Source organism: Macrobrachium nipponense, chromosome 23, assembly GCF_015104395.2.
Source record: "Macrobrachium nipponense isolate FS-2020 chromosome 23, ASM1510439v2, whole genome shotgun sequence".
Classification (NCBI taxonomy): domain Eukaryota; kingdom Metazoa; phylum Arthropoda; class Malacostraca; order Decapoda; family Palaemonidae; genus Macrobrachium; species Macrobrachium nipponense.
The window spans coordinates 79,633,477-79,754,622 of NC_061090.1; the positions used below are offsets into that span (position 1 = coordinate 79,633,477).

Here is a 121,146-nt window from a genome sequence, read left to right on the forward strand (position 1 = left end):
TGTCCTTCTATTCTAAAAAGACTTTTTAAGTTTTCTGCAGTGATGTAAAATTTTTTGTCTTCTAATTCTAACTATAAGTTTCTGTGGTGATGTAATTTTGTCTTCTAACTAGTTTAGTTTTCTACAGTTGATGTAAGTTTGTCTTCTAACTAGTTTTCTTGGGGTGATGTAACTTTTGTTTTTGTCTTCCTATACTAGTTTCCGTTTCTGCAGGTGAATGTAAATTTTGTCTTCCAACTCGTTTCTGCAGTGATGTAATGGTTTTGGTCCCTTCTAACTAGTTTTCCTCTGGCAGTGATGGTCAATTTTGGTCCTCCGTACTAGTGTCCTACAGTGAATGGTAATTTTGTCTTCTATTCTACTAGTTTCTGCAGTTGAATGTAAATTTTTTGGTTCCTTCTCTACTAGTTTTCTTCTTCTTCTTCTGCAAGGAGTGATTAAAATTTTTGTCTTCCCTCCACTTAGTTTCATAACAAGTGATGAAATTTTTGTCTTCTAATTAAATTCTAACTTTATTTTCCCTGCAGTGATGTAAATTTGTTGTCCTTTCTAATTCTACTAATTTCTGCAGTGATGTAATTTTGGTCTTCTAATCTAAAGTCTAGTGTTTTCTGTGGTGATGTAATTTTTGTCTTCCCTCTACTAAAGTTTCTAGTTTCTGGGGTGGAATGTAATTTTTTTTGTTTTCCTCTGCTCAGTTTTTTTCCCCGTTTCGTTCCTTACGGTGATGTAATTTTTTTTTTTTGTCTTCTACTATACTTCTACTAGGGATTGTATCTGGGGTAATTTTGTCTTTTGTCCTTACATACTAGTTTCTGCAGTGATGTAATTTTGGGTCTTCTCTCTTTCTTAAACTAACGAACTTTTAGTTTCTAGCGGGTGATGCAATTGTCTTCTAGTAGTTTCTGCAGTGATGTAAATTTTGTCTTGCTTACTAGTTTCTTTGTGCAAGTGATAAATTTTATTTTGTCTTCTGCTTTTTAGTTTCTGTGGTGATGTAATTTTGTCTTTCTAGCTAGTTTTATTCTTCTGCGGTGGATGTAATTTTGTCCTCTACTAGTTTTCTGGCAGTGGATTTGTAAATTTTGTCTTTCTCTAGTTTTCTGCAGGGGTGATATTATTTTGTCCTTCTACTAGTTTCTTCTGTGTTTGACGTAATTTTGTTGTTCTTCTACTAGTTTTCTTCGGGTGATGTGTTTTGTCCTCTACTAGTTTCTGGCAGTGATGTATTTTTGTCTTCTACATAGTTTCTGCAGTGATATATTTTGTCCTTCTACTAGTTTTTTTGTGGTGATGTAATTTTGTCTTCTACTAGTTTCTTCTGCGGTGATTGTAATTTTGGTCCTCTACTAGTTTTTGTCTGCATTCAGTTAATTTTGTCTTCCATTAGTTTCTTCTGCAGTGATGTACTTTTGTCTTCCACTAGTTTTCTGGGTGGTGATGTAATTTTGGGTCTTCTACTAGTTTTCCTGCAGTAGATGTAATTGACTTTTGTCCTCTACTAGTTTTCTGCAGTGATGTAAGTTTTGGTCCTTTCTAACTAGTTTCTTCTGGGTGATATAATTTTGGTCTTCTACTAGTTTTGTCTTGTCTGCATTGATGGATTTTGTCTTCTAACTTTTAGTTTCTGGGGTGATGTAATTTTGTCTTCTACTAGTTTCTCATTGGGGATGTAATTTTGTCCTTACTTTTGATATTCTTGCCGTGATGTAATTTTTGTCTTCCATAGTTTCTGGGTGATGTTTAATTTTGTCCTTTTGCTAGTTTCTTCTGCGTGATTTAATTTTGTCCCTCTACTGGTTTCTGCAGTGATGTAATTTTGGTCTTCCTCTATTTTCTGGCAGTGGATATAATTTTGTCCTTGTACTAAGTTTTCTGGGTTGAGTCTTTTGTCCTTCTAACTAGTTTTTCTCTGGCCAGTGCTGTAAATTTTGTCCTTCTACTACGGTTTTCTGCAAGTGATGTAATTTTGTCTTCTACTAGTTTCTGCATGATATAATTTTGTCTTCTACTAGTTTTCTGGGGTTTATGTCATGTCTTCCTACCTAGTTTCTCTGGCAGTGATGTAATTTTGTTTTCTTCTACTAGTTTTCTTGCCAATGGAATTTTAATTTTGTTCTCTTACTAGTTTCTTTTGCAGTGATAATGTCTTCTAACTAGTTTTGTCTTGGGGGGTGATTAATTTTAATTTGGGGGAACTAGTTTCTGGGGCGTGCAGTGAATAATTTTGTCTTCTACTAGTTTCTGGGTGATGGTAATTTTGTTTTTCACTAGTTTCTGCAGTGATAACCTTTTGTCTTCTACTAGTTTCTGGGGTGTGTAATTTTGTTTTCTTTCTAGTCTGCGTGATAATTTTTAATTTTGTCCTTCTACTAGTTTCTGCGGTTGATTAATTTGTCCTTCTCTTTAGTTTCTGCAGTGATGTCATTTTGTCTTCTACTAGTTTCTTGCAGGTGATGTAATTTTTGTCCTTCTACTGGTGTTCTGCAGTGATGTTTATGTCTTCTACTTTTAGTCTGGGTGATTCATGTCCTTCTACTAGTTTCTGCAGTGATGTATTTTGTCCTTCTACTAGTTGTTTCTGGTTTGGGGGATGTCATTTTGTCCCTTCTACTATTTTCTGCAGTGGATGTAATTTTGTCTTCTGCTATTTTTTGCAGTGATGTACTTTTGTCCTCTACTATTTTTTGCAGTGATGTACTTTTGTCCTCTACTGGTTTCTGCAGTGAAGTAATGTTGTTTTCTACTAGTTTCTGCAGTGATGTAATTTTGTCTTCTACTAGTTTTTTCTGCAGTGATGTAATTTGTCTTTCTTCTGGTTTTTCTGCAGTGATGTAATGTTGTCTTCTACTAGTTTCTGCAGTGATGTACTTTTGTCTTCTACTAGTTTCTGCAGTGATATAATTTTTGTCTTCTACTAGTTTCTGGGTGATGCAATTTTCTTTTGTACTAGTTTCTGCAGTGATCTAATTTTGTCTTCTACTAGTTTCTGCAGTGATGTAATTTTGTCTTCTACTAGTTTCTGCAATGATGTAATTTTGTCCTCTACTGGTTTCTGCAGTGATGTAATGTTGTTTTCTACTAGTTTCTGGCAGTGATGTAATGTTGTCTTCTACTAGTTTCTGCAGTGATATAATTTTGTCTTCTACTAGTTTCTGGGGTGATGGTAAATTTTACTTTTCTTTTGTACTAGTTTCTGCAGTGATCTAATTTTGTCTTCTACTAGTTTCTGCAGTGATGTAATTTTGTCTTCTACTAGTTTCTGCAATGATGTAATTTTGTCCTCTACTGGTTTCTGCAGTGATATAGTTGTCTTCTACTAGTTTCTGGGGTTATGTCATTTTGTCTTCTACTAGTTTCTGCAGTGATGTAATTTTGTCTTCTAGTTTCTGCAGTGATATAATTTTGTCTTCTACTAGTTTCTGCAGTGATGTAATTTTGTCTTCTACTAGTTTCTGCAGTGATGTAATTTTGTCTTCTACTAGTTTCTGCAGTGATGTAATTTTGTCTTCTACTAGTTTCTGCAGTGATGTAATTTTGTCTTCTACTAGTTTCTGTTTTTGGTGATGTAATTTTGTCTTCTACTAGTTTCTATGGTGATTTTGTAATTGTGTCTTCTACTAGTTTCTGCTGGGTGATGTAATTTTGTCTTCTACTGGTTTCTGGGGAATGTGTATTTTTCTTCTACTAGTTTCTGGGGTTGATGTAATTTTGTCTTCTACTAGGTTTCTGTGTTATGTAATTTTGTCTTCTACTGTTTCTGCAGTGGATGTAATTTTGTCTTATGCTAGAAACTTACGGTTTCTGTGATGTAATTTGTCTTCTACCTAGGTTTCTGTGGGACGTAATTTTGTCTTTCTAACTAGTTTCTGCAGTGATGTTAATTTTGTCTTCTAACTAGTTTTCTGCAGTGGATGGTCAATTTTGTCTTCTACTAGTTTTCTGCAGTGATCGTCAATTTTGTTTCCTCCACTAGTTTCTGCAGTGGATGTAATGTGGTCTTCTACTCGTTTGTCGTGCAGTGATGGTAAATTTTGTCCTCTACTAGTGGTCCTACAGTGATGGTAATTTTGTCTTCTACTAGTTTCTGCAGTGATTGTAATTTTGTTTATTTTCTACTAGGTTTCTGCAGTTGATGTAATTTGTTTCCTGCAACTAGTTTGTCTACAGTGATGGTAATTTTGTTCTTTCTACTAGTTTCTGGGGTGGTGTAATTTTGTCGTTCTACCAGTTTCTGCAGTTGATGTAATTTTGTTCTTGTACTAGGTTTGTGGTCGGTTGATTTGTAATTTTGTCTTCTACGTAGTTTTCGGGGTGGGGGGATGTAATTTTTTGTTCCTCTACTAGTTTGTCTGCGGTGATGTAATTTTTGTCTTCTAACCTAGTTTTCTGGGTTGATGTAATTTGCTTCTTTACTAGTTTCTGCAGTGATTGTTAATTTTGTCGTTCTACTAGTTTCAGTGGTGATTTGCAATTGTCTTCTACGTAGTTTTCTGCAGTGGATGTAATTTTGTCTTCTAGTACTCGTTCTGCAGTTATATAATTTTGTGTTCTACTAGTTTCTGTGGTGATGTAATTTTGTCTTCTACTAGTTTCTGCGGTGATGTAATTTTGTCCTCTACTAGTTTCTGCAGTGATATAATTTTGTCTTCTACTAGTTTCTGCAGTGATATAATTTTGTCTTCTACTAGTTTCTGGAGTGATGTAATTTTGTCTTCTACTAGTTTCTGCAGTGATGTAATTTTGTCTTCTACTAGTTTCTGGGGTGATGTAATTTTGTCTTCTACTAGTTTCTGCAGTGATGTAATTTTGTCCTCTACTGGTTTCTGCAGTGATGTAATTTTGTCTTCCACTAGTTTCTGGGGTGATGTAATTTTGTCTTCTACTAGTTTCTGCAGTGATGTAATTTTGTCCTCTACTGGTTTCTGCAGTGATGTAATTTGTGTTCTTCTACTAGTTTTCTGCAGTGATATAATTTTGTCTTCTACTAGTTTCTGGGGTGATGTCATTTTTGTCTTCTACTAGTTTCTGCAGTGATGTAATTTTGTCTTCTACTAGTTTTTCTGCAGTGATATAATTTTTGTCTTCTACTAGTTTCTTGGGGTGATGTAATTCTGTTTTCTACTAGTTTCTACAGTGATGTAATTTTTGTCTTCTACTGGTTTCTGCAGTGATATAATTTTGTCTTCTACTAGTTGTCTGGGGTGCATGTAATTTTGTTTTCTACTAGTTTCTGCAGTGATATAATTTTGTCTTCTACTAGTTTCTGCGGTGATGTAATTTTGTCTTCTACTAGTTTCTGCAGTGATGTAATTTTGTCTTCTACTAGTTTCTGCAGTGATGTAATTTTGTCCTCTACTGGTTTCTGCAGTGATGTAATCTTGTCTTCTACTAGTTTCTGGGGTGATGTCATTTTGTCTTCTACTAGTTTCTGCAGTAATGTAATTTTGTCTTCTACTATTTTTTGCAGTGATGTACTTTTGTCCCTCTACGGGTTTCTTTCTGCAGTGATGTAATGTTGTTTTCTACTAGTTTCTGCAGTTATGTAATTTTGTCTTACTACTAGTTTCTGCAGTGATGTAATTTTGTCTCTACTGGTTTCTGCAGTGATGTAATGTTGTCTTCTACTAGTTTCTGCAGTGATGTACTTTTGTCTTCTACTAGTTTCTGCAGTGATATAATTTTGTCTTCTACTAGTTTTCTGGGGTGATGTAATTTTCTTTTGTACTAGTTTCTGCAGTGATCTAATTTTGTCTTCTACTAGTTTCTGCAGTGATGTAATTTTGTCTTCTACTAGTTTCTGCACTGATGTAATTTTTTTTTTTTTTTTTTTTTTTTTTTTGTCCTCTACATGTTTCTGCAGTGATATATGTTGTCTTCTACTAGTTTTCTGGGGTTATGTCATTTTGTCTACTAGTTTCTTGCAGTGATGTATTTTATCTTCTAGTTTCTGCAGTGATATAATTTTTGTCTTCTACTAGTTTCTGCAGTTGATGTAATTTTGTTCCTTCTACTAGTTTCTGCAGTGATGTAATTTTATCTCTACTATTTCTGCAGTGATGTAATTTTGTCTTCTACTAGTTTCTGCAGTGATGTAATTTTGGTTTTCTACTAGTTTCTGAGGTGATGTAATTTTTGTCTTCTACTAGTTTGCTATGGATTATGTAATTTTGTCTTCTACTATTTTTTCTGCAGTGGAATGTAATTTTGCTCTTCTAACTAATTTCTGGGGTGATGTAATTTTGTCTTCTACTAGTTTTCTCGGGTGATGTAAATTTTGTCCTTCTAACTTGGTTTCCTTCTGCAGTGGTGTTAATTTGTCTTCTACTTTAGTTTCTGCAGTGATGTAATTTTGTCTTCTACTAGTTTCTGTGGTTGACTGTTAATTTTTGTCTTCTACCTAGTTTCTTGGCTAGTGATGTAATTTTGTGCTTCTACTAGTTTCTGGGTGATGTAATTTTGGTCGTTCTACTAGTTTCCTTCTGCACGTGGATGTAATTTTGTTCTTCCTCTAGTTTTTTCTGGCAGTGATGTTAATGTTTGTCTTCTACTAGTTTCTGGCAGTGATGTTAACAATTTTGTCCTCTCTACTATGTCCTAACAGTGATGTAATTTTGTCTTCTACTAGTTTCCTGCAGTGATGTAATTTTTGTCCTTCTACTGGTTTCTGAAACAAGTGATGGTAACTTTTGTCTTCCACTAAGTTTCTACAGTGATGGTAATTTTGTCTGTCTACTGGTTTCTGGGGTGATGTAATTTTGTCTTCTACTAGTTTTCCTGCCAGGTGATGGTAATTTTTGTCTTCTAACTAGTTTCTGTGGTGAATTGTTTTTTTCGAATTTTTTTCTAACTAGGTTTCTGGGGTGAATGTAATTTTTTCCCTCCTACTAGTTTTCTGCGGTGATGTAATTTTTTGTCTTCCTAGTTTATTTTCTGGGGTGATGTAATTTGTCTTCCTACTAGGTTTGTTTCTGCAGTGGATGTAATTTTGTCTTCTACTAAGTTTCAGCGGTGATGCAATTGTCTTCTAGTAATTTTCTGCAGTGGATGTCATTTTGTCTCTACTAGTTTCCTTAAATGATATAATTTTGTCTTCTACTAGTTTTTCTGTGGTGATGTATTTTTGTCTATACTAGTTTCTGCGGTGATGTAATTTTGTCCTCTTACTAGTTTCTGGCAGTGATATAATTTGTCTTCTACTAGTTTCTGCAGTGATTAATTTTGTTTGTCTCTACTAGTTTCTGTGTTGATGTAATTTTGTCTTTACTAGTTTCTGCGGTGATTGTAATTTTGTCCTCTACTAGTTTCTGCAGTGATGTAATTTTGTCTTCTACTAGTTTTCTGCAGTGATGTAATTTTGTCTTCTACTAGTTTCTGTGGTGATGTAATTTTTTCTTCTCTACTAGTTTCTGCGGTGATGTAATTTTGTCCTCTACTAGTTTTCTGCAGTCAGTTAATTTTGTCTTCCATTAGTTCTGCAGTGATGTATTTTGTCTTCCATTAGTTTCTGCAGTGATGTAATTTTGTCTTCCATTAGTTTCTGCAGTGTGTAATTTTGTCTTCCATTAGTTTCCGCAGTGGATGTAATTTTGTCTTCCATCAGTTTCCGCTGATGTAATTTTGTCTTCCATTATTTGTTTCTGCAGTGATGTAATTTTGTCTTCCATTAGTTTCTCCGCAGTGATGTAATTTTGTCTTCCATTAGTTTCCGCAGTGATGTAATTTTGTCTTCCATTAGTTTCTGCAGTGATGTAATTTTGTCTCTATTAGTTTCCGCAGTGATTGTAATTTTGTCTTCCCATTAGTTTCTGCAAGAATGTAATTTTCTCCTCCATTAGTTTCTGCCAGTGATTTTTGATTTTCTCTTCCATAGTTTTCTGCAGGTGATGTAATTTTGTCTTCCATAGTTTCTGCAGTGATGTAATTTTGCTTCACTAGTTTCGGGGTGATGTAAATTTTGTCTTTTATAGTTTCTGAGGTGATGTAATTTTGTCCTCTACTAGTTTCTGGCGGGTTGATGTAATTTTGTGTTCTACTAGTTTCTGCAGTGATATAATTTTGTCCTCTACGGGGAGTGCTTTACTAGTTTTTTCCTGCAGTGATGTTAATTTTGTCTATAGTTTATAATTTTGTCTTATTAGTTTCTGCATGATATAATTTTGTCTTCTACTAGTTTCTGTGGTTTGGTTATTTTGTGATTTTTCTATTTTCGTCTTACTAGTTTCTGCAGTGATGTAATTTTGTCTTCTACTAGTTCGTGGGGACATGCAGTGATATAAGTTTTGTCTACTACTAGTTTCTGGGGTGATTAAATTTTTTTTCTACTAGTTTCTGCAGTGATATAATTTTGTCTTCTACAAGTTTCTGCGGTGATGTAATTTTGTCTTCTACTAGTTTCTGCAGTGATGTAATTTTATCTTCTACTAGTTTCTGCAGTGATGTAATTTTGTCCTCTACTGTTTCTCGCAGTGATGTAATTTTGTCTTTACTAGTTTCTGGGGTGATGTCATTTTGTCTTCTACTAGTTTCTGCAGTTATGTAATTTTGTCTTCTACTATTTTTTGCAGTGATGTACTTTTGTCCTCTACTGGTTTCTGCAGTGATGTAATGTTGTTTTCTACTAGTTTCTGCAGTGATGTAATTTTGTCTTCTACTAGTTTCTGCAGTGATGTAATTTTGTCTTCTACTGGTTTCTGCAGTGATGTAATGTTGTCTTCTACTAGTTTCTGCAGTGATGTACTTTTGTCTTCTACTAGTTTCTGCAGTGATATAATTTTGTCTTCTACTAGTTTCTGGGGTGATGTAGTTTTCTTTTGTACTAGTTTCTGCAGTGATCTAATTTTGTCTTCTACTAGTTTCTGCAGTGATGTAATTTTGTCTTTTACTAGTTTCTGCACTGATGTAATTTTGTCCTCTACTGGTTTCTGCAGTGATGTTAATGTTGTCTTCTCCTAGTTTCTGGGGTTATGTCATTTTGTCTTCTACTAGTTTCTGCAGTGATGTAATTTTGTCTTCTAGTTTCTGCAGTGATATAATTTTGTCTTCTACTAGTTTCTGCAGTGATGTAATTTTGTCTTCTACTAGTTTCTGCAGTGATGTAATTTTATCTTCTACTAGTTTCTGCAGTGATGTAATTTTGTCTTCTACTAGTTTCTGCAGTGATGTAATTTTGTCTTCTACTAGTTTCTGGGGTGATGTAATTTTGTCTTCTACTAGTTTCTGTGGTGATGTAATTTTGTCTTCTACTATTTTCTGCAGTGATGTAATTTTGTCTTCTACTAATTTCTGGGGTGATGTAATTTTGTCTTCTACTAGTTTCTGGGGTGATGTAATTTTGTCTTCTACTGGTTTCTGCAGTGGTGTAATTTTGTCTTCTACTAGTTTCTGCAGTGATGTAATTTTGTCTTCTACTAGTTTCTGTGGTGATGTAATTTTGTCTTCTACTAGTTTCTGCAGTGATGTAATTTTGTCTTCTACTAGTTTCTGGGGTGATGTAATTTTGTCTTCTACTAGTTTCTGCAGTGATGTAATTTTGTCTTCCACTAGTTTCTGCAGTGATGTAATGTTGTCTTCTACTAGTTTCTGCAGTGATGTAATTTTGTCCTCTACTAGTGTCTACAGTGATGTAATTTTGTCTTCTACTAGTTTCTGCAGTGATGTAATTTTGTCTTCTACTAGTTTCTGCAGTGATGTAATTTTGTCTTCCACTAGTTTCTACAGTGATGTAATTTTGTCTTCTACTAGTTTCTGGGGTGATGTAATTTTGTCTTCTACTAGTTTCTGCAGTGATGTAATTTTGTCTTCTACTAGTTTCTGTGGTGATGTAATTTTGTCTTCTACTAGTTTCTGGGGTGATGTAATTTTTTCCTCTACTAGTTTCTGCGGTGATGTAATTTTTGTCTTCTACTAGTTTCTGGGGTGATGTAATTTTGTCTTCTACTAGTTTCTGCAGTGATGTAATTTTGTCTTCTACTAGTTTCAGCGGTGATGCAATTGTCTTCTAGTAGTTTCTGCAGTGATGTAATTTTGTCTTCTACTAGTTTCTGCAGTGATATAATTTTGTCTTCTACTAGTTTCTGTGGTGATGTAATTTTGTCCTCTACTAGTTTCTGCGGTGATGTAATTTTGTCCTCTACTAGTTTCTGCAGTGATATAATTTTGTCTTCTACTAGTTTCTGCAGTGATATAATTTTGTCTTCTACTAGTTTCTGTGGTGATGTAATTTTGTCTTCTACTAGTTTCTGCAGTGATGTAATTTTGTCCTCTACTAGTTTCTGCAGTGATGTAATTTTGTCTTCTACTAGTTTCTGCAGTGATATAATTTTGTCTTCTACTAGTTTCTGTGGTGATGTAATTTTGTCTTCTACTAGTTTCTGCGGTGATGTAATTTTGTCCTCTACTAGTTTCTGCAGTCAGGTAATTTTCTTCTACTAGTTTCTGCAGTGATGTAAATCGACAAAATTTACTTTCTAGTTCCTACCTATTACTGATACTAACTCTATCAAGGATCATGATTTAGTTGTAGCTTGAACAGGACTGACAATAGGCATCTTATTTGAGATTGTAGTAACTGAGATTCTAATGCCCAAAGAACTATACTCAGTTTTTTTCCATCTGTCCACCCGCCGGTGGTGCTTGCACATGGTAACACTCCGTCCCGGGCTTTAAATAGGATATCTGGGTGTACATTTGCAACTGAAAAGTGTTTAAATAATTTACTGTATGCGAATTACACCGTTATTATTCGAAGTGGGATATTGTTGTTGTTGTTGACTAAGCTGAATGTAGCTATCTAAAGCCCGGGACGCATTGTTACCATATGCAAACACCATAGGCTGGTGGACAGATGGAAAAACCCGAGTATAGTATGCCTTTATCAGGAAACAGGATTGCTAACGACAGTAAATCTTTTTTTACAACCCAGTCATTCTTTTTGTAACACGTTGATCAGATTGTTGTCCCGAAACCATATCGAGGGACAAAGACACTTGTCATTATGGCTCTGAAGCATACTTATGAAATTGTTTCATTATGAATTCTGTATTACATTAGTATTTCTTTTGGTATGATTAAACTGAAAATGTAAGACTGTATGGTAGAAATTGTAGTCTGATAAAAAATTAGGAAAAAGCAAATCCAGTTCTCAAGGCAGTGACCTTCCAGTACATGCTCACGAGTATGTCATTCCCCAGATACTCTGAAGCTCATCCTTTGTAAAATGAGTGCATAAACTTTAATTCCTGTACTACTTGTGAACGCTTTCACCCAGTATGGCATACGCCGAACTGCATAGTTTGATGGCCACATATTTCACCATTATTTTATTTCAGGAAGGCTATGAGAGTGACTTACAATTTCTTTTGACATTACCAGCCAGTCAGAATGCCGAGCAAGTGTTGGAGCAATACCATTAGACTTGGAAGGAAGCTTTGATAAAGTACTTTGTTGAAAATGCAAAACTGGGATGAGAATTTACCTTAGACATTCTTTGCCACCAGAAATCTCAGAGAGAATTAGGGGTAAATCTACAGAGAATCACTCCTCTAGTGCAGCGTTTCTCAACCTGTGCGCCCCCGTGAGGTGCTTAGGTGCCCCGAGGAATAGGAAAATGATATTCTAATTTTGAATAGTTATTTTGAGAAAGGAATTTATCCTAGAAGTCGTGTGTTGGAATTTGTACTGATGGAGCTTCATCAATGGTGGGTTCCATTAAAGGCCTTGCATTATTTGTAAAGCAAAAGAATCCCATATTAATAACAACTCACTGTTTCTTGCTTAGAGGGGTCCTAATGGCAAAAACACTGGGTATTAAATTGAAATAAGTTTTTGATCAAGTTGTCGAAATGGTAAATTTCATCAAGACTAGACCAGTAAAGGCTCGTATATTTGAACAACGTTATGAAAACATGGATTCACAACACACTCGCTTGCTATTGCACACAAAAGTGAGATGGTTGTCAAGAGGAAAGGCACTCTGTCGTGTGCTTGAACTTCGCGAAGAATTATTGGCATTTTTTTAAAAAGAAAATAAAAGTAAATTTTGTGGACTTTAGGAATGTGAGTTTTGGACATCAAAATTAGAATATCTGACTGATATGTTTCAACACTTGAATAATCTGGACATGTCTATGCAAAGTGGAAATGAACATTTTCTCTCATCTACCGACATAATCAAAGCATTCCAGAAAAAAATAGTGATTTTGGAAAATGGAAGAAAGTTCAGGCTGTTTGGAAATGTTTCCTTTGCTGAGAAAAGGCTATTCAGACGATTTAATTCCTTTAATAGTGGATCATTTAGCGACTCTGGAAGGTCATCTGAATTATCACTTTCCCTCAATAAACACCGAACAGTACGACTGGATTCGCAACCCTTTCATTGGCTTTTCGTTAACAGAAGAGGATAAGCTGGCCGCTAATTCTACCGATCGGGGATTAAAGATCAAGCATGAAGAGGTGCCCATCGATCAGTTTTGGATTTCAGTTAAAGAAGAATATCCTTCAATAGCTAACAAGGCATTAACGGTTTTATTGCAGTTTTCCACATCTTATCTTTGTGAACAAGGATTTTCTGTACTAACCAACATTAGATGTAAAAGTAGATAAAATGTCAAGTCTATTGATGAAGAGTTGAGAGTTTGTTTATCACACATAAGGCCTAACATTCACAAAATTGCTAATTCTCATCAAGCACAGGTTTCTCATTAGGATACTTAAATTCAAAATGCAATATCTAAAAAATAAATGGTTATTTAAGAATACATATCTATTATTTTCCTATTAATGCTACTACTACTACAAATTATAATAATAATCATAATTATTATTATTTTTTATTATTTTTTTTCTATCACAGTCCTCCAATTCAACTGGGTGGTATTTATAGTGTGGGGTTCCGGGTTGCATCCTGCCTCCTTAGGAGTCCACTTTTCTTACTATGTGCGCTGTTTCTAGGATCACACTCTTCTGCATGAGTCCTGGAGCTACTTCAGCCTCTAGTTTTTCCAGATTCCTTTTCAAGGATCTTGGGATCGTGCCTAGTGTTCCTATGATCATGGGTACAATTTCCACTGGCATATGCCATATCCTTCTTATTTCTATTTTCAGGTCTTGATACTTATCCATTTTTTCCCTCTCTCTCTCTTCAACTGGTGTCCCATGGTATTGCGACATCAATGAGTGATACCGTCTTGATTTTGTCAATCAACGTCACGTCCGGTCTATTTGCTCGTATCACCCTATCTGGTCGTTTTCTATTACTCCCTCAGGTTGGTGCTCGTACCACTTATTACTGCAAGGTAGCTGATGTTTCTTGCACAGGTTCCAGTGGAGGGCTTTTGCTACTGAATCATGCCTCTTTTTGTACTGGTTCTGTGCAAGTGCCGGACATTCGCTTGCTATGTGGTTTATGGTTTCATTTTTAGTATTGCACTTCCTAAATATGGGTGAGATGTTATTTCCATCTATCGTTCTTTGAACATATCTGGTTCTTAGGGCCTGATCTTGTGCCGCTGTTATCATTCCTTCTTGAGCTCTCCCCTCTGTAGCCATTGCCATGTGTCATCGCTGGCTAGTTCTTAGGTCTGTCTCATGTATTGTCCGTGCATTGGTTTGTTGTGCCACTCCTCTGTTCTGTTTGTCATTCTTCTGTCTCTGTATATTTCTGGGTCTTTGTCTACTTTTATAAGTCCTTCTTCCCATGCACTCTTGAGCCACTCGTCTTCAATGGTTTTCATATATTGCCCCAGTGCTCTGTTCTCGATGTTAACACAGTCCTCTATACTTAGTAGTCCTGTTCCTCCTTCCTTTCGTGTTATGTATAGTCTGTCCGTATTTGCTCCTGGGTTTAGTGCTTTTTGTATTGTCATATGTTTCCTAGTTTTCTGGTCTATTCTGCGGAGTTCTGCCTTCGTCCATTCCCCTATTCCTGCGCTGTATCTGATTACTGGCACTGCCCATGTGTTTATGGCTTTTATCATATTTCCAGGTTGAGTTTTGACTTGAGTATCGCCTTGAGTCTCTGCATATATTCTTTCTTGATCGTGTCCTTCATCTCTTGGTGTTTTATATCCCCTCCTTCCATTATTCCCAGGTATTTGTATCCCGTCTCATCTATGTGTTTGATGTTGCTCCCATCTGGTACCTTTATTATTATTATTATTATTATTATTATTATTATTATTATTATTATTATTATTATTATTATTATTATTATTATTATTATTATTATTATTATTATTATTACTATTATTATTATTATTATTATACAGACTATGAACCCCAACTGCTATAGACCCGAGGGCACTAGCAGGAAAAGCAGTCCCAAAGGAAATAAGTGAGGAAAAAGACAATTAAAGAAAATAAAGATATGCAGCATATGAAAAACACATATTTTGAAATATTATTGAACGTTATGCAAAAAAAAAGTAAAACATCGTCTCAGGAAGAATGTATTACCGTACCAGCAATCAAAAGTTTTTGAAACTTCACAATAAATTCAAATTTCATAAGTATTTTGTCCATATTAAAATCAAAGGTGCGCACATAGTTTCTGTTAATTCATAAATGCGCCCTGAGGTAAAAAGGTTGAGAAACACTGCTCTAGTGAGTATACCTACTTCAGAATCTTAAAAGGTAAGTGAAATTGTCTTAAGCTTTTCCTCACGGAAAGCCTTAAAAGATTATAAATACTTAAAAACTAAAAAGAAAAAAACCTATTCACCTTGTAATTGTATGAGACTAGTATAAAGGATAATGAACAATAAAAAAAGATGGAACAATTACTGTAAGAAGGAGCGATACAAGGTTATGCAATGCTAATTCTGTAGAATTATTTCAGTTGCACAGCTAATGAAGTGAGCATTGCATGGAATTTAAAGTCCTTGACGTTTGTCAAACTATAATAGTCTCATTAATTAAGCAAGTGAGTGGGAAATGTGTAAAGGCAAACACTGAACTGTAAAGACTTTTCGAAGTAAAAGACATCAGATGCTGTTGAAAATTTTTGTGATCTTTTTTGGTTGCGACTACGTAGTCTAGTTTGGTTCATTTTGACCTTTAATTATAAATCAAGTGTATCTTCTAGAATTCCTCCAAATACATAACATGCAGAAGGAAATCTATTGTCTGCCTTCTGCACTGTTTAATAGAGATTAGTGCCAGATCATGATACATGGGCATGTCCTTAGAGGGGTAAACCAGATGGACTGCAAAAGTTATGTACCGAGTTAAGAATCATACCCACTACCTAAGAGATGATATTAATATAGAAAGTTGATAGGACAGTTTAAAAAAAATGCTGAAAGGGTACCTACAATTTAGATACTACTGTCCATCTGGTAAAATAATTGCTTTTATATCACATAGGACCTTTGTTCTACCTTCTGGTATGATGCCCCATCATATTTCATGCTTAAATATGTTCGTGTTAGCCTAGATGATTTGGTTGATTGTATACAGAGACATGGGAAAGCAGAGGAGACCTTAGTTGAATCATTCAGGTGTCTCCAAGGAAATCTCAACTCGCCATCAATTTCATGAAAACAGGTTTTGGACATGTGTACCCCCAGTATGTACTGTTAACAGTACGACGCAAACCATCCAACTTCTGCCTACCTTTGTCCAACAATTTCTGGGGTTGGATGGTTTCCTTGTACCTTCCTGGAAGCCTCCTTCTTATGAGTCTTACCATCCTATCTAGCTGGTTTTGAACAAACAGTAACATCCAGTAGCCAAGGAAAGTTTTTTTTTTCTTATGCTGTTGAACAGTTTCCTATGTTTTCTAGTTGCCTAGTTCTTTGAAATTCAAAAAGAACAGCACTTGAGTGTGGCAACTAAAATTCCTTGACTAGGTGTGATTGTACTTGAAAACAATTTGTCACGGTGTGCTCAGATTAATAGGTTACCTTTGGATTATTGTAAGCTGATTATGAACTTTTGATATTTTTGTTAATTATACTACATAACATTGTGTACTAAGAGTAAGTATGAAATTCACATCTTTATTTGAATATTGTACATGTTATTGGGTTGAATACAGAGCTTTTGAAATTATTTTACTATGTGATACTGCTTAATAAGCTAAATGTTTTTGAAACATTGTAGCTCTCTTCACCATTAGCTTTTTATCTTAATGCACATGTTCTTATTTACTGTTAACAATATGTTCTGTTACATTTCAGTTTTTCATGTTTTACCTAGTTCTCGAATATTCAAGTTTGTTACCCAGTCCTTGAGAAAATAACTGTCGTCCTCAAACAACTATTTATGTAATTGATGGTATTTGAAGCAAGTAACTTATTACCAATAATCCACATTGTAACATAAAACAGGCTTTGATGTAGAAAAAGCCTACTTTAATAACTGCTGTGAGTCCTCATGGTCCCCTGAGGGCTCTTCCATAAGACAGACCAACCAATTTCGGTCAGAATAGGGCTTCCTGATACAGTGATAAATACAAAGAACTCAACACACAGGAGAGCTCTATTATTCCCCAGGTTTTGTGCAATATTAATGATTAATGTTCCATTGGGGGGAAGTGGGTGGGTTTGAGGCTACACAGCAGCTACCAAAAATAGGTTTTTCCTACGATAAAACCTGTTTTCTGAAATACAATAAAACCTGTTTTCTGAAATACAATAAAACCTGTTTTCTGAAAGTGTAGCCGCTGTTCGTCCTCAAAGGAGGTTACAAAAGAAATTGACAGGTGACAAAATGGCTTACTCATAGCTCTTAATAACTAAATCCAAACAATCCACATTAATTTTTATCCGACGTATAGTCACAGGTTATTAACCATTTTCTTTATTCCGGATACCCATAGGATTTGGCAATAATAGAACAGGAAACAAAACGTTCCAATATACTATGTACATATTATTCTTGTGGTTTGAAGGTGGCTTACCTATTATGGTTGGTCTGATTGCAGGATCAATGCACCTTCCCCAGCAATACAATATCTCAGCATGGCCACCACTATCATGGCAGCAGTTTTTCAGGAATTTTTTATTCACGGTGAAGTCGCAGGTTATCGACAGTTTGTGTGTTTGTTTGTTTGTATGGTGTTTTTACGTTGCATGGAACCAGTGGTTATTCAGCAACGGGACCAACTGGTTTACGTGACTTCCGAACCACGTCGAGAGTGAACTTCTATCACCAGAAATACACATCTCTAACTCCTCAAGGAATGCCCGAGAATCGAACTCGCAGCCACCGAGGTGGCAGGTCAAGACTATACCGATCACGCCACTGAGGCGCTCATCAACAGTTTCTTTATTCCAGAATAATTCAGGTCTGGCAATAAAGACCAGGAGACAGACAACCTATGAATGTTTTATCCATTGTGATTCTACTGAGACTTGCCTAATTATGTCACGTCTGGTTACAGGATTATTGCACCTTAACAACTTAATAACCACTCTGTACACTCAGACTTTTTCAAGAGAGACATTTCCGAAGAAAGTTGATAATGTACTCACCTTTGGGATGTCTTGCGACTTAGAAGTGAGGGTCTGCCTTTTTAATGAGGGCTACTAAAATAATTGTCCATATAGAGAAAGTGGCTTTTGTGCTAAGGTGTAGGAAAAATATGATCATTTGTGATGTTTTCCATGACATATAGGTAAACCTTAAGTGCTTGAGCTGGGCATAATATATTTTATGTATGTGAAATACTGAGTTCCTTTATCAGAAAAGGATATTTTCCCTTTAAATAGGTCCTCATTCTTGGCTAGGAATGATAGGACAGGAGACAACAGCAAGTGATAGCCACATGTATTATAAGTGGTGAAAATGTTGTCCTTGTCTAAGAGAACCCAGTATGCTAGTCAGAGCTCCTGTTGCCAAAGCAGTCAAGAAGACTGCCTTTTGCAGCATATGAGTTGTAGCTGTATTGGGCCCAGATATGAGTCCAATAACTTTATTCAGAGACAATGTAATTGAAACCTTGTAAGAGCTGACCTTTGCAGTGTAAAAGACTGGAGAATGGAATTAAGATTGTCTGTATTAGAATCTGTTCCAAAACCATAAGGCAAGGGTTTCACCAATGCCGCCTTGTATGCAATGATTGTTGTAATAGCACGGCACTGACCTCAAAAGATAATCAAATGTAGAGCTGTTTTAGCAGATTTCAAATGGGCTTTCATTGTAAGGGTAATCTAACCACAATTCCCATACTGACTGGTATGTTGGATAGATGAAGTCTATAGTTTTTGCATTACTCAGCAATGTTAGGCAAATAATCTTCACAGAAGATTTAAAATTCCATGCGAAGATCAAGACTTTGACGACTTACACCCCCTTCCTGTCTTGGATAGAACAACGGATGGAAATGGAATCTGTTCTTTTGCCTGTTGTGGAAGAAATAAGGAACCAATTACCATTTGGCTAATTCAGGGCTACTTGGCAAGTAGATCTATTGTAAACCAGTAGATTGTTCAAAGCTTTTGAAATCTTGGACAATGAAGGAAAAAGGTATACATTATCCATAAGCTCCATTCTTGTAGGAATGCATCTCTTGCTGTTGCCTGAATGTCCAGGTTTAGAGACACTAATACTGAAAGTTAATGATTCTCGCATGTGGCAAACCGGTCCACTTCTGGATTGTGGAAGCGTGTTAGCAATTACTGTATTGCCTTGAGAGGAGCTCGGCATGAGCCTAACCTCTTAATTGAAGACATTGCAGTCATATTGTCTAAGACACATTGTCTAAGACACACAAAATACAAGTCCCTTTTGGAGGTGTCAATTTTGAGATGGAAAGACAGCCTATAGCCCCAGGAAGCTGATATGACACTCCCTCCAAGCAGGTGACCATCCTTCCCCTCACTGACAATCCTCCCAATGGCCTCACCAACTTATTAAGGAAGCACCAGTATGTATTATCACTCGTTCACACTGTGGAGTTAGGTAGGCCTGTTTGCCAGAGGCCCCTCCCAGGTCCATGGACAGAGTATCTTTTCAATCTCAGATGAACGCAATTGCAGTCTTTTCCTGGCATGTGAAAGCCAGACTCTATTTATATCATACAGTCACAATCTCAGGATTAGATCAACCATGGACCCAAACTGCAACAGGCCCAGACTTCATTCCAGTTGTCATCTGGAAAAGCTGAACTGTGCACGGAAATCTACTAAGTCCTTCCTTATTTTGGTTGGAGTACTTTGGGAAGAGACAGTTGGTCTGCAAAGAGTAGCCCAACAAAGTCCCAGCCTCAGAAAAAGTCAGCTGGATGTATGGTGGAATTTGTTCCTATTAAAAAAACCTTTTGACAGAAGTCTGACAACTACCACCACAGGTTTTATTAGCACTCTTCTCTGGTGGCTTCCCAGATTAGCCAGTCACCTAGCTAGGCCACCAGTTTAAAATACTTCATAGGTATGTACTGTATTATATAAAAATTTCAGCAAACTATGTTTGTTCAAATTTGTTCGGTCAAGGATCATCCTTTGTTTGGAGGGAGTTTGATTTTGGGAAAAAATCTAATTTAGAAGAGAGGAAGGGAGAGACCATTTCTCTCCTAGCCCATTGTTTTCCACTGCATGTTATGCTGTAGAAGACAAACCTAACCATGCAAGTCCTATGGGGCTCCACCTCTTCCCTTCCTTGTAATATACACACTTAGCTTGACTCATGTCAAGTGAGCAAAAGAATGCATAGTTGAAAGCAATTTCCAGAGTACATCCTGGGGACTAGTGAACTCTTCGACAGACCAGAGTGTAATAGAGATGGTGCCAACTTATGTTGTTGTCACATCTATGTAAGATGTAGAACCATCATTGTAGGGCAGGAGATGGAGCCATCTTGTCCCGAGTCCTTTATATGCTTCTATCACTGTGACAGCAAGCACTTTTCTGGGTGAGACCAACTATAAAAGAATTCTCTGCACTAATTGGTTGGTCTCTCTTGGGGAGCTCTGGGGAGACCATGCGAGGGAGACTCCTTTGAGGATGAACAGTGGCTACCCTATCAAAAAAATGAAATTTTGTGACTGATTAGCTGAGCCTTTTCGTATTTACATGCCTTTTGTCTTCCCCTTTAGTTGACAAGAGAGAAGTGATATGTTATGATTGTCATCTCTATTCAGAATGATTATTAAATATTGAGAGAGGAAGAGACTATCTTTCTCATCTGAAAAACAGGACTACCAGAGGTGATTACATATAGGAACCCATTGTAAGTTCCAAGATCTCTCCTTAGCATGAAAATTCATAAGGATGGTGTGTATTTCCAAGTCTATGGGATAGCTGATTTATTGCTTAATTTGGGCTATGATTTTTTGGGGGCGGGGGCAGCCTATTCATACCATCATACCAAATTAATCATTTTTGGTGAAACATGGAAAGCCCCCAAAAAAAGTATACAAAATGGAGTGATAAATCAGCTACCCAGTATACAGTCCTTGTGGTTTCTGGGCTCAGCTCGTGTCGCTGCGCGAAATATCCTTTAATCTATTATTTCTAGGGTAAATGTACTAACACATACCAGAGAATAAATAAAATAAAGAAAAAGGTCAGTATAACTGACTCGCTCACTCCAGGAGGGTGTCGGTATGAACACTAGGCGAGTGAGACCACAACCACGAGCCAAATGCCAATAGAAATCTCCCACTACCAAATCCCTCCAAGAGGGGAGCCGACCCACAGGGTGAGCAGCTCGTACTACTACTACTCCATCCCATGCTGTCGACTGCTGCGCCCCTGGTGGCCATCCTTTTTCGTTAGCTCGCACGAGTCACAAGTGCTATTTTTCTCTCTGTGTTTTTTGTGCCCTTTCTTCGGATTTTCGATAATGGAGCGTTCAGCTATTGCAGCAGCTAAGTTAAGTACTCAGTATTTACGGTTAGTGCGTTTTTTCCGTCCCTGAGACAGTATTTGCCGTTTTTTAGGTATAAATACGTTCTCGGGGTCGGAAGCATGGCGGCATGGTCCTGCCTCGTGATGGGTTCGTTCTTGGTCTTCCATACCTGGAACATCCCCCCTTTCATTTACGCTCTATTTTGATTATCCGCGTTATTAAGGTCTACTCAGGTTGTCATGCATGCATGTTTATCACCTTATGTAGGCTTTTTCTATCCAGACCCTAGTCTGGGTTCTTTGTATCGGCCCCTGACTAGCTTTGAGTGGTAGACTTGCCTTCGGTTAGTCGTACACTCCTGGATTTTTTCTCCTGCTTTTTTGACCTTCTTTCTTTCATTTTTATTTTATTTATTTGTGTATTTTGTCATTATTAGGTTAGTTTGGCGTCTGGCTTAGCCTAGGTCCCGGCTCGCAGAGCCTATTCTACCGCTGATCAGTTCGGTTGCTTCCACATAGCTTCTCTCTGATCAGTTGGTTTTTGCCCTATGGGCATTTAGGCTACCGCTTTTCAGTTCAGGTTGCTTCCCGATAGCTTCTCTCTGATCAGTTGGTTGGCCTAGGTTGGGTTACCGTATCCCAGTTATCGCCTCGTGGTCACTGTGTGATACGGGTCGGCCAGACGCCTGTCCAGTCCCCTTTCCCCCTCCCCCTACCCCGCTCTTCCATAGAGTTCCGGGCGTGGGGGTGGGTCGGTCTGTCCTTGCTCGCCTCACATACCCGAGCCTGCCTCCCCCTCTCCCCTCCACCGGAGGGGCTAGGGAGTCGGACAGACCCAGACTGGATCCGACCTCTCCGCTTCTCGGTCCGGCCGGGTGGTACGTTGTGGGGGGCCCTGGCCTTCCCCCCCCTCCGTTACTGCCTTGTCGCTCCGAGTTAGCTCGAGCACGTATGTCCTCTCGCCCTTCCCTCCTTACTAGAGCTCCTCCCTATCGGAGTTCTGGTATCCAGCGGAAGGAGATAGTCCAACCATAGTTGGACAGGTGCATACAGCAGGTCTCTACTAACCTTACCGTTAGCTGAGTTACTACACTCCGCTTCAACTGGACCTAGTCCGGTTCGCTTGTGCTTAGGTTTAAGTTATTTTTAAGTTATCTTAATTATCTTAAACCAATCCCCCCCCCTCCCTATATTGTACCGGATCTTTCCGGGATTATAGCCTATTCAGGCAATGCAGGGAGGGGTTATGCCAAATTTTTTCCGAGCTCCGGCATGTAACGGAGTTCTTTTGCCTTTTAGTCTGTAAGTGTTATCCCTCTAAGATACTCATGTGTCTTCCCACTTACAGGCCACCAACTGTGAGCATCCGGGATGTTCCGCTACACTTCAGGACCCCTGACACGAAGTTTGCCGGTCCCATGCTCCATGCGCGACTCCGCACGGTGACATCCAGGTCTGGTACCATGAAACGTGTACCATATGTTACGATCTGGTGAGCCAGCTTTTGGAAGGCGTAAGTATTCCACCTCCAGTAGCTGCTTCGCTTCTTTTAGTACTTAAGTTTCCATCATTTATTAACTTAAGACATCTAGTTTAAGTTATACTCTAAGTTTTAGTTCTAAGTGATTCTTAAGTCTAAAATACGTCCTCTCTTACAGGCTCCGGCAGTAAGAGATACAGCACTGGCTACCCTGCGGGCCTGGGTCAGAGGTTTTGGCAAGAACGCCGCCAAGGGTCAGCCCTACATTCTTGAGAAGCGTCTGGCATTGCTCATCTTTCCCGGAGGCAGGGCGACGGGGTACGTCGACCCGGTAGATGCGGACCCGTCTATTGCCTTCATCCAACAACAGCTGGCGGCCTCTTTAACCGAACAAGACCAGGATATCTCCACGGATGTCGCTACCCTGGATATTAATGTTGAACCTATGGTAGGTATAGACGACCTGTTGGTCGAGGTAAGTAATGCAGGTACCCAATGGGTCTCCCTTGAGTCTGACTGTCTCTCTACTCCTGCAACTTCTCCATCCTTCCAAGGCTTTCATGCTGATGAACTGTATACTCCTCCTGAGGCTTCGGTTAGGCCTAAGATCAAGTCTAAAATAATGACCTTGACTAAGACGTCATCGTCTTCGAAGAAGACGTCCTCGTCTTCTTCCTCGCGTAAGTCTCCGGCTCGTAATCCCGGCCCAGACAGGTCTAAAGGCTCTAGCTCCGGCTCTAAGTCCTCGAAAAGTAAACCCAAGGAGAGATCTCGTACCCCGGCAGTATCACCAGTTCCGCTACCTTTGGTTCCTATTCAGAGCCTACCCTCCACCTCCGCAGCAGCTCCGGCTTTGGACTCCAATGCTGGCCTGTTGCAACAGGTGGGCGATCTAGTGGGTACCCTTAAGAGTAGTATGGAACAAATGATATCTCGCCTATCGACAGGATCACTTCTCAGGATTCTATTATAGCCGGTCTAAGAGAAGCCCCTCTAGCCTCTCCCTCAACCTCCAACACTAGTGGATCTCAGCTTCCCCCGTATGACTCGCTGCCCGCTTTCTCCATGAACAATCCTTGGAGAGTAGCGTCATATGCCCCTTCCAGGATGGTCTTATCTCCATACCGGAGTTCGGAACTCGAAGAATAGAGGACTTCGAGTTCTACCCGGAAGGCCTACAGCCTCCTTTTATAGGCTACGCAAGGCTCACGCCTTCGGCTATGGTTCGGGACGATAGGGTACCAAAGGAGACAGTCCTCTATTCTAGAGACCAGGCTCAGCGAGAATGGCTCAGATGTTTAGAGGACATGGATTGTTCAAACACCAAAGTACAACCATTTAAAGTCCCTTTACCATTTTCACAATGGATGAAAGTACCCCGCTCCCGTTCCTAACCAAGATAGCAAGGTCGACCATCTCAGCAGCTCAGAAGGGGGAACCCATGCCTCAGTTGAAAGAAGCAGATCCCACATCTCCATTGCTCCCTTCAATCGGAGAATTGTGGGAAGACTTGCCAAATACATTCTCAGCTGGCAAACTCAAACCTGACTGTGCTATGGAGCAGTTTGGCGAAAAGCTACCCAGGCTCCCAGATAGTCTTATTCAGGCTGAATTTGACTCAAAATCACGACTAGCCAGATCAATCAACTCGATGGCTATGTCTGAGGTAGCAACCATGGCTTATGGTTCAGAACCAATTTTTAAGCTTATGACCAAAGCCCTGACTCAAACGGTGCAGTCAGATATGTTCGAGTTTGCCACTGCTAGAACGAATTGTAGGAAGCATGTCCTGCTAGAGGCAACCATTCGTCACGAACCGAATAGGTTACTCTCTTCCAACATCTGGGCGCAGATCTCTTCCCAGAGGCCATGGTTAAGGAAGTACAGGCAGAGGCTACGAGGTTGAACCAGAGCCTTAAAGACCGTTGGGGTCTTACGGCTAGGAGGAGGCAAGACCTGACACCTAAAGGTAAGGGACAAAGGAAACCCAGACGTTTCCAACCTTACCAAAAGAAACAACCGCGCTTCCCCCAGCAAGTTCCAGCTGTGCCGTTAGTGCAGACAGCCCAACCCTCCACGTCTAAAGGTCAATCACAACCTATTTATGTGATATCCCCTCAGCCTCAACCCTCCACCTCATATGCCATCTCTCCAGCTTACAATCAAGCCTTCGAGAGTCAAGCTTCTCAGAAGTATGACCGCTCGGGCAAGGGAGGCAGAGGTAAGCGGTCCTTTCGTGGAAGAGGATCGGGAGACCCCTTCAATAGGGGAAAGCACTTCAGAGGAGGCCGAGGTGGTTACAAGAACCAATGAAGAACTTCAGGTAGGAGGGAGGCTGTTTCACTTTCGCCACCGGTGGAACTTCAGCCAGTGGGCTCAGAGCATAGTGTCAAAAGGGCTGGGTTGGAGCTGGTTGACGAACCCACCTCCAGCCAGACCTTTCCGTCAACTTCCTTCCAAAGAATTGACGAGAATACGCAGAGGACCTCCTTCAGAAAGGAGCTATAGCCAAAGTCAAGAGGTTAAAATTTCAAGGTCGCTTGTTCAGCGTGCCAAAGAAAGGCTCAAACAAAAGAAGAGTAATCTTAGACTTGTCCCGCTTAAACTTAGCCATCCGCTGCGACAAGTTCAAGATGCTCACGATCTCACAGGTGCGGACCTTACTTCCCCGTGGGGCCGTCACCACCTCTATCGATCTTACAGACGCCTACTATCATATCCCTATTGCTAAGCAACGACTTCCGTCCATATCTGGGATTCAAGATAGGAGACCAGACATTCTCCTTCAAGGTAGTTCCATTCGGGCTCAACGTGGCACCCAGGGTGTTCACGAAGCTAGCGGAAGTAGTAGTACAACAGCTCAGAGCGCAAGGGATTATGGTAGTGGCGTATCTCGACGATTGGTTGATCTGGGCCCCATCAGTCGAAGAATGCAACAAGGCCACACTGAAAGTGATCCAGTTCCTAGAATATCTAGGATTCAAGATAAACAAATCCAAGTCGAGACTCACTCCAGAGTCAAACTTTCAGTGGCTAGGCATTCAATGGAATCTATCCTCACACACTCTGTCGATTCCATCTACCAAAAGGAAAGAAATAGCGAAGTCAGTCAAGCAATTTCTGAATCACAAACTGGCATCCAGGAGAGCTCAGGAAAGGATCCTCGGCTCTCTCCAGTTGCATCAGTAACGAACATCTTGATGAAAGCCAAATTAAAAGACCTAACCAGGATCTGGCGCTCACGAGCAAATGTCAGGTCCAGGGACAAGCTATCCTCAGTGCCTCTGATTCTAAAGAATCGGCTTCGACCGTGGGCAAAAGTCAAGAATCTATCAGTGTCAGTACCCCTTCAGTTCCCTCCACCAGGGATCACCATCCACACAGACGCGTCCTTAAGCGGCTGGGGAGGGTACTCCCAAGTCAAAAAGGTTCAAGGGATTTGGTCACCTCAGTTCCGTCAGTTTCACATAAACGTACTGGAGGCAATGGCAGTATTCTTGACTCTGAAAAGATTACTCCCACCAAAGTACTCCCACATAAAGCTAGTCCTGGACAGCGCAGTGGTAGTACATTGCATAAACAGAGGAGGCTCCAAGTCACGTCATCTAAATCACGTCATGATAGCCATCTTCTCCCTGGCAGACAAATTCAGTTGGCATCTTTCCTCCACCCACATAGCTGGAGTCAGAAACGTCATAGCAGACGCCCTATCCCGATCAGTACCCCTAGAGTCGGAATGGTCACTAGACGACAGTTCGTTCCAATGGATCCTTCAAAGAGTCCCAGGGCTTCAGGTGGACCTATTCGCATCCCAAGCGAACCACAAACTACCGTGTTATGTAGCCCCCAACCTGGACCCTCTGGCTTACGCCACGGACGCCCTAGCTCTAGACTGGAACAACTGGGGAAGATTTACGTCTTCCCTCCAGTGAATCTCCTTATGAAAGTATTGGACAAACTCAGGACATTCAAGGGTCAAGTGGCTCTAGTAGCCCCAGACTGGCCGAAGAGCAATTGGTACCCCCTGATTCTGGAACTGGGCCTTCGTCCCCTTCGGATCCCCAGTCCCAAGCTCTCCCAGTCAGTACAAACGAAGACTGTGTTCGCTTCCTCAGGGATTCTCAAAACCCTAACTTTATGGATTTCATGAAGTTTGCGGCTAAAAGAGATGCGAATATTGACCCTCAGAATATTCTCTTCTTGGAATCCGATAAAAGGGATTCAACTTTGAGGCAGTATGATGCTGCTGTCAAAAAGTTAGCAACCTTCCTGAGAGAGTCAGATATCAGAATCATGACAGTTAATTCAGCTATATCCTTCTTCAGATCCTTATTTGAAAAAGGTTTAGCAGCTAGCACGATTACGACAAACAAGTCAGCCTTGAAAAAGATATTTCAATTTGGATTTAACATAGACTTGACGGATACCTACTTCTCGTCTATTCCTAAGGCATGTGCTAGACTTAGGCCTTCTGTGAGGCCTACGTCAGTTTCATGGTTCTTAAACGATGTTCTAAAACTGGCTTCCGAAACCGATAATGACACATGCTCGTTTATGATGCTCCTAAGGAAAACCCTATTTTTATTAAGCTTGGCTTCAGGAGCAAGAATTTCAGAACTGTCGGCTTTGTCCAGAGATCCGGATCATATTCAATTCCTTCCCACAGGGGAAGTACTACTTTCTCCGGAACGTAGCTTTTTGGCAAAAAATGAAGATCCTTTGATGAGGTGGGAACCTTGGAAAGTTTTACCTCTTCCACAAGATGTATCCCTTTGTCCAGTTTCAGCCTTACGAGCCTTTCTATCCAGGACCTCCTCCATCCTCATCGGGGCCCCTCTTAAGAGGGAAAAAGGTGGAACTTTATCCATTAAAGGCATCAGGCAACAAATCCTGTACTTTATCAAACAAGCCAATCCTGACTCTTTCCCAAAAGCACATGATGTCAGGGCAGTAGCCACCTCAATTAATTATTTCCAACACATGAACTTTGATGAGTTGAAGAAATATACCGGATGGAAATCGCCGACAGTGTTCAAACGCCATTACCTTAAGTCCTTGGAAGCTCTGAAATTTTCAGCAGTAGCAGCGGGAAACATAGTTTCCCCTGACTCTAGTTAATTTGTAGTAGAAGATTCAGTCCTCCTTTCTACCTGCCTCACCCAACGGTTCGTCTATTCCTACAGTGTTCTTTTACATTCACCTTGTGCCTTAGCTGCTTTTTAATAAGGTAGTGAGTGCCCCTTATTTTTGTGCTAGGGACACTCACAGATGATTATGCATATTGATCTCATGGATGTTACCCCCTTATTTTTATGCTAGGGGATACATCTCATTTATAATGGTTACGGGTTTTGTATATTAAGTCATATACATTCCTTATATATATATTATCATTGTTGATTAATTTGATTGTTTGAATTGCTATTATATTTTGATACATGCCTTTACACAGATACCATTCTGTTACATGTAAGCCATTTACCTCTGTACATATGTAAATTACCTTATGTTAAGAAACATGTTTAGAATTAAGGGTAATTTAAGCATATTATTACTTTGTATCACTGTGTATTTGTATCTTTTTAGCAATTATATTCTTTTTTAATTTTTCTTTATTTTATTTGGGACCTATGATTATTTTAATTTATTACTTTTGTTTACAATCTTGTGCTATTTCTCTGGTACGATTTCGCGCAGCGACACGAGCTGAGCCCAGAAAAGGGATTTTGTTTTGGACGTAAGGAAAAATCTATTTCTGGGCGATTGGCTCGTGTCGCCAGCGAAATCCCACCCTACCCATCCCTTCGCCAAGATTGTCTGCTAACTTCAGGATGGCCACCAGGGGCGCAGCAGTCGACAGCATGGGATGGAGTAGTAGTAGTACGAGCTGCTCACCCTGTGGGTCGGCTCCCCTCTTGGAGGGATTTGATAGTGGGAGATTTCTATTGGCATTTGGCTCGTGGTTGTGGTCTCACTCGCCTAGTGTTCATACCGACACCCTCCTGGAGGGTGAGCGAGTCAGTTATACTGACCTTTTTCTTTATTTTATTTATTCTCTGGTATGTGTTAGTACATTTACCCTAGAAATAATAGATTAAAGGATATTTCGCTGGCGACACGAGCCAATCGCCCAGAAATAGATTTTTCCTTACGTCAAAATCCCTTTTTTCATGCTACAGAGAGAGCTTGGAACTAAATCTGGCTTCACATACTTGATCACCTCAAGTAGTTACTTTTATACACGAGAAAGCCGGTCTTATCCTAACCTGAAATGTTTGAAAAATGACAAATTTTCTACGACACTTTGTATTTTTCATAGCTACAAACCTTTGGTCTTAACAATAGGATAATTTTCTAGCACCTAGCTGGATCCAGTTAAATTTATCACCCATAAGGGGCAAGGAATCTTGTGCGATCTGACATGCGTGCGTATATCTGGTGAAGAGTGGTCAAGGACCACGCACCCACGTTACAGCGTTCAGTCTTTTTCTTAACCGCCAGGGCAAGAGTCACGGATGCCCTCTCTCGGCCTTTTACCCTGTTCATTGCCCATTTTCGCTTGAGATTCTGTGTGTGTGTGCTTGTATTACAGCTGCTTCTGCTCCTTCTCGGACTTGACAATGTGTGTGCCTGGGTACTCTAGGTTTCCCGAGTTCTCGATTTTTGGCTTCTTCAGCAACAGATCCAGAGTTTCTACCCTTCCTTTGTGGGAGGGATTTTCATCTCCTTTTCCCGATGCTTCGACTCCTGCCGCAGTCACACCCCATGCTAGTGTAGTGCCTTTGTCTCCTTCCTTTTCTTCCATCGATTCGTCGTTGGAAGTATCGGGAGGCCCTCAGGCTGATTTATGATGTAATGTCGCCCCCTCTTCCTCGGGAGTTAATTTACTTCCTGAGAGGGAGGAGGCTTTTTCATCAGTTTTTTTCATTTCAGAGTCAGAGGCATCCAAAATGGAGGTGGTCTGGGGGTCGCTTGGGCTATGGGGTTCACCTTCCTTGGATGGTTTGCCGACGTACCTCTTGGATGCTAGCCTCCCCCCTCCTCAGGCTACCCAAGCTCTCCCCCCACCTCGTGGCCTCGTCTTCGTTGGTAGCCTTGGTCAGCCATATTGTATTGCTCCGCCAGTGACGATTGCTGCTTCTTCAAGTCAAAGGGAAGCCGTGGTGTCGGCGCCACTGGTGACGTCACAGGGTCAGCCATTTTGTATCCCTCCGCCAGTGGCATCTGCTTCCTCCTCAGATCGAAGGGAAGCCGTGACGTCAGCACCACTAGTGATATCACTTACATCGATGACGTCACTCCGAGCTTCCTCCACTGCGCTGCCTCACTCATCTGTGTCATCATCGTTTGCTCCCGTGACGTCATCGCTACCATCCAGTTCGCTACATCTCCCTTCCATGTTGTGACCCGCTACTCTTGCCGATCCGTCTGAGTCTTTGTCAGGCGGTTCTTAAGAGAATGGACTCTGTTTTGGAAGATAGGTTTGCTGCCATGTCGGCTGGAAGGACTGGAAGTATGTGTGTTGCGTCGCCCCCACCTCCTGCAAGAGATTGTGTAAGGAGTCAGTACTGTCTTCCTCTCCCTCTCCTTCTCCCCCATCTCCACTGCGTCAGCGTTGGAAGATTAGGGACTTTGCCTTTTCTTCGTCTGCGAGTGTTTGTGTTCCTGAGAGTGTTAGCCGAAATACATTTTAAGTTATCTGAACTTTAAATACTCGGTAATTCTAAAACTGCTGCTCTGTAATACTTTCCATCAGTGTCAAGGGACTGAGTCTTATAGGAAGATTTATATGATAAAGAAGTTACCTGTATTATCAGGCTATGGATGGTGTAGATATTACTATTATCTAGTGTATGCAACACATATTTGTCATTGTAAAACGCATTCCACCTCCCATGTGTATAATATTGTATATTGATAAGTGGAAACTGTATCCTTGCTTCCATGTATACTAATAAGTGGCATCTGAACACATTGCAAATCCAATGCCAAGCAGTATGCTATTTCCCCTCTCCGAGCTCAGTTGTTCATATACATTGTCCTTGTTATATACGTAGTAGTAACCTTACATAATAAAGAACCTACATTTTTTATGAGCTTGTTTCACGTCTCATCCCAACCAACAGATGGCAGTTGCAGTTTTATATACAATTAGTTTTGTGCTATGAAAGAAAACCTGGATAATGATAATTTAACTGAAGTTACAAGTTCCTGCAGGAACACTAAGGATATTCAAACAAATTCTCTAGTCAAAGTACAATATACTAATAATTTTTAAAATATCACAGAACTACACACAAACATTACACACACTAATTTCCAATCCATCAACAAAATGCGAATGTACAAAAATGGAACCAATCCTAAATGATATCTCAATACTAATAGCGCCTAAGTGGCGTGGTTGGTATGGTGTTGGCGTTCCACCTCGGTGGTCGCGGGTTCGATTCTCGGCCATTCCATTGAGGAGTGAGAGATGTGTATTTCTGGTGATAGAATTTACTCTTGACGTGGTTCGGGAGTCACATAAAGCCATTGGTCCCGTTGCTGAATAACCACTGGTTCCATGCAACGTAAAAACACCATACAAACAAACAAACAAACAATCTCAATACTAGTTGACCACTGAACTAAAATCAAACAAAGTCTGCTTTCCCAGCTTCCTACCTAATGTATAAAACAAATACTGTACAAAATATATACACCTATATAATAGAAAACTAGGCTCCATAACTACTTTTCTAGTTATTTTCCTCTCTCACATTAGCTATAAAATGGAAGAACGTGAATGCAAGGTAAATACTTGATGTTAAAGACTACTAATTTACTTTCAAGATTACAGGCACGTAAACACCGAACATAAGTGAAGGGGTGGCTACTTTGAAAACAGTATCAATTATGTATTACTTCTTAAAATGCAGTATTCATGGCAAGAGTTTTAGACTTTAGTGCCCCAAAGTTCTAAAACTGAAAATAGATAAATTACTTCTGCAACAAAAAACAAAAAATTATGGCTCCCAGCCATTAGAATTCAACCCGACACAGAATTATATAGAAATAATATATCTGACAGTTAAATTGTTTTCAACATTGTCCTGCTGCTATTTTATAACAAGTAGGTCAAATAAAATAACTATATATAGCAAATTCTCATTGCACTCTGAACATACAGATGATCATTATGGGCAAAGTATTCAACAATTAACAGTGCCCGTTAGGTAGAAAATTTGAGATTCTTAAAGATAAGTAATAGGTTAATCCAAAGCATGTACTAGTACAAACTTTCTGACTCAAAAGAGTATTTACAAGCATCAAAAATAAATATTCAAAATACTATTTAAAACACAAAATATAAAGATATACTGTGCACAGAATTAAACTGTAAATAATCAAAATATAATCCAAAATGATAACTATAAACTAAGAAAAAAAAATACAGGGTTTTTCAAGATAACAAGCTATACTATATACTATATAAAAATTAAACAAATTTATGTTTTACACAATAACTACAATAAGGAATATGTACTGCAGTAGTACTAGAGTCAAGATGTTAAACATCTCTCTAAAAATAAAACTGCATTGCAAAATGATATACAGAACCTCTTCAGAAAAACTCCACTAATATCTGATAATCAAAAGCTACAAAGCATTCAAAATTCCATAGCTGTACTTTACATATCTTAGATTTTATTTACTTAGCATTTCACACACTAAATATATATTACATATAATATAATGTAGTTTTACTTGATAAACAATGCTACATTGTTTTATTTGCACAAACATACTGAAATTTAGATTCAGAAATAAAAATCCAATAATTCTGACAAATTAAATATGCAAGTCAATTCACAACAAAAGTTATAAATGACTCATTGCTGAAATTTTAGGGCAAAATCCATATTATCTGGTAATCCTATTTGTAACAAACAAAAGACTGAGACATTTTGGTCAACTTTTCTCTAAGGGCATAAAAAAATCAATACAAAAGTACTGTAACAGGAAATATACAAATGGGCATAAATACCATAACAAATATAAAGGTCTTTTAATTTGTAGAAAGTCACTATAATTATTCATGAATATCTGAATTCATTTCACTGAAATATATTTTGTCAAGTCACTACTATCAGCCCTCTCTGTAAGCTATCCATGCTGACCTTTTAAATAAAATTATGTTTTTGTTTCAATGTTCTGTGTTTGTAGGCTTAAGTTGTTATATAATTATGGGATAACCCACATGTCAATATAAACAAAAGTCTAAACAAAAGGCACAAGGAAGGAGAAAAGGGGCAATTTTAATCCTGCAGCATTGGACAATTCATTGCTTTTGCCAATAGTATCTATGTGAAAATTCAAACTGCTCAACTTCTTATGTAAGTAAAACTGAATAATTTTATTATACATTTCACCTTTCTATTAAAGAATGTCTTTTAAGTTCTTTATTATGTTGTAGAAATCTATGACAAATGGTCCTAGTTTCCATGGTAATGTGAATTTAAAGGATGACATAACTGCTCAAACAGCTGGCCTCAAGGTGTAGCATGTTATGTATTTGCATCAGCTGTCAAAAAGACAAGCAAGAATGTTTTATCAGCTAAATATTGTAACATTTACTAAATAAGCAAAGAAAGAAAACATACCATGTAAAAAGAGAACACTGCAGATCCCTTAAGAGTATACTACTCTAATATGACTAAGGTGCAGTTCAAGATTAAAGGCACAAGATTAATGTAATCCCTAGCATACCATACTGATGACTCAGGAGTTTTAGGAGTTTTCGTATAACAACATTGGAGACGTGGAGAAATCTTATCAAATGACTGGAAAAAATTATATTGCCTAACTTTCTTTAACAATGCCGTTACCTATAGCTCACACAAATTTATGTTAATTTTTATTGGTAAAGGATTCTGCACTACTTCATGATTAATGGCTAGTACAGCAATGATAAAATCCAGCATCATTGCACTTAACTTTCCAATTCAAAAAATGTTTGTACATAGCTCTATGGTTAAATATATGCTAACAAGGATATTCAAGGTAAATTAAGGTAAAATGTGCTGAATTTATGAGTCAAATACCTAATAAGGGAGTTCTTGTGACCTTGGCCTCTAACGTTAAGTGTCCTGTAGCCTACGTTCTGTTTTAAGAACATGTAGAAGTTGCAGGTAAGTATGGTTATGCTCTACGTTGTGGCATATAGTATACAAGTAAGTACCCAAAGCCTTGGAAAAACTAAAGTTTCCAAGCTAACTTATTTTCAATATATGAAAATTGTTATTAAGCTAAAGAAATAATGATATGAACTTCCAAATAAAAGTTTGCCAAAAGAAGGGGAAAAATCGTGAGGGGTAGATACTATATACCTGTAAAGTGGTCCCCCCTGTATTCGCAGGGGATGCATACCAGACCCCCCGTGAATAGTTAGAGCCCACAAATAGTTGGAAACTCTATGAAAATGTTTAAAAACCTCCTATTTCATTAGTTAAAACACAAGAAAAACCCACTAAAAACTTTTGTACTTGGTTTTTTTCAATAGTTTTATTACAAAAAGTGCATTTTATGATGAAATTGATAAAAAAATTATTTTTAAAAAATACACTTTCCTGATTTCCTTCAGATGTTTTATGAGAGAGGTGGTTTGAACCAAACCCATATTTATGTGATATATTGTGTGTTCTGCATGATATTAATCTTGAAAAATAAAAAAAAACTTGCCTCAGTACCTTGTGCAATGCAAATACAGTAATATTTGTATGATTACTAAATTCATTTGTGCATTCATTGGTTTGTGCCAGTGCCATTATTATTTATAAATCTGGATGCTCCAGTTGCTCTCTCTAGTAACCCTTGTACCCCAGATTTACATTAATTCTCTTTTAAATAAAAAGAAAGATCCAGTTAAGTCAAATTTTTAGGACAAGTTTTTTCGCATCTCAGTTGTTTAAACCTTTATATGTAGTAAATGTGTGAAGTTAGTTTGGTGTGTGGAACAATAGTAATATACTGACAACCAAGTGTAAAAATATATATTAGCTTTTAAAGCACAATGAAATCTGCAAAGACGACATATATTTTCTTGAATTAAATAATGGATTTTAAAGCAAAATCAAGAAGTGCATGCTTGCCAAAATAATATGATGCAGCACATTGAAGAACAAAATTAGTTATCAAAGACCTATTGCTGAATCAATTTGAAAAGGAACACTGAATTGGAAGCAAAACAGGTTAATAATGTTGACTAATAAATGTGCACAACTTGAGTATAAAACTTTAACAAATCTGTAAGTAGTAATACTTTAAGAATTTTTAACATTTACACAAATTTCTTTTTTGTAAATATAGTAACACATAAACATTAGAGGTGTTAGTATGTATAATTCAAGTATAGGATATACAAATTCATGCCATTTCTCTGGAACTAATAAACAGTGCTAATGAGAATGAAAAAGGTAACATTTTTTGTTGCCTAAAAACATTTTTTTCAGAGTGACCAGGTTCAATTATATTGGTTAACTTCAAGTACACAGCTCGTGGTTTCCTTCTAAAGACATGAGCAATTCAGTAGAGAGCCAGTTGTCACTTGTCACCAGTGAAGTATAAGTAGTCTCCAGTGGCATACCTCAGTGAAGATGAAAAACTATTTATCATTACAATTTAAGTAGTAAAGATTATTTCTTACTAAAACTTGTAAAAACAATTTTAAATTTCCTAAAAATCATTTGATAGTTTTTTTACAGCTTTAATTTCTTACTTATTTCATACAACAATTACACCAAATGCAATCCATCAGACCTAGTAGCAAAGTTCATTATTTTATTCATCAACATTATTTATTCACTATATAAATTTAGTATCCCAAACAAAAAAAATTTTTTAAAGTTTTTAATGTAAAATACACCTTTGCATGGTTTACTACTACTCAAAGTTTATCACTATACTGTAACTTTCATCCTCAATCACGGATTAAAATTTCATAATCCTAACTGACAGAATATTTTCTCAGCAAATTAATTCATGAAAACATAACAAAAGATTACATTAGTTTTTTACTTTACTATTAAAACTTGTACTAGTAACCAAAATGTACAGTATACAACTTGATACAATAAGTCAACAAATATTGACTACTTTTGTAAAACAGTACATAACGCTTTTACTCTATTCAATGGAAGTATTTTTGTTTTAACATACATAATCACATGATATAGTAACTACCAAAATGGATAGCTTACAAAGATCTTTGTGCTATAAATAGAGACATTAAGAACTTGCTCATTCATAGTGAAAAACAAAAAGGTTTTATAAAACCTGTTTTCCATACAAATCCATCAATTATATAATAGCCATATCCCAATATAAGATGACCCCAGACTATGATAAGACATAATATGATTGAAAGTCAATTTTAAAGAAACACTACATTAAACTGAGGAAACAGGGAGAGGACCTATTTCATATACAGCTTTGATACTGCAATTTTTGGGTGCATCATAAAATGGAAATGTTAGTTACCTGAGATTGTAATTCTAGAAGTTAAAGAAGCTAGAAAAGTTGTACACTATTTACAGTCAAATGCTTCATTAAAACTTCCAGATTACTTACAAACCAAATCACCATTACTATTCTTACCTATAAATAAAATAAAGGATTTACAACTTAAAAGTAGGTTTTCATACGCTCATCAAATACCTGCAGACCACAATATGAACACCGGGTATGAAGAAGGTCAACTTTAAAAAATACATTAATCACAAGAAATAAGGAGACTACATATCTCACAGATACTATCGATACTTCATTATTTCTCAGTTACCTGAAAGTGGTAATCTACAAGATGTGGATGCTGGAAAAGTACACTACATCCAAATACCTCGATGAAATGAAACTTTCAGATTGGTCAAACAGCCCTAGTCTCCTGCACTACTCACAATACACTTTACTCTTCAATGCACATTTGTCTATCTGAGAATCAGACACCAATTACCAGCACAAGTAAACTCTACAAAAACTGAATTACTTTTAAATTATTATTTACGTACATTCTAGCACCTAAGAGATGCAAAAGTACATATCTAATTACATGAGAAACCTCTTGCACACACTTTTTAAAGTTGGAGAACCATCCCAACTCCAGAGACATGTATCATATCCCCTTATTAACAGTCTAATTAAGGCGTACGAACAGGAATTTTGTTTTAATAACCTCCAAACTATTTCAAGGAGACTGCAAATTATCCTGCTTCCTTAATTCTTTTCTGTATTATTAAGTGATAGTGAATCATTGTTAATAATAATTTTAAGACATCACAATGATCCAAGCTGAAGCAACTTTTCATTAACACTGCAACCAGTCAGGTCGTTATCCAGAATTTCCATCTCTAGCTTTACAACATATACAAGCCAGTTCATCATCTAAATCTGCCCTGATGCTGTTTATCAATGCTCATATCAACAAAACGTGGGTTATTTGACTCTTCCCCATTTCCATAACGAATCTGTTTTCTTCATTTGTCATGGAATCGATGACTAGAGCAAAGAGTAAAAATATATAATTTCCTATTTACAGAATGCTTCACTTGACATTAGATGGGTTACTAAAGCCTGGGCTTATAAACATTAAAATAACAACTATCAGTTTATATAATCTGAAGTTTCATATAATGCATGATTAAAAATAACAAGCCTGTATAAACACCTAAAAAAAATACAGATTTTCATATTTTTAATGTTTCATAATTACAATCTTCTTACTTGAAGTTATACCTTAATGCCAAGAAAGTTGGGCAAACTGACTGCTCTTGATTACATATCAGATGAGACCTCCCTGACTAGGGAAGACCAATTTCTCAATTGTTCTCACTTCTTAACTGCCTGTGCACCAAAATGAACAAATGGGATTAACGGTATGAGAAGAATAAAATTATAAGAAGATATTTGTGCATCTAGGAATAATTATCTTCTAGTTTTTTCTTCATAAACCAAATACAGTAGCTACTTAAAGTGGAAGCAGTCAATTGCCGATAAGCTCAAATGATATTCACATCGGAACTCTACTGCATTTTACATCTAACGTAATCTCTATGAAGTTGGTACTATATGGTAAATGTGATATTCTGCTGCAAAATTCTCGTACAATGTCCTGAACCTACTCTACTAATATTTTAGCATTTGGTCACTCCTACATAATACAGTAGATATATAATAAAGCAAATATTTCAATGTCTGGTTGGCAGCTCTTCAGCACTTGATTTGTCCACTATACCATGAAAGTAAGGATGTTTGTAATTTTTCATAAACCATTGGCATTTCTCATCAATATTACATGTTACAAAAAAATTATGATGGAGTGATAATTATCACTGAACTGCTTAAAAGTGGTGCAGTAATTAGACTAACAAAGAAAGTCAGGAACCATATTTCCATGACATGAACCTCACATAACCAGCTAACTCATTTTTTTCTCAATAATTATTCAGCACTCATTTTGTCTGCCACAACTAAGGATTTAGGCATAAGTAAAAGTAATGTCATTTATAACCTGAATATAAACAGCAGTTTTGTGAACTTCTGGATACTATAACAGTTTCTGTCATCATCTAAATCATAATTTAATTCAATTATGAGCCCAGGTATAATTAAAATAGAAATATGCAATGTATTTTAAAAAGAGGCCAAGATTATCAAACCAATACAGTCAAATGTAGAAAAAAAAAGTTTGTAACAGAATAAAACCTGTAAATTAAGTTCCAAATCTATAAATACATTAGAGACTTCTTCAATAGACTTGCAAAAGATGGAATGAGATATGTAATAAACCCAAACTGCTGCAGGGATTCATTGTGATACAGAATATAAATGTTTATATAAACAATAATATCAATGCAAAACATGTCAAATTACCATGGAATTACAGTCACTCATAAAGCAGGCAAAACAAATATTAACATCAGCCAGCCCTACTTTATTCAGCAACAAAATAATCATAGGTAATCTACATTTTATTTTTTGTAAGAAATCCAACTGAATCAAACCAACCATTCAAAGTACTACAGGCAGTTCACAGTTTACGACGCTTTCGGCTTATGACATTCCAAGGTTACGACGCTTTTCATTTATATTCGCCAGAAATTATTTCCAGGTTTACGGTGCATGTTCCATGGTTACAACGTTTCCAAAAAGGCAAAGTAATCAATACTTGAAGGTTATTTTTTAATTGAAAAATGCAATAAGAATGCAGTTTACATAGTTTTTAAGACACCCAAAGCATTAAAAGTAAGGTTTTCTTAGAATTTTTTATGATTTTCGACGATGTTTTGACTAATGACAATTTTCGGCTTACGACATGTCTCAGGAACGGAACCCCCATCTGTCGTAAACTAGGGACTGCCTTATATTGTAGCTGGGTACAACTGTTACTAGTTAGCAAAAAGCCAAGTTCACATTAACATCTTAATGTAAGCTTAATTATTACAGAATTGACCTTGAAAATACATTGGTGACCCTGTATTGGCGGGGGATGCGTACAGATCCCCCCACCAATAGTTAGAACCCACAAACAGTTGGAACTCCTATAAAAACACTTAAACAGCCCATTTTGTTAGTTCAAACTCAAGAAAGACTCACTAAAAATTTTATGCCTGTTTTTTTAATAGTTTTACCACAAAAAGTGCATTTTATGATGAAAATTATTTAAAAAAACAGAAATTTGTGGATATTTCTCATAGAAAAATACTGCGAATAGGCGAAATTCCTGCGAATAATAGGGGAAATGTTCCAGAAAGAAATCTGCGAATGTGTGAGTCCGCAAATCTGGAGAACGCAAATACAGGGTCCACTGTATGATATAAAAATATCAATTCTAATACATAAGTACGTATTGTTTCTGGCTCAATATCACAATACGTATAGTGATAGAATATCAGACAGTAAAAGGATATATTCCAGTATGCTGAACAAAAAGTTTATGAGTTGAATAAATCATATCAATAAAACTTACCTTGGCTTATTGTAGACATTACCAGACAAGATGAATCTACATATAACCTTTACCATAAGATTAACTTATTTGTAGTTCTTGCTTGAAAAATTTAATTTCAATATATATCATTTATTAAATTTCCTCACCAAAATTTAAAACAGATAAGTGGGGTATGTCTAAATACACAATAAATAATAGTGGTAAATTACTAAACCATAACAGCCCCAGCCTGGCATAATTGAGGCATCTTATTAGGCTCACTGAATCCCTATGAAAATACATTATGACTGATTAGTACTATGGGCCCACGCTGATCCATTTACACAGCACTTCAGTACTTAGAATATCCCTAACCTGTTAAGAAACTGTTATAGTATCTCAAGTTAACACTCATGGAATGACAAAATTTTTTTGTCAGATACATATTCTGGATTCAGTCGCCATATTCAGTAGAGCATATCAAAACAATCTTTTATAGGAAAATAGGCAAATCTACCTTTGTACATACTCTTGTACATTACATGTGGCACTTAAACTAAGTATAATACTGCTTCACTTCATCTAATAATCTTTCAATATTATCCTCACTTACATCCACAAATTTCTTTTGTTGCCTACTAAAGTAATAAATGTCTCCTGTGTAAATATCAAACCACAAAGCATGAATGTACACTCGACCTCGTACTAATCCATCTCGCATGAAGTTATAGCTAGCAATATTCTGAAGCTGTTGGAGAGTATTAACTTGAGATAACTTATCTTCTTCACCAAATTTATTTTCTGGATCTATATAAGCAACAAAACGTCTCATCGGAGTTTCAGCCTGAAAGAAGATGGTTCTTTTTAGTGCAATATAAGTATTTTATATGACATTTTTAACTAAGGTCTGTTAAGATACAGAGCTGAAAATTGGAAAAAACAGGTCTTGACATAAGAAAAACAAATTTTTGGCAGCTGCTCTCAGTTCTCAAAGGAGTTACCCTTATGGTCTTGCCAGGAGCACCATAAGACAGACCAACCAGTCATAGAATTCTCTCATAGTTGGTCTTGGCCATACTATTGACTATTGACAGATAGAATACATATAAATGGACTCAAGCAGGAGGCCTCTTTTCTCTGCCTACGGCACTGACCATGTTCTTTCCACTCACATTTCTCATACAGTGCATGAGTTAGCCATGTTCATCACTACTTGCCAAGTCTATGAAAGAGAAAACCCACCACAAATTCCCATACCTTTTTGTCAGGGAAAGCAAGTGGGTATGAGGACTCATAGCAGACACCAAAAATTGGTTTTTCCCCACATCAAAACATGGTTTTGATACCCAAGCCACTGTTCATATTCATACGCAAAGGAACATATAAAAGAAATTGACAGGCAGCAAAATGGTCTAGCTCTCTGATTATGGAATACCAACGACCCATACAAAAAACTGGTCCATAGTAGACACGCAAGTGATTACAACCCTTCTTTTGTTCAGGATTGCAATTCACAATTAATAATAAAGAGAGATGGAGAAGGAACCTATATACAGTGGTCACACCGTATTCGCGGGGGATGCGTACCAGACCCCCCCGTGAATAGTTAGAACCCGTGAATTGTTGGAACCCCTATAAAAATGCTTAAAACCTACTATTTTGCTAGTTAAAACTCAAGAAAAACCCACTAAAAAATTTTATACCTGGTTTTTTTAATAGTTTTATCACAAAAGGTGCATTTTATGATGAAATTGATCAAAAAAAACTAGGAATTTGTGGATATTTCTGCAAGTGTGTGAGTCCAAGAATCCGGAGAACGCGAATACGGGGGGTCCACTGTATGTGCTACATATATGGCTCTAAGGTAGCATATGTGAATATGTCTGGGTGGGATGCAGGATAATCTTTCTGACTTGACAATTAGTTAGTGCAAAAATGGACAATCTAGGAAAGTAGCTGACATCTAGATACCTGAATTCATGTGATAGAATAGGTGAGTTTCTCGTTAACAGGTCCTCATTTTTGGCCAGGTGGCTTAAGTTATGGGAAAACAGCTAAAGATGGCATTGGCAGTGTGGGTGATAAAGCCTTATTTATCTAAGAGAGCTGATTTTGTTGATTCTGGCTCCTAGTGTGGCCTTTGCAGTGCAAAGGACCAGAGGGTGGTACTAAAAATTTCTGTATTGGAGTCTATGCCAAACTCACAGAGCAAGGGCTCTGACAGCACAATCTTGTACATTATATCATTGTGGTAGTGGTATGTGCATGGCTCAAACAGGTGGGTCAGAAAATTTTTAAACTCATTAGATCACACTTCCCCCTGGCTGTGTGTGTACAGGTAATCCAACACACTAGCCATAAAGACTGGCATTGCCTGAGATATTAAACCTGTACTTTCTGCACCAAGTGAAGAGCAATGCCAGATGCATAATTTTCACAGCAGACTAGCATAAGAAAATCCACATTGCTCAGTAAGAGATATGTGTTGATACTTTCCCTCTTACTTTGGAATGGAGCAATGAAATTAATATCCTCATCTGTTGTTTTAGCAGAACAAACCAATAACTAATGGGCCAAGGGGGCCATTAGGTAAGCCATTCAATTAAAGGTTAACACTGTTCATCTTCAAAAAACTGGGACAATTGATGGAATAAATAGATTACCCTCCATGTGTTTCAGTCCTATAAAATTGGTTTTTATAACAAAATTAGCTTTTGCGTATACTTACCAAGTAATTACTTAGCTAAAAGTTTTAAAGTACCAGCATCTAAAAATTCTGAGATTTGCAGTAGCAGTGTTTTTGTTTTAAAAGTGTAGGTAAATGGCCCCACCCACTTTTAGGAAAGAGAGGAACAACTGAGCGGAGAGAACCAATTTGTTTATGTAACTGTCCATGTGTAGGGAGGCGGGTGGGCTCCCATTCTGTAATTATGTACTTCATAAGTATATACAGTGGTCCCCCCGTATTTGCAGGGATGCGTAACAGACCCCCCTTGAGTAGTTAGAACCCACAAATAGTTGGAACCCCTATAAAAGTGCTTAAAACCTCCTATTTTGTTAGTTTTTTTAATAGTTTTATCACAGAAAGTGCCTTTTATGAAATTGATAAAATTTTGTTAGTTTTTTTAATAGTTTTATCACGGAAAGTGCCTTTTATGAAATTGATAAAATTTTGTTAGTTTTTTTAATAGTTTTATCACGGAAAGTGCCTTTTATGAAATTGATAAAAAAAAAAACAAGAATTTGTAGATATTTCTCATAGAAAAATACCGTGAATAGGCAAATTTTCCGCAAATAATGCAGGGAAATGTTCCGGAGAGAAATCCACAAATGTGTGAGTCCGCAAATCCGGAGAACGGGAATACAGGGGCTCCACTGTACAAAATCTAATTCTATTATAAAAATACCATTTTTGTATAAGTAACTAACCAAGTAATTACATAGCTGATACCCACATTGACAGGAGAAATGAGAAAGAAATTTCAGCTAATACTCTCAGAATGTTTGTTGTTTCCTTACCTGTTGAAAGAGCAGCATGATACTGCATCTGTTTATCATGCTCCTCTTAACCAGCAGAGATGGGGCAGTATAACCATGGGTCTTCTACTACATAAGTGGGAGCCTCATAGCAGAGGATACTTCCAAATGCTAATGAGGCCCGACAAACAGATGCCCCTCACCAGGGCACAGCACCAACAATACAATAACCAGAGAAAAACAACACTTTCACCTACACTTATATATTAAAATTACCACAACCCTAAGCATAAAAACTGGTGGGTTCCCAGGTACACTGTATCCCCAGACGTCCCAAGAACACAACATTAAAATCTAGGTGAAATGTGATAAGGAAGATACACTTCCTACACACACTCCCTCTCCCAACACTATGCCCATCAACGATAAAGGTCCCAAGGTAAGCAATCTTTATATGTCGTTTCCATGTCCTGTAGATAAAAAGAAGCAAACAGTACAGTTTCCAAAATGGACGTAAGAGAAAGAATGTATTTGAAGGCCAATGAAGTTGTTACTGATCTGACTTCATGTGCCTTTAGTTTCACTAATCTGCAATCCTCCTCTGCTACTTGAGCATGTGCTTCTTTAATTATATCCCTCAGAAAGAAGGATAACGCATTTTTTGTAAGTGGTAATGATGGCTCCTTGACTGAGGTCCAGAGGTTACTAGATGGTCCTCTAATACTTTCTGTTCTGTTAAGATAATATTTAAGTGCTCTTACAAGGTAGAGCACTCTTTCTTCATCTTCCCTCCTAGAATTCCTGACAGACTCTTAATTCTACAGGACCAAGGCCATGGTTTAGCAGCATTCTTGCTTTTAGCAAGAAAACCAATGTGAGAGAACATATTGGGTCGACTGCCACAAAACCGACTCTTTTTGTCCATGGCTTGTATTTCACTAACTCTTCTTGCTGTTGCAAGAGCCACTAAGAAGAGAGGTTTCTTTGTCAAATTACAAAAAAGAGGCTGAATCTAAGGGTTCGAACTGAGAACTAGACAGCAACTTTAGCACTATGTCTAAATTCCATGAGACAAGTTCCATGTTTCTCTTCTTCATATCAAAGGATCTAATTAAGTCCGAAATATCTTGATTTGTGGATAAATCGATACGTGTACCTCCGTGCCTGAACACAGAGGAAAGCATTGCTCTGTATCTTTTTATGGTAGAATATAATCCTTATTTTTCCTTCAAAAATAAAAGGAAGTCTGCCATCTCTGTTAAAGATGTTTTAGTAGAAGAGATTCTACCGCTTTAACACCAGTTTCAGAATATTTTCCACTTTCTTTGGTATACATCAGATGACAACTTATGTCTGCATTTGGAAATAGCTTTCGAAGCCTCTCTCAAAAACCCTTTTGCTCTGAGGAGTCTTTTGATAGTTTGTACCCTGTCAGAGCCAGAGAAGACAACTTTTGATGAAGGTATAGTTGAAATGGGGCTGTCTGAGAAGCTATCTCTTTTGAGGTAGAAGTCTTGGAAAGTCTACCACTAGACTCATTAGTTCTGGAAACCATTCCCTCAGTGGCCAAAATGGTGCTATCAAGATCATTGTTACATTTTGATGACAATGGAACTTGTTCAATACTTCCCTGATCACTGCAAACGAGGGAAAAGCGTAGAGAAACTTGTCGGACCAATCGAGTAGCATGGTATCTGTTGCCCATGCTCAAGGATCCAGAATTGGGGAGCAAAAACGCTGAAGTCAAAAGGTTTTTGACATTGCAAATAGGTCCAGCATTGGTGGCCCCCAAAGTTTCCAAAGGTCTAGACATACCAGTGGATCTAAGGTCCATTCTATCTGAATGACTTGGTTCCTGCGGCTTAGTTGGCCCACCAAGACATTCATTTTTCCCTGAACCAATCTGGTGATCAACGAAGTCTGATTTTGTTTTACCCATACGAGGAGGTCTCTTGCTACCTTGCAGAGGGAGAAAGAGCGTGTTCCTCCTGTTTGCTTATGTAAGCTAGAGCAGTTGTGTTGTCTGAGTGGACTGCGGCTGTCCTTCCAGACACTAACAAGGAAAAAGCCAACAGGCCCAATTGCACTGCTTTTAAGTCCTTGGTTTTCTAAGAGAGCTCCTAAGCCCAGATCCGATGCGTTGGAACAGAAGTTTAGGTCTGGGTTCTTAGAAAAAGAGACTTCCCTTCTAGTAACCTGTCTCTTGATTTCCACCAATGCAGGTGTTTCTTGATTTCCTGGGTGATTGGAAACTTGAAGGAGTTGGGATGTCTTTTTCTGTCCCATTTGTCTTTTAGGTAGAATTGAAGAACTCTTAGATGAAGTCTCCCTACGGGGACAAACCGCTTTACTAAGGACAACATCCCCAGGAGACTCATCCAGCCGAAAACAAAGAGAGTTGAGAGTCATTCCCAAATGAGCTATCTCCTGACAAGGAGTCATCTGTGGTTTTTGGTGTTTATTACTAATCCTAGTTCCTGCGCCAGTAGAAATGTTTTCCGAAGGTCCTCTGTACATTGTTCCTTCGATTTTGCTCAATGAAACCAGTCATCCAAGTAGAATGCTGTGTTGATCCCCATTAGATGAAGCCAATCTGCTAGGGGAGCAAGGATGCATGTGAATACTTGTGGCGTGGTTGAAAGCCTGAAGCAGTGCCGGAAACTGAAACACTTGGTCCCCAAACCCAAATCTTAGAAAGTTTTGAGAGTTCGGATGGATTGGTACAGGGAAGTAAATGTCTTGAAGGTCTACTAATACCATTCAATCCTCCTGATGGATGGATGCTAAAATCGAACGTGTTGTTTCCATTCTGAATTTCGTCTTTTGGACGAAAACAACATTCAGGGCGCTTATGTTCAAAACTGGCCTTCATCCCCCTGATGATTTTAGCACTACAAAGAGGCGATTGGATTTTAGAACCCCTCCGACTCTTGATCTGGGACTGCTTCTATCGCTTCTTTATTGAGAAGTAAGGACCAGTGGCAGATTGTCAGTAGGCACTGTAGAACTGCAGCAACCCCTATTGATTTTATATGTATGCACAAAATTATGAATATTTACATGAATGAGAAATTAAGTACAGATTATCAATAATCCTTAAAAATATTACCATTCTCTTGTTTTTGTAAAAAAGAAAAAAAGAAAGGAATTGAAACAATATGTGGGACTGCTGGTGCTCGCAGTTCTAATTTTGCTAGCAGAGTGATAATGTGGTAGCCAACCCGCTCGTAAAGGTGGGGGGAAGTGTGATTTGAAATTCGTCCAAGTTTAATCAATATGTACTATTAGTGATAGTGATAAAATTAGTGATGATACTGATGATATGTAGTGTAATGCAGAATAATCAACTCAGTGGCAATGTGCATTAAATGGGAAAAAACCACATTAATGTCAATGAGTAAAATTCAAAATAGTAGCTTTCGGCATCGATTCTGCTGCCTTCCTCAGCGGTAGAGAGAGAGAGAGAGGAGAGACAAAGCGGGAAGAGAGAAAGTGTGTGTATGTAGGTGTATGCATGTGTCTGTGTTTTGGCTGGGTGTTGTTTAGTCCTTTTGTTTTATATAGGCCTATGTTATTTCATAATCAGTTTTGAATCTTAATATTTTTGTTTTTGAGTTTTTATTCCTTTTAATGGTTTAATTATTTTTATTATGATATGCTTAGTGTACATAAACTTAGTATTTTATGTAACCTCATATTCTCATAATTTTCTGTCAGTCCATCCGTCAGTCTCTCCGCTGTCGAAAGCTACTGTTTTGAGTTTTAGTATTTTAATATATTTTGTTACTTTTTCATTTTTGTTTACAGTTTCAAATTGGATTAGGGCAATCCTCCATAAATAATCAGTCATGGCCCAGGAAAAACAGACAATTAGTAAACTTAAAGAAGTGAAGTTTTCAGCATTGTTTCTTCATGAAAAAGTTGAATATGCATATAATGGATGTGTGTTTGTGCGTGTTTATGTAGTTATTAAAAAGGAATTAAAAAAAATGTAACAGCATCCCTATGAATGATAGCCAAGAGCCGCCACTGGTAAGGACACTTCCTCCTCGAGAGCCGAAAATCTCTGTGAATTTTCGGAGCAAGCGATTAAGGCAATCAGCCTCTTGGCTAAGGGAGGAGCTTCCAGAAATGGAATATCGTAGCCATGTCTTAATACTTCCACCATCCATCACTCTGCTCCTCTCTGATTCCATTTCTCCCAATACTGGAGTCTGGCACCTACTTTTATAAGGACATTATGTTCACTTTTTGGAAGGGGATTTTGTCGTAGATTTCTTAATGGTCATAGACGAGAACAATACGTTCACTCAGGTTCTGGCAGAAGGTCTTTGACCCCTTCCTCGAAAGGAATAGGGCTGCAAAGGAGATGAAGATTCAAAGGAGGAAATGTGTTTCCTTAGGCCGTCTGAATGATTTCGTTAGTAAATCCTGTGTTGACTTCGTCTGTAGTTCACAGGAAATCCCATCCCTCGATAGAGGTGAAAACAGAAGGGCTGATCTCTGAAGTGATGTCACTCCTTTTGTAGTAAAAAACACCATACCTCCCTCTTCATCAAACCTCCCATGGCATAGAGAGTGGCCAGTTCCCTAGAGCCATCTCTAACCCTTTATCCACACATAAATGTACATTAAGGAGATCAAACAAAAATTCTGCTGGTAAATCAAGATATTCCTGGATTTTGCAAGCCAAAGAGCCTATCATCCGGTCAAGGATACTCACAATTTCCTAGACTTTAAAAAGATTCTTAAGAAAATGGTCCAGTTCAGGCAATGAAAAACATGGTCTTGGCCACAGGAAAGGATGACGTCCAGGACGAATCTATGAGACTGGAGAAGTCCCCTTGGGAGGGGGCAGCCACACCTAAGATGAGATGGTGGATAACTAAAGTTGAATTTACCCATTTCTCTCTTCTCTGACATTCATTTCTCCACTTTTTTTAGAGTCTTGCTTGCTGAAATAGAAAGCACCATCTGGGTTACATGAGCAGACCTTACAGGCCGACATCTCAATTAGAGAATCGATGCCGAAGATGAAGGTGTTGCAGGAGAGAAGTAAGTTGGGTAGCTCTGTAGTAAATAGCGCAACAAGGATGCGTAAGCTGTGGGGGAGTGTCTTCTTCCATTTCTTCTTCCTCGACCAAAGATACCGGAGACGTTGTCAAGTCCCTCGTAACTGTGGACGGCTTCTTTAAACAACTTAAAATGTTGTCCAATTGCTGCTTAATCATGGTGAGAGAGGGATCCAACAACTTTGAAAGTTGTTGTAAAGGGGGTGGAGCCACGGACTCCAGTCTAACTGACCCTGAGCCATCATCTAAATGTGAGGACTGATGCTGTCCTGCTGTACAAGAAGGCTCAAATCCAGGTTTATGATGAGGGAGCAAGCAGGCGCTTGGGTGCAAGTGGGCACTTGGGTGTAAGCAGCTGCTCGGGCGTAAGCAGCCGCTCAGGTGCAAGTTAGCACTCATGAGCATAGGACTGCTCGGGTGCAAATGAGTTCTCATTCAATAAGTCTTGTTGTGGTGCCAGCTGGTGCTTAGACACTAAAAGTCGATCAGAAGAAACCTCATCACCTGAAACTACAGGTGTTACTGCACATTTGCGTTTCAACATCACTTGACATTTGTCTGAATGTTCATTGGATCTCTGGGTTATTCCAAAAACTACAGGAGGGAAGAACTTCACTCACTCTTTTACAAGGCACCTGAGGGGTGCGAAGCACTTCTGCTGACCTTTTCAATGGTCTTGACTTACCATTGTTGTGCCATTGGTGCCTCTGTTCTGGACTCGAATTATCAGAACTAGCCAAAAGATGATGCGTTTCACGAAATACGCCTCTCCACTGACTATTTGTTGACACCTGGCCGTGCAACTGAGGGGCCGACTCCTTGGGGGCAGACCCCACCAACCTTCCTTGGGATTCCGGAATAGCTTCTCCATGGTGTGTGGGAGTATGCTAGGGGCCTTTGCCTTGGAGAATCAGCATGTCGAGAAGCCAGCTCCTCTACTGTCACTTCACGATCACTCACAACACTTTTATTTTCCATGAAAGCTTTTAAAGAAGCCCCAATCTGAGTTCACTAACATGTAAAATTTTTTCTCAAGAATGGTAATGGTGCTGGGTTCAGGTGTGGGAGCTGGTTCAAGGGTTAGGTGGAAGAGAGGCTGGACTATTAATGGGGGATAAAGCAGAGAAACAATAGGTAATTCAGCAGGAGATTTAGCTGTTTCCTGACTAGCTAAATTCTTGTCCCTAGCAGTCGTTTTTCTCTTTCCATCTTTCTCTTGTTTATCCAAATGAGAGTTTAAGATTTTCCAATCCTTACACTCATCACAAGTCATACCAGCTGAAAACAATTGTCCCCTGCAAGATGTACATTTAGTGTGTGAATCATACATTCTTTGCTGAAGTAAGTCTAGTATTGCAGCCTGTGCTGCAATAACCAATACTCGTCGAACCTGTGTCAGACATCTTTAAACTAGCAAGTTGAAAAGCATGTCCTTATCTAGAATAGTCACTCTTTCCAGAGAAAACTCTGTATATCTAATCGCCTATAGGCTACCAAAAACAAAATATTTCACCAACTTGCATTAAAATCCCACAAAATCAATGACGAGAATTTCAAAACCATCGCTGCTGCTCATGACCATAACCGAGAGCCGGCATAAACAAATTGGATCTCTCTGCTCAGTTGTTCCTCTCTTTCCCAAAAGTGGGCAGGGCCATTTACCTACACTTTTAAAACAAAAAAATTGCTACTGTGAATTTCAGAATTTTTAGCTGCCACTACTTTTAAACTTTTAACTACATGTATTTAATTACTTGGTAAGTTACACATACAAAAATGTCTCACTTGCTATTGCCAGAAAATCCAGTTTGCAAGACAGTTCTCTTGAAACAGGTCAACTTCTGGATGTGGAAGCAGGCTGGCGGAAACAGATCCACCTCTGTATGTGGAAGCAGGCTGGCAATCACTTGGAAGGAGGGCTTGTTCAACATTTACTTGGTCAAAGAGACTTCAACAGTTGTCTATTGTCACACTGAGTGATCCTGTCAGGTGGCTTAATGGTAAATGACACTTTCTTGTCAAGGCCATCTGTAAGATAGACATTATGTCTGTATTGAAAGGAGCTGCACTTCCTGATACATATCTGTGTCAAGCTGTCTAGGATCAACCAAATGTGGGTCCTCTTCATTGGCTTCGGTTTTCTGAAAAATAGATAGAAAGCCATCGACTCAAAGAAATTGATGTAACACCTTAAACTGACATCTAATGTCTAGCTGCCTGACAATCCTAATGGCCTACACCAAGGAGGCATCCATGCGTTTTATTACATGCAGCAGGGGTGTCATATTGATCTGTCTGGCAAGAGCATCCCTCCAGTTCACAGCAGGGTGGAGACTATTACAAAGCCTTGTTCAGGCACTTGAAAGCCAGATTCTGATCCTACTCTGAGTTGCAGTTTGATGATTAGGTTCACCACAAACTCAAATTGTAACAGGTCTAGGGCCTGTTCCCCCTGTAGGGGAGTAGTGCAATCAGTGCACCTCATGCAGTACAATGTAGGCATTACTTAAGGTCCTTTGCAGCATCCTTTCGGGCCCTAGCTGCGAATGCTTTCATTCTTTTTACTGTACCTACATTCATATTCTCTTTCTTCCATCTTACTCTCCACCCTCACCTAACAATTGATTCATAGTGCAACTGCAAGGTTTTCCTCCTATTACCCCTTCCAAACCTTTTCACTGTCAATTTCCATTTCAGTGCTGAATGGCCTTAGTTGCCCCAGTGCTTGGCATGTGCCTAAAATCAATAAATTAATCAATAAATCAACCAGGGTCTGTCCCACCTGTCAGGGGGCACCATGGACTGGATCTTTCCATATCCTGGCCTGACTCAAGCTGGGAAGTAACAAACAGCTAAATTGCACATTCCAAAGAGGTCCCAGCCACACAAAACACCAGTTGGGTGTGAGAAGGGACACATTCTAATTAATCAGGAAACCTTTTGACAAGACTATTGTTTATGAGTCACAGGTTTTGTAAGCACTTCTCTCTGATGGTTTCCTAAGTAGCCTAAAAGATGAACTCCCTCTTGCTCAGCTCTGACAAGATGAGGATCATTCTTCATTCACAGGAGTCCTTCTTGAGGATACTGAAGAGATATGCTTAATAACAAGTGAACTCATCTATCTCTATAGATCTCTTTAGGCAAGCCTTCTGTGTATACTTCTCCAAGGGTGGGAGAGGGAGAGTGGGACCAATGTCACCCCAGACCATTGGAGATAATGCTGTCCCCAAGGGGAGGAATTCTACTACAAGTGGTTCTGTACAAGGCAACTCCAAACCTAGCACATCCTATTGAACTTCATCTCGTCCTTTGCCCTTACTGGGCATTCCAGGAGTTGCTTCTGCTTTCCCACAATATGCATATCGGAGTCTTTCTCTACAGGGATGTTGCTGCTATAGTTGCTGCTATCTTCTGATGCTGGACATTACCCTAGGGATGACCAGAGGTCTATCAAGGTTCCAGGTTGTACCAGGGCTTCTTGGGTTTGAGGGGCATGAGGAATAGATCTGCGAATACAGCACCCCAAGTTTCATCTTACCAATAAAAGTGGTCATCATACCATTCTGTTGATGATTGTCCAATGAGATCCATTACAAAAGTCGTCAAAGTGATCATGGCAGAAGGGGGAAGGATGTAACAGCAGGGGGACCCAAGGGAGCAACATGATGGGGCCTACTATAAAACTGAAGAGCACCCCAATAAGGTCATATAAAGGTCTTTGCAACCACAGCCTGAGCAGTCCTAAAGACTTAGGGAGCTCTCTTATGGACACTTCCAGAAAAACAGACAAGGTTAGGACAGAAAGGAGATGGGGCTTGAATGGAACTAAAAAGTGGCTGTCCCATCTGAGATTTTGACCCCATGGGAATCAAACTCACTGAGTGGTAGTTTTTTTCATTCAAAACGAAGGACAAGTATTGTCCATAATTTTGTGGAGTTGTTAGATACTGAGACAGAAGAAATTTGTGGCTTTACTTTTGCTATTTTCTCATGAATCCCAGTAACTGCAAAGTTCAAAAACTTTGCCTTCATATGATTAATTATTATAGTACAGAAGTATTAGGACAGAAAGCTGGTGTCACCCAACAAGGGTAGTGGTTCTCCAGGATTGTTTTACATGCCATAATTTTTGTTAAACTAGAAAAAGACTACCTCAATGGCTTTAGTTGCCATGCTAGCAGGAAGGATGACTGTCTCCTTTGGTGGTGTCTAAATTCCTACTGACAAAACGGATGAAATGCCATTTCATTGGTAATAAGCAGATCTCTCCCAGGAATTCCACCTCAGTCACTGTTTTCCTTTTATTGACAAGGTATTTGCTATCTAGTGAAAGGACACACATTGTGGTGTCATGCCATGGCTTATCACTAAGGGTATGGGCAGGTATTGGTGTCATTGATCATCCTGGCTTCAAGGGGATTACAGTCCAAAATATTGTGGTATTAGAACCAGTAGAGACTGGAAACAGGAAGTTCATACCTCAGTAAGTTTTCTGACTCTCACTGGATCCAGATGACTGACTCAGTTTCTTTTTGGCCTCAAGGTTACCTTTCTCCCAGGACCTAAATTCTCTGCAAGAGAACCAATCTCAGCACTAGTGGCTTTTCAAAGTTTTCTAGTCTCTCTTTGAAGGACTTGAAAATGTCCAAAGCTGTCTTGAATTCCCTTTGGGAATCTTCAACAGCATCCCTGACATAGTGGTACTCAGTTTTGAGGGCTTCCTTGATACTATGAATTATCACCTTCAGAAACTTTAACCTAGCCTCAGACAGAATCTCCTTACAGGCAGTCCCAAGTTATCAGCAAAGATTCTGTTTGGATGGCTTGATGATAAGTGAAATTTGACGATAACAAAAAATTGGCAATTATCGGCACTTATCGGCGCCACTAACCAGATTTTGGGGCCGATAACCAGATAATGGGGCCCCTTTTAGATATCCATCTGCGCCAATACTCTATTATCAGTGGCGATAACTGGAAATTGGTGCGTTTCTGCAGTGATTTTCACAGATTTTTGACGCTACACAAAAGTGTCATAAAACCGGATCGCCATTACCTGAGGCCGCCAATAACCAGGGACTGTCTGTAATATGAATTACTGTCTGAGCAGATTAGGGATAGGGCAGCCGCATTGTCACTGCCAGCCAAAGTCTTTTGGAGTCCCTGATAAAGAACCATAATCCCTGTAAGAAACAGGTACTTCAGGGGAAAGAGGGTGATGCCCCACTGGGGTCTCCTCAACATCAGGTTATTACATAGGAGAGCCAAGGTTCTCTTTCAAGGGATCCCCCTCTAGGTCTTCTGGGTTCAGGAGGGAAACCTCAGTGGCAAGGTCCACTTCAATAGGGGCATCTATCCCAATGACTGATTCTTGATCTACATCAGAGGAATCATAGTGATCTTTGATTCCAGTGTTCTGGCATACTGGCCAGGATGTGGAATCTGCTTGGGAAGGGAGGGAAATGCTCTCTACCAGAACTCCCAGGAAGATGTACTCTCCTCCCCAATGCTCCCACTGAAACCTTGGACCCAAATGACTAGTAGAAATCAATTGTTTTCCATCAAGTTTCACTGGCAAGGGAATGTTCCTTAATTTGCACATGTCCGACAACTATGTCTGTGGTGGGTGGCACGTGCTGTTCTCCACAGCTAAACATCAGATTACATAGTTTGCAGTGGAGCAAGCAAGCTGCACATAACATCAGGTAAGTAGAATAAGCTTGAGTATGAAACAGACCAACACTCTAATGAGTAGTGCATGCCTTTGACCACTAACTAAGAGACAAACTCAGTGAGTGACATGTGTTTAGGGATAATGTAATCATTGGTGTCATCCCTTTAAATTGTAATGAAATGAGAGGTACCATGAATATTATAAGAAATTGGTGATACAAATGTGAGACCTAAGATTTGAGTAGGCAACAAACACAATACTAACGGCTGATATACATGACCCTGGTTGTTTGCAATAATAATACTATAGCCTTTTCCTTATCTGGTAATCTACTTAAAATACCACAGATATAAACTTACATTAAGTGGTACTGTATTTTAAATAATTACCAACTACAGTGTTGTGGCAAATTATTTTTATTTTTTATTTATTTTTTCTTTTAATTTACAGAAACATGTCCATACCTGTATGCTAGGGTATTTTATGCTGAAAGCTAACCTAGCATATCTAAATCAAGCACCTGTACCACAGATATACACATTATGTATTGGGTGCTATCATATCTTAAATCGTGATAGACTATAAGTATGGTACAATTTTAAGTTTAAAGAGTATTACTGATATGTGAAGACTGGTATATATTTTATAATGAATGCTAACCTAAAAAAACTAAATCAAATACCATATACTATATCACACAATCAGTGCAAGATTATAAGTATGGGCTTTTTACTGTCTGGAACCTATGGAAAAGTTAACAGTAGTATCACTGATGCTAGCGTTTGTAAGTTTACAAAAGGCCCTAATACTAAACTACGGTGCTATTTGGTTTTCATGAATTTTGCTGCTCTTTATCTGTAAATTTATTAACCTGTTTACCAATTTATCTTTATTTAATTGGATATTACAGTAAATTGATTGAATAAAATGGTAAAGTAAAATGGAAGCACTATAACAAATACATTACCTGAAAAATAAGAGGTGCTTGAAAATCAGCAACTTCTAGCTGGGCATATTTTGCGATGGATGAATGTCCATGACGAACAAGCCACGCCTTCAGTGGAGACTGTTTTATTATTTCTTGTGAAGTTCGGTCCGAATTTCGCATCATATGTAACATGTTCATAGCCTGAATGGATAAAATATCTAAGAAATACATCTTGAATAGGTTCATTCATTCTGCATACTATATCATAATTCACTGTATATTAATTATCATAAAAATAATTCTTTGAGTAAATAAATAGGTACTTTAAGATAAGAAAATTTCAGACCTCTTTCAATAACAATGAACAATATTCAAGACACAGCAACTGCATACTGCCATTATTATTCAAAAATGTAAATAAAGTAAAATCACTGCAATTAAAATAAAAATACACCATGATGATAAGGAAAAAAAAGATTCAAGTTATTTCTCCATACAAAACCATGATTATTGTACAGACAGTCCCCGGGTTACGACGGTCTCAGCTTACGACGTTCCAAGGTTACGACGCTTTTCACTTATATTCATCAGACATTATTTCCAGGGTTACGACGAATGTTCCAGGGTTACGACGTTTACAATGCTCATATGGCAGATGAAATATGACACCAAAAATCCAAAATAATCAATATTTGAAGGTTTTTTTTATGAAAAATACCATAAGAATGCAGTTTACATAGTTTTCAATACACCCAAAGCATTAAAAGTAAGGTTTTCTTAGGATTTTTGACGATGTTCCAGCTTACGACGATTTTCGGCTTACGACGCGTCTCAAGAATGGAACCCCCATCGTAACCCGGGGACTGCCTGTATTTGACATTCTTATCAAAAGTAATAAATTACTGCAATATACTATAATATATTCTGTACTAAAGGATACTGTACTGAAAAAATTATGGGATTTGCAAGCATGGTACTTAATGACTGTATGACTATTCTTAATGCTATATTTAACTACTGAATAACAGTCATACTATTGTTTAACAAAAGACTTCCCTAAATTTTGGTGCCATTCATGTCTGCTACATGGTTGTAGCAATAAAATTATATCCAACTACTCCAATCATGAAGCTCTACTCATGCAGCAACACTCTAAGTATGTAACAGTGGTAAATTGATGTACATAATACATTATGAGTACGTTAATTTCTCTGTAATACATTATGAGTACGTTAATTTCTAAGTTTACACAATACAACTTTTCTCATATCCTTTTCCTTTAACTGTTTGAGATTTTGATGATTACAATCATTATCAATTTTTCAACTTCTGAGATTCTGATAATTAAAATCATCACTGAATGATTTTTAAAAATAAATTTATCATAATTCACACACAAAAAAAAAAAAATTGAATAATGGCTGCTTGTTGCTGTCATGGGACTGGTGCATATGTATTCTGATTTAAGGCAAATTTTTATTAAAAGTGGCACAAACCATCATTCCACTCTGTGAATTTATGCCACTTAAGTAGTATATTATACATTTGTTTTAATGTGCTTTGTATACCACATGTGGTTCAAATAACAATGTAATATATATCATTGGAGAGGTAATTTATCATATTTTTACACTATAAAAAGAAATTAGATGTTTCTTTTCTATGATTTGTTGTAAATTTCATTTAAAATAAAAAAAATTTCATTAAGGCTAACTTTTACTTTTGATAGTTTTTTATTTTCTGGGATTTTTAAATGTAGCAAAATAAAGTTAAATTCTTTAGTTTTAAAATAAACCAAATTCATTAATTTAGCATGATGTATAATGCTACACAGGGCAGCAGCTACCACAAATAGCACATCTTTAAAGTAATTTTTATTTTTTCTAACATACAAACCTGAAGTTCTTTGCATAATTTTAATGAACAAGTGTTCATTAAAAACTACCTAGTCTTAGCTACTCATATCACCATAAAGGACCATAAAGGCAGAAAATACTCCAAATTAAAATAGGCTACCACGGCCACAAGTATGCCTTCCTAGTATGCTGTTAGGTATCAAGATCTATGGGTCATATCCATAAACTAGTAGTATGGTAAAGTAATAAAATATTAATTCACAATTACTACAATAACATTGCTTTAAATGATTTACTACTCACAAAGGCTTCTAAACTCAGTTAAGACAAAACTAAATGAAACCTGATAAAGTATCTCTATGAATTTTATAACTTTATTTACCCTGTCTATTCCCAAGCACTAGGTAAATCTTGTAAGCTATGTTAGTTGATACATAAGGCAGTCCCCAGGTTACAACGGGGGTTCCGTTCTTGAGACGCGTCTTAAGCCAAAAATCGTCGTAAGCCGGAACATTGTCAAAAACCCTAAGAAAACCTTACTTTTAATGCTTTAGGTGCATTCAAAACTATGTAAACTGCATTCTTATTGCATTTTTCATCAAAAAAACCTTTAAATATTGATTATTTTGCATTTTTGGTGTCATATTTCATCTGCCAGATCAGCGTTTGTAGGCGTCGTAACCCTGGAACATGCGTCGTAACCCTGGAAATAATTTCTGATGAATATAATTGAAAAGCGTCGTAACCTCGGAACGTCATAAGCCGAGACCGTCATAACCCGGGGACTGCCTATATAATAATCAAAATAATTCTTGGAGTTATCATACCAAATTTACATAAAATCAGTATTTCTAAGATTTTAATTTGTTGGACAAAGTTTACCATTACAAAATAGTACTTTTTATATTCCCATAGGAGAAAGAAAATAGTAACAATTTTTCCCAACACCGGTGACATCACTATTGGTGGAGTCATGCCCCCTGGAAGTAGATCAACATGAATGCATGTCCTTTGATACTTGAAAAGAACCCCAATATTAAGGATACTACTCGGGCCACTTTATATATCACAAAATCCATTTATGTAATTTAATTATAAAATACTAAAAAGGAAATACTGCCCTTTAGAAACATCAAGGCTTGTAAGTCAAGCATGACAGGGAACTACTATCATGGGTATATTATGTAAACAAGAAGTCAGACTAATGCAATTTACCATATCGGTATCCTCAAATGATCTATTAGTGTTAAAAACTCATTAATTAGTAATGAGTTCCGATAACAAAAATGTCTAATATTAATGCTAATCATCACTCTCTCCTACTGACTCCCAATTTTAATAAACATAAGCCTACCCATTAAATTTTGGTGAACTAAAACTTTTTACTTAAAACTATGTACTTAGCTTGAAAGTATTCAAGTCAATATATTACATATTCAAAACGGAAATTTTACGCAATCCCTCCACATGAACCATAAGTTAAATTTAAAAGTTAAAGTTTGGTGGTTACAGTCCTGCCACAGGCTATTTCTCTCAGTCAGATGTCAGCTGGGTAACCCCAACCCCCTACCATGATGTCACTCATTGCAGCAACCATCCAGTAGACAGTCTCACTATTCGCCCCTTGACACGGAGTAAACACTGGCCCCAAGATTACGAGTCCAACATGCTACCAACTGTACTAGCCTATACTTTTAGTGATGCTGATGAAGGAGTTGATGTTCTTTATTGTCGGTCGACTATTATTAACCTCACATCTCTATCCAACATGGTTGAGGACTCTTTGGGAATGTGGGCCATGTTACTTAGCTGGGGGCAGAGTGGCCAGCATGCAATGCAATAACATATTAGTTCTGAGGTTAATTATAGGTTAATTACAGTTGACTAACAAAATAATGATAAATTCTTGATAAGCAACCAAAATACTAGTATACAGTGGTCGCCCCCGTAATTGCGGGGGATGCGTACCAGAACCCCCGTGAATAGTTAGAACCCGCAAATAGTTGGAACCCCTATATAAATGCTGAAAACACTCTACTTTGTTAGTTAAAACTCAAGAAAAACCCACTAAAAATGTTTATACTTGGTTTTTTTAATAGTTTTACTATCACAAAAAGTGCATTTTATGATGAAATTGATAAAAAAAAAAACACAGGAATTTGTGGATATTTCTCATAGAAAAATAAAGCGAATATCGAATTTTCCACAAATAATGCGGGGAAATGTTCCTGAGAGAAATCCACGAATGTGTGAGTCTGCGAATATGGGGGGTCCACTCTATATAGAAAAACTCAATTTCCAAGGTAATATGTACCCCATGCTAGTTATACCTTTGGAACAAACCCTGAGGTTAAGTGAACTCTGAGACAGACCAGAGTGTATTGAAGATAATCGATGCATGCTGTTGTCACAGCTGTGTGAGGAAGATGAACCTGAGGGGAAAACCGAGATAGTTTCCCATGAACAGGAGATAATGCCCTCTTGTCCTGAGTTCTTGATATCTTATCACTGTGCCAAAAAGTACTATTCTGGCTAAGACCAGTGTTGGATCTAGAAATCTTTCATTGGGTAAGCACTTAGGATTATCATAAATGTATATAAGTAACATGTACACACATATGGTACATATAGTACATATATCAATATTGCTGTTGATGTTCAAATAATGATCAACTAAGTAAAATTTTGCTACTAATAATGATTTATTGAAAAAAAACAAGGTTCTATTATTCATATCCATGGGGGGGGGAGGCATGTGACCAGGTGCCACCCCCTTCAATCTGCCACTGGCTGAGACCAACCACAACAGAACTCTTTGAGATTGATTGGCCTATCTTAAGGAGCCCTGGGGGACCACAAGTGTAACTCCTTAAAAGATGAATGGCAGCTACTCTATCAAAACACCATGGAATCAAACATGTCATCAGTCCACTTAAGAATTAAGACTATTCAGAGACTGGGACTAAATGTGTAAGTGTTTACATAATAAAAATATGGAATGTTAGTCCATATATATAAAAGATTGCTTGCAGGAATGTGATCAGACTAGAGACGCTAAAGATGACGTATACAATAAAAGTAGGCTAAGATAACATGCCGTCATCTGTGGTCATTCATTTGTTTTGAAACAGTCCAAGCTCCCTGCTTGAGACAACTACCGCCTACGTGATCTGTAGCGTGTCTCATTTTGATTGTGTGTTCGTATGAAACTATGTCATTTGGATTGTATGTTCATATGTTCGAACTACTGTCTGTTCCTTCATAACTTGTAACAGAGATGGTAGACAAGCAGAACAGAGTTAGCTATCGTCATTAGAAGACCTGTACCTCTTTACCTAAGCTTTATCATGTAGAGGAATAGGATTAGCCATCATCATTGGCAGAAGCGATCAAGCTATCGTTATTAGAAGACTTGTACAATCATACTGATCTTCACCATGTAAACTTCAGAAGAATATATAATTTTTTTATACTTAGTGTTTTCTACAAGAACCTCACCGAACATGAGTTTAACACATCGTCATAAAGATAATACCGACTTCGTAAGTGATCTACAAAACCCCAGACACTCCATTGAAGATGGAAGTGCAATACCAACCGACTTAGCTTAAGATTATCGCAAGTCTAACATTACCTCATAGGGCGCCTTATCATACAAGGCACAAGCCCTAATATTGGTGGCCAGCGTACCAGAAGAACTCTACAACGTCCTACGAAGAAAAAACCAGAATAATAAATCATGTATCATAAGAAGTCAACGACGACGGAAGCAGCAGATTCTTCAAGCAACCTAGTATCATCGTTAGTGAGCGACTTCAGAAAACAAAAAGAACTTTTCAACGACGACGAAAGCAACAGATTCTTCAAGCAACTTAGTATCATCGTTAGTGAATAACTTCAAGAAACAAAACCGATGTGTCCTTTTCCTACGACAACGCAAGCTTCGTCTCTCATTAGAATCATTCAAGAAAACATCGTTAGTGAGCGTTTCCGGCACTCCAAGAAACAAACCGAACGCGTCTGCAGCATCGGATCTTTCAAGGGCTCGAATCATCGAAACAACGCGCACGGGGGAAACTGAAGCCAAACCAGGTCATCCGCTAAATAGAGAAGGAGGACCAAGGCCGTGTGTCGTTATCGGAACACCGTGACTTCCCACAAAAGCAAGCTAAGTACAATTTTTTATTCATTTGGAGTAACTTTGAGTATTTCCTTTACAGGTCGAATTTCGTTATTCCTGTGGCTGAAGTTACGAGACATTCTTAATCTTACTTTTTTACAGAAATTATCTACATCATTGAGATTTCGCTACTGCGAGTTTTTATCTTTGAGTGTCTGTTTCCAGAAGTTCTACTGAAATATCATAATCATATACTATGTTAATTTTATCATTTTGGGTGATTATTAATCCCTTAAGTAACAAATCATATTAAACAGTGAATATGCGTTTACGCAGTGGACGTCTGTATTTATACAGATGCATGGATAGGGTCGTTAAGCACCGTAGTGATTAGAAAACACACAAAACACAAGTGGAACACCCGTACAAATCTATATAAATTAGAGGTAACACTATTTCGGGTCATGACAATAAATGCTCTTTGCAAAGTCCCGATCGCAGTTTTAGCCTTGAGTTTTTGAGTATAAAATATCGAACCTCAATGACTCAACTTAACTTTAAAAATATGGCTGGATTGCAAGGAATAACATGTCTGTAAAACACTTTCATCAGGCTAAATGCGCTGACCAGGATCCCTCACTATTTCAAATTTTAGCAAAGAATGAAGTACAAACAGTTAATATGGAATGCAGTAGTGATAACTTGTCTTATTAGTAATCTGCTCAGTTCCTAATAGTTCGTCATTCATTGCTTTATACGTAACCCAGCAACATAATGCTAAAAACACACAAATACGTTGCCGATGGTAACAAAGAGAAGGATCCTAATTATTACAAAAAGAAATAGAAACAGTAGCCCGTTCAGAATCAAACAAGCAAACTCGGTGACTGTGTCACCTAGTCAAGCGGTCAAGGGCAGTCAAAACTGCCGAAGTTTTCAAAGCAAAGCAAATTCCACACAATAAGCGACTCTAGCAGAGTGGGGAAAAGCGATGTTGTATCATACATACCGATATCTTTTTGAATTAAAAAGGATTTTTCCTATGAAACACACGACCGTATAAAGTAATCAGAGCAGGTTTTCGTTTTTTTTTTTAATACGTTAAGTATTATAAAGTAGTGGTGGATAAAAGCCCCAACTGTGCGCGCCATAAAAATTAGAATATCTTGTTTTATTTCTTTAGTACATGTAATATCTTGTATTTACGGACTCACCGTCTGTTGTTCGAACTTCCCTAATGAGAAGTCCGGATAAGCGAGCGCTTACAGATACCTCTATAGTTATAAAAAACATTGATCTGTATGTAGTGTAATTGTAAGATCCATCTAGGGGTATACAAAATATTATCTTACATCCTGCAAAAAATAAGGCGTGTTTATCAAAGGAAAATCCTATAAACCTTCAAACATAGTAAAATCCGTTTTGAACAAAAATGAGACAGTTAATCAAATAATAACTTTTTAAAATCTAAAGGAACTATACATTTTGTCTCATAAATCGTAACCATTAGTTCAAATGACCCAACAGAATTCTCCCACAACCGCAGTCGTAGTTTGCACGCAAAAATCTCGAGAAGCATGCACCCTCGAATGTCTTAGTGCGTGTAAAAAGACTTTGCTGGGAAAATGAAATTTAATCCTTCCCGACACTCTGAAATATAACTATTTCCGCGAACAAAGCCCTAAAAGTATACATATCGTGGACATACGGAAGTTATAAATATCGCATTTTTTATTTGTGCTAATTTTTTAATCCCGCCCAACCAGTCGTAGATGAATCTCTCTGATAATCTATCTAAAGTAATATCCGTAAAGTCATTCAAGCAGAGGTGATTCAGCAGAAATTTTTTTTATCTTTTACCTGAATACCAGGAAGTTTCTCTACTAGCGAGTGATCTCTGGGAGAAAAACGGATGTCATTGAAAACAAAATACGGTCTAAGGACAAACATAAAGCTATATACGTACCTTCGTGTAGAACCCCAATGAAATTTCAAAATAGAGATAAATGACGAAGTTGAAAAATGTTAGTAATAGGAGTCATTAGGAAATCAAATAAGCCCATATAATTTTTCCCTCAAACGTCATGCCATAAAAGATCGGACTTGGCGTATCTGCGTAGACTTCTGTCGCTTAAACAAGGAAACGACTCCCGATAGTTTCCAGTGCGATGTACCGACGACATCTTATCTCTGTTAGGTTAGAATAAATTTTTTTCACCAACTTGGACTTACTTAAAAGCTTTTACCAGATACCATTACCTAGTGATTGTACCTCATACACCGTTTTCAGCACACTCAGGGTACATTATCAATTTTTACGTATGCCTCGGCTTACGTTGCGCCCCAATTACAATATAGTGTTTGGAAACTTTTAGGGGATACCCCTACATGCTTATATGGTTGGTCTTATAATCTTTTCTAAATACCTTAGAAGTACATTCACATAAACTAGAGCTAGTGCTACAGGGACAAAGACAAATAATCTCAGAGTAAAGTATCTAAATGTGAGTTTTTAAAAACCGAACATGTTTATCTAGGTTTTATGTGTCTAGTCAAGGTCTTAAAGTAGTCCAAGGTAAGGTGTCGGCTATTCATAACTTCCGGTACCTATTAACGTAAAAGGGGGATACAGCACTTTTGCGCTGTAGTGGGTATTACAATCGTATGTAAATATGTAACTCTTCAATCATGACAGCTCCTTTAACAGATCTTACGAAGAAGAGCGTAGATTTATTATGGTCTGAAAAGCATCAATAGGCGTTCGATATCTTAAAAGCAGAAAATGCAGCTTACCTAACTTAAAAAATCCCTGATTTAAATAAGGAATTTTTTTTTTATTGCAAACAGACCCGCCTCAGACCAAGGGGTTAAGGAGGGATACTACTTCAGTAATGTGATAAACAGTTCTTCCCTATAGCTTTTTATTCATGTAAACTAAAGCCCTCTGAAAGTAAATATGCAGTAATAGCAAGGAAGGGCTAGGTATCTTTAACTCACTAGTACATTTTAAGTTCATAATCTATGGCTATCCTGATAAAGTCCTTACTGAACATGAGTCCTTTACCGAGTTTTTCAAAGGCTTTAATCACAGTCCAAAGGGAACTCGGTGACAAATGATCATTCAGGTCTTTGGAGCCAAGATAAGATATCTACCTGGGAAAGCAAATATCATAGCTGACGCATTATCCCGCAATCCCGCACCATACTGCAAAGAACCATTAATTAGACTAAAAGATATAGAAACATCCGTGCCTATTGTTAAAACCGTATCTAAACAAGAAAATTCCTTAACCCAAGAGATCGCGAGCATTGAATATCTGGGTCGGAGCGCAGAACTGTTACAAACTGAACAAAGCAAGTGTCAACAGCGATAAGCAAAAACAATAAACACCAAACAATAAACACTTCGAAACGGAAACAGGGTCAGCGGCTAAGCAAAAACAATAAACCCTTCGAGCAGAAACCCTAAAGCAAAAGTATATTTAAAGTATGTGTATCAGAATAATGTAATCAAATGTAATATTATATGTAGGTCCGTGACGAGGAAAACCCGAAGAACACAGCAGATGACTAACGACCAGGTAGTAGTAATAATCTCTTTCATACCAATCATCATAAACTGGTTGCATTCTGTCATCCAGGTTTCCCTACTATGTCACAGAAAGCCAAATCACTGTTTTACTGGCCTACAATGCTTACAGATATAAAAAGCACATAACTGATTGTAACACGTGTCATGAAAACAAGGGACACTCAAGACACCTGTCAGTTAAGGGCCTATCCTGTGCCAAATCAATCCTTGAAAGAATATACTTAGAATTATTAACAGAATTACGAGTCTGACAGAGGGAATAAACACTTCTTAGTGTCAATAGTTCCTTGACACGTTATATAGAATTAATAGCACTAAAAACAAAAAACACGCAATTGAGTGCGTTAAGAATATTTATGAGTGCTAATCAGTAAACATGGAATTCAACACATGATAATCTGACTCGGGTGGTGTAAATTAATAATAATCTCCATAACACATGGTGTGAATTCCTTTCCATTAAGAAAACCAATAATATATTTTATCACCCAGAGTCAATCGGTTTGGTAGAATAACGGATAATTAAATAGGAAGTGTCAATGTCTTACGAGTTACAACTCGTGATATTGGATCCGAACTGGATTATAGCGGTTCTCGCGGTTTTAAATACCTTTATCATTTATATCTTGTATCTATAGAATTGATGCCGCAAGTAGCCTTATACGGTACGCCGCTAGAACACTTTCCACATTATTCAAGCCAACATTAATTTATCAAATATATATAAAAAAATATATAAATAAATAAATATAAAAAAAATAAAATAAATATGGATACAAGTGGAGTCAATATAATACACTCCGTAAGAAGTCGGAAGGGTTACAAATTATAATAAAAAGGAATCACGATAAAATCAATAAGCAAAACGTAACCATAGATAATTAAATATCCAAATATATATGCGTAAAGATTTGAACTCTAACTTAACGCTTTAGTAATGACAAATAAGCTAAAAGTTCAAACACATATCAAAACCTACTGACATATTGTCTGTCCCCGGTGATTTATATTTCGTAGTCAATGAAAAAAAAAAAAATTTAAATAAATAAATAATAATAATAATAATAAATAAATAAAATAAATAAAATAAAATAAAAGAGATTTTAAAGTCAGGAAGTCTAGAAGTGAAAATGTTATCTATGAAATAATCCTATATGAATCTTATACAGGGCTAATAATATATATAGAATTTGTATGGAACCTTTTTCATATAGTTTGAATAAGGAATATTTAATTTAACATAATTACAATTATGCAGATTTCCAACATGAAACTAATATATTGTTCAATTTTGGTACTGTTTTTTTTTTCAGACATTCTTCTCATGTGGGTCGAGTATTAAAAAACAAAAAAATTATCCTAAAGTCGTATTAGTTACAGCAAGTAACGTAACTCTTAGCTGGCTGAGAGCAATCTCCTGCCAAGTGACGACGTCATCATTGCCGTATCAGCATTTGTTCCTTTTAACCTCAATAATCTGCTTACACAGGTTTCATCTGTGTGTCGTCTCTGCTTGCAAAAGCAGATTGACTGGAGAAAGGAATGCTTAGCCCGAACTTCTCATGGGCAAGGTAGACGTTAGGTACAGGTGTCTATCGGTATGCGCAATGCAACTTGCAATCATTTTTAAAATTAATAAACAAAATAAGGAAATAGAATTTCTATAACATCAAAATGAATTAATTTTTTCTGAACCTCATAGACATTTAGAAGTATTACGATATGGATATGGATTATTTACTTGCAACATTAGCTTATTACAATCCAGGTAAATCACATTTATGGGAAAATGTCACATTTCCTTGAAAAACCCAAAGTTTATTTAGAAATTAGTTACATAGGGTTTTTTTTCGTTGCATCTCCTACCTATTAATAAAGTTTTTAAAATTAACCTCAGAGGATGCGCGCGAGGAAATTGAATATGAAACTTGTTAGGGCACATAGGATCAGATTTTATCACAACTTAATTTCAGTTAGCATAGAGAACTACAGAATCATGATTAATCTTCTCTTTGACTCTTATGTTGCCTGGCAATCTTACAATTAGCTCCGTTTTCCACTTCTTTGTCTAGTAACTTACTACCAGTAATATCGAATTTTCTTTGAGATTCGTAATGATATCTATTTGTTTGTTATAATTATGGATATTTTTACAGTCATCATAGACCTGGATAGGTTCACTCATTGTTAATGCCATGGATAAAAAAGTTTGTACAGCGGACTCTTTTGAATTCCAAAATATCAGCGAATTCATGTGGGTTAAGTCTGGTCTAAATGGCTCTCTCCCCTCCCCTGTATTTGGATGTCGTCTGAATTTACTCTGCCCTTGTGACAAGTATAATTTCACTTGCAGGCTGATTAATGGAACCTGGTTACAGTATCCTGCAGTACGAGAGTTTCACATCGCAACTTCAAAAAATCGTTCGTTGCAGCGGACGACTACAGTCAAGTAACAACCGCCTACAATGTGAAAGGAATTTCATGGACTTCTTCGACCGACACCGTATCTCGTCGTTAATCTCGTTTTCATGCGGAACGCTCCAGCGGCTGTCGGAATTCGACTACAAAAGGGACATACTTCCGACAATTACGACCCGAAGGATATTCAACTCTACTTTGCTGGCGAAGGACTCGTGCTGGGGATGTTTTTTTATTCATCGCGAACGTAATCGTGTAGCTTAGGATGCAGAGAATAAGTATGAGCGCAATAATAGAACGTTGGACCCGCCCAGGCAAATTTTCCCCTTGTTTTAACCATTGAAAAAGGCCGTTTCATTGGCTATAGGTGGTTGTCTGGAACTGTGTAATGGACGAAAAGTTGTTCGAACGCTAGTTAAAAGTGAAGTAGTATAACCTCGGTCATGTATCCTATATATATAAAGTATCATGTATCCTATATATAATTGATCATAAATAACAGAGTCGAAATATATCTTTGCGTGTACGCAATAGGAATCTCTTATATAAATTATCATAAATAACAGAATCTAAATATATCTTTGCGTGTACGCAATAGGAATCTATTTTAAGTGCACATATATTAATCATAATTATATGAATCCATATACATGTGTATAAAACATTCAGGTAGCCTATAATCAATCTGTTACCTTTCATCTTACCAATATCTGCAGTTATATATGAGTTAGTATATGGATTAATGAATCAGATATATAACAGTTAGCATAAAAATCAACGAATCAATCAGCATAAACTTATAATATACAATTCTATATGAAATATTTTATCAGTTAAAATATGATTTTTATCATGTTAATCTTCATTCTATGCAATTATCAGAGTACATTAGTATTTTCTGTAGCATAAGTATCTTAAAGAGATGAAGTGAAGAACTGTATCATTATATATCACGTGATCACTATTATTTACCAATATCATTGTTTTATATTTTATTACTTGAATCAATTCATGTACACCATGAATTTTTATTTACTTATATATATATATTCACATAGTGTCTGTATCACACTCCTATAAGTCAAATGCAAGTCAAGTTTGAGTAATATTCAGTGGTTGGTTTTGGTAGCTGACCGAGCTGATGTAAGTGTTTACATAATAAAAATATGGAATGTTAGTCCATATATATAAAAGATTGCTTGCAGGAATGTGATCAGACTAGAGACGCTAAAGATGACGTATACAATAAAAGTAGGCTAAGATAACATGCCGTCATCTGTGGTCATTCATTTGTTTTGAAACAGTCCAAGCTCCCTGCTTGAGACAACTACCGCCTACGTGATCTGTAGCGTGTCTCATTTTGATTGTGTGTTCGTATGAAACTATGTCATTTGGATTGTATGTTCATATGTTCGAACTACTGTCTGTTCCTTCATAACTTGTAACAGAGATGGTAGACAAGCAGAACAGAGTTAGCTATCGTCATTAGAAGACCTGTACCCCTTTACCTAAGCTTTATCATGTAGAGGAATAGGATTAGCCATCATCATTGGCAGAAGCGATCAAGCTATCGTTATTAGAAGACTTGTACAATCATACCTGATCTTCACCATGTAAAACTTCAGAAGAATATATAATTTTTTATACTTAGTGTTTTCTACAAGAACCTCACCGAACCATGAGTTTAACACATCGTCGTAAAGATAATACCGACTTCGTAAGTGATCTACAAAACCCCAGACACTCCATTGAAGATGGAAGTGCAATACCAACCGACTTAGCTTAAGATTATCGCAAGTCTAACATTACCTCATAGGGCGCCTTATCATACAAGGCACAAGCCCTAATAAATGTAAGTCTTGCAGTGGTGGATATATACTGACAACTAATTGACTTGTCAAAGAGGAAATGACTTTTTACTTAAGGGGGTCAGCCGGCTAATGCCAATTTTTAAGGACAGGACTTTGACATTCATACCACTTAATAAGGTGACTTGGGACATCTCCAAACTGCATATGAATTTTGCCTCTGACCTTCGGTTTTGTGAAGCCAGGGCAATTTATCCCAAAAATAACTATTTTTCAAATTCTATCTCCTCCCTTGATATCTAATATTAAGATCTGGGATTACTACCATATATATAATAGACCTGATATAGACCTCCAATCAAATGAAGAGATTTTTTTTTCTAAAAGTAATTTTTTGCTAGATATGAATTTTTCATTATGGTAAAAAAATAAACCCTATAAATCAGGAAAAAAAAAAATTATGAAAAGATGAAACAAAAATTGAAAAAAAGGGCTCTACTTAATGGTTCTATAATGTGTTTTTAAGTTATATACCGAATTTCAATGCTATAGCTTTAAAACTAAGTGAGAAGATAGAATTTGAAGGTCAATAAGTATAGTAGTTTTGAGATACCTGCGTTCAGTTTTCCTTTGTATTTTTATAAAGACAATGCTAATAAATAATGATTATTATGAATGTATATTTCTTTTTTTGGGTATTAATAAACCAAAACTATATTATTTATCGTAATTTAATCATATATGATGATCCCTTTGCTCATATATCGTAGCCTGGGGCACTGCGTCAAGCAAGACGGGGCACTCCTTCCTACGCAACTCTCTCTCTCTCTCTCCTCGACTAACTCGGCAGTGTGACGTGTGCTTTAGGCAAGACGGGGGCGTTACTTACCACGCAACCCTCCCTCTCTCTCTTCACTAACTACGCTAATATCGCGTATATTATGATATTCTGTAATCATATTAGAGCGAATTTTCTTCGTCTGTACGTTAGCGAGATGTTTTGCTTTTCTTCTCATTGGCATGATGAAATTCTTGCCGAAACAAAGATAAACATACGTAAAAGCAAGCGAATGTCAGGGGTGAAACTTGAGCGTGTACACTACTTGAGGTTTGTGCTCGCATTGAATCGTGGTTGGTCACTTGGTAGCTGGTCTGACTTCCCTTCTGCAACTCATGGAATCTCTACAGATGCCACTTACTCACAATTTCTTTGACAATAATTATCAAAATTTACAATAACAGAAAGAGATATTGCATTTTCTTGTATGGATCAATGTTTTTGGCTTATTGAGTTACATCTACTAATTACCCTGTAACTACGAAAGTAAGAGGGATTTTGACTAAATATTTTGTATACGTATTCTGCATTGCCATACGAAGCTCCATGAATTTTTTCATGACTGCATTTATCGCCCTATACCCCCATATACATATAAGGGTTCCTGCCGGCCCCCTTAACCCCTTCTTTACCGGGTGGGTGAGCAGAATGTAAACATTGTGTTCGCTGCCAAACTGAATCTCTCGGTAGTGACTCCAGTTTGGAGGGGTGCTGATCGTAAAAATATTTGCCAAAAATACACTAATCAAGACAGGCTAATGAAATTATCAGGTATTATTAGCACTATAATAATGCATATTCTCTGTTAGTTTTATTATCCTACAGGGAAAATAAATGATTTTATGAAAAAAAATGTGAAACTCAGTGTCCCTTGAACAAGGGACACTGGTGGTCGGTGAGAAAACTACAGTCTTGAATAGAAATTCGGTCTTACAGAATGTTGGTATATCGCACCTGGAACATGCACATAAAGTATTATCAAAACAGAACAGTAAATAAGCACGTAATAACAAAAAAAAGAGCAAAAACTAAAGCGAAAGCCCCGCCAATAAATATGGAAATCGCAAATTTTATAGTATATCTTTCAAAAATTGGTCGATGTCATTTTCTACGTTTTCTAAGATTAGTTTCATCACAGAAAACAACTTTAGGGGCATCAGGGGTATCTAAACTAATTTTTCAAGTTTCTTGTCCTCAGAAAAAATCGCTTTTTCGCTTTTTCTCTGGTTTGGTTTTTTATATATAAAGTTACTATAAGGCTTTATTTTTACCTTCATTTATCTGGTGTTCATATCTTTTATTTGTAAAATGTAATAAGTGAATAAATAAATAAATACAGTAAATGATGATACAACTGGTTTTATACTTGGGTAGAAGTTATTACATGTTTACGTTTGTCTGGTTTTGTGATTTTTTGTTGAGACGCAGTTCATCTGTCACCTACACACTACTATAAGCAGTAATAATATTTTTTTGGGTTCATCATACGTCTGGCATCGTGTCATACTGTTTATTTTGCTCCAAACTCTTCAAACCGAAATTACAGAATGATTGGAAGTCCCTATCTGAAAAGAGGAGTTTTGGTGGTACTATGCGTACCACCTTTATGCACCCGGTGCGGTGTAGTAGACTTGAATGGTGGTACCTACCTACCTCCAAACAAACTTTCGGTAATGAAGAGGTTAAGAGATGGGTGAGAAACCTAGGGATACCAGCTTACGAGGATCCACTCATGCCTTGTAAGAAAAATATTTTCTTCTTTTTTGGTGAGTTCTTATTCAGCCATCCCTTCATTCAGAAGTGAAAGTTGTCACTAAGGCAATTAACATGAAGAAATTGGTTTTTTTAATTAACCCAAGTTTTGTTTGTTGTCTTGATACAAATTACATGCAATAAAAATTAAGCTGAAAATTACCATGAAAAGAATTTTTCCATCCTATCATTCAAAACTTTAGTTTCACCGGTCACCAAAAGGCCATCACACTCATACATTCTAACATTCTAAATTCTAAACAATAATGATGAAGAAAATATCCTTAAATTACCTTGCAATCTGAGTGACCACACACAATGACATGCCGGATGCCATTTATGACACATCCAAGCTCCAAAGCAGCTGGTTCAGTTGTTATTTCTTCATGGCCACTCAGGTTGGCATGAGGGACTAAGTTGCCAGCATTTCGAACTGCAAATATAATATGTTAGTAAACTGCTAGCTTGTCACAAATGAAATAAAATTCAATTAAATATGTTGTGAAATACCCGAAAAAATTTCACTTGTGTCTGATATATTTAGGTATAAAGGGATTATTTTTAATTAGATGAAATTGGAAGTAAAACCTAATCCAAAACCATGGCCCTAATAGAAAATTACATACACGTGAAAAATAGGCTTGTGAACATAAAGAGTAAGAAATTGAGATTATAATTATTACTGCATTGGAAAAGAAAGTATCTTTCCTGCAGTCGCAATGCCAAAGTATAAAATTTAGCAAACTTGCTAAATATGTACATACTATACTACATAAAAAAAATAATCTAATGCTTTAAAGACTCAAACTCTTGCTTCTGTATTTCTCATGAAGGGCCAACAAACTGGATTAGAACAGCAACTAAAATGGATAAAGCAGCAGCCCTATCTATTCTGGGAAATACTCTCATCCCCAAATAACTGTGGGTAAGAAGTGTGCCAGTCATAAGAACTTGTACCCTACTAGAGGGTATATGTCAGAGAAAAACAAATTATTTAAAAAGGCCAGTCATACTGCAAGACATACGCTAAGCAAGAGTACTTTGGTGAGATACTTATATATCCAAATGGAGTTGGGTGCTTACACAACTCGTTGACCAACCATCACAGCTCTCAAGAAGGTATCTAGGGACTTGCTGGCAAAGTCCTCTAGTAGAACAATAAAAAAAGGGATATCCACCAACACCAGACACCTGCAATTATTGCTCAAAAAAGCAGAAAAATTTCTCTCAGGCTGTATCGTAACATCCTGCAACAGGCACTACTATAAGCATCTCATCTGGATAACCAAAGATAACAGTCTCAGTGGGAGGGGCTAAAAGAACTCAAATGCCCATTCAGGAACTAGAAAATCTCAGGACGGAAGGGCAAGAGACAGACCCTACCCATCCAAGTACTGGACAAGAAGAGATTCCTTGCCATGTTTAGCTCAGAATAAGCTAACCAAAGGGCAGTCTTGAGAGAGAGCTCTCAGATTAGGTTTTACCCTAGAGCTTGTATGCACCTCCCACCCTAGAGAACAAAACTACCGAGGGATTAAATGGCCAAATCATACCGCAAACATACTAATTACTATATGCAGATGATAAAGCTTACATACACACCAACAGAGAGGTTGTAACACCTATAAGTTTTCAGAAAAGCATAGGCTAATTACAGCCACTCAAGAAAGAGATAAAAAGTACTGTCATGTAAAGCTCTCAAGGTCTGTAGCCAACCACTAGTGTACTTAGCAGTACACAATTAAACATAAAAAGATCCCCTTAGCACTCAAAAGTACTTGGGAAAAAAAAAATAGGACTGTCATGCCTAACCCGCATCTCACATCCAAGCAGTCCAATGACTTGTGTGCAAACTAATGGAAGGACACAGCATTGACCCAACTGTACTTGCCCCAAGAGAATGGGTGAGGAGCCAACGCATCTGCATAAAAGGAGGAGGGTTGAAGGTCACTGTACTCTTCCCATATCTGGGAAAGCTCTCTGCTTCTATCCTCTTTCCAAGCATTCTATGCACATGAACAAGTACATGCAAGCTCACTGGTTTACAATACCAGAGCTGGTATGTCCCAAAGAGGATATAGTACATATCCTAAAACCAACCACCATTGGCAGATGCATGATCTGATGGTCAACCATGTACCTAGCAAATAGGCTAGTAACCAGGTGTACTTCAAGGGAAGCACAGTAAGAAGTTACCAGTTCCAAGTGATCCATAGACCAGGTACATGCAGGATTACACAGCCAAACCCAACGATGCCCCATGCACATTCTGAGGACAAAGCAAGCACCTTGGTGTGATTCCAGGTAAGCATCGTTACACTCATTATCACTAGTATGTTTCTGAAGAGACACACGATGGAAAAGCTCAAAGCAGATCTCTCCTCAGAAGAGAGTGTTCGGTACACACACACACTCCAAAGCAAATGAGAAGGTAGCTCTGGCTCTCCCCTCTGTGCCCCTAAGGAGGAGGGGGGTGCCTACCCCATTGTTTGAGTGAGCATGGGCCACCCACCCTGCATGCTCTGAACATATGCATGTTTCCTTAGAGGCAGGCACAAGGGAGCCAGGCAGCCCTAAGCAAACACGTGTGCTTGGTCTTGAGACCAAGCGCAACAAGCAGACACAACTGTTGGTGATCTCAAAGGATTAAGCAAAACTACCTTATCTAAGCAAGTAGGTATGGGGTGCCCATATAAGCCCTGCCAGGGACTAGACAATCACACACAAGTGACTGGAAGTCTGCTTCTCCCTCCAAGAAAAGAGAGAAAGCGCTGCCCTGAAATACAGCAAGACATCTTGTGAGAGGCCTTAGACTTCCTGTTTTTTTTGTTTCCTCCTTCTATGCAGAGGTGAAGAAGAGGAATAGGAAGACAAGCTTGACAATAAGGGGCAGGTGGTGGGCCTAGCTTTCCTCCACTAAACCAGTTGCAATAATCCTAGGAGAGAAGACTGCTACTGAAGACTCAACAACATTGAGCTTCCTGCGGTTGAGGCAAAACAATGCAATGATGTAAGGGTTGCAGCAACAGCAGACACAGCAAGTGACATCATAAGAGTTGCAAAAACAGAAAACTCCACAAATGAAGTCCTCATAAGTAGCTGTAAGATCCCCACTCCAAAGATACCCTATTCTCCCAAAGACAAGATGCAGGTGTACTCAGGTACTGAGGGAAGGAAATGGGAAGACTAAAGCAGCGTAAGGCAAGAAGTAGGCTGACACTTAAAAGGCTATCCCTAGTACTGATTGCCTTCCAACAGCAGTAAAATCTCCCCTACAACAGCAACACTATTGAAGCAGAAAGGAAATTATCAAACCTACTTGAATTATTCATACCTCGTAAAGGCACTATCTCTCAGAAATAAAAAAACAAAACTAAACAGTTCAACTTACGCAATCAGAAGAAGCATAGCACTATGTCCTCACATGACAACAGCCAAAGAAAAAGTGACTTGTGACAGAAGGTGAGCGAAGGGTATACCCACTCACTCATGCATAACCACAGTTATTCACCTTTTTACCAAGTTCAATGACTGTACCAGCTTGTTTTGAGAATTAATCCTTTATAAAATGCAATGATTTGAATGTCTGAAGGAACAGCTAAGTTTTAAACTGGCTATTTAACCAGAATTACTTGTTTGTGGAATACCCACACAGAAAATTGCAAGTAATCCACCACAATTAGAAAAGATGAAAGCTCCTTTAATTATTCAATGCTACCTATTAAAAGAATTGGGAAGTGATGTACTGTACATTAACAGCATCTTGTTACACTATATCAAGTTTGTTGTATCTGATGTAGGCCTACAACAAAATCCTAAATAAATAAAATCCTAAAGAAAACTTTGCTTGAAGCGTTTCGTAACAATCTGAACTTTCCTATAAAACTGAGATAACCACCAGAATTCATGCCTCTATTGGCTTCTGAACAAATCTGGTGTTATCTGAACTTTTAATGCATTGGCAAAATTTCTGATTGTCTGTGCTCAAAATAATGTTCCATCATATTAAATTTATAGCAGTGTTGCACAAAAACCATAGTTTCTACTAATGAAGTTTGTGTTATTGGTTTTGACTTTAATATAGACTGCTACTGCTTTTGACCACATTAAGCATAAGACCTAAAGTTTACACTCAGATGGGAGTTGGAGAAACATTTCTTATAGTGGTTTTATTGAATTTCTTACTAATGTATTGCAAATTCATTACTAGTAGTTATGGACAGACACTAGTATAGTTACTATAGGATAGTAATCTCTGATGTTCCTCAAGTTAGTGTTTTTGGCTTGCTTCTATTTATAATATACATACAATACTGCAAAACGAGCTAAACACTTATTCTCTGACACCATCATGTGACTGTAGAAACATTACATGCTTAATGATTTAACATCATACCTATGTACTGTACTAGTAGTAAATAGCCAATTACTCTCTCAGTAGTACCTGAAAATGCATAAATTTTTTTTTTGTTCACAGAAAAGTTGTCTTAATATATCAAATCATTATTCACCTCTTCACATATCCTTATACTATTGAAAATCAGTATAATTGAAAATATAAAAGCCCACTGCCATTCTTGCTTTGTATAAGTAAAAAAACTGATGATAAAAAGCCAATAACAAATAAATCCCCATTAGTAGGTAATTTACTGGTAATGATTATATCAGTAGATTTGAAACTCTACAACAGACCTGTGGCTGCTGAGTCTCTTAACAGAATTAAATAAAATCAGTGTGATGCAAACTATAGGGAATGAAGTTAAACTCAAAATATGTGTTAGTAGGTCTTCTACACTGGATTCTCTATCTAGGTCTTTTCCTTGAAAATGTTTCTTTAATTCCTTGGACCTCAGTGAAAGTTCTAGGTCTCATTACTGATGGCAAATTCACTTTTGAGACACATGCCAAGTCTACCTCTTCTTAAACTGAGCAAAAAACTGGTACTACTATGCGTATATTGAGTCTATCAAGATTTTTCAAGATCTGTCTATCATCAGGATTTTTTTTCATTCTCTTACTCTGCTCTGCTTTAAATGTTGTTCCCAAGTTGGGTCTTCAGCAGCTAACTCCAATATTAAAATAATGGTTAATGTCTTTGTGTTCCACTCAATTCCTTATTCTACATCTTGGTGTTAATATCTGGCAATGTCATTTGATTACCTCATTGAGCAAGCTTTATATAATTTTGCATAATTTTGATCATCCTCTCAATTCAAATCCTTCCAGCCTATATCATCCACAGTGTAGTACTATATATGCAATTATGTAATTTTATTTTATACTTGCCAAGCAATTACACAGCTGTAAGCTTCCTACTGAGTCAAAATTCAAATTTTGCAGTGGCATTGCCATCGCTTTTGTAGGCAACATGGACCCGCTCACTTTCAGAACCGTCAGGTGCAACACAACAGAGATCTCCAATTCGTTTGAGCCATAAAGTCCATCTGTGGGGAGGATGGAGGACTCTGATCATGTAACTACTTGGTATAAAATAAAACATTATTTTGTCATAAAAATAACATTTTTATTTCAGTGTCTTACCAAGCAATTACATGGCTGATTCCACATTGAGAGGTGGAGGGATTATGGTCACAGACTATTTCAAAAACATTTTAAAAAGAAATTACTTTTGAAAAGACAAAACTGTTATCATTAATACCATGCTTATTATAACTTACCTGGTATAAGAGCTGCTGCAGGTGTGTACTGCCTCTGGTCAGCACTCATCTTATGCTGTAGATGGGAGGGCTATACGTATGGCCAAGAGTCAACCCCACTTCAGTGGGAAAACTTTGAAGTCATGGAGGTTCACTGATGACTTATCAAAGAGAAACGATAATAATGTCCTTGCCCTAGGCAAAGACCAGATTAAAAAACGCAACACTGTAACCTACACCAAACATAAAATACCAACAACCCCCCATTAAAAAGCTGGAGGGTACTCCAGGTACATTGTACCTCCAGGCTTCCCTTTCAACTCAACAACCTTAATTCAAAGCAAAAAGAAGAGTGACAGACAACCCCCTATGCTACCTCTCCTAACACCATGCCAGCAGAAAAGCAAAAGAACTTCTTTGCATTGATCCCTCTTGACTGCCAACCATTCCTCTACCTCACACAAGGATCTCTTTGAGGAAGAGGAGAGCACTTACTTAGGGAGGCAAGGATCAGAAAGACGTTTCCTCATGATGGAAGTGGAAGCAGGTGAACTGGGAGGTGCTGGTACGAAGAAATCCAGGAAGTTCGCTAAAAGAAACCCTAGAAGGCTCAAATAAGAAGAGGCAGGTGCGTTGTAATGGTCTGGTTCATCCTCAGAAGAAATTGGTGATGAAGGAGTGATCCCCACTCTTGAAAACAGACAACTTCCTAAGAAAACCCATCAAATCTTCCGTGTGGTGGCAAATAGGTGCTAACGAAGGATCCTCATGTCAACGAAGGTGAACTAGGAGGCGGTGGCAACAGGTGACCAAACTCCTAACTGCCAACCAGTGAATCATGGAAGGCACCAAGCTCACTGGTGCAAGGGGGTGTGTTGCTTCAGCTGGTGCCAAGCACCTGGATGGAGACTGGAACTCAACAACAAGAGCCCACTTACGAGGGAGGTCTGAGCACCTAGGTACCAACACCTGGTGCAGAGAATCTGTGCTATCCCATGTCGACTGTCAAAGGTAATCTGGAGGAGGCAAGACAGAGTAACTGCAAAAAGGTTGAGGTTTATGCCCCAAATCCCTATACCTCTTGACAGGTGGAGGAGAACTGTCAGCAATGGTGGAATGCCTCTTCAGAGATCAAGAGGCTGAGGAAAAATGCCACCAGCGCTTCCTAACAGGGGACGACTACAGTATCTGCCTTTCCAATGGCGCTATGTCAAAGCTTGCGGGTGAACCATAGGATTGATGGGGGGAGCAACTGCCCATGGGCAAGCCCTACCAGGCTTCCTTGGACCTCCAATATGTCTTCTCCAGGGGAGCGGGACAGTAACTTTTGTCTAGGAGCCACCTCTTCAGAATGAACTGCACTATCACTCTGCACAACATTGGCACTAAAATTAGAAGTCTTCTCCATGAAAGACCTAGAAGAAATTCCTAGCTCCATAACAGTACGTATCAGCTAATAAATCAAATTTCCTCTTGAACCTTGATTTGAGGCTGACAATGGTGTCAGGATTAGTAGCACAGGAGTAGAAGGTAAGGGAGTAGGAGGGCTCAAGAAGAGAGACAGTATGAGGAGGGGAAGAAATAGCGCTCTCCTCAGCCACTAAAGGCAAAGAAGTATCCAAACTAGCCCTATTTTCGGCTCTAATAGCCATCTTCCTCTTCCCATCCTTATCAAGCTCTTCCGAATGCAATTAAAATCTAAAGACCCTCCACTGCTGGTCGTCCCACCCCTAACATTCAGGACACGTAAGATCCCAACTGCAGTCCTGAACTTTACATTTAACACATCTTGAGTGCGAATCATAATTAGCTGTTACTAATTCAGTCCTGCATCCTTCGACACAGAATCAAACTCCAGAAGAACTAGAATCTGACATAATGACAGGAAAAAAACCAAGTTAACCTCAGCTAACCAATATATAAACAATGCCACACATAACTGAATACCTCACCAAACAGCAGGAAAAGCGAAAACCATCCAAAAAGTGAAGTAAGGTCTGCATAAAAACCACCGATGTTGGTCGGGAGCCAGCAGAAAATGAATTAGAGATCTCTGTTGTGTTGTACCTGGAGGTTCCGATATTGGGCAGGTCCCTGTCACCCATATCAGTGATGGGCAGCGCCTCTAGAAAATTTTAATTTTGGTCTACTGTGATAGGAAGCTTACAGCTATGTAACTGTTTGGTAAGCCACTGAAATAAAACTACCAGTGTAAGAGTAACCACTGTCACATGCTTGCTCTACCTAAACAATTACATACTGCTGTTGCTTTGTCATTTGCAAGGTAGACATAATGACAAGGAGCATTATCAAAATTGCCAGCAAAACTGACAAATGACAACAAATACTGTACCTTCTTCCCCCTTTGTTTACTTAAACATGGTATGTACATAAAAGACAGCCATCCAGATGCAATGATACATACAAAATCACAACAGCTAATAACTTTATCAAGAAGCTGGAACATTAAGAGATCTGACGTAAAAATACAAAGAAGCTAAACCATAAAATAACTACTGTAAATCAGCTAATGACACCAGTAATACAAATGTTCCTATCAGTGGAATACTGAGTTGATTTTTTACACCTTGCAAATGACTTTGGTCAGCACTCTAACTTAAGTTTAATGAGAGATTTACACATTGAGTAAACAATATTTTGTGCTTCAATATGAACAAACAGTACTGTACTATTAAAAAAAGTATTATTTAGGTTAATCAGTTGTTTAACTAAAAAATAAAACAGAAACTCCACTTACCAAATCTCATTCAGATACAAAATGAGAAACTGGGTAATAACAAAGAATGACTGAAAAAGCATACTTAATAAATAAAAGCATAAAGCAAGGATGGTTTAGTGACTGTTTCAAAACAGACAGCAAGAATGATGAAAGCTATTACATGGCATACCACACTTTATGGACACTGCATTCCAGACAAGGTCGTCACTTATCAGAATACAAAATATACATTCTTAGGCAGCCAGCCTGTTTCCACTTTTACTTAAAAGTTAGGGCTTAATAAAAACAGTAATTTAGCATTTCTGCATAAACATTAAATCCTTATCATACCACTAACCAATGAACATGTCACCAACATTTGTCTGAGTGAATCTTGTGGGTAACATACGGCTGTCCATACAAGTGAAAAATACCGCCTTTGGCTGAAAGGTAAGAAGAAAAAAGATAAATTCATTACAAAAATGCTAAATTCAGCACAATACTCCAGAGCAAAAGGCCAAAAATGTAAAAAAATAATCAAGATAAAACATAACAACCATTTTACAGCATGTTAAGTATGTTACAGTACTTCAGTAGCATATATCTCATAAGGAAAACAACTACGTAATGTGATTACATTATCCATCTGGTTTATAGAATAAAGAGTGAGGAACTTCTGAAGCACTGCAAATTTGCAAAAAATCTCTTGAAAAACTTTTAACAAGATGGGGCATGGCATCTGGAATTTCTTCAAGAAGAGGGGGTTTATTGATCAGGCATATTTCTCAGTGTGAGAAAGGTTTTTGATACTCTACATGTTAAAAACTTGAAAAGCAATAGATTTCAAATGCTTCACAGTCCACAGATACCAACAGTAAACATACAGATTCTTCCTTTATTCTTAATCATCAAAAACATACAATTTTGTTTTCTGTGATGTCCTTCCATGATTTTGGTTATGTTTTTAATGGTTATTTTTGCAATTATACTCATATGCATTCCTTTTCCCTCTGAGCTTGAATAAGATAGTCAGAGATCAATGAAATTCACTGCAATATACAAACATTTAGTGTATTCACAAGGATCCTTTACATACTGAGATTTCACATTAGACTCTAGGGTAACTTTATCCAAGAGGGAGGACGATATGTCTGTTACACCCTTATACAGGTTACTTTTAACAAAAACCTTTCTATACATTAAAAGATGAGAGGTTTCACTGTTAATAACAGGATAGCATGCTGTTGCAAGTGGAACTATAAATCTGACCTTTTAACAGACTGCACTGGTGTACCATATGTTGACATCAATGGACATTACACATAGCTAAGTTTCAGAAGTCCCTTAGTCTGTTGCAAAAAGCAAAGCTTGTCTTAGCATCAAAATTAACAAAGCCACTATTATACTGGTACAGTATCAATTCTACCTAGCAAAAGTCTGAAATAAACAAGATACGTGTTTATGACTTGATAGTTACAGATTTTAAGACTGCTTGTGAGGTCTTGTTTTCAAATGAAATATTTCACCAAACCTATTTTTCACCTAAATTAGGGACTGCTATATCTCCAAAGCTATTGATTTACATCAAAATAAGTCAATGTACATGCTTATTCTTAATAGTAACTATCCCCTTGAAAAAACTGAATACTGTACGTATATGTAATCTATAACTTTATATGATCTCAAGAGAAATACACACAAAGCAGATCTTATTGCTTGCTCTTGTTTCTAAAAACATGTCATGTGCTTGCATGGTAATTAGTTTCAATAAAATTATTACACACAAAAATGATAATAAAATAGGAAAAAACAGGTTCGCTTCTGGACATATACTGTGAGAATGATGAAAAATAAAAAATACCATCTTGAACAGAATATCTAGTTATAAATAGTTATAAAAACATGAAATTTTGGTCCTCATATTCCTTAAATACAAGTATCTTATGCCAATAATAGGTAGACAAAGCACTGAATAGCTTTTATTGTTTGTTTGTTTGTATGGTGTTTTAACATTGCATGGAACCAGTGGTTATTCAGCAACGGGACAAACAGCTTTATGTGACTTCCGAACACGTCGAGAGTGAACTTCTATCACCAGAAATACACATCTCTCACCCCTCAGCGGAATGCCCGAGAATCGAACTCGCGGCCACCAAGGTGGTAGGCCAAGACCATATCGATTACGCCACTGAGGCGCTTTGAATAGCTTATAAAACAGCAAAGTAGTTTTCAGATCATAGGCAATACATCCCTTGAAACGAAGAGTTCTCGTTACACTTTAATTATTATTTTAATGTATGACACTTACCTGGCAGGTATATATATAGCTATATTCTCTGTTCCACCTGGCAGAAATTTTCAAAACTCGCGGCAATCGCTAGTAACCTATTAGTAGTTCAGGCAACCACCACCCCGTTACCGTGGCGCTAGCGCTAGGAACCGTTCCCAATTGGGCCAGATTTTCTCTGCCAGCCGAACCGGCAACATTGTTGGTGGTTCCCTGCTAGAATTTTCATTCTCGTTGCTGACTGATCTTGGATTTTGGTATTGTACTCGGAAACGTTAGCTTGGCATTCGCTTTGGATTGTTCTTTAAGATGTCTGACTCGGGAAGTATGTTTAGAGTGTGTGTAAAAGAGGGGTGTAAGGTAAGACTGCCGAAAGCTTCGGTCGACCCTCATACCGTTTGTAAGAAATGTAGGGAGAATGTGTGTACTTGGGAGAATAGATGCATTGAATGTGAGAATTTATCAGAGAAGGAATGGAAGGTCTTTATGAAATACGTTGAGAGACTGGAGAAAGATCGTGTAAGGAGATCTGTTTCTCGTAGTGAGAAATCAAATTCTTCGAGTAAAAGGAGTGATTGTATTTCCTCTCCAGCTCCTTCTAATGTAGAATTGGTAGTTCCTTCTCCCCAGGTATCTCCTGCGCCCGCTGCTGTATCGGAGGAGACGAACGATACAAATATTGTGAAAGTGTTCGCTGCCCTTGCGTCCATGGGCGACCAGATACAGCGACTTACAGACAAAGTTAGTGCTTTCGATGTCAGTGAAAGTGTAGTGGAGGGGGTGTCTGATCGTCTCTCTCGTGCTCCTAGACCTAGACCTCTGTCAAGCTCCCAGACCCAAGGGAGAAGGCATGTCGACAGTCGAAGGGAGGCGAGAGAGGTTTTGACACGGTCAGGCGTCCCTTCGAACAGTCCTGTTGCAAATTCCCAGGCTGTTGCAGTTCGCCGCAGAAAAGGCGTAACTGGGAAGTGTGCGTCCTCGGAAGTTCGACTTCCGAGCGAGAACGTCGGTATGCAGTGGTGTCTCGCCCACTCAAGAGGACGTTCAGGACATCAACTGCTCTCGAGAGACAGGTGCAAGATAGTGAGGCTTGGAGTAGTCCTGAGGTGTTGTCATCCTCGGAAGACGGGGGAGCAGTACCGATCAAGAGGAAAAGGATTTTTCGTACTAGAGAGGACGCAAATCGCACTGGCGATATACGTCCGTCTCGGCATGGTATTGCCTTGGGAGAATCGCCTCCATCTTCTTATGGATCCTCCCCTCGTATTTCTCCGTCGGGTAGAGTACAAGATCGCTCTCCTTTAGGTCGCAGTCCAGCTCGTAATCCTCATCCTTCGTCGTCTACCATTCAAGAGGATGGTACGAAGCATTTCTTACGGAAATGCAGTCCAAGTTGGCAGTGTTGGTGAAGTCTTGGGATGCTCCTGAACAAGCATCTTCGAGGCGTAAGGACGATTTCCTTCCCATTAAGTCTTCGAAAAGGGAAGACAAGGACGCGTTCGCCGAGGGGACGCAGGGCGCACTGGCGCTAGGAGGAAAATAGTGTCGGAAGAGCAGGACGCAAACGTCAGGTACGCGGGGCGACCAATGGTGGACGCAGGACGCAGGCGGCAGGAAGCAGGCGTGTCTACGATGGACGCAGGACGCAGGCGGCAGGACATCGAGAGGCGGCAGGACGCAGACGCATCGGTAGCCGCAGGACGCAGGCGGCAAGACATCGAGAGGCGGCAGGACGCCGATGCTTCGCTAGCCGCAGGACGCAGGCGGCAGGACGCTAGTCCGTCAACGAAGCGTAAATACGACGACGACTTGCAAGATATTTCTTCAGCAGAAGAAGAGTTGGAAGTAATTGAAGAAAAGAATACAGAACCTTCTTCAGATTATAAGGTTCTGACTTCACGTCTTATTGCTGTTTTTGAGGGGGAATTTGAACCGACAGCTCCGTTATCCCCCTTATCACAGTTTTCCAAGACTAGGACTCCAAAGAAGTCCTCCTTCCTGAAAATGACGATGTCAATTTCGGCAAAGAAGGCCCTTCAACGGGTGAATGACTGGATGAAGGACAAGAAAGAAGCGGGGAAATACTCTTTTGTTTTTCCTCCAGCTAAGTTAGCTTCTAAATCAGGAGTATGGTACGCTACTGGAGAAAGTCTAGGCCTGGGAGTACCTGCCTCCTCCCAGGGGGACTTCTCCAGTATAGTGGACAGCTCACGCAGACAGGCGTTACAGTCGGCCAAGGTCTGGTGGACGTCCTCGGAATTTGACCATCTATTTAAAGGGATTTTTAGGACTTTCGAAGTCTTTAATTTCTTGGATTGGTCTTTGGGAGCGCTAGCGAATTCCATAGGAGAAGAGGATTCGCAGGACTTAGAAACAGCTAAGAGCATTATGTCCTGCATGGATAAGGCTCTTAGAGACGGAACGAACGAGCTGGCTTCGTTATTCACAGCAGGAGTGCTTAAGAAGAGATCGCTCTTGTGTTCGTTCGCCTCAAAAGGAGTTTCTAACTCTCAGAAATCGGAGTTACTGTTCTCTCCCCTTTCGAAACAGCTGTTTCCTTCAGAGGTGATTAGGGATATAGCTCTATCCCTTTCGCAGAAAGCCACTCAAGATCTTCTTTCTTCTTCGGTTAAGAAGTTCTTACCAACCAAGTTGGTGAAGAAGACGCCAAAGGAGACTAGACCGTCACAACAGCCCTTTCGAGGAAGAACATTCGCTCGACCCGCCTTTAGGGGTAAGAGAGTACCAGCGAAAAGAGGAGCCAAGAACCCCTCTAAAGAATGAGAACTCGGTCCTCCAGACGACAGTGGGAGCCAGACTTCAAGGTTTTTGGGAAGTCTGGCAACAAATGAAGGCAGATCCCTGGGCTGTCAACGTAGCTCGGGAAGGGTACAAGATTCCTTTCGTGAAAAGACCCCCTCTCGCAACATCTCCGAGAGCCCTCAGGGCAAATTACAACGATTTAGAGAAGAAAGCGGCTCTGTGGGAGCAAGTAGCTTCCATGCTAGAGAAAGGAGCAATAGAACCTGTTCTGGATCACGAATCTCCGGGATTTTACAACCGTCTGTTCCTGGTTGCAAAGTCCTCGGGAGGTTGGAGGCCAGTGCTGGACGTAAGTCAACTGAATCTTTTCGTAGAAAAGACCAAGTTCACTATGGAGACGAACGATTCAGTACTGGCAGCGGTACGTCCAGGGGACTGGATGGCGACTCTGGACTTACAAGACGCATACTTTCATATTCCGATTCATCCAGGAAGCAGGAGGTATCTAAGGTTTGTGATTCAGGACAGGGTCTTTCAGTTCAAGGCCCTATGCTTCGGCCTTTGCACAGCCCCTCAAGTATTCACGAGGATGATGTCCAATGTGGCGAGATGGCTACATTTAAGAGGGATCAGAGTGTCTTTGTATCTGGACGACTGGTTGATAAGATCCCAGTCGAGAATTCAATGTCTGGAGGACGTAAGTCAAACATTGGACTTAGCAAAAGACCTAGGTCTGGTAGTGAATATGGGAAAGTCCCGTTTGCAGCCCCAACAACAGATAGTTTATTTGGGGATTCAGATATCGGCAGTGACTTTTCGGGCTTTTCCGTCCCCCGAAAGGCAAGCCCAATGCAGTCAGAAGGTGCAGGATTTTCTAAAGAAAGACCGATGCTCTGCAAGAGAGTGGATGAGTCTACTGGGCACACTCTCTTCACTAGAGAGGTTCATTTCTTTAGGAAGACTGCACATGAGACCTCTTCAGTTTTTCCTGAAGGATTCATGGCCAAGAAAATCGCAACCGGATTCCTTCCAGTTTCTAATTCCGACCGAAGTAAAGGAGGAATTAAAGTGGTGGCTAACGCCAGGCAGGTTAGCAAGAGGGATGTCGCTTCAGCAGAAGAACCCAGACCTCGTCTTGTTTTCCGACGCGTCGGACGCGGGTTGGGGGGGGAGCGACATTAGGCCCTCAAGAGGTGTCGGGACTTTGGAACAACGGACGAAACAAAGTGGCACATAAACAGGAAGGAACTGTTGGCAATTTTCTTGGCTTTGAAGCACTTCAGAGAGTTGATTCGAAACAAGACAGTGCAGGTCAACTCGGACAACACCACGGCTCTGGCATATATTCGGAAGCAAGGGGGAACTCATTCTTTTCCCTTTACAATCTGGCAAAAGAAATTCTGCTTTGAGCAGAAGAGGAAAAGGTCGTGATACTCACCAGGTTTATACAAGGAGAGAAGAACGTGGGTGCGGACCTGTTGAGCAGGAGAGAGCAACTTCTCTCGACGGATGAGTGACGTTGCACATGGAGGTTTGCCAGAGCCTGTGGAAGTTGTGGGGCCGTCCGGTAGTGGATCTGTTTGCGACAGCCAGAACAAAGAGATTATCAACATATTGCTCTCCGATTCCAGACCAGGAAGCAGTGGCGGTAGATGCATTCCTGATGGATTGGTCAAACTTAGATCTGTACGCTTTTCCTCCGTTCAAGGTGCTGGGGAAAGTGATGAAGAAGTTCAGGGAGAGCAAAGGAACGAGGATGACCTTAATAGCCCCGTTTGGCCGGCCCAAAGTGGTTCACAGAGGTACTGGAATGGACGGTAGATACGCCAAGGACGCTTCCTCTAAGAGTAGATTTACTCAAACAACCCCACTTCGACAGGTTTCACAAGAATACCCTCGCTCTGGGTCTGACTGCGTTCAGACTATCGAAGTCTGGTCAGAGCGAGGGGATATTCTAGAGAGGTGGCCAGTGCAGTGGCTAGAGCCAGAAGAACCTCCACAATCACGGTGTATCAGTCGAAGTGGGACAATTTCCGGAAGTGGTGTAAAACAGGAAAGTGTCTTCATCCAGTACCTCTGTGACCCAAATCGCAGATTTCCTTCTTTACTTGAGGAAGGATTTACACTTGTCAGTTTCGACAATTAAAGGTTATAAGAGTATGCTAACCTCAGTGTTTAGACACAGGGATCTAGACATCTCGAATAACTTAGATCTGAGAGATCTGATTAGGTCGTTTGGGACGAAGAAACAATCAGAAGGCAGGCCACCTGCGTGGAACCTGGATGTGGTCTTGAAGTATTTAACTTCTAGCAAATTCGAACCGTTAGAGGAATCCTCTCTGAGAGATCTTGCTAAGAAGACTATCTTTTTAGTAGCATTAGCAACTGCTAAAGAGTTAGTGAGCTTCAGGCCATATCGAAGAAGGTGGGATGGAGACACGGCAATGCAGTGTGTTCATTCCAAGAAGGTTTCTTGGCCAAGAATGAGGATTCAGCTAATCCTTGGCCAAGATCCTTTGAAGTTTTGGGTCTAGCTGAATTGGTCGGTAACGAGCAAGAAAGAGTTCTCTGCCCAGTGAGAGCGTTGAGATGTTATATGGAAAGAACAAGAGTTATCAGAGGGAGGTCTGATGCTCTGTGGTGTTCAGTTAAAGACCCCACTAGACCCATGACGAAGAACGCTCTAGCCTTCTTCATGAGAGATTAATTAAAGAGGCTCATATGTTGTGTGAAGAGCAGAGCTTTGGTATTTTAAAAGTGAAGGCTCATGAAGTCAGGGCAGTGGCGACTTCATTAGCGTTTAAAAAGAATTTAGCCCTCAAGGAGATTATTGAATCAACATATTGGAGAACTAATTCAATATTTGCGTCTCATTATCTTAGGGACGTTCAGACAACCTTCGATAATTGTCAGACGCTAGGTCCATACGTGTCCTCGGGTACAGTATTGGGCAAAGGAGTTACTACCCCATAACCTTCTTGTAAGCTAGTTGTTTTTATTAGGTGATGGTGTTTGTGTTTTTTGGTCGTCTGAGAAAAGGGTGCGGGTACTTTCTCAGTCGTGTTATATCTGGTGATGGTGTGTGTGTAGTTCAGGTAAATGATCTGTTACTAGCTTGAATGCCGTGGCATAAGAGGGCTGTAAGGATCTGTCAACACATTGGTCACGTCCAGTTGTCAGTTCCAGTCTTAGCTTCTTCAACATACAGGACACTTCCTTGTTGAGAGCTACTAAGGTTTAAGCAGGCTTAGAGGCAGGACCTATGAAGTCAGCTACCTTAGCAGGTAAGGAACCTGGAGTTTTAATAATATTTTAATAATATTTTTATACTCTAAGAATGTTGCTGTCCTTGACCCACCTCCAAATGTGTCAATCAGCTATATATATACCTGCCAGGTAAGTGTCATACATTAAAATGAAGTTTTTATGATAAAACAAAGTTTAATGTATACTTACCTGGCAGGTATATATAAATAATTCCCACCGCCTCCCCTCAGGGGACAGGGTTCAGAGAAAATCTGGACCCAATTGGGAACGGTTCCTAGCGCTAGCGCCACGGTAACGGGGTGGTGGTTGCCTGAACTACTAATAGGTTACTAGCGATTGCCGCGAGTTTTGAAAATTTCTGCCAGGTGGAACAGAGAATATAGCTATATATATACCGCCAGGTAAGTATACATTAAACTTTGTTTATCATAAAAACTTCATATTTCTTCTTTATGGCATAATTTTGTAACATTTTTAGCCAATCAAAACTTCATAAGATCTCACACCAGATTTGTTATATTCTAAATTTTCTCCAATTTTTCCTTACTTTTCCCCAGGTGAGAATATTGAGAATAAAATAAGTTAAAAACAATTAATTAAAACTCATGTTGGTTATCCACTACCTCTAGCAAATAAGATTTCTAAAAACAGCCAGGTGACTGTAATGATTGAGTCTCCTTAGTTGCTTTCTTAGTTGGCACCCCAACCACACCTAATTTACTGAAAACCACAGAAAACCATCCTAAAAAATTAGGCTAACAAGTATAAGGCAGTTTGGGGGAGGGAGGGACATATAGCACCCAGTGAGGCACGTTGCAGTGCTGCGTTTTAGGATATGTTTGCCCTGGGTCATGTAGGACATAATTCCTTACATCAAACTAGGTTTGGTTGTATTTCTATGATTATCAAAGCCATAGTTGGATCCCTTTTCTATTTCTTTCTCCCTTTGTCACTATATTACTGACTGCATATTTTACCATTATTACTGGTGCACATCACAGTTTTTTGGTTTCTACCACCCACAAGCCTACAACCAATATATAAAAGCATAAAAGATGATATGAGCCTGAGGAGGAATGTCTAGTTTAAGTATGAATAGAAATTCTTTTATAATTAGCAGAAGTAATCACTGACTACAATCCCATTTGAACTTAACCCTCATTTGTCATAAATTAGCATAAAATTGTGACTACATATCAAATTCACCTACCTTTGCAGCTAAGCCCCACCTACTGATTACGTCAAGACCATTCCTTGAAGCTACACAATTGGTTGGCAATGGTTTCAAAAAGTTAGATAATCTGTGATTCTTTTCATCTTCATTAATTTTCCAATAGTTGTTTCAACAAACTAAAATGTTCTGCTGTTCATCAAAAGCAAATGTTATATCACCCCCTGAGATAAAATCACAATAGTGCCCATCTCCCTCAAAATGGTAAAAAAAACAGGAAAATATAAATGAAGTCACGAGTGTTCCTTCGTCTGCAATGTTCTGTTTCATAAATGAGGTTCACCTGAATGCGGAGGTGACACAGGGAATGTCTGTGTTCGAATCAGTGCGCCTGAATCACTCCAGTGATGAAAACCAGCTGATACTGTCAAGCGTGTTCACCATTCTAAATTTAAACACAAAGACTTAATCAGGGTTATGCGACGTATTTCACATTGATTTCAGAAAATTTTCTACATTTTAAGTCATAAAATGATATTGTTAAACTACAATAAAGTTTTGTACATACTTACCTGGCAGATATATACTTAGCTATAGTCTCCGACGTTCCGACAGAATTTCAAATCTCGCGGCACACGCGACAGGTAGGTCAGGTGGTCTACCTTACCCGCCGCTGGGTGGCGGGCGCGTATGAACCATCTATCTCTCCAGCCAGATTTTTTCTCTTTCACCTGTCTCCTGAGGGGAGGCTGGGTGGGCCATTAGACGTTATATCTGCCAGGTAAGTATGTACAAAACTTTCTTTATTGTAGTTTAACAATATCATTTTTGTACATGAACTTCCCTGCCAGATATACTTAGCTGATTGGCACCCTTGGTGGAGGGTAAGAGACAGCTAAAGTAATAAGGAGAGATAAGAAACAACTGATGTTGTAGGATATAAATAACCTTGGTTCTTACCTGTTCAGGCAGAAGACTTCATTGATATTATCTCTGAGTCTGCGTTGCCTGGAGAGCTACAGCTAGGACGTGACCTGATGCTGAAAGACTCTCGGATCTACCACTGGGATATGTGATCCCTTTGTGTGGTAGAATCCAAGTCGGATCCTGTTAAAGGGAGTTCGTCCCTATCTTAACAGGTCCTAACACTACTACTGCAAGGAGCCACACTCATCAGACCACCTAACCAAACTACTAAAGATTAGTATTACGACCTAAAGAGATGCCTTCATGCATCCTCTTTAAGGCAACCAACAACAACAAATACAAGGGGGAAAAAATTTATACTACTAAACAGGCATGAGTTCCAGCTCCCTGCCCCAGCACTGAATCCGCAGATACGTACGGGCCCAAGGCGAAGCATTTTTCGTAAGTGATTCTCACATCACGTAAGTAAGTGGTTCGCGAACACTGACTGACATCTCCAGAATGTTGTCTCCATCAGATTTCGCACGGACATATTCTTGTGAAAGCAAGAGAAGTTGCTATGGCTCTTACTTCGTGTCCTTTCACTTTAAGAAGCCTAAGATGTTCTTCTCTGCAGGATCCGTGTGCTTCTTTGATGAGGCTTCTCAAGAAGAAGGACAATGCGTTCTTCGACAATGGACGAGTAGGCTCTTTTACTGAACACCACAGGACCTCTCGGTTGGCTTTCAGTTGCTCTTTCTTCTAAGGTAGTATTTCACCATTCTCACTGGGCAAAGAGTTCTCTCGGGTTCTTCTCCTACCAAAGAAGATAACCCACGAATCTCGAAGTTCTTGGGCCATGGACTTGATGGGTTCTCATTCTTTGCAAGAAAACCAGGAAGGAAAGAGCAAATGAGAGAGTCCTCCTTAAAACCCACATTACCATCAATCGCCTGAAGCTCACTCACTCTTCTGGCGGAAGCTAGAGCCATCAAAAAACAGAGTCTTCCTGGTAAGGTCTCTGAATGAGGCTGAATTAGGGGTTCAAACCTAGAGGACCCAAGGAATTGAAGGACTACATCCAAATTCAGCTAGGTGTCTTAGGATACTGCATTTTTGCTTGTATTAAACGACCTAATAAGGTCCTGTAGGTCCTTATCTTCCGATAAGTTGAGGCCCCTGTGCCTGAAGACATTCGAACCAATACTACGATAGCCTTTAATCGTCGAAACGACTAAGCCACATTCTTGTCTTAAGAATAAAAAGAAGTCTGCAATTTGATTCACAGAGGTACTGGAAGAGGAAACGTTATTCCTCTTGCACCATCTTCTGAAGACATCCCACTTCGATTGGTACACTGTAATGTGGAAGACCTCCTCGCTCTAGCGATTGCCTTAGCAGCTGCTGACGAAAAGCCTTTCGCTCTGACCAGTTTCTGGACAGTCTGAAGCCAGTCAGACTGAGAGCGGGGAGGTTTTTGTGGTACCTGTCGAAGTGGGGCTGTCTGAGTAGATCGCTCCTTAGAGGAAGCGATCTTGGAAAATCCACTAGCCATTCCCAGCACCTCTGTGAACCAATCTTGTGCTGGCCAAAAGGGAGCTATCAAAGTCATCCTCGCGGAATCTGACTCTGCGAACTTTTTAAAGTCAACCCCAGAATCGTGAAGGGGGGAAACGCGTATACATCGAGTCCTTTCCAATCGAGTAGGAGAGCGTCTATCCCTATTGCTCCTGGATCCGAGATGGGAGAGCAATAACAGAATCCAGTCTTTTGTTCTTTGAAGTTGCAAACAGGTCTAAGAGAGGCCTGCCCCACAACTTCCAAAGGCTCTGGCAAACATCTTGGTGCAGAGTCCACTCTGTGGGAAGGACCTGATCTTTCCTGCTGAGGAGATCTGCCCTTACATTCCTTTCTCCCTGTACGAATCTGGTGAGAAGTTTTATCCCCCTTTCTTCTGTCCACAGAAGAAGATCTCTTGCTGTTTCGTACAGAGAGAAGGAATGCGTCCCCCCTGTTTCCTGATGTATGCCAGAGCCGTGGTGTTGTCCGAGTTTATTTGCACAACTGCTCCTGTCACATCTGACTCGAACTCCTTCAGAGCAAGCCACACGGCTATTAGTTCTTTCCTGTTGATGTGCCAGGAAGACTGGTCCCCCATCCAGGTTCCTGACAACCCCCTTCCGGTTCCCAGAGTCGCCCCCCAACCTGTTTCCGACGCATCGGAGAACAACACCAGGCTGGGTTTCTGGGATTGAAGAGGCAGTCCCTGCGAGAACTTGTCGGGATCCGCCCACCATGCTAACTCCTTCTTGATTTGAAGAGTAATTGACAGGGAGAACTTCAAATCCTGAGAAGGACGACTCAATTCCGATGAAGAAAGAATTGGAGCGGTCTCAGGTGCAACCTTCCTAGGGAAACAAATTGCTCCAGTGAGGAGAGCGTCCCCAGCAGATCTCCACTCCCTCACTGTGCATACTTCTTTCCCTAAGAAGGTTGTTACTTTTTCGAGTCCCGGGCTATCCTATCTCCTGTGACGGAAAAGCCCGAAAACTCAGAGAGTTCATCTGGATCCCCAGATAAACGCCACTCTTGAGCGGGAATCAGACTTGACTTCTGCAGATTGACCAGAAGTCCCAAGGAATAAGTCAAATCCAGGGTTTTCTTCAAGTCCTTCAGACAACGATCTCTGGAATTGGCCCTTATAAGCCAATCGTCGAGATAGAGCGAAATCCTCACCCCTTCCAGGTGAAGCCATTGTGCCACATTCCTCATGATGGCCGTAAAGACTTGGGGGGCCGTGGAGAGGCCAAAACACAGGGCCCTGAATTGGAAGATTCTTCCCCCCATCATGAATCTTAGAAACTTCCTCGAGGAAGGATGGATTGTACGTGGAAGTAAGCGTCCTGTAAGTCCAAGGACACCATCCAGTCCCCTGGACGGAGTGCTGCTAACACCGAGGCAGTGGTCTCCATCGTGAACTTCTTCTTTTCGACGAAGAAGTTCAGGGCGCTTACATCCAACACCGGTCTCCATCCCCCTGAGGATTTCGGAACTAGGAACAGGCGGTTGTAAAAGCCTGCCGAAAGATGATCTGCCACTAGTTCGATCGCCTCCTTTTCCAGCATCTGATCTACCGCTAGTCGGAGGGCTTGATTCATGATGGGGTCCCTGTATCTGCCGTCAACTCCCTCGGGGTATTCGTCAAGGGAGGCCTCGAAGAGAACGGGATTAGATAGCCCTTCCTCAAAATTGACAGGGTCCAGGCATCTGCGTCTTTCTGGGCCCAGACTTCTGCAAACTGTAAAAGCCTGGCGCCTACAGTTGTCTGAAGGACTTGAGTCTTACTTGGGAGGTTTGATTGACTTCGTAAAAGTCCTCCCTCTTCTATTTGGTTTCCGACCTCTGAACGAAGAGGATCTAGAGGTAGATGCCCCTCGAAAGGGTTCCTGAGAGGTCGGCTTAGCTTTCTTTGTCTTAGTCTGGAAGGTAGGGCGCGGCTTCCTTGCGAGACTGTGCTAGAAGGTCCTGCGTAGCTTTGGCAGAGAGAGCCTTCGAAATGTCTTGAACCAGGTGTTTAGGAAACAGCTGTGTAGAGAGGGGGGCAAAAAGCAAAGACGATCTCTGATCTGTGAGACCCGACTTTGTTAAAAATGAGCAAAATACTGATCTTTTCTTCAAGACCCCTGCTCCAAACAGTGAAGCTATTTCGCTGGCCCCATCTCTCACCGATTTATCCATACAGGATAAGACACAATTCAAATCCTCCGGAGAAAACGTGTCCGGTCCTTGAGTTTTCTTGGCTAGGACTCCGAGGGACCAATCGAGAAAGTTGAAAACTTCCAAGACTCTAAAAATGCCTTTTAGAATGTGATCCATTTCATTCATTGCCCACGTAGTTCTGGCCGAATTCAAAGCTGATCTTCTAGTGGCGTCTACTAGTGCCGAAAAATCTGCGTCAGCTGAAGACGGAAGGCCCAGTCCCAAGGGTTCTCCTGTCTCATACCAAAATCCTGTCCGTCCTGAAAGCTTCGACGGAGGGAAGGCAAACATTGTTTTCCCCGCTTCCTCTTTAGTACGCATCCATGAACCGAAACTCTTGAGCGCTTTCTTCATAGAAAGAGTCGGCTTCATTCTCACACACGAAGATCCTTTCGTTGCTTTCGCTGTGGAGAACAACGAGTGTGGAGAAGGAGGAGCAGTAGGGCTCAAAGACTCTCCGAACTCCTGAAGGAGAAGTTCTGTGAGCTTCTTGTACGAAGAAACTGTTGCCGAGTGTATTAGTTTCTTCCTCAGAGGCTTCCTGGTCTTCTTGAGGAGGAGAACGGGGATGAGGATCCTTATGAGAATCCTTAGATGATTTCCTAGCTGGGGTACAGTGCGATGAAGGAGACAAACGTCTTGAATGAGGAGAAGATTCCAAAGTAGAAAGGCGTACAGGAGAACGACGAGTTGTAAAAGAAGGACGCTTATCCGAAAATTCTTGTCTAAACTCGCATTCCTCTAGAAAGACCACGTCTATCCCTAGGGAACTACGAGAGGGAGAGCGCCTGCTAAGATCCTGTCGCCGATCGTGAGGAGAGCGGCTACTAGGCGCCGAGCGCCTATCTGTCACAGGGCGCTTAGTGGAATCCTGGCGCCTACCAAGCGGCGAAACGTTGCTAAAAATAGGGCGCCTTTCAGGAGCAGGGCGCTTGAGAGGCTCTTGATGCCTACGAAGCGGAGAGCGGCTGCTACGCTCCGAGCGCTTAAACGAAACAGGGCGTTCTGCGAGATCTTGGTCCTTACCAAGGGGAGAACGTCTGTAAGGCTCCGAGCGCCTAACAGAATCAGGGCGCTTGAGGCGTTCTTGACTTCTAGCAAGAGGAGACCGATCAGGAGTAGGGAGTCTCGAGAACGAAGAGCGCCTACTAGGAGAACGAAGCAAACGAGGATCAAGGTGTCTTTCTCCAGGAGAACAGCTACTAAACGAATGACGCTTACCAGGAGCAGGCTCCTACTAGACTCTTGATGTCTTACAGGGGAGGAGCGAACTCCGTGCGATGAGCGCCTACCAGTCACGTTTATCCGACGCCCGACTACAGTAGTCGGAAGGAGAAGTGCGCCTACTTTCAGAAGGGCATTCCCTAGGTTCTCTGAGAAGACGAGGAGAAGAAAGAAGAGACGGAGACGACGAACCAAGTCTTCTATGACCTGAGCGACTCTCTCTTCTTGCACGAACTCTAGAAGAAGGAGAAACAGAAGGGGCTGAGCGTCTACCCGAGGCAGGAATCCGATTTGAGGAAATATCTTCATAGTCCAAGGAGCGCCTATCCGTCGAATGGCGTCTCGACACCTCCGAGCGGGAGTGGTGTTCCTCTCGTGAAATGTTACGATGAGTAGAAGAATCCTCAAACGAAGGAGAACGCCGATTACAAGGAGAGCGCTCTTCCGACGAAACGCGCCTCGATCTCTTGATCGGGAGAGACAAATCCTTCCTTCTACGCGATCTCGATGCCAAGGAGTCCGCCAAGGCTGTGATCGAGCTTGTAGGCCCGCTAGTACTCGAGAAGGAGAGTCCCCAGGATCTTCTTCCGAAGCAAGCTCAGCGCGAGGCGCGGGAGAAGGAGGGCGATCACCGGATCTCCTTGGCTTCTTTGCTTGCAAGGAAGCTACATCAGAAAAGTCTTCTGGGCTGGACGCTAACGTACTGAAGGGAGCCTCCGCAGCCCTCTTCAACGGGCGTGACGCCTCCTTAGAGCTCCACCCACGCTTCGGCGAAGGAGAAGAGGATGACGAAAAACACTGGCGAAGAATATTCTTCTTCTTACGATCCAAGGCAGCCTGGGAGCGAACTTCAGGATCTGCCGAGGGGACGCCTGACCGGTGGGGCTCTCCCTAGCCCTCCTGCGGCTTTCGACTTTCCTCCTCCACTGGAACTGGGAGTCTGGAAGAGGTCTAGGCCTGGAGGCACTAAGGAGCCGGTCAGACGCACCCTCCACATCACTGGGTACACTGCACTTATCATCACTGACACTCTTACCTTGCTCAGTACGAAGATTCTTGTCTTCCTTAGAACACAAGGAAGCTTTTGAGGCCGCCGCCTCCGAAGACGAATCTACGGCTTCGGTGCGGGGAGCAGGAGCTGAGACCTGGGAGGAAGGTTCTAAAACTACATTAATGTTAGTTTCATTCTCACTCATTCTCGACCTGCTCGAGCTCCTTGAAGAAGCTTTACGTACCCTATCCCTTTCAAGTTTCCTAATATAAGAAGAAAGAGCCTTATATTCATCTTCGTTCAAAACCTCACACTCTTGACACGGGTTAATATACGAACATTCATTCCCCCTACATTTAACACAGAAAGTGTGAGAATCCACCGCAGCTTTCGGTAACCTCACCTTACATCCATCGGTCACACATACTCTAAACAAAACCGGAGTTTTGGAAACAGAATCAAAATCAGACATTCTACAGGAAAATCCAGCGCAAAGTCAATAACGGTCCACAATCAGCGTATGCCAAGCCAACATAGAGCGAATACGTCACCAAAATGTCCAAATCAATCTCCAGGCAAGCGAGAAATGAAGAATATATCGGAAGAAACGACAACAGTTGTTATCGCTTCAGCGACAGAAAAAAATCTGGCTGGAGAGATAGATTGGTTCAATACGCCCGCCACCCAGCGGCGGGTAAGGTAGAGCCACCTGACCTACCTGTCGCGTGTGCCGCGAGATTTGAAATTCTGTCGGAACGTCGGAGACTATAGCTAAGTATATATCTGGCAGGGAAGTTCATGTACAAAAATCAATTTTATTGCAATTGTCTACACATTCAGAGGGATGACAAGCAGTGACTGCACTCTACAAAACCAGAATATAGCTACGTTTAACTTAAAAGTTACTGTATGATAAGCTATATGAGTCATTTTGGATATAAATTGCTGAAAATTTTCTTAAGGGTATTATCTTCATTTGAAATAACAATATCATAAATAATGACATAGACCTCTATATGTATGTACTAGTACAGTGTTCCCCTGTATTCACAGGGGATAGGTACCAGATGCCCCAGCAAATAGCAAGAACCTGCGAATAGTTGAAACCCCTATAAAAACGCTTCAAACTGCCTATTTTGTTAGGTAAAACTCAACAAAAACCCACAAAAAAAGTTTATACCTGTTCTTTTTAATAGTTTTTTTTTTTTTTTTTTAAGTGCATTTTATGATGAAATTGATAAAAAAAAGAAAACAGGAATTTGTGGATATTTCTCATATAAAAATACCACGAATAGGCAAATTTTCCGCAAATAATGGGGGTATCAGTCCCAGAGAGAAATTCACGAACACATGAGTCCACAAATACTGTACATATGTCTTTTTGTCTGTTTATGCAGCCTATGACATTTGGATTGTAGGCCTATCTTATATTGAGCCATTTTATTGTGGTTATTATTGTTTTTGTTGTTGCTGTTATGGTGCTTGTAGTGACCTAACATCGCAGAATAAATATAGAGCTGGTATTCATAAAATACTGGTGTAAAGAATTATATGCCTACTCTAGTTAACTTAAATTTAGTAATTTGTTTTAATTAAAAGTTATCGAGATCTTTATGGATATAGTTTACCCTAGAATATTATCATAACAGATTAGAGAGAGAGAGAGAGAACTTACTGACTTTTATGTATCCTATTGTCCAACAGGGTAATCTACAAGAATGCCCCCAAAATCAAGTTATTTATGGGCTACTCGAGGACTGGTTTGGATCATCTCATACATAACTTTTTCAGCTATCATAAGTACCTTATTATGCCTTCATACCATAGCCTTCATTTTCATAAAAATGCTATAGCAGCCTTACATTTACTCATCACAGTAATATAATTTGTTATCCCTTTTGTAAGTATATTTTTAATATAGCAGTTAATTGAGAGCAGTTTGATAATTGTGTGTAAGGCTGAGACAGTCGGCTATGTGCCCACAAGTTTTACTTTTATTCTCTGTCCTATAAGTGGCATTACAATTGCTATGGCCATCCATGCATGTACGTATATGTTGGTGCACTTGCTTATACGTGTATTAGGGCTGTTGCCTTGTATAATAAGGTGCCCTATGAGGTAATGTTAGACTTGCGATAATCTTACGCTTAGTCGGTTAGTTATGCACTTTCATACTCATTGGAGTGTCTTGGGGTTTGTAGATCACTTACGAAGTCGGTATTATCTTCTTTGGTTATGACGACGATGTGTTAAACTCATGATGATTCAGCAATGATGTGAGGTTCTAGTAGAAAACACGAAGTATAAAAAAATACTTATATTCTCGAAGATTACATGATGAAGTTCAGAGGAAATTTGTACAGGTCTTCTAATGACGATGGCTTGATCGCTTCTGCCAATGATGATGGCTAATTCTGTTCTGTCTACCATCTCGGTTACAAGTCATAAAGGAAGCAGACAGTAGCTCGAACATATGAACATACATACAAAATGAGACACACTACAGATCACGTAGGCCGTTTGAATTATAGGTCGCGATAGTTGTCTCAAGCAGGGAGCTTGGACTAATGTTTCAAAACAAATGAATGACCACAGGTGATGGCATGTCAACTTAGCCTACTTTATTGTCTCTGGTCTGATCACATTCCTGCAAGCAATCTGGTTGACCTCTTTAGTTTTAGTCTTTTATATATATGGAATAACATTCCATATTTTTATTATGTAATCACTTACACATGCACATTCCACTTTATGCATATACTACATCATATATCATGTAATTGAAACTACAATACATATTAATTAAAAGCTACTCTGTTTCCAACAGATAAAGGTAGAAAATTATTTGCGGTGAGAAATTGACGTTTAAGCCTATGCCCTATCATTGTCTCAATATATAAGAATTTGGTGTGTAAGCATTATCTCCTGTCATTGTCTCAATATGTAATTGGTAAGCCCAAGCCTTGCCATTGCCTCAAAATATAAGAAATTGACATATAGGCCTATGCCCTGCCATTACTTCAAAATATAACTGACGAGTTGGCCTATGCTCTGTCATTGCCTCAAAATGTAAGAAACTGACATGTAGGTCTATGCCTGTCATTGTCTCAAAATATAAGAAATTGACATGGCGTTCTATGCCTGTCATTGCCTCAAAATTTTAAGAAACTGATGTGTTGGCTTAGGCCCTGTCATTACCTCAAAATATAAGATATTTATGTGTACATCTATCCCCTGTCATTGCCTCAAAATACATATTGGAAACTGATGTGTATGTCTATACCCTGACATTGCCTCAAAATATAAAAAATTGATGTGTAGGCCTAATCTCTCAATGTTATTAACATTTGCATGGCTGCTGAAGTCTATGCTACATTTCAATTATTGTGGTCTATGTAGGACGCTTACGTAGGCCAACACCAATTTAAAAAAAAAAAAAAAGCTAGATGCTTGTGTATTTAAGCTGTGCATGATAAGAAAAAAGATGCACAGACTAAATTATCCAAGAGCTTCATAATGATATATATTTTAATACATCTTTTATCAGAAATTTCAATTGCATACTTCACAACTCCAGGAACTCAAAACTGTGGTGTCATGATTCATGCACAAAACTCTACATTACCATAGTCATATCCGTAGAGGTGATCATTTGGACTGTTAACCAGTGTGATGTCATTCCCCTTTGAGAGCTAGCCAATCACTGGTGTGCAGTGGGCAGGGCTTAGCTGCAAAGCTAGATGGACTTTGCTAAAGGCTATTTTAATCCCCCAATAATTGGACAGCAAAACCCTCTTTATTAGCATAAAATGTGTTCAAAATATGTTCCTTGAGAAAAGAGAAAAGGGAGTGACTATATTTGCTGAAGACACATCATGTCAAGTATTTACCAGACTAGCATAAACTTTCCTAAATGGTGGCCTCACCAAATCTACAGACTAGGCTATGCCTCCCCAGATCCAACTCAAGACTTGAGGTATGATTCTACTAAAATATGAAATTGGATGGAAGGAAATGATTACAAGTGAAGCTGGGTGTAGTTATGGTAGCCAAAAAACACAGATTCCCTCTTTCCATCAAAATATATGATATTAAATTAACATACCTATACTACTTCAATTTTTTTTTGTTGCTGACTACCACCACACTGTACCCCCACAAGAAATATTGACATAATTTTTGGTTGTTGCATATGTGAATTATGGAGTAAACTCAGGAAATCAATGCAAATTAAAGCATTAGAAGTATAGCTTACCCATGACCATTCTCTATTAACACCACCAGATGGCAGCATTTTCAATAGCACACACATTCAAATTAATTGTGGCAGTTTCATAATTTTCCGTTCACCTGCCTGACGCATGATTCATATCTTATCAGTCTATTTTTCTTCGAGGATGAAAGAAATCTTATGTAATAACGTTAAAAACAGTCCCTGATATTTTTAGAATATCATGTTATGTTATAACGTAAAATTATTTTCCATATAGCATAAACATAGTCTTTACCTTATCATTTCAATATTAAGTTGAAGGTAGTTGAATGATTCCATTTCTTAAATTTCACAGAAAACATTAGAAACTCACAAAATGCTATCAAAGTTTTTAAGAAGAAAGAACAATGATAACCTAACAATGTGAACCATGAAACCTAACTCTGTTGTTTTTGATGTCGTGATGTGCACAGGAATCGAATGTCAATGTGTCATTTATCAGTCTAAGAAACATTCCTTGCTAAGCGAGACAATTTTTGTACTGCGTTCCGTGCAAGTTTCTGTTAGAGAGATATTAAGAAAGCTTAATATACCAAAGAGAATCATACATAGATGAACCAAATTGTTTAGAGAACGGCAAAGTCTAGAAAATGGCCCTAGAAGTGGAACTTCTCGAAACACCACAAGAGCGCAAGACAAGACAGCAGTGTAAATGCAAATCTTCCTGAGCAACATTCATTTATGAATTTTGAATTCTAGTGCCTCATCACGATATTGTTGAACCAGGAATCATGACTGAGTATATGCCTATGACTGATGTCTGATGAATATTTTAGATAGAGAGGGAGAGATTTTAAAAAATACTTGAAATCTTTGATAGGTGTCTAATGAATAAGTCCAATGAATAAGCAAACCTACCTTTGATGGATGGGGGATTCAGTGAGGCTTACTTTTCTTTTCTGATTTTTTATCAATTTCCAGTGAATACCACAGATAAGGAGGGAAACAGATTCAATGATATATGAATTTTTTTTCTTCAAGACCTAAATAATACATTTTATTGGGAGATATTTTATTCACCTCGGCCTAATCCCTCCACCACTCCTATACAGCACCACCGTTCCCCCCACATCTCAGGCTACTCCAGCTTCTCACTACAAACTCCATTGCATGAACGCAAACTTCAACTTCAAAATGCGAATGCTGTCACGAAGCTTGAGTAGATAATAAAATTAGCATTTGTGGACTCATGGGTATATATTTTCCTTACTTTGCAAAATAATTATCTTTGATACGTTGAATAAATCTATTCAATTCTTATCTAATTCATTTCAAGTATGACATCTTTGAAAAGAAACAGTATTACTTAGTTTTAAGTAAACAATCTGGCACCTGTATATGGCAAAATTTCCATAATGAACAATGAATCAAGAACTATGCCAATAGTTTGTGAGCCAACTGTACAGCACATTTTTATGCATTTTAAGCATGTCCTCAATATTGTATCTTATTTATCCTAGCTAATTGTTACAAAATTTAGCTCTAAATACTTTAATTTTGTCCATATTTCTCCATTTTGTAATTAAATGGGTCACTGAGACCCCTCAAGCTAAGATAGGCAAACAACGAAAAGTTAGCCAATGTAGGCCTTAGGTATAGCCTAGCTATATGTGCCTAGCGACTACAAAATGGCATAGTCTATACCTTACAAAGGAATTGAGTCTCATACATTGATTACATAATCAACAATGTTGCTCAATAGGCTAAGCACCGACTAGCAAAAACGAGTTTTGGTTATGTAATAGGCTAGAGCCTACCTAGCTCCGTAACAGGTGGGGAGGCCTATGTTGGGGTTTCCTTCTAATTACTGGATGTGTTTCACGTTACAGACCTCATTACATAATCACTGAGCAGCTACCATTAACAAAAGAAATCAGTGATTGTATGACTGTCGTACTTACATGAGGATCATCTCGAACCACTTCAAATTGCTTCACCATCCCGGCCCTGTAGTTCTGCCTGTATTTCATAACTCCAAGCAAGATCCTCGACATCCCCATGATGGATAATTTCTGCAACGGAACTTGTGCACAGTTCACGAAGATGGACACTCGCAGACAGCACAGCACAAGGCCTGACTAGATATTATTGCCCAAGGCCAAAGAACCTTCGGTAGAATCGGCCTTGTGAAAATTCCTGGTTTGTTTACTGCAGAGTCGCAGACGATAATTTTGGCGTTCTTCTTCTCTCTGTTCCTGATAGGAAGAGAAGTTATGCAATACTGATTGAAAAATGGCCGGGAAAAAGAACTTGAAAGGCAAAGAACTGGAGTAAAAATTATTCTGACACCGATTCAGAGAGTGGAAAGTTAGGTGTTTCGCAATGCATTGAATGGTTATAGAACCCAAGTGCCCAACTATCTAAAACAGTTCGCAATTTTCACACTTATTCTGCATCTTTTCGTCAGATAATCGTAAATTCCACATTGTCTTTTACCCATAAAAAGGAAGGACAATTACATGACCCGAATACTCTGGTATAAAATGTATATTAAATTGTATGTCAAACTATACTTGCCATCGTTGTGTATGGGGCTCATGTAGGCTACTATATATATATATATATATATATATATATATATATATATATATATATATATATATATATATATATATATATGTATATGTATGTATGTATGTATGTATATCATATACATATACATGTAATATATATATATATATATATATATATATATATATATATATATATATATATATAATATATATATATATATATATATATATATATATATATATATATATATATATGTGTGTGTGTGTGTGTGTGTGTGTGTGTGTGTGTGTGTGTATGTATGTATGTATCAAATGTTGCCAATGAAAACACCAGAGTAGATTTTACAGCATTATATTTCAGAAACTACTGTTTCCCTCAAGGCCTAGGCCTTGGTTTCCCTCAACCTACAGTTAATACATTACCTGTCAGACGAAGGAAACAGTAGTTTCCGAGATTTAGCGCTGTAAAATCTACCCTCTTTGGTGTTTTTATGGGCTACTTTTATATATATATATATATATATATATATATATATATATATATATATATATATGTGTGTGTGTGTGTGTGTGTGTGTGTGTGTGTGTGCGCGCGCGCGCGCTAGCACGCCTGTGTCTATTAGTACACTCTGAAGCATATTCAATTACATCAAATAGAGCGACAGCACACTCTACAGTCATTTATCTCTGTTATCAGCAATGTTATCAAGAAGTAAATGGCACAGAATATTTTACCTCAGCAACATTGAGCAGATATAATGAATTCATGGTATTACGCAAGCTGCTTCTAAAATTACACAAGTAAGATTATAAATTCTATTCATAATGTGCAGTGAATTGATTTTCTATATTGGTTCAGGGCAAACTATTTGAATTCAATATTCTCATCTTTGTTAATGATATACTCTTGTGTGAGCATGTATCTTTAATTCTGAATTCTATTATAATTACAGTAATGTCAAACTTGAAACACTATCTGTTATGCAAGATCATTTACTTTTTTATCCTTTCGTCATGCAGTTATACTATCTTTCTTAAACTGATGCTCTCTCTCTCTCTCTCTCTCTCTCTCTCTCTCTCTCTCTATCTCTCATCTCTTCTAGCTCCTCCTCTCTCTCATGCCTCTCGTCTCTCTCTCTCTCTCTCTCTCTCTGCAATTTCTCCTGAGATAAAGAAGAACAGAGGCTAGGAAGAGGCTATGCATTGTCACACAATATTGTAATTTTCCCAGTGCCCTTCTTCGCCTAACGTTATGGCCTTTGCGAACCAGGCAGATGGCTACTGATAGTGAGCTCATTACTCTCACAGATCATTAATCGAATTTTTAGGTTCGTTTCAAACACATAGAACCATTCACTTTAACACTAACCATTATCCCTTCACATAGGAAGTTGGATGTGTGTAGTAAAGTTACCTTACTGACAGCATTTTTTCACGCGCAGCTGCCCTCTGAGTATTCCTCCTCCACCCTAATGTATTACCTCTGATAGGATGCAGGCTCATTCGGACCTTGGCTGATTCGGACCATTTGCTTGGCTGATTCGGACAATTGTTTAGGCTAATTCGGACAATTGTCTAGGCTAATTCGGACATATATAAGCATTCCGCATCGTTCGTCCCCGCGAATACGAAAGCCACCAGGAACTGGGGCGTCAAATGTATTTCGCCGTGTTTAGTACGAGCCCCCGGGGGTTAATTACAGTCGTCCGAATAAATATTACATAAAATTCTTGTTCAGGAGGTAAAACTGCATAGAAAAATCGGCTTATCATATGAAGGTCCGAATAAGCTTGGATAAAGGTCCGAATGAGCCAGTACATGGTCCGAATCAGCGTGGTCCGAATCAGCCAAGGTCCGAATAAGCCTGTTCCCCTCTGATATTTACGAAAGCAGCTGCAACAGCTGACTTTCCTTACTATCAAGCTCGTGCGGTTGAACTTTCCACTTTCGCACCACTTCGAATAGTAGGTATTTATTCTTGTCACTGAGACCAAGGAAGAGCTGGATATGGAACAAAACGTACGATAACGAAATTCATTTTATATTTAAGAGAGACAAGAAATTTTCTTGAAGAACATACACTGCAGTTAACAAATAAGAAAAGTCACCTTCCATTATACAAAGCCCTTTCTGTTTTCAGAAGTGGAGTGTTACTTCTTACTTTAAAGAAGCTGTAGCTATGAACCTTCCAATAGGAAAGAGTAGCACAGCGATGAAAATGTATAAAACGGGCATTTAAAGGTTGTGTTTCTTATACAGATCGATCATTTCTTGCACATCAGCAGGCGAACCCAAGATGACTGGAGTGCGTTGGTGGATCTCAGTTGGTTGAATATCTGCAAAGTACAACGTACTTGAGAGTTGGGCGAGATGATAAACTATTCAAGGTCAAAATTTTCATGCCAATTATAATGATAATTATAATAACACCAAAGAAAGTATCTGCCTGATGTATTTTGGATAAAATCAGGAACGCCATTTTGTCTTCTATCTGTAAACTATAATTTTTCCGGAATTGTAACGAAGAAATCCAGAAGAACTACGTACAAGGTTATGGTTATATCGTCCACTCTCTTTCCCTCTCTTCCTAGTCTACAGTCCCTTCCCTCTCACACAATCTTGTTCTATAAAGCGCAATGTGTACCTATCCTTATATTTATTTTTCCCGTGTGCAGCTTTCATTGCCACCTACATCAAAGTGTTGTGGCAAACTGGCAATAGCCTATGGGTGTTCCAACCAATGCCAGCCTCTCACACCACTGGTTTATAAAGTGCTTAGAATGAAAGTCCTCGTTCTAGACTTAAGATAGTACGAAACGTCCTTTAAGGTAAGGACGATAGTTTATGGGTATTCCCGCATACTCCTAGTATTACGAAGAAAAAAGGTCCATGGATCCGGTTTAAGCCTAATAATGGAGTTCACATGATACCTCCGCACAGTTCTTGCATATAGTTCTGACCAGAATATTCTGTTACTGCATCTCCACAATTAATAAGGATGTTGAATATAACTTACGAACTCCCAGCAAGACTATTTTCTTCTAATTACGTCAAAACATTAAGGATTTTTCTAGAATATAAACAAAATTCTTATTCCACAAGGCATACCATGTTTATCCCTTTATTAAAATTAAACCACTTGGAAAATATTCATTTTGGGACTAGCTAATAATGGTGGTTAAGGAAATTTGTAAGGAATACTGGTGCACCATGATTTAAGACGAAGCATCCAGAATATTCTTCTGTTTCCTTATCTAGACCACAGAACTATATTTCTGGTTAAGCAGCGCTGCATTTTGTTGCATGGGAAGTCATGAACATAATATTTATGTACAAGATTTCACAAAATTATTCAAGTGATACAGTATCAAGACGTGCTGGTTTTTAGATATATCATCATGAAATCTGAAAATGGAGTAATAGTTTACCATGATGATGAGTTTTCGTGATGCACTACCAGGAAATATTGAACTGACTTAGTACATTACCAACTTACGCAATATTTTATCAATAAATGATCAATTAATGTTACAATGACGAGTAACAATACTAGAAATGTTTACTTGTTGTGATAAAAGATCAAGAAATGCTGCATTTGCGAGATGCGTGACTCAGAAATGTTGGTTGTTCGTTACATCACCGAATAAATTTAATTCAGTGGATTTTTTTTAAAGAAATGTTGAACTGATTTTATATATTCCGGAGATATGCAGAACTGAATGCGGAACTGACGTGATTGCATGATAAAGCAGTGTTGACTCTTTGATATGCCTTACCAATAAATGTTGAATTTGCCCCATACATCTAGAAATTATAAATTTGCCCACATACAGTACTAAGAAATGATGACTTTGCTCTAAACAACATTCAGAAACGTTGAATTTTCTCCACACATCACTAACAAATGTTGAATTTGCCCCACACATTACTAACAAATGTTGAATTTGCCCCACACATCACTAACAAATGTTGAATTTGCCCCAATCATCATTAAGATACGTTGAATTTGACTCTATAACACCAGGAAATGTTGGGTTTTCATGATCAATACCAAGAAATGTATCACGAAGAAATGTTGAATTGCCCAATAAACTCGAGTCTTACCTAAGATTGGCATTTTGCCTGTGCTCGCCTTTCCTCCGGCTTGTTCAACCACAAAGGACATCGGGTTGCACTCGTAAAGCAATCGGAGCTGCGAAATGAAAAGAAAATCTCACTTATACGTCTAAAAATTCTGAGCTTCCGCTTTGCTAGCTTAGAAGCAGAGAGAATTTATACGGTAGAAAGGTGACACTTTCATTCAGAAACAGAAACTGAAGACAGTTGAAAAGAAGACCCTCGTCTTCTCGGGTCTTGTTACTTGATTTATTTTGTATTTTTGTTACGACTGATTTAATCTTATGGGAAATCCGAGAGGGTATTCACCTGGCAAAAAAATCTTACGCTAGAGGGTAAAAATAAACAGAATAAAGTACGAAATTTGATAAAACTGAGGAATGTTTACATGCATATAGACATAGAAAGATACATAAGTTAATTAATAATAGGTTGATAGATAAATAAATTGGTAGATATATAGACTTACGAGTGTGTTCTAACCTAACTTCCCTTTTCAGGCAATACACAAGGAGAGGACAAAAAAAAAAAAAAAAAAATTCTTCGTAGCTTAAGTATTGAATTTCGTCTCTCCATGACTGTCTCATAATCATTCAGTGAATGAACACGATTCATCGTCCTTACCTTTCCCTTTGGAGAATCAGCTGTTGCCGGATACATAAAGATGCCTCCGTATTTTATGGTTCTGTGAACGTCAGCTACCATAGAGCCTATATACCTAGCTCCTGCCTTTTGTGCCTGAAGAAAGTGTGGTGTTGTATACAAATGCAAAAACAAAATATACTTAAAGGTTATTTTGTGAAGAACTGTGTGCAAAGTTTTAATATAATACAAAAATTACCAAAGAAAAGGAATATTCTGACGAAATGTCCAAATATTAAAACGGAAATATTTAGGAGATAAAGTATTTAAATTGTATTCACTTAAAATCCAAGATATTCTCAATGCAAATTCTTTCAAAACTGTTTTGTAACAAATGGTGAATGAGCGCGTTTACTTTTTTCGTTGTGAACCAGTAAATATTTTGATCCGAAACTTCTGTCACTATCATTGTAACTTTAATATTAACTTACATAATTGATTATTCGCAAACCCGCAAATTTCCCAACTCCCTGTAATCTTACCTTTTTGTTTTGGACATATTCGGCAACAGCTGGATCCCACATATTGGCGTAGCCTTCGTTGAGACTGTAGATTTTACCTTTCTCCTTTATTCTCATGTTTGGATCTGTCAAAACGAACTCTCCGATGCTCTGGAAAGAATGATGGAATGGCACTGTAATAAAGAAAATATGTTCTTGAAATCCTCTAGCGAAGGCCTATTATTACGGAAACAAATTATAAGTTATATCTGTTGTATTCAACGACTTAGGAAGAGGCCAGCACCTTTCAATGTTCCATACTTTTCAAGTAGATCGGTATGACAGCAGGTCAAAAGAGGTCATTCTGCTTAAATCTGTGCCTTTTCAATCTGACACTTCTGATATCTAGGTATGAAAGAATAAACATGTCCGTATAGCATTCATAGAAAATATGTAAAAAAAAAAAAAAAAAAAAAAAAAAAAATTAATGGCATAAAAATGAAGTTTCTACCTACTGGATCGAGCATGAATCCGTTGACGCCATTGCCGGTGGAGAACACCATCATGGTTGCAGAGCCGTACAGAGCGTAACCTCCTGCGACCATCTGGTTTCCAGGCTGCAGGACATCCGCTTCGGTAGGATCTCCTTCGGAAGTTTTCCTGGCGGAGGGAACGACAGAGAGGAAGTGTGGCTCAGTTCCCAAGAAGGAAAGGGAATGACTTTGATGTGTAACGCTCAAAACCTCCAAGAGACCAAGGACCTCCGAAAGAGTAGTCACAGACTCAAGCTTGGATATCACTTTGTGAATGGCGAAGATTTTACGTCAATGGTTTCATGTTAGCACTGATGACCAGCACTCTTCTTAAGTAGTCAGAACCTCACATGAACTGAAACACACACACACACACACACACACACCTGCCAAAATCAGTTTAAAATCAAATCATTCGAAGAGAAACAAGACACGTATATTTGCATCTTCCATTTAGCCATTATGTATATATATATATATATATATATATATTATATATATATATTATATATATATATATATATATATGTGTGTGTGTGTGTGTGTGTGTGTGTGTGTGTGTGTGTGTGTGTGTGTGTGTGTGTGTGTGTGTGGTCAATTAGGATTCCGAAAAAAAATCTTAACAAATAATCAGTTGCCAAATTTATTTCTGAATTTATTTGAATGCTCTGAAACGTCTTTTCAAGTAAAATCTCCTACTAACTAATTGCTCTGAAAACGAGAATTAGCACAGCCTTCGAAACCAAGCCGGTATTCCAATATGAGACCGGTTTCGGAGGGCTGACAATGAACCTTTTATCCCATGAGAACTTTAATTCACAAGATGGGATACCTGGCATTGAAATAAATCTTAAACTTAAACACTAGTTTTCAGGTTAGATATATGAAACTGGAGTAACTCCTTTATCAAGCTTCGTACGAATGCATTTCAGTCAACATAGAAATGACAGTATAGTTTACTTACTGGGAAAAGATTTGAGCTTCGTATGATGAAAGACATGATCAGTAATACCAACCTATAAATGCCGAAAATAGAGCCAATTGACACCAAGCAGTCTATGTTGGAAGAGCCATCCAGAGGATCGAAACACACTACGTATTTTCCATGACGTTCCTTGTCGACCTGGAAACAGTTTAGATATTTTGATTACTGGGAAAAACAAAGGATCGAAGATATTCAAGGTTTCAACTGATTTAGCTTTTCGTCCTAAGCCCAGGGTGGTTTTGCACAGGAAGTACAGGGTATCCTAAATCGTTCCACATCACGTCATCTTAGAAAGGGTCCAGGGTAACACAGTTCCCGGGTCAGTCAGGACGCTGCAACCTCCAGTTCGGTTAGGTTAGAATGGTCCAGGTGAGCTGAGGATGTATATGACAAAGGTTTTCTTGCCGGACTACAGGATTATCATTGTGTGGATGGTTTATCTTGGAACTAACAACTGTCATTACTACTGTAGCACTACGACTTCATCAAGCAGGGGAACCACACATCTCCTCTCTCCTCCTCCTCCTCCAGCTCTCTTACCTCGATGACGGTCTTGTTTTCCTCTGAAACCATGAGGCAGGTCGAGTACGAGGAAGACAGCATGTTGATGAAGAGGTCATTCGACAGAACATCCAATTTCTTGACGTCTTCGCCTTGAACGTTGACACTGCCGGCCAATCCATATCTGCGGCACAGAAAATCTATACGTAACATTTATATTAAATTGTCCTAGAGAGAGAGAGAGAGAGAGAGAGATTCTTACTACTGAAAAGCCAGGCCATTTTTTTTTTTTTTTTTTTTGCGACCAGTAACTTTAAAGCAGGACGCCCAGATTATAGTACAGTCGATATTTCCCCTTCCTCTGAAATAAGGCCGCTATACGAAGGCTTGGAGAATTTCTTATGAGTGAACCAACTTTGGATAACTGTCGTCTTACTCATCCACTGTAAACAGGGAATTCGAGGAGTAACAAAGCAGTAAAGGTAAGACTGATAAACCGCTTTACACTAAACCGACCTTATGGTAGTGCGGGCCCTTTTCATCACGGGAACGATGACCCTCAAAACTCCACAAACTAAGAGTAAAAGTAACAGCACATTCGACCAGCAATCATCACTTTTGCAATAGTTAACTCTAACCGTTTGTAACGGCCTTTGCATTAATGATACTGATCTATTGAAATATTTCATTTTCGTCACTGGCGGGAACTGTTGGACGGACGTAAAAGGTTAGAGACAAATAACAGCAGAGAGAAACGACTCACAGAGAAGCTATGCCGGCTTTTCTGACAGCGTTCGATATGCTCTTGACGGCTGTCTGGATGCCCATCATGAGCATCGTCAGCTCTCCGGTTGCGTGGGGATGCTTCCGCTGCTCGTTCAAGATGAACCTCGTCAGCGTGATGCAATTGGTATCGATGGCAGTCTGGGTAGTCATCCTGGTCTGCAAATGCAAAGAAAGATCTTGACTTGGGGCTTCACGTTTGCTGGAGATATCTTCAGTGCTATATGTATTTTTTTTGTACGATACTTTGATTAATTATTAAATCATTATATATATATACATTATTATATATATATATAATATATATATATACTATATATATATATATATATATAGATATATATATATATATATATATATACACGAATTTTTTATCACATCACCACGATTCATATAATATATGCTTTAAGCTACAAATGTCCATATAATATCCAATTCGCTCTGCCTCAGAATTAATATATTTTCATATATGTTAACCGAAGAGGAATTTTTTAGTTGATAATAATTTCGTCCTCTCGTGGTTTCGAACGGAGAACGAAACTTATTATCAACTAAAAAATTCCCCTTCGGTTAACATATATGAAAATATATTAATTCCGAGGTAGAGCGAATTGGATATTAAAGGACATTTGTAGCTTAATGCATGTATATATATATATATATATATATATATATATATATATATATATATATATATATATCGAATCTACTGGTCACTTAACCAGATACGTACATAATTGTAATAGCCACACTGCCCTCTCAACTTCCCGAGTTCTAAACACATTCGAAAAGTTAAGAGGGCACTGCGGCTATTTCGATTACACACACAAACACGCACACACACACACACATATAAATATATATATATATATATATATATATATAATATATATATATATGATTGTGTGTGTATGTATTTGTAATACCCGCAATGCCCTCTTAACTTCTCGCATTATATATATATATATATATATATATATATATATATATATATATATATATATATATATATATTTATATATATATAGATATATATATATATATATATATATATATATATATATATATATATGTGTGTGTGTGTGTGTGTGTGTGCGTGTGTCTGTGTGTGCGTGTGCGTGTCAAACCAAAAGACTATGTTACACACAAAGCACGTGAATTCCTTTAAGACAAAATATGAATCGACGTTTGAATCATATTAGACAAACTCTACATGGTAAAGTTTTCGAGAACCACATCTTTAATGAATATACCAAGATTCGAAAAGTAGATTTTTTTCTTTATCTGAAATTCTAATTTAAAATTCTGAGAAACCCAAAAGGAAAATAGAAGAAGGGGCGGTTTTTACCTGCAACTTGGGATGTCTTTCAATAGGGGTACCATGCTGGCCATTTTAGTTCATAGTTACTACGCTGTTATAGATATAAGAATGTTGGGAAAAGACGGTGCCCCGAGGATTTCACATCTTGATATCCTTTCTGTATTAAAATTGATTCATAACAAGGTGGTTTCATAAACGAATGGGCGTCGACATCGAAATGAATGAATCCCCGAGTCCAGTGGCCAAAAGGTCGACAGGTAGCAAGTTATTCCTGAACAATCCACCAGAATTTAACAGGGAATTCGTAAGAGGAGAGTTGAAAATTCACTGACTGGTTTAAGTTACTCAGTATTTTTGGACTGTCAAGTTAACACTGATTCATTCTAAATATAAATGTTGTGGATCCACTAGAGGACTGAATCCCGTTGGCTGAAGGTTCATACATGGGTCTGAGCGGACTAAAAGTTATGCAATGAAAATATAATCAGCCAAATTCTCATGTTACATACTACGTTCATAAGCTTAACAAGGTAACAAAAACGGAGGAAAGTGATGATATGTAAATACAGCAATTATTGAAATGACACATTTTAATACTTCATAAATTACACGCCAGTTCACTTGAAACACGTTGTATCACTCTAAACTTTTTCCTAATATCTCGGTCTTATTTAAATTAAGCCGCGTTGTTCAACCAGAAGCGCCTTGTTCCTATAAGCTTCTTTGACCTCTAGTGCTCCTGTTTGACTTTGAGTACCCGTGGGACAATTCAAAATGCAAATGGCGAGACATTGTGCTTTATACTCACTTTGTGCGGTATTCAGTTCAATGCAAGCGTTGTCACTGTTGGTAATTATCGTCAGTATTACAAATAACGAACGATTACTATTATTACTACTTTCTGATCTTCTTCTCGGTTGCCAAGCTCAACACAGACTGAACACTGAGGGCCAAACTATTCGGTACTCCCTTCACAAAGTGCGGGCTTTGGTGGCTGCGTTCACTTCCGAAAGAACAATTCTCTCTTCCGCATTATTCTGCCTACCGAGCAAAAATGTTAGCTGTTCTATTGAACTTGACGTTGATATGTTTGTTTTTATTTCGATTAACTAAAGGGTAAAAGATGCGTATGATGAGTATATAACTGGAGATGCTAACAAAAGACAAAAATTTCAACTGTGGATGTCATCATCTTGGTGCTTCAGCGAACGCCCCAAACTTCCTCGGTAACAGTGCGGGAGTGAGCTGGGTTGGTGCCAAGCGTCACGTGGTATTAGTGCCAAGGGAATGATTACACCTTAGTGGCGACTGGGGTGGATGCTTGCCAGAGTCTGTCTCGAGTGGTTTTAAATCCCTGTAAGGAAAGTATTGTCAACTGGTTATTCAACCTGGTCTGACAGTGAGTTCAGGATGTAAGAGATGAAGTAAAACAACTAAGCCATCCTTTCATCCCATGTACGTACGACACACTATCACAGACCATAGTTTGCTGACCACCAAATAACAGGTAAAGGAAGTAACTGCACATCACTGTGTTTTGTGTGGAGGAAGAGGGAAATGATTTTCTTGCTACTCCTGTTGCTACGTTAACCATCAGGGTACAGATCAAGTTAAATTCTTTACTAGTCAGTTGCTATGAGAAGTTTCTAAGAATCAGAGAGTTAGTCTAACACTTGGCATCAGTTTTCTAAGCTGCTGATTGTTCGATCAGCGAAATGAAGTAACGTTAGATTTGGCCAGCACCTGAATGGAGACGTACAGCACGCCGAAGCTGCACGAGCTTCATGAAAATCAGTGCTGCATATAAATTTATATTTCTATACACACAGACAGACATACGTACATATTATTTAGACTTAAGAACGTGGTGATTTCAAAACCGCCTTCAGAAGGTGTAACCAGTTAAGTAGATGCAATTGGCGAGTGGTACGTCACTTGAATCATGTTTACTAGATCTGTGGATCTCGCTCAGCCTACCTTTCACCAGTCTAGCTACCGTAAATGGGGACCAGCATCTGCTGGGGTCAAGGAATAAGTGTGGGCCTAGCAACCCGTCTCTAAGACTTCCCGAGAAACAGTGGGGCTATACGCTTTCTGGTGTTACACGCTTACACGCTCCAAGGGAAGAAAATTATATATATGATATATATATATATATATATAGATATATAATATTTATATTTAATATATATATATACTAATACACTATATATGTGCAAAGAATGAGAGATACTGTAAAAAATCTATCTAGCTTAAAAAGAGGTAAAAAAAAAAGGAGGCCAGATCTTCAAAACAAGGACGTCAATTTGGCAAATGCTTTTTCTCAGGTGAATCATTTGCAAGTTCCTAAAAGCAATGTGTGAAGTGTCTTAACTCAGACTGACTTTCACATCCTTATAATTAAACCTCTCGATAGAAATGGAGTTGGCATAGTACTGTCTAGTGAACTAAAGAACTCGGTAATAGAAGTGCATAGAAAGAATGACCGCATCATCAGATTGAAGATATGTTATGGAGGAGAGATTCTGAATATTATAAGCGCATATGCACCACAAGTTGGTTGCACAGAAGAAGAGAAGGGAAATTTCTGGAGAGACATGGATGGAATAATGCAAGAACTGGAAGAGCATGAGAGGGTGATAGTTGGGGCAGATTTGAATGGCCATGTCGGAAGTGAAAATGAGGCGATTGGGCGGGTGCATGGGGGCCATGGAATTGGGGAGAGAAACCCAGAAGGAGAGAGTGTAGTGGACTTTGCTGTGTCATTCGACATGGCAATAGTAAACACATTCTTTGAAAAGAAAAGGGAACACCTAATAACATATAGGAGTGGGGGAAGATTCTCCCAGATAGACTATTTCTTGTATAAAAGGATAAATCTGGTGGAGGTCAAGAACTGCAAAGTTATTCCAGGCGACCATGTAGCCCCCCAACACAGGTTGCTATGTATGGACTTGAAGTTGAAAAGGGAAAGAAAAACCAAAGCTAAAGGGATAAGGAAAATTAAATGGTATGAATTACAGAAGGAAGGGGATAAGAAGAGAGAGTTTAAGAGGAGGGTTTTGGAGGATATTGATATAGGGATTGAAGATGTTCAAGAATGGTGGGCACGAAATGCAGCAGTAATAAGAAGGCATGGAAAGGAGCTGCTAGGAGAGACATCTGGTATCATATGGGAAGAAAAGGAGAGTGGGTGGTGGGATGAAGACATTTGAGAAAGTAGTAAAAGATAAGAAGGAGGCAAAGAAAAGATGGGAAGAGTCACAGTCAGTGGAAGACAGAAATAGGTACAGAGAGAAAAACAAGGTGGTGAAAAAGGTGGTAGCCCAAGCTAAAGCAAAGTCGTATGATGATGTGTATAATGAGCTGGGGACAAAGGAAGGATTAAAGAAGATGATCAAGCTATCAAAGGCTAGAAATAAGAGCACCAAAGATATAACACATATCAAACAAATAAAGGATCAAGAGGGTGTAGTGCTTAGAAAGGAGGAAGACATTGTGAAGAGATGGAAAGAATATTTCGAACAGTTGTTAAATGAAGAAAATAATAGACTAATAAGAGAGGATGGGCAAGTGAACATTGGCATGGTAATGTGGTTTTCTAGGCAAGAGGTACTAAATGCACTGAAGAAGATGAAGAATGGGAAGGCAACCGGACCAGACATGATCCCAGTGGAGGCATGGAAAGCATTAGGAGATGAAGGAGTGGATATACTGTACGATCTTATGATAAAGATCCTTGAACAGGAAAAGATACCAAATGAGTGGCGTGGGAGTATATTGATACCAATTTTTAAAGGGAAAGGCGATGTCCAAGAGTGTGGTAATTATAGGGGCATTAAATTGATGTCCCACACTTTGAAGATACTGGAAAGGATGATAGATGCTAGACTGAGAGAAGAAGTACAAATAGGTAAGGAGCAGATGGGATTTATGAAGGGAAGGGGAACAACAGATGGTATATTTTGTCTGAGGCAAATAATGGAGAAATTCGGGGAAAGACAAAGGGACCTACATATGGTATTCATTGACCTTGAAAAGGCTTATGACCGAGTCCCGAGACAAGAGGTATGGAGGAGCCTGAGGGAGAAGATGGTGCCAGAGAAGTATGTGCGATTGATACAAGAGATGTACCGGAATGTATTTACCAGAGTGAGGAGCAGTGTTGGGGAGACAGAAGGTTTTGAGGTGAGAGTAGGATTACACCAGGGGTCGGCTCTGAGCCCATTTATCTTTAACATAGTGATGGATGTTATAATAGAGGAAGTAAGGGAGACAGTACCATGGAACATATTGTATGCGGATGATATTGTTTCTGTGTGCAGAGAGCAGGGAAGATCTGGAAGTGAAATTGGAGAGATGGAGACAAGTACTGGAGGACAGAGGAATGAGAATAAGTAGATCCAAAACAGAATATATGTGTACCACCACTGAGGGGGATGATAGAGAAAGTATTCAGCTTGGTGGAGAGCAAATAAGGAGAGTGATAAGTTTAAGTATTTGGGATCTTTTGTTAACGCTGGAGGAAGTATGGAAGAAGAAGTAAAACATCGGGTACAGGCAGGCTGGAACAACTGGAGAGCGGCCTCGGGAGTTCTTTGTGACAAAAGAGTGCCGCTTAGGTTAAAAGGAAAATTTCACAAGACGGTGGTAAGAACAGCAATGCTGTATGGTACGGAAACAGCAAGCATGAGAAAAGCAGAGCAGAAGAAGATGGATGTGGCAGAAAGTGGAAGAATGCTTAGGTGGATGTCTGGGGTAACAAGAGTGGATAGGATCAGAAATGACTACATAAGGGGGTCAACTAAGGTGGTGGAAGTATCAAAGAAAGTGCAGGAGGGGAGGCTGAGATGGTATGGACACCTGTTGAGGAGAGATGAGGACCACGCTGGGAGACATACTATGGGGGTGGAGGTGCAAGGAAGAAGAAAAAGAGGGAGACCAAGAAAGAGATGGAAGGACTGTGTGAGAGGAGATTTAAATGAGAAGGGAATTGATGAGGCAGAAGCACAAGATAGAAATAGATGGAAACGGCTCATCCGAAACGGCGACCCCATATAAAAATGGGAACAAGCTGGGAAGAAGAAGATAATTAAACCTCTCGAATGTATGTATGTATGTATGTATGTATGTAATGTATGTATGTATGTATATATATATATATATATATATATATATATAGATATATATATATATATATATATATATATGTGTGTGTGTGTGTGTGTGTGTGTGTGTGTGTGTGCGTGTGTGTGTGTGTGTGTAAGGAAATTAAGAAAAGCAATAGAAATATTAAAGAATTACCCAAAATATAAACAGTAGCAGTATGCAATTCATTTTGAAAAAGTTGAGAATTACAGAAATTACTATATACTAATTGGAAGAGTAGGAGGCTTCCAAACAAATTCGTATTTTAGTTTAGTTGTGTCATTAAAAGTCATTTGTGAAGTCCTAGGATCCGGTAAGGCATCTCTTAATCAAAAGATGACTGTAGTCCTATGGTGATGTGCAAGAGATGTCCTTCGGTTTCCTAAGAGTGGTATGATTCGTTGTAAATGGTACAGAAAGGGGGAGAATGAACTGGGTGAAAAGATGAACGAAAGGCTCATCTTAATCGACTGATCATTCATTGATATTCTTGGGATCCAGTTGACCTACGTTTCAAATGATGGTAAAAAAAATGAATTTAGAAATAACCACTTTCCATGAGCTCCCTTTTTAGTTTGGCTTGTTTGTGTAAGAGCTTGAAATTCGCAATGACTGAAGTTTCCCTTTTAACTTTTCTTTCATCAAACGAAGCTCATTTATCAGGCTTATGAATTCTATTGATGTATATTTTCTCAACTAAATTCTTTTCCTCGTATTGCCTTGCTTTAAAGTGATAGTTCCATTTTAGAGCTTTTTTTTGTTTTTAGAGCAGATTTTTTGGACTTCTCCTTCGGATTTGGAAGACAAAACGGGCAAGGAAGCTTTTTCCTTTTTCGTACGAAGTGCGTAAGCTTTTAATCCAGCTGTTAATTCCGGAAGCACGATTGGTTATCACACATTTGCATATGAGTGAAGGCTTAAAGGCCTACTGAAATTTCTTTTGATCACTTTTGTTCGGTCTATTAAGCTTTCACCAGAACAGATATCATATCAAAGTAATAACGAGGAAATGGGAACTATTAACCTAAAGATAGCACAGAGGAGGAAGTGTTCTCGGGAAGCGTAATTTTCCCTTCCATTATCATTTTATAGAAAATAAATTGTATAGATTCCCCTGATCAATAATAGAAATAACCCGCGCAATCTAAATGGAAACTTGATGGAAGGAGACAAATCCTCGCTCTGTCTATAAATAACGGGTATATATTACCACAATTCAGGATTCATTCCACGCCACAGAGGTAGGACCATCGACTAAAGAATCCCGGGTGTGATTTAGAATACCGTTTTTCAATCGTTTGTATTCTAATTGTATTAGCTAGAGTTTTGGCCTTATAGAAAAGAAAAGCCAATTAGGACTTAATCAGTCGAGTTTGAAGCATACTACAGTAGATTACAATACTGAGTGCTAAAGGAAACCTAACAGAAATTGAAGATGTAGTCTTTGAAGATGTAGCCTTTAACCCACGAACCACACTATAAGGCATTTTATCCTTTTCTTTCTTTGTTTCTTCTTTGCTGCAGGAAACCTTCCAGCGTTGAAGTTTACTCTGTCAATCGCTCTGAAATGGTAGCGCTATCACAAGCGTTGGGCATTACTAAAGGCGGATGTTTTGACAAGGACCCGGAATTCGTTCAGAAATTCCTTGCATCGGATAGGTGGCCCTTAGGTGCCCTCTGCCCCGCAAATGTTTTTCCGAAATCCCCTGGACCTGGCCGCAGATGCCACAGGGTAGCGGTTTAAGAAATTGCCAAGTGTTCTCGGAAGGTTATTTGCTGCGGGTACAGAATGAGTTGGCCCAATGCCAGCCTGGGATTTTGATTGTTCTTGGAACAGATAGTGAAAAAGTCATTTGCAGCCATAGTAGTTTCATCATTGAGTTCTTTATTATTTAGATAGGCGTTTCACTCATTTTCCGTGTGTTGGCCAGTTCCTATAGCAAGCTCTTCATCATCCCCATCGCTATCCCTAGGCTAAGGGATCGTTGCCTTGATGAGAATGCTCTAAATATTCCTGTTAAAAGCATTTTGCTCTACTAACCACTTCTTCCCCAAATCTTCCTTCAATTCAACGCTCACTCCTCACTCATCCATACCATGTGCCCATACCATCTCAGTCTCGACTCTTATTATATCAGTAATCTTTAACAACCCGCCACTTTTAATGATTACATTTTCCAGCCTTTCATGCAGCGAGATCTTCAAAATCCCCCTCGGCATCGTTATTTCTATTTGCTGCAGTCTCTGCTCCTCTCTCCTGTATAATGCCCAAGTTTCTGTTGTTGTTGTTGTTGAAGATTAAGCTGGCCTTATGCCAGCACGGGCTCTTGCTCATAGAGCAGCCGTAGCCACGCCATCACCAGCCTGATTACAGCGCAATAGATCTTTATGTCCAGGCACTCTTTTTGTCATCTCCTTCCATTGGCCCTCAAGCTGCTTTTATAACTAGTTTTAACCTTGGCTTTACACCCTCCTTCCTGCTTTAATCTTGGCCACTTCTATCTGTGCATAATTAACCTTTCTCCTCCTCGCTTGATGGACAGCATAACCTCAGTTTTACCCACATTTACCTTCAAGTCACCACATTCAAGAGATTCCGCCGCTCTCTTACCGTTATTTGCAGTTCTTCTTCAGTCTCGGCTGTAGTCCCCAGATCATCTGCTTATGGCAATTCCAAAAGACTTCACTGTGTCCATAACCAGTGAAAACAAGTATGGGCTTAACTTTAAAATTTTCTGTTTTGCCACAGGCTGTTATTACTATTGTCCTCGTTTTATTTTTGTATGCATCAGTTCAACCAACCTAACCCAACTATTCTGCTATTTCCTCTTTCTTGAACACCAAAACACCACCTCACTTGATATTCCATCAAATACGTTCTGCAGGTAGAGTAGAGCTTCCGAACATCAAGCCTATTTCCCCGTAACTGTCTGTACTTCTCCCTGTAATGAAATCATATCGCTGTTTTACCAGTTTTGGTAATTTCTCGCAATCTCTCGCCGAGAATTCTTTCTAATCTGATCAATCTATAAGTACCACGCTCCATAATATCTCCCATCTGGTTTGAATACATTTATCATTAGACTTTCTCTCTGGTCATTTGGCGTTATTTCTCAATCTATATTACTCTTAACAGCTCTAGTATCCATTCCTCATATATTTTATATATATATATAATATCTATAGTAATATATATAATTATATAATATATATAGATATATATATATATATTATATATATATATATATTATATATATATATATATACAAGTTTCTTCGACTTTTAAATTTGCGCATCTGATAGACCTGGTGTTTAGTCATTCTTCATTTTACTTGTAACCCTCTTTACACCTAAAGATTGCATCTCCATCCATGGCCCCTCAATCCTCCTTACCTCCCCTAAACTCCATCTTTCATTATTGTAATTAAAAGATGCTTATAGTAATCTGACCATATTCGTTTTTGTCATCATCCTTAGGCAAGATATTTCCTTTTCCACCTTTTAGGGACACCTGGTTGACCCAGATCTTCTCTGCGTCTTTTCCTTGCAGCTGATATTTTGTAAGTATCCATTTCACCTTCCTTCGTTCCTAACCCTCTATTCAACTCTTCCATAACGCCTCCAGTGGCAATGCTCAATATCTCCGTCTCTTTTCCTCTTCCCTACATCGTTTCTCGGAACGATGTAGGGACGAACTCCGCCTAACTGAATCTTGTACCTGTCGATTCCACCACCATAGACACTTGTGCGCCCAACTGCTTCCTCTCCGCCTTTTTTACATATTGCCTTCATATCCGACTCCCTCCTCTGTTCAGTTTATTCCTACTTGGTGCCTTACTCTCATAGGCCTCTTATATTGCTCCCACTGTTTTCCTTGAAGATCACATATTTTAATTGTTGATATAAACTTTTTCTTAGGTTTTCTACGTCTCATCTAAATATCCATCACTAGCAACCTATGTACGTTGTTTCACACATGTCTCACCGAGAATTAACTTTCCGTTTAGTATATTACAAAGCTTCTGTCTCTCATCCTAACCTTAAGGTAAACTATTTTCTGTGCATATGCATCTCCATTTCATAAATCTTTTACGTTTTCCATAGCTTTTACCTGCTAGAATTCTTTTCATGCATGTCGTAGAAGCTAACAGATTGCCCTTTTTATTTTCGGCAGCGCTGATGGTATCGCACATTGGAAGATTTGGCATTATTTTGACATTGAGGTTAGATTACCCAAAGAGACGAATTTGCTGTCGTAAGCATCTCCTAAGGAGAGAAAATATGAAATCTGGAATCAAGATCCTAATGAGGAGATCTTGAGGGATTTCACTGAGTTGCCACTTGAAATGTCTAACCGCTCTCTCAGTTAAAGTG

The 121,146-nt window shown here is 38.8% G+C and overlaps 2 protein-coding genes across 3 annotated transcripts; both read right to left on the reverse strand.

Moving 5' to 3' along the window:
• Positions 1 to 28,445: 28,445 nt before the first annotated feature.
• Positions 28,446 to 101,990, reverse strand: LOC135201836 (beta carbonic anhydrase 1-like). 2 transcript variants are annotated; one of them, XM_064231120.1, is made up of 5 exons: positions 101,692 to 101,990; positions 79,508 to 79,592; positions 71,067 to 71,206; positions 54,429 to 54,590; positions 28,446 to 40,079 (listed from the first exon to the last, which is right to left on the reverse strand). In XM_064231120.1, exons 1-5 carry the CDS (start codon positions 101,788 to 101,790, stop codon positions 39,792 to 39,794), a joined length of 774 nt encoding a protein of 257 aa, XP_064087190.1. In that variant the 5' UTR covers positions 101,791 to 101,990; the 3' UTR covers positions 28,446 to 39,791. The 2 variants fall into 2 exon arrangements, with proteins under 2 accessions (XP_064087190.1, XP_064087198.1); XM_064231128.1 differs by lacking the exon at positions 101,692 to 101,990 and adding an exon at positions 80,419 to 80,481.
• Positions 101,991 to 104,328: 2,338 nt separating this feature from the next.
• Positions 104,329 to 112,620, reverse strand: LOC135201848 (fructose-1,6-bisphosphatase 1-like). The gene is made up of 9 exons (XM_064231139.1): positions 112,433 to 112,620; positions 110,284 to 110,462; positions 109,560 to 109,704; positions 109,051 to 109,157; positions 108,017 to 108,161; positions 107,544 to 107,672; positions 107,044 to 107,157; positions 106,408 to 106,495; positions 104,329 to 104,639 (listed from the first exon to the last, which is right to left on the reverse strand). Exons 2-9 carry the CDS (start codon positions 110,454 to 110,456, stop codon positions 104,539 to 104,541), a joined length of 1,002 nt encoding a protein of 333 aa, XP_064087209.1. The 5' UTR covers positions 110,457 to 110,462; positions 112,433 to 112,620; the 3' UTR covers positions 104,329 to 104,538.
• Between the last annotated feature and the right edge of the window lie 8,526 nt (positions 112,621 to 121,146).

Excerpts from the sequence above, each read along its gene's own strand:
- LOC135201836 (XM_064231120.1), bottom strand. The coding sequence starts at position 101,790 with ATGGGGATGTCGAGGATCTTGCTTGGAGTTATGAAATACAGGCAGAAC. Across the intron at positions 71,207-79,507 it reads TGTTGGTGACATGTTCATTG|TTCGAAATGCTGGCAACTTA; the intron begins GTTAGTGGTATG and ends TTATATTTGCAG. Across the intron at positions 40,080-54,428 it reads AAGCACCTCTTATTTTTCAG|GCTGAAACTCCGATGAGACG; the intron begins GTAATGTATTTG and ends ATCTTCTTTCAG.
- LOC135201848 (XM_064231139.1), bottom strand. The coding sequence starts at position 110,456 with ATGACTACCCAGACTGCCATCGATACCAATTGCATCACGCTGACGAGG. Across the intron at positions 108,162-109,050 it reads TCTATTTTCGGCATTTATAG|GAAAACTTCCGAAGGAGATC; the intron begins GTTGGTATTACT and ends TCCCTCCGCCAG. Across the intron at positions 104,640-106,407 it reads AGGCAAAATGCCAATCTTAG|ATATTCAACCAACTGAGATC; the intron begins GTAAGACTCGAG and ends TGTACTTTGCAG.